This window comes from Crocodylus siamensis, chromosome 5 (assembly GCF_052110815.1).
Source record: "Crocodylus siamensis isolate JL-2025a chromosome 5, ASM5211081v1, whole genome shotgun sequence".
In the NCBI taxonomy this organism is placed as follows: Eukaryota; Metazoa; Chordata; order Crocodylia; family Crocodylidae; genus Crocodylus; species Crocodylus siamensis.
In genome coordinates, this window is record NC_143399.1 from 31456225 (window position 1) to 31600403 (window position 144179).

Below are 144179 nucleotides of genomic sequence, written 5' to 3' on the forward strand. Positions count from 1 at the left end.
GTGTCACAGTGTTCTGCTTTTAGTGTTGCAATATTAAGGCAGGAGTCACCAGATGCTGCTGCAATGTACAGTTTTATAAATTTATTTTACATGGCATGAACGCAAAGTTTGATTACTTTGAAAAAGTACCATGCTACTAGTCACGTGATGCTGTTAATTTCATGGGGAACACTTGCAAACAATGTGTCTGCCCTCTCTCTTTCCCTAACACAAATCACTTCTTGGTGCAGATTCTGGGAATCAGGCATTGGCATTTGGACTGAGATTTCTGACAGAAATTACATTTGTGCTGTTTGAGACCATTCAGCTTGAGGACTGGTATAGCAAATGTTAACAAACAAGCACCTAGTCTGGACCCATTCAAAAGGGGTTTGGATGCTTATCTTGCTGGGATTATTTGACCCCAGCAGACTTCCTGCCTATGGCAGGGGGCTGGACTCGATGATCTCGCAGGGTCCCTTCCAGCCCCTAATGTCTATGAAATCTATAAAACCCAGTACACTAAAAAATACCAGACTCCCAAGTATGAAAAGCATTCAGATGGATGGTAGCTGTAGCTGAGGTGTGAAAACAACTAAAACAATTTTGTAATCACCTACTGGCTAATATAATAGTTTGAGATAGTGGAGATGGCCAGGACATAAGACTTCACCAAATATTTGAGTTTATTTGAGATGGGGAGAGCAGGAAAAGCTTGAGTCAAGGGATCTATTGGCCCCCCTTTTCAAAAAGCAAGTGGGAAGTGGCCATTCTAAATGAAATCTAGGAAGAAAAAAAAGATTGTTAATCTACTTGACTTCTATTTTAGGCCCCCTGAAACCTGAATTTAAAGCGTACCTTTACCAACTTCCTCAAACAATGATGGAATACTTCTATGCAATCTATGTAACTCACCAAATGTAATGTTTTCAATTGTACCTGTGAATAAGTGAGTGCAATGAATTAGATGGGCTAGGTATGCATCCAATACATGCTATAGCTTGGCTTTATTCATGTTTTATGGCATACTCCCACATTAGATGAATTAGGGCCATATTCAAGGTTTTTTTATGAAAAGATGATGTGCCTATGTTTAAGCAAATTTAGTAAGTCCCACTGGGTGATGTGTCATTCACTGAACTGGGCTTATAGAGTCTGAGCCAGATGGCTGATGCAGAAGCCTTTTGCGGGAATACATCTCTATAGAGGATGATGTCGCACTGTACTTGCTGACCAGGCTGTCACTGAATGCAACTCCGTCACGGTATTTAAATCACATTACAGCTTTCTTTTATTTTCATACCCCCTTGTGATTTTGTCTGGCTACATTCTAATTGCTAGACTCAGTCCAATGCAGTGCAACGCACTGATGTGCCACAACTAGCTGCCCCTATTTATACTAGGGAAAATGACCCCTATACATAAAACCCCTATACAGAAACCCCTCATACATAAAATGTTCACAATCCTGTTGAAAATACCATGATGAAGGAACACCCTATTTCTTTATCTTGTATTTTCCACCCTACAAAATAAGTATTATTGTGAGGCCTGCCTTCTTATTTATACCTATACAACATTTTAGAAACTGTACATACCTGATGCAGTTGAGGTAGGCTTCACGAAGTACTGTGTTATTACTCTCTCATGCTTTTGACTTATGAGTGATTGTTAATGATCAGTAACTTGTTATGCATATAAGGGGTGCAAAATATACATGTCTCAGTTATTCTTTTAATTTTTCATCTTCCATCAATGAAAAACTATAATTTATTTACTAGAAGACAATTTTTAAATGAGGTATGTTTCACTGACTTCTGATAATTGATTATCAGAAAATATCAAACAAGAATTAAGTGAGAGAAGTATCACAGCTCTATTTCCCAACTACTATCCTTTTTCCTTCAGAGACTCACTTCGTAAAAAAGAAAATTAAAAACAAAAGAGGTAGAGAATGCACTACATGTACCAAGGAAAGCAAAAGACTAGAATCTGGTGTGGCCTAGCCTCTTGTAGCCCTGGTACAGCCTATTAATTCATAGCCTTGAACATCACTTGCCATTCCAGTATCAGAACTAGCCAGTAATGAGTCAACCATTCCACACTGTATGGCAGTTTCATAGTCTGTCCCCTGTTCTGTAGCTGTCCATTTGAAGGAGATCCCCAAGCTCATTCTGACTCCTGACCAAAACAAAACTCCAAAGTAGTGGAAGGTTGACAGTATACTTACTATTTCACTTGATTTACTTCCTTGAGAATAACACTGAAGTCAACAAGGAGCATAAAGCATAGCACAGGGCACTTCCAATCTCGGAAGTGGGTTCTATGGACCTTCTTAGAGAAAAAGAGAAACAGATATAAGATAAACCAGCCACATAATTATATCCATTACACACCTAGATTTCTTTATGGGACCTCTCTTCATTATAAACCACAGAGTTAATATTTTTCTTGGGAGAAGGAAAATCACAGTTATGTGCTGTGACATTTTTAGAGTGGTGGCTAACATATCTGAGAAACAAAAATCAGTACAAAACATTAATTGCACACAGACATGTGCCAGTCTTTCCAGGCAGCTAGCATATGAAATACCTGAAGTTCTGAATGCATCCAGTTCAATTTTTACTTACTACTTTTTGATTTTAAGAAGATTGGACTATTCAACCCATGGGTAGTAATAACAGCAACATCACTGCTGACTGGTAAGATTAAGCTAATGTATTCTACTGTGAGAACATGAAACACAGTACCTATATTTGAATTTAGGCAACTAAGTAGCAGCCTGATTCTCAGGGATTCTGAGCATTCACAGGCCACGACCAGTCCCCTGTAAAATCAGGATGTATTTTTAGGTGCCTAGCATTAGACATCCATGTTTTTAAATGTTGGTTGGAGAACTTTGAAAGAAGTAAAATTCTACCTTATTTTAGGCTATGAAGTCTAGAAGAAAGTAACATAAGAAAATATATACTTCAGATGAAAACACGGAGAGTATGTGCCATGTTGTAAACCTGGCTGTTTTGGGGACTGGTATTCTATCATTCTAACCTGTCTCTATCTAAAGTATAAACATCTTTCTTTTGCAACATGCCCACTGCTTTAAATTTTTTAAAGCAACACAAAGTGCCTTTCTATCTCACCAGTTCACACCATCTATAACCCACTCCAATGCACAACACATGTTACAGAGAGTGGAGATTTAAAGCTAGTCCTCCCCCCTCCCTGCCCTTTATTAAATTATGTGCCAGCTGCTACATACTGCAAAGAAATTATGCTAACCTGCAGGTTGCTGATTTTGTTTGCTGCTAGCAGTGTGGGGTTCAGATACTTTTGGCACCTTGCCAGATAAAAATCTGAAGTCACAGTTTAATTTAGTATGGAGAATTTCATGACATCTATTGCATTCATTATTTACACTTTAATTCTAGATCACTATCCCAGTGAAAATATCAGTTCTCCCTTGTTTAAAGGGCTTGCTCAGAAATAATTCAATCAAATGCTCAGTTTCCTAGTTATTTCCCTCTTTTAAATATAGCTGTTGGTAACAATTTCTACATATATCTAAGGAATGCAGAAAGAAGGAAAATGGGAGGTTCCACTCATCTATCTCATTCTAAGCAAGGAAATTCATGAAGTAAGATACTATGATCACCAGACTGAACAACAAGAATGCATCATAAACATCTAGATTACTAATTATTACAACTCTGACCCTTTTGTTATTACCAATTTCTTATTACCATAATCTATCCAAAAATTATTTTAAAGCATGAACAAATAGATGTGGAGGTCTATTTAGAGGTGAAACAGGAACTACTTTATTTTTAGGAAAAAAGTGACTATCAAAATAGGTAATAAGCCATAAGTAACAGGTATCCACACTAGCTATATCCCATCATTTATTCCCCGTAAAATTAGTAAGCAAAGCTTTTGTCCTGACATATTATAGAGACTAGTAGCAGCCAAAGGCATAAGAGTACATACAGAAGGATAAGAAGAAAAGATCAAAGCCAGTACAGGAAGAAAAATGACCAGAAAAGATCCCAAGAACAAAGGAGGCAAAGGGGGAGGGGGCTATAAACAGGGATTGCTTAGGTCCTGGGGCAGTAAGGCAAGTAGCGTGCTTTATTAACATCCTCTGATGGCCAGATCAAAGAGCTCCATTAGTTTCAATAGAGGGGGTTGCTTGCCTATCGTTTCAATGGAGAAAATGACATAAAATGGCAGAAATCTTATAGGGGAGAAGAGACCTCTAAGGGGGAAATTGTAGTCCTAATATGAAAAAGAGATCGTGAGTTGAAGCCTCATCACTGTCAAGGCTATGACTGGTGCTAAAGTATGATAAAGAGAAGGTTTCATTAATTCACAATGTGACTAATCACAATGCCATCATTTTAAAAAGTGACAGTAAAATTAGTCTAGGTGGCAAAATAGATAAATATAGTAGCCTTTCATTTCTGGTGACTTGGAGCTAAAGTCTGTATTTGCCCAAGCCACAACATTTTCTTTTTATAGGTTGGAATCAAACTTGCTTTCTGGAGCATTCAGCTATGGCAGAGATACTGCGTGGCCCTTTAGAAAGCATGCTAAACTTTGAAGGAAACAGTAAATTCATCCAGGTGTTAGATTTTATGGAGCAAAACAAAGTGGTAGCCTTATGGTAACCACATCGTCTACTGCTTGCAGTTTCTCTTTCAGATGATTTACTAAGCCTTTCCCAACTTCAGCATCCACATAAGAGCATTTTCCTCTCATCTTCAATAAGGTAATTCTTTTTCATGGAAGAGGTAGCTGAAAGTCTACCTGTCTTGTAGTGAGCAGAGTTTATATGTGGATGACATACATTTCCTTATTCAGCTTAGCTGCAGCTTAATCTAGGTAACTCACTCTGCTTTGTCAGCCATTTCCCTTACCTGGAGTCTGAACTAACCGAGAAATTAAGCTTTTGGCAGTTACTACTGCAGCAGTGACTGAAGTTATTAACAAGCTGTATTTGAATGTGTTACACAAAGTCATATTTAAACATGATTTGTGTCTATAGCTGGGTAAAACAAACACATCACCAGAACTAAAAATGTAGGAAGCCCAACGGTCTGGAGAACAACCCAACTACAACACTCCAAAGAGCACAGATCATTGTGACAGATCAACATACAGCACCCCTGCCCCAAATTATATTTAAATGCTGCATTTCAACAAGCAGCAATCCAACTATCAATTAACATTTGTTATACAAGCCTCAGTTCTGAGGAGCACTTCTTTTTACTGAGCTAGACAATGCTATTGAGAATTCAAATATTGTTATGAGAGATGTGGGAGAAAATCTGTTTTCTGGCCCTGCGTCCTACACAGAGTTCATTTAAGGGCAATTCCAAGACCTGTTGATCTCACAACTACTGATAATGTTTATTTCTGTGGCCTTTTCCATAGAAAAGTTTACCATGACCCCATGTAGGGATCCCCCAAATCAACTGTATCAAACCTTGCTTTCATATGCAAGCTATGCTTTCAGAGTGATGCCTCCATGCCAATCATCATCTGAATTGAACTTGCTTCCAGTTAAGCTAACCACTGTTTTGGGTTCCACAATGTAGGTAGGACAGACAGCATTTGCTGCTGTATTTGTACAAGTGATTCAGATAGTCCTTTTCTATCCTCCACAGCTGTCTGGTGGCTTATCTGGCCTGGGTCCTGCATTCCAATACCTAGAGGTCACGATGGCCAAAAACACTTACCTGCACTACTTAGACATCAAGGATCTTCTGTGTGAATATGAAAGCACAGCATAAGAGTAAATTTTCTTACAGTCAAAGGGTTGTCTCCTGGCCTAAGAACAATATTCAGACTCTGGTTTCAATCTGGAGAGAGGTGGCGATGCAGGGTGACCAGATGGCCAAGCTTAGTATAACCAGGACCAGACAAGGATGCCAGGAAATTAAAGGCTTAAGCTACAACATATGGTAAAGCCAAGAGAAAAAATAGCAGTCTGGCTGTTGTGGAAAATATGCTTACTTTATAAGGAGGCTGTTTGGCTCCTGCATTTTTGCTCCTCCAGAAAGCTTGAAAATGCTGTGGATAGCAGTAAGATATTAGTAGGGGAGTTGGGGAGGAGGAAGAGGCAGCTGGGAAAATCAAACAGCTGCTCTGAGAGGTGATAGATAACTTACCAGCAATAATATATATACTAGCTAATTATTAGTATATTAGCTAACTAAGGGTGGGCAAGTGGAGCATGAGTCCTGGGCACTGAAAGAAGGGTGGGCACCTGAACACAGGTAGCAGGGAGTGGGGGCAAGAGCCTTCTCATCAGCCCCCCAAACAAGCCATGGAAACAAGGCACTGCTGCCACAGGTCCAGTCACCAGCCAGGGAGTTAACATTGCTAGGTGGCAGAGATCTTCTTACAGCCCATAGCCACTTTTCACACCACTGCTTGAGATGGGGATCAACAGCAGTGGCGGCTGCAATATTGGGTCATGAGAAAATTCATACATCTGGCAGCTGCTGGCCATGCTTACACCTCCCCCCCGCAGAAGCAGCAACTCCTTGCTAGCTCAGGATCAGGGATCCTCTTCAGGAAATAGTTACCAGTGTGAAGTGAATTCAGCACGTTCGGCATCTGGGGGAAAGAAGTGTCCACATTCCTGTGAATGACTCCATTATTTATGAGAAGAACAGAACCTCATGCTAGGGCAGCAACGTACACCATCTCCCTTGGTTCTCCAACTGCATTCCTTATCTCCAGTTCTGAGTACATATAATATCTGGCTGGACTCTTCTTGGTTCACCCATTTCAGTTTTCTGAAAATATCTTGGGTCACTCAGACTCCGTTTCAGCTGCAGAGGGCACTGTTCCAGGTTAGGTATGCTGGTGAAACCATGCATGCCATATGATTGAAGCCATGCAGGGAAAGCAGGGAAAATACTTAGTAAGTCACACAACAACTCACCATTTCAAAGAAATACATTGGAATATTTTATTGCAGGAGATCACACATGGAGCAATATGGCCAAAATGTTTCCTTTACATTGAATCTGCTGACCTATGAGCCAAGCAGTGGCATCTACATATTGCATTTAAATATGTGAAATCATACCACGGTCTAATACAACACACTGAAGACTTTCCATGCTTTCTACCTTCTCATTAATGTATTTACACCCCCATAAAATACAATTGTGAAATATAACTGATGTACTCGTAACACAGCCCACCAATTCCCAGGCTAGAAACTGAAATCTAGTGGAGTGTTGCTAACTACAGCCTCTCTTTTTAACCAGTCCATAATTACTGTATCACAAACACTCTTAATAAATGTAAGCGCTTGCTATTCAGTGCCATTCTGCTCCTGTTCACTATGCAACATGGTCATGTTAAAGTTTAATCTATGAACAAGTCCTAGAAGAAATTATTGGGTACGGATGTCATGTGGGATTCACAGTGGGACCAGAAAAAGTACTGTACCAGTCTACAAGCTGGTTTTGTTTCTATCACTTTGCAATTTTTTAGCCAAGCCTTATACTGTTTCACAAGATGCACCTTTCTGATCCCCGGAGTAACTGTTAATGATCTTCCCATAATACATGCTTACTTGGAAGGACTTAGAAGACCTCCTGAGCTTGTCTGGGAAGAGGCTGGGACACAGAATGGGTACATGGTACTTCTGTCAATGCATCTGGAACACCTCACAAAACTCAGCTGCTTAAATCAGGGATTAGCAATTCATGCCCCATGGTCACTCTCCCTATGCTGTCACAGGGAGAAGCAGCAGCTGCAGGACCTCTCCCTATGCCACTGTGGAGAGAAGCAGCAGCTGAGTCCTAGTGCCTACTCACTTGCCACTGTTTTGAGTGGGGTCATTCTGGCCTGCAGCCTGAAAAGGCTGCCGACTGCTGGCTTAAATCTATTTCAGGCTTGTCTGGAACTCAACCACAGCCCCCTCAAGGTATTAACCTGTACATATTTTCACTACAAAAGCAATTATTTCTGGTTCCCTCCAGCTGATAATTCTAGGATAGCTAGATAATCACCTTCCTCTTGCTGGGACAGGTGTCTCATCCTCACCGTTTGGCACTGCAGTGTCAGAGTGAAGTCAACAACAGTTCTAGAACAATTCTCTCTCATCCTCAGGTTGTACAGGCAAAGCTGGCTGACCCAAGTCAACCAAGCAGCTCTGTCCTAATGATTACGGTACACCTGGTGCATAACGTGAATGGGACAAGTAGCAATAGGACCCTGATGAGGTCAGGGAGCTGCTCAACTCCTAGCTTCTGCAGGGTCTGCCCAAAACACACCACCAGCTTCCAGCAGCTGCCTCAGATTTCTTAACTGCTCTTAGAATCATAAAAAGTTAGGGTTGGAAGGGACCACCAGAGGTCATCTAGTCCAACTCCCAGAAAACTCTAGCATAGCTCTTCAAAAACTCTAGTATAAACCTCTTTGAGACATTCAAGTTTAAAGCATTAACTATGGCTTTTCTTTTCAGAATTGGCTTAGGAAATGGCACTGAAGCCATGGGACTTATGGAAGGCTCCTAAAAAAAAGAGACTTTCCCCCCACACATCCCCAGGCTTCCCACAGCACCTTAGAAATCTTTTCAAAATTTTTATATATTGATATATACCCTTCCAAGAAACAATTGCTTATGTAAGCCTGCACCAAAAACAACAGGCAGAAGGGCAGTGCAAATTACCATGCTGTAAAATATCAGTGCAGAAAAAGAACAAGATTGCAAACAAATGCAAATAACTGTGTAGCTGTTGATCAAGCCGTGCAGAAGTCTAGCCATTAATCTTCAAATTTAAAAGCCTGATTCTAGAAATTGAATTAGTTCTTTCTCCTTCCAGTGTTTTAAGAGTAAACCCTCATGCTCCTCAAAACACAGCCTTACATGTTAAGGCATTACAAAAAAGCATTACTCTGTAGTGTTTACACTCTGGATTTGTTGTATTTGTATTTATTTTGTTCTAAACAGACATTTTTTCAGCTAAATTATGCATGGTATGGTTTTACTGTATAGTCCTACTTAGAAACACTGAACTTACCAGTTAGCTAGCCTCAGAATGTGGTCCTTTTACAAGCATCTTTTGGTGAGGAAAGTAAATAAGTACTCCTTAAAGCACTATGAACAATCAAGGGAATTTCATTGTTCTCAGCTAGTTTTACCTGCCTTTTAAAAAATGTAGTTTCTTAATCCGTTAGTAACTTTCAAAGTACATTTCCCACCCAAGACTAGGGAATCCTATAGGAAAATACTTAAAACTTCAGAAACATTTAGTTGCTTGCCAGTATCCACAGCTAAAACCAAACTCTAATGCCATACCAAATATGGCCCTAATCCTACACTGCTGGGCAGAGGGAACAGTGCTGTAGCTCTGTAAAGACCAACTGAAGTAGGTGGCTGTTACAAAGGCACAGGAGTCTGCCCACATTCTCTGTTCTGTAGATCAACTAAATGGCATCAGTTTCTAAGCTAGAAATCAAGACTATACCAAATTTTGGGCTTATTAAACCAAAGTGAATTGCACAGTTGAGATACAGCACAATCTCTCTCGATATTAACCTACCAAGAGGCAGTGTAGCTTGTCAGGCTCTGTCCCACCCTACTGCATATTGTGCCAGTCAGCTATTTACTCACATTCTCATCAATCAAATGTAATGCATCTTTGAATACCATGCACTGTTGAAAGTCAGTGGCTCTTAACTACAGTGCTGCAAGACCCTTTCAAGGGTGCTGTGCGTGGTATTGCTGTTGCTGCCACCACAGCCAGGTGAAACTGCCCCAGGCAGAGGCATAAGCACTGCTGCACTAGGAAGTGAATGTAGCAGGCAGGGGCAGAGACAGCAAACAGCTCATTCCACACGGAAGAAATCTGATCACAGGATCAGCCCCATGTTTCCAATCTGAAACTGTTTTTGGTATATAGAAGGACAGTGACCATTTACTTATTTATTTAAAGAATGCAACTTCGGCAGGCTGCTCCTTTAAGCCATCTCAAGCTAAGGTGCAAAGCAATGCAGAAGACTGATGGAGCAGCAGGGACACAGCCAAACCACCCAGCCTGTTCTCCTTGCCCCCTGCACAGGATAGCTTGGACCATGTAGGTGCATGCACCTCTGCAGGCAGAGGCTGTGACAGCACTGCCCCTTTAAGGGCCAAGAGGGGACAAGAACACGTCACTCAGGAAGCAGGGCACAAGCCCAGTGACCTCATTGTGCCAGGGAATGTGCAGAAGCCTGGAAAACACTCCCTGCTTTGCCCAGCACTACCAGCTGCAAAACAGAGCATGCACTCTTATAGGAAGGTCTCAAAGTTAAGCCATCTCAAAGGTAGGTTTAAACAAACCTGTAAGAAGGTGGAGTCCTACCATTGCTCCTTTAGGCCCTGCCTGCAGTGCTTGCATCTCTGACAAGGACTGTTCTTACTGGCATAGCAACTGCTGCTCCCCCAGCTGAGGGAGGCAGCCTGGACTGCACCAGAGGTTATCTTACAGAGAGAGCCAAGCTGAGCTGTGCGTTCGCTTGCCTGGCCCCAAACAAGTAGCACAGGAAGCCCTGATGTGAGAGGCTGACGCAACAGAGCCACACAGGATTGCCTTGTACAGTTCAATTTAGAAGCAGTTAGTTACACAATGATCCTTTCTTAAAATTCATTTTAAGATAGGGCTTTTTTTCTTGCAAGAGAGAAAGACTTCACACTTCAAGCTTTTGGGTTCTTCTCTCACAGTGGTTCTCAACCAGAATGCCACTACCTTCAGAAAAATTATGGAGGGGTGCCTTGAGTCTAAAAGGGTTGAGAACCACTGCTGTATTTTACTTAGACTCAGTAACAGGTAGATCCTAATCTCAAGCCAAACAGATCAATTTCACACAAACTTATTTCACGCAAAATGCAAACAAGAAATGCTTCAAATTATAGACATTCAGATTTTCTTTAAACCTTTTTATTTAGAGATTTTTCTGGTAAGGAGATATACCATAGGAAAGCAATTTCACTGGCAGTGAGGTATGTATATACTCTACCAAAATACTCCTCTTGTTTTAACTGCTTTTAACTTTATTTACATATACAGAAAATATCAATGCATATCCTTGGCTTAACTACAGTATTAATTACCCTACATGAATAAAATGAAATGTTACTTGCATACAAAACTGATTCAGAGAGGAATCTGATTTACTGATTAAAAATTAAATCATGTTTGAAGACAGCCTAAATGAACAAACACAAATTTATCATGACCAAGACACCTGCACCATATTTTCCATCCTCACAGCACATTTATTTCAGTAACTCCGTAAGTAGGTCCTTAGCATGAGCATAGTGTTACACAGTTTCATACATATTAATCACATCCAAAACAAGTTCTAAAATTTAAATTGTAAACATTCTCTTCATATGTAGAAACATTTCAATTGGTGGTCAAATTTGCTAAAACGATATTTTGTTAAACAGAATTATAAATGAAAAGGTCTAGTCTAAACCGTGTAGTGAGCAATGCTTATTAGTACATTTCTACAGTGTTAAATAAAGTAGTAGAGGCAAACTGTTCTGTAAGCAAGTCAGACTTTCATAAAGAAACAAACGTGTTAACAAAAAGATGCTTCGCAATAAAGGAAGTTAGATTTGAATCTATGATACAGATGTAAGGGTAAATACCATCTTTGTTGACAAGTAGGAGGTAGCATAGATGCACCACTTTATTGTCAGTGAGAAATGCAACTGAAGTAAAGAATATTTCCTTACCACAAATAATTTCCAGTACTATGTACATATTTCTCTTAGAAATATTTGTTTAAACAAGTTTCCCTCCACTTTTTAGTACAAAAAAGCTTCATGTGATTTAAAAAAAAAAAAAACACTTACACACCTAGATAGAATAGTACTAATTGCCCTATTTGAATGAAACAGTCTTTTGAACTATGAAGTACATGATATTTAATGCCCTAAATTGAGTAAATTGTATTAGCAGTTCTTGGTATTATACAAAACACTACATACATACAAACAAAATATAATAATATCTTATTTTACTATGCAAGTCTTTTTGGAATAAACAGAGCCTTGATTCTGGTAACACTGCTGAGAACATGGTTTTGTTTTATTTTCATTTTTTTAATAAAATCTGTCTTTAAGTACCCATGTGCAACAATTTAAAAATGGCTGCTTTACATGTAATGGTTTTGTATTGATAAGTGAACACAGTAACTGACAAAAACATAGTAAACCTTAAAAACACATCTTTCACCCTATATAAAATATAAAGACTACTTACTGTAACTGTTAAGTACTCATTTTATTTTGATGTTACTGTAATTCACCTTCCCCATCTTTCTGGCTTCAGGATTTATAAACATAACTTAGTGTAGCAACTTTAAAAAAAAAAGACAAAGTATTTCAAATTTACACCCAATTCAAATTTAAAATGTTTGTTCTATGATGCTGCTTCTGCCATCAGTAAAGAAAATGAAGTTTCAGTAATTGAGGCAGGCTTTTTAAGTAGTGATGTGACTTCAACCATGCCAGCTCCAGTTCGTGGAAGATTTGCGTTGACAATGTGTCGCTGCAAGTGCTTTATCCAGTCTTCCTGAACAGACAAAGGTCCACGGAAGACCAGACCACAAAACCTGTGCAAATTAAAATAATTTCATTACGATATGTTAGCACTATTGAAGACATTATATGATAAGAATTAAAAAAAAAAAAAAACACTTTAAGGTTAATATATTATTCTTTGATTATGCATTTCAGATTTTCTAAACACAAGATTAAAATTTATATTACAAGGTCTGCCTATTCATCTTGCCATAATTAACAATCTCTTCCCTTTAGCAGAGCTGGGTTTTTCCGGAGTAGGAAACGCAACAAAAGTTTTTGTTTGAGAAGTGGAAGCCTAAAATCTGTTGAAAAATATAAGACTGTTTCAAAAATCTCTTGCTTTGTGTAACAAGTGGGCATCCCAGGGCCAATCTCAATTTACACCCGCCCACTTGTTTCCAGCCAAACCACCTGCCTGTCTTGCCTGCCATGCCTCAATGTTCCAGATTATCAGATGTTAATCAGGCAGGAGGCTGCCCTTTACCTGCTGTGATGACAAGGGCCTCTGTACATGCTCAGACTTCCCTTTGATGTGTCTCATACCTCACAGATGTTTCCTCCAGCTAGTTAGTACTGGGATCCAAGCTCTGGAGTCTCACATGCAACTTGCACTCCCCACTGGAGCTTGGGATCCCAGTGCCCTCACACTGGGTTCTCTATCTTGGCTCAGACCAGGCCTTATCATACTGTCATTATCAACAAGGCTCCCAGTCCCATCTCTGGGCCTACCAGCTCCTACACTAGGCTCTAGATCCCATCTTTGGGGGCCAAACTCCATACCTGGGCCACAGTCCTCTCCCGGCTCCAAGCATTGACCTCAGGCTCCAAGCCCCATCCCTGGGCATCTAGCTACTCTCTCTCTGGGTCCTAGGCCCTCTTGCTATTGGCTCCAAGCCTCTCACGACATGGACTAGGGCTCCAAGCTCTGTCCCTCAGTGGAGTCTAACATCCGGATCCCCAATATGCTCCAGGCTCTCCTGCGAGACTGGGGCTGCCACAGGTTCCTCCACCTAGCCTGGGCCCTGCCTCAGTGCTTGCAGTGAACCTGGGTTCCCGTTTCAGATCACAACGCACTAGGGATGTGGGGGCTGGGGGTTTCAGGTGCCCCTACCCACCTTTCACTGGGGAGGTAACTGGCCCAGTATTTCTGGGGAGCTACCCCACCACAGGTAGCTCCACCAGGTCACCCTTCCCCAGCAGGGCGCAGTTTCAGGTCATGCCCAGGAGCATGGGAACTCCTCCTTCCCCAGAGCTCCAGCCCTTACCTCCAAGTGGTGCTGACCTTCTGGCTCTTGGCAGCAGACTGCTGCCCTGCAGTTCAGGGACCCAGCCCTTATATACTCCAGCTGGGCCCTGCTCCCCAATCAGGCATCAGTGTCTGATTGGGATTACAACCAGCTGTAGGCTGCTGCCTGTGCCCCTATAGGTAACAGAGCACCCTTAGGTTAAAACTACTACTGAACTTGGGCAGCACTAAGCAAAACAAAGAAATACATCCTTTAACTTCAGTTATTTTTCGAGTTATTTTTCTATAAGCAGCCACAATTTATAACCTCTTTAAAATAAAAAAAGAAGAATGTGTCAAGTAACCAGTTGCAATTAACATGTATATACCTGCATCGGAGTATGTAAACTTCATCAGCACTATGAGGTAATGGCAGCATTTTTTTCTTGCTTCCAGATCTTGATCTTGACTTCTTTTGCTTACAGTCTAAAGCTGAGAAGAAACAAGAAAAATCTCCATAAATAAAATTGAAAAATTAAGTCAGTCTTAAAACTGAAGAGATAGTTAATAAACTTTCATTTATAGTAGTGCTGAAAAGCTATTTATTTCCCCTTACTATGCCATATTGAGTTGCAATCTAAATTCATAAAAGTTGTAACATGCATCAAGCTCTAAAGATTATTTAAAATGCAGGTAACTTTTTTTTTTTTAATTTAAGATTTTATAGATGAAAACAAGCAATATCAGCCAGGTCATAACTGATCTTAAAAATTAAGTTTTATTACCAGCCAGCACTAGTAACTTAGGGCATTTATACATATACTTTTCTGTCCCAAGATGCACTGGAGATCCGCCGCTTTGGAGCAGACTCAATTAATCGAGTTTGCTCTGCACATGACCTGAGGTGAACTGCACTGTGCTGCATGTAGTTGTATAAGCAGCAAAATGCATAGCAGTATGCAGAAAACAGTGGCAGTTTGCTTTTGAACTACAGCACCTCCAAGATGGTGTTTTAGTTCAAAAGTGTGCCACTGCCCATTTTCTCAGAGCTGATGTGCATTTCGCCACTTACACAACTGGAAGCATTGCAGCACTAGGCACTTTTCAAAGCGCCTGGTGCTGCACCGCTTAGATATGTAAGAATGCCCTTATTGTAGAATGATATGGAATTACTTAATGATAGTTTGAAATTCCTTTTCATTCTTAACATCATCTCAGACACAGAATCATTATTCATTACTGTAGTTCAAACTATGTTGTAAAAATACACATGCATTCAATCAAGTTACATTTTTCAAACTAACATCAGTGAGACTTTCCATCTGCAAGGGATACTTGTGTACATCTGTTACATCATCACGAATGCCTGGCTCACTTGTTCTCATCATAAAAGTGCCAAATGGGAGGAAAAAAGGTTTGGTCCTGTCCTGTCTCTATGGAATTCTGAGATGAAGCTTCCTTAACACTCCTGTCTATTTGAATGCTAAAAGAAATCATAAGAAAACATTATTATCCCATTGCAAAAGGTCTGTAGATATCAGGACAATGCAGTGATGCAAGGTTGCATGTTGAATCATTTTCTTACCAGCTGTTTGAACTATGTATGTAACCATGTAGCACGTAGTTTCAATTTAGATTAAGAACATCTGGACCCTCTTGGGGAGAAGGAATAAAAGTCTACAAAGAATCATTGCAGGGAAAAATTCTCAGAACAAACCAAGTTGGGAAGACACTTTAAACTGAAGTTTACATTATAATCACAACACAATCTTCCAGTATAGCCAGGAAGAGCACATTTGAATTGTTCAGAGAAGGGTGGGAACTCTCTCTATACCCCTACTGCAAAGCAAGAACACTGACTTTATAAAAGCACAGAAATCCCAAAGTAACAGAAGTACTATCAGCATCTAATTCTTGCAGTCTCTCTCTTTTACAAGTCAAGTTTGCTTCATCACACCATAGGAAAATGTCACAAAGACAACTAACTACTCTCAGCAATCTAACAAAAACTCCTCTGCTTAAGATTTCACACCAGTTGTGAAAACCTCAAGCACAAGACTGCAGCTTTGTATTTTTCTTCTACAAAAGTTTAACATTCAGAAAGACCCTGTCCTACCCCACAAAGTTCTGTTGGAATAGCAGTGCTGGCTACATGCATGAAAAGACAAGGCTTGTAGCTAGCACAGCTCTGAGAGCAAAACCCTTAATCAAGATGCAACTGTTGTTAGAAAGTAATTTGGTGGCAGAAAAACTCCTGCTAGCAGAGACTGCATCCGTACCACAGCTTTGCTACCCTGGTTAAGGTAGCAGCAACCCCATAGCACAGACAAAGCTAAACACAGGCTCTTTCTAGACATGCACATCTTCTGAACCCGGGTCTCAGCTCAGTAATCTAAACTAAAAACTCAGGGATGTGACAGCACCAATCCTAAATGCCTCCCAGTAGAAAGAAAGTGAAAAATTCTGTACTTCCAATTCTCTCTCATTAGAGCTTCAGAGCCCTGCTGTTCAGAGGAGGACACAGAAACAAGTTCCTGACTGAGGTGGAGGAATACCTTCAAATAATCATATTGCTGTGAAAAAAGAGTGAGAGGAAAGAATAAAACGACAGCTGCAAACTGGCTGGAAACAATAATGAGGGAAGTTACTGAAAAAGTGAGGAGAAAAGTTGAGGGGAGCAGAGAATTAAAATGAAGACACCAGAAGCGTACAAAAGCAGCGTGAAAGTGATTCACAGAAGGCTTGAAGGAATTCTAACTACTAGGGGATGGGACGCCAGAGCATGCTCTTTGTTGGCACTACGTGAATAGATGTTTGGACAGAAAAGTCAGTAAGGACGTTTAAATCCTCTTGGAAAAAGTGAAAACGTGTTCTAGGTAGCAGGAAGTGTCCTTAAATGCTTTGCGTCCAATCACAGTTTCTAGTTTCTACAATAAAGAATTATACATCTCTCAGGTTTTAGAAAAGCACAAGTTTCACAGGAGAAGCAGCCATTAAATCAATGGGTTAACATTTCATACACCACACTATTGGTACCAGCCTCTCCAGAGAACAGCCTTCTGGAGAGAGGAGACCAAGTACTGAAGCCTAGGAACTAATGTGTCTGTAGAGAACTTGTAGCCTAACCTTTGGCCCAGCTGACCAAGGTGGAAATGATCACAATAGCTTTGCCCCTCTGAACCTTGTAGACTGCCACATGAAAGGGAGCTCTTCTCTTGTTGGAACCAAAAGGAAAAGTAGGGAGCCACTAAAACTACAATGTATCCATGTAAACTGTTTCCAGTCACTTAGCAGCTGCAAAACTAACTACAAAATATCAGCATTGAAGAAATGGATTTTTACAGAGGTTCAAGAAACAAAGAGGGAAAGAAAAAAAACATATGGTCTCATTCATCTACTAGACGGACCAATTATAAAAAACTTAAGACTGAAAATAGTCTTGATGCAAGATGTAAAGGAAGGATATCTGATCACCACCGATACATGGTCCTTCTCAGAGACTGGAACTAAGACTGGAACACTGGATCAGTTCAGCAAGAGACGGACAGAAAACAACTAACAGACAGCAATGCAAATGTTAAAACTGGCAACAAGTTGGAGGAGACATTTCCTACCCCTACTTTCAGTAAGTACACTTGGTTTTTTTTTAAGGCATAAACACAGCATAAACATGCTCAAGTCCCAGCCAATGAATCCAAAAGGAGAGAATAAAAGTTTTGATAAAGTTTGACTAGAGAACGAATCATCATCAGTGACTGCAAAACTTACTTGGGTTTTATCATTTAAGCACTCAATATTAGTAAATTCACTTAAGAGTCTTGTGCACACATTCACACACTGTTCTGGGTCTTGTACTATACAATGCAATAACACAAAAAAGGAACCCAGCAAAGAAAAAAGGCGACTTCAAGCCTTACTGTTAGGTAGAAATCAAACCTATGTTATTAAATAAGATTTTGGGATCACAGCGCTGATTGGGTGGTTTTACTTCGGTTTACCTTTAGTTCCTAGCAGTTTCCACATAAATTACTGCCCCCCACAAACAGCAAGCTGGTAAGCCCTCTCAGGAGAGTGGCCTAAAATGCTGTATCCTTGTAAGAGTCAAGGTAGTTCCTTTAAGATTAGGATTAGGCAATTTGTCAGAGAGTGGTAAGAAAGCTTGCACTGCCATTACCTGTTATGCCTATTTTGTGGCTAGGGAGATGTAATCTATAGAAGCTGACATGATCTTTCTTAGGCACCCAATTCTCTATAAAAGTCTCTCTGAAATGCACCTCTTCCTTTCAAAGAAAGCCCCTGTTGTGGAACTTGCAGCTGCTTGAAGATGTGTCTACTCTAACTAGACCCACCATTTCATCAACACCTCTGATTCCACATGCCAGAAGGCAGAGAACAACCAATTTTAAAACCAGAAGAAGATAATTAAATATTTGAAAATATCATTTTAAGGAGCTGAAGTTCCATTAAAAATATATATTTTTAACAGAATGTGTTAGGTAGGAGCATAGAGACAGTTTAGCAAGAAACACCACAACAGATGCACGTGGAAGACTAAAATATATACCCAATATGAATGGGGAACATAAAATTGGTGGGAAACTCATTATGAGCTCTGTTACAGGTCTTTTTATCCAGTGATGTTGAATGTATAACTTTAGGACTTCACTAAATCGGAGGTGCTCTCTTCAACAGCACAAAACAAAGACTCTAACTGGGACTTCACTACTTTTCTTAAATACGTTTTCCTAATGAAATATTAATATTAAAACCACACTACAATTGAACAGTCACATCTTACCCATCTGTTATTTCTCTGCTTACTTGATAATTTGCCAAAATGCAGTCATTCGTAATGTCTTTCCCAGTCATTACTGAAAATTAGTATGGTTCAAATGTACATCAAGATATTGTTACCTACAGTAATCTGTACACCAAAGAATTTTATTTCATATTCCTGACAATATTAATACATTTGCTCATTTTTCGCTGGCTGATCAATTATAAACATCACGACCGCAAAATAAAGACATTCCAGACGGTATCTCTTGCTCATCCTCTTTGCTTGAAGGGAGCACAAGCAGGCACTGCTTTACTTCACAAGAGCAGCAGCAGAAAAAAAACAAATGGATACTCATCTGTAGGAGCAGAACAAAAGAATGAAAACAGTGATGATTCCTAGCCAGTAACAGACAGGGATAAGAAGACTTAAGTCAGGGGAGAAAAAATAGAAGGGCAAAGAGAAGGTTGGGGAGACAGAAGGAGAACCTTGGCGTACAAGACCTTAGAAGAGGAAAAACAGGAGAACGATGTACTTTGAAGACGCTGGAGAAGTCTGTCTACCATTCTTTGACTGCCAGGAGGAACAAAGCTGTCATCTGCAAGACTCCAGGAGCTGACTGTAATCTTCCAGACTTTTTTCAAAAATAGGTAGGAAAAAGGAACCTGGCATCTTCTAGAGGTGAAGGACTCCAACAATTTCCAGGTTGTGTAAATATGTATTTTACAGCTTGAAAAACTGTACAAATCAGACAACTGTACATACAAACAGACCTAGCCAGTCATTTGTGACTATGGCTATAAAGCAATGCAGACATAATGGGCAGCCATCCTGGCAAATTAGATCTGTAATTCTACAGTTAATTTTCAAGGGCCAAGAGCCTAGCAAGTTCCAATCTTGCTTGGAGACTGGGCCTTTTACTCATTCCTTGAGCACTGGCAACTGTTTCTCTACATTCAGCATTTTAAATTTGAAAGAATAGTGTCTGCAATAGACTATTTTCTACAGGACAAGATTAAATTAAATATCCTGAAATATATAAGAAAGCAGAATCTTCTAGTGTAAGTCCTATTATAACATGAATACTGAAAATATACACAGTCAAGTAGTGGGGAAAAAAAATGAAACTTCCCCAAGATGGGTACATGAGGTAATGCAGTCCTGGGAAAGCTGCCTGCACAAATTATTGTATTTCTTTTCTTGAAAAGCAAAGTATATAGTTCCTAAAGAACCTGTCTTATCACATAGGAACTAGAGTTCATGTTTGAATAAATTTAGGTAATTAAAGCAAGGACCCAGGACACAGTTTCAGCTAGTAATTTATTTCACTGTAGTAATAATATTTATTTTTAAAAGTGCAAAGTTGTAAAAAAGTAACCTTAAAGCTTTATGAAAGCTGGAAAAATCTCTAACAAAATCAGCACATCCAATTAATTGCAGACAATGCTCATCTCAAACTTTGTTTTTACACTGAGCCCCGTCTCTTTAACAGCATAAGCTGGCTTCTTGCACTGCAACAAGAACAGAGTGCTCTAGTCAGGTCCTCTATTGCTAAGTGCATCCTACAAATATGCACACCAGTACAGTACCTTTACTGTACACTGTAAAGCATCAAATGGAAGCTATATTTAGCTCCCTTAAGCTTTTTTAGTCAACTGACATATATAGGTCTATTTCTTAGTCTTTAGATTAATTTAATCTTCATAGAACTATGAAGATTAAAGTAAAACTACATTCTATTTACATGGTCTTCTAATACAATTAAACTCTCTACACTGCTGGTATCAACCTATGGTCTGTGTCAAATTTAAAGGTACTTAAGTTCTTCATAATCAGATTTGTACTCTATAGATCATAAGAGTTTTAGGTTTTACAAAATTACTTTTCTAACTCCAGAAGCAAGAAAAACTCTCAAGTGTAAATAATGGAAAACTCAGCTATTTTGGTGAAGTTTGCCAACAGCTTAAAATATGTCTACAAAATACGAGCTGCCCACAATCTCAGTATGTATTATATCCAGTTTCTACACAGTGCTGCTCAACAATAAAGTCGCAAAGCACTTTGGAAATCAGTCAATTTCCTCTATTTTATAGAAGGGAAAGAACTGAGGCATACAAAGGTGAAGTGAATCTCAGATCACCCACAAATCTCTAAATCCCAATCTCCTGCTGTTCCCTAAGCCTGCAGTTCCCAAACCCTGACAGACTGAGTACCACCAATTTGAAATGATACAGCCTTAAATACCAGCAGCAATTTTTTCATGCACACAGCTAACAGACCATGTATTAAAGCAACATAAAACAATGTTTTATGGTTACTGAATGTTTTAATCAGTTATGGTAGCCATATCGAACAATTTAAATTGGAAAAAAGATTGTAAACCAGAGGTAGGAAACGTTTTTGGCTAGAATACCAAAAAAACCACAATGTATACCCTGTCAGGTGCCGGACTGTGGGCACATCAGAAAAACAAAACTGGGTACACGGCAGGACGCACTGCGTATTAATATAGTTACTAATCATAAATGTTGTTTTTTTTAACAGTAAATAACAGGTTTTATAAAAATTCTAAACCTGGTGACAATAAATAAAGCTTCATACACTACCTTTACTCTTGTGTATTCTTTTTTAAATGTGTTGTGATGGGGGGGAGGAGGGAGACAAGAGAGGCAAGACAGAGGAGGGGGAGAGAGAGAGGGAGGGAGGGCGGTGCTGCAGGCAGGACAGCCCTGCCAGGCTCTTGGGAAGGCAGCAGCCAGAGGAGATGGGGGGCTGCCCCAGGGTTCTGGGGACTCAGGCCGCAGTGGGGATGCTCAGCAGCACCAGAGGTGGGGCCTGGCCTGGGCCGTGCAGCTCCGCAGGGTTGGGGTGCAGCTGTCCAGCCCACGGGAACGCCGCCTGACTGGGGCAAGACGCAAGGCTTGGGTGTGCTCCCTGCTTGGCCTGTGCACACCAAGTGCAGCATGAGCAGTGAATAATCCCCCGAGCTGCAGCAGGGACTCCCTGGGCAGAATGCCATGTCCTGCTACCACCAGGCAGGCAGAGGCACTTGGCCAGCACACAGTATAAGGCAGCGGTAGCGGGTGGGGAGGGGCTGGGCACACTCTACAGCAGGCATGGGCAGCATATGCCCCCATGCCTGCCCCAGAGTGAGTACAGCAGCAGAAGGGCCCCCACACCCTGCTGCCTCTGGAGGTCCCCACCTCCCATGCAGGTCCAGAGGAAGTGCCATGTGGTGCAGAGCCCCGCACACAGATCTGGGGAACACATGCCCCCCCATACCTGCCCTGGGGTGCACACAGAAGGGGGAGTCCCCCCTGCATTCCTGGAAAGGCTCAGGCTGCCTTTGTGCTGGTCCTGTCACAGGGATGGGGCAAGCCGGCCTGAGGGGAGAAAACCCCCGAGAAACAGAAGGCTGCTGCTGCCCTCTGCACAGTGCTACAGCTGCGTCCGGAGCTGCATGGCACACCACGTGCCTGTCACTGCCGAGCAGGCAGAAAATGCAGTGCAGCCAGCACACAGCAGACACATGGCATCACGCAAGGCTCCCAGGCCAGTTGCCATCACAGAAGCAGCCCACCTCTGCCCCATACACAGAACCAGGGGGCGTGCCCCCAATCCCTGCCCCAGGGTGTGCACAATAGTGAGAAGCCCCCCCGCCATGCCCCTGGATGAGCTGCCCAGGCTCTGACCATTGCGCCACCCATCCCAGGGCCCATTCACCCCAGTCCCTGCTTCTGCTCCCCTACCTCCTTCACCATGGAGGCCTTAATCTGCCCCCCTTTCCCCCCAGCACTTACCTAGTGGGTTCTGTGTTTCTGGCCATGTACAGCAGGCTACTGCTGGCTCAGTGTGTGCAGCCCCTCCCCGCAGCCTTCTGTGTACCACTTAACATGTACCACAGTTTGGGAACCACTGTCCTAAGCTACTGTGCATCCCCAGTTAAGATGTTTAGATGTTAAATCTAACATCATTGTAAAAGCTGTATTTTCTAATAATTTAGGTGTGCAACTGTGCACACTTTTGTAATGACAACTGTCTCTACAAGCTGAATAACCATAGATAAGCCAAAGGTAAAAAAATAAAATAAAAAGCACAACCCAACCAGCCCTATAAACCAGAGGTGGGCAATTATTTTGGCTTGAGGGCCACTTAATGAGTTTTGGTGAGTTGTCAAGGGCTGCATGGGTAGCCCCACCCCTTGACAGTTGCTTCACCCCCTGGTTGCCATATTGGGACTGGAAGTCCCCAATCCCTGACCTTTGCCACAGGAAATCCCTCTGCTTGCCACCTGGAAATACTCCTTTTGGAAGGGGAGGGTTGCCATCTTGGAACCAGAAAAAACAAAGAAATCACACACAAGAAGTCAAACACCTACTATAACATATTTTAATTTTATCAGAAAAAATATTTGTCATGATTTGTGTTTGAGTAGTGTATATAGAGGGAATTGCATAATAAGCCAAAAATAAAGTCTTACTCTTGTATATTGTGTGTGGGGAGAGTGGGGTACGGTGAAGTGTGTAGGGGGGTATGCGTGTGTATGGCAGGGTGTGGGAGAGTATGGCAGAGGTTTGAGGGGGTGTGGCTGTGTGCATGTTGAGGGGCATGGGGGGGTATATATGTGGGGAGGTTGTGGGAGCAAGGTGTGGGTATGTAAGGGAGAATGGGGGAGTGTATGGGGACTCCTCACACACTCCTGCACCTTATGTGCAGCCCCTCCTGCAAGCAGCAGCATGCAGGGACACTTGGGGTGCTCAAGCCCTGCAGAGGCAGTGGCGCGTGGCTCCAGCCAGCGCTGTGCATGGGGGTGAGGAGCGCAGCCTGCCCAGCCCACCTCTATTATGGGGGCTCTGCACAACACATGTGCAGCTCCCACACTTGTGCAGCATCAGGGGAAGCCCCGCACTGGAGCCGGCTGCCTTCCCTGCTGTGCAGATCCCAGGACTCTGCTGGGACTGAAGGGAGCCCCCATCTGCTGCTTCCACATGAACTCCTGGGATCTGCACAGCAGAGAGTGACAAAGGCAGCCAGTGCGGGGCATCCCTCATTGCTGCACAAGTGCAGGAGCTTCACACACGCTGCGTAGAGCCCCCGCAATAGAGACAGACTAGGCATGCTGAGCTCTTCGCCCCATGTATAGCCCTGGTTGGTGCTACATGCCTGCGCAGGGCACAAGTGCCTCAAGCACCCCTGCCTGCTCCTTCTGCTGGCTGCGGTGGCTATGCACCATGTGGGGGAGTGTGTGGGGTGCTCCCACAGCCTCCCCCCAACTGTCCCTCACACCCACATTTTGCCCAGCCAAGCTCTGCAGTTCTGCTACTACCTTGGCCATGGGCTCCACGCTCCTGCCAGCCCCAGGGCCAGGCCCACACAAATCGCTGCCCCCTCCCAGTTGCAGTTTCCCCTTTAGCCCCTGCCCCTTCCCTACCAGGGAAACCAAGCAGGTCCCCTGGGGCAGCTGCAGTAGCAGCTCCACTAGAAGCTGCTACTGGCTGGGCTGGGCCCTTCCTCACACAAGAGTGGGAACAAGGCACAATAAAATATGTTAGAGGGAGGGGAGGGGAATGGTTTGTCTACATGGACAGAGGGCTGGGTGGGGTGCAATTCTTTTGGTGGGGCCTGCAAGTCATATTTTGCCCACCCCTGCTATATAAACACAACTCTAATACAAACTGTGGCAATAAAATGCCTCCATCTTTTCTCCACTGAATGATTCTGAAAGCAGTAAATGTAACAAGTACTACATAAGAGCCATATATTTCTATAAAATAAATGTATACTGATGGGTAGAAAATGATTTTTAGAGACTTCCTTTTAGGAACTGGCTTGTAAGTAGAATAAATATTGCATTATAACAATGGCCCAGGGGCATGGCAAAGGTTAACTGGTTTCTAAAAGTCTATTTGTGACAAAGTTTCACATTCTCAGCCTTCAAGGCAGACACTGCATCTGAAGCCAGCAGACAGGCAGGCTGGAAAATTGAAAACATGTCCTGAAAACTCATAGCAAGACATAAGGAACCTGCAGAATTGGCACTGGGTCACAGTGACCAGCTGCAAAGCCCCTGGGATTTTTGGTTTTGGTGAAATGACCAAAATAGGAGGCTGGGGATCCCCAATTAAGACACCAGTGAATGACCAAATTAAGATGTATGTGTATGATAAATGTCTGAGAACCAAAGGGATATGCTGGCAGGATGGAAAGTGGACAGAATGATGACCACAGTAAACCAATCAACAGTACCCAGAAATGGAGTCATCAGGACAGAAAAAACACAAAAGGAGGGATTTTTAGAGCAGGAGGGGGGGATCCTGATGGCATGGGCAGAGGGCACACCACCAGTCTGTCTTGTCCACCCCAGAGGAGTTGGGCATTGCCCCTCAACCCCCAAGACTGCTGATATCTGACATGCAGGCAAAGAACCACAGGGTGATGCTCACATACTGGCCAGGCATACTGCCCTGTGAAAATCCTAGAACTGGTAGGTAAGTAGGGTTGGGGCAGGGGAGGAGGGTTGTTTACCTTTCCTGTATTACTCTTATCTGCTATCGCTGCATATCAATAAAATTTGCCTATTATCAAATGGAAAAAAGTTATGGTTGGTCTGAGGATTTGGATCTGCCTAAAACAAGATAGCGGGACTGGGTCGTAAATCCAGTGCCAACATATACCACCTGCAGACTTTGTCCAAACTTTCTGCTGTTAATAAGAGATTCATTTTTAAATCCTATGACCCTGCCTTCATGGACCCAGTCTGCAAACCTTAATTAAAAGTTTTTGGCTCTCCTCACAGAAAAAGTTTGACACCAGTGTTCTACAAATCTGAAAATAAATTAATATAAAACACTATAGTATATTGTGTATATCTATGGATAAATATGTGGGGGCACTGCCTCTTATCAGTTAGTATACAGACTTTCTATATTTGTTTTTCCGTGTAGTGATAACCCAATGCCTTTCCTATTACCTATTAGGTATGCATATTCTAGGCTTTTCATCTATTTTCCTCAGTCCTATCCCTTTGTCTCCCTACCTTTCACACTCCTTTTTCCCCACTACAGCCTACAACAAGTCCCACTGACTTCTGTAATGCTCTGTGCAAGTACTAGAATTCACGTACGGACAACCATCTGCAGGATCAGAGCTTTACATCTTGTTCCAAATCATAATACAAAATATTCAAGGGACTCTATCCAGCATGAGATCTAGCTATTTTAATATAGATACATTAAAAGTAGCCTCAGATACAACACATGATCTGAGCCTGCAAGAGGCCAAGCTCATCCCATAGGCCCACAACCAAACAATTCTGGCTCTGTGAACCACTGGGAAACTAACTACATAATATACTCTTAGCTGTATAAGCAATAAAATCACTCTCGTCTATTTCAACTCTACTACTCTAAGGGTGGCATCTAATGATGGACAGGTAAAAATTACCTGTCCAAATACTTTAAATTGTCCTGTCCCTTTAATAAAGGGTCAGTAGCTACATTTGGGGTATGAATGAAAGTTGCACAGCTTACAGCTTTGTTTACATACCTGGAATGCTAAATTCAAGAGTCAGTAGGAATGAAAACCAGACATGAAAAATGGACAAACAGCAACAGCTATATGCTTACGGGTTGCTGAAATTCAACTTTTGTGCATCAGAGAAAGCTTCAAGACTATTTTTTGGATTAACATGATTTTGTCCAGTCTGATGAGGAAAATGCATCATAGACAGACTTGCTTTTTACATCTGTAACAAAACATACCTGTCCCAGTCAAAAGTCCAGCACTCTTCTTTCGTGCATAAGCGCGTAAGTGGTTGGACAGGCTAACAGCACTTGTAAACGTCGTATTGCAATGCACACACGTTCTAAGCTTCACAGGCATACCTATCATTCAAAAGAAAACTATAATCCAGTTCTCTCTTCAAAAAATGAAATTCTCAAAGCGTTGTAAAAAGTTTTCTGTAATAAAGATGGTTTAAAATATATTCACTGCATTGATGCAATTGTTTAGTATATTAGAAAGATCTAAGTTAACCACTATTTACTTCTCTACATACTGTTTAGAGCCAAACCATGTTAATTTCAGAAAGAAAAAGAGGGGGGCAACTTGAAACCCCCCACAAGCTTCTCTGGATTTAACACCTATTATCACTTTCCTCCTGATCTCCACATTATGCAGATGATTTCCTAACCCCAAAATACAATCCTGTGATTTGAATAGCACAATTCTGTTGAGAAGTTTCAAAGCCTGCAACATTCCCAATAAGGAGAATTAAAAAAGTCTAGTTGACAAAGTGGTAATTAAAGTGTTTTACCCATGAGACTGTAAAAGGCTCAATACTAAATTAGGCTGCTGATGAAGGCTGGGAGAAAAGGTGGTAAAACACACCACTGAACAGCTGTTAGACAAAACATTTTATTCAGTGCATTTTATGTTCATTACTTTGGATGCGCAATCAATAATGAAAGTTAATGATTTGAAGTTTTTTGCTAAAATCTTTGTGCTAAATAAATGATCAACAAAGTAACATCTTAGTTATCGCAGGAAAGAAAACATAGTGAAACAATACTAAACTCCTCACTTACCAAAGAAACCATTATAATTGTTTCTCCCTCAATGTTACTATAACACCACAAAGTGTTTTCTTTCACTTTCTCAAAAATACATTAATCTTGGTCAATGCAGTCAACTATTATTTTTTTATTTTCTATATGCTACGAGACTGTTTAATAATTAGTTGGGGAAGCTTCTATTTGCAGGATGAAAAGAATTCTATTACCCAGCAGCCCACAGAAAAAATAGTTTGCAGAAAAGTGACAGAAGAATGCCTGGTTCAAAAACAATGTTTAAATGGAAACTACATTAAAGTTAAGTGGAATAACAATTTTTGCTTAGGAAACAACCTAAGAGATTTTCTTATTAAATCAATGGTTATAGGAGGTTAGTTGTCAAATTCTACTACCTTAGATCACAAGTAATTCAGGGGCCTCATTTAAAATTGTTAGTATTATGCAAGCATAGGCTCATTATTACTTGATTTTGCAATACAGCCAAATAGGTGGCACCTAACATTCACTAGTAAAATATTAAACACAAAGCAGTACACTATGTCAGGTTTGGAAAACTGTCTACTCTGGTTTTCTAAATAGAGTAAACCTGCCAAATATACACTTCCTTGTCAGGCAACCTCCCCTTCTTTAAGGGACAACCAAAAATACCCACAAGCATTGAATACAATTCTGTTCCACCTTTATAAGGCGATTTTGGAAAGCAACCTTTGTTAAGGAACTGACTGACAGACCTCACTTGAGTGGTAAAGACAACTTCTATTGCAGAAGCAAGATGTTTTTCATAAAGATAAGAATACAGGTGAACAACTATTAAGCACTGCACTGCCAGATTTACTTTCCTCACTAGATAACATCAAGAGAACCAGCAAAACAAAAATGTTGATCCTGTACGCCAATATAAAGGATATTGCAGTACTATAAGGTGGTGTCCAAACTAGGAGCAGAAACATGCTAACTTTATATACACATAAGTGTTATCAAAGGATGCTAGAAGAGTTTCCCTGACAGTGGAAACAGATAGTGTGCGACAGCTGCATAAAGAACATTTTTCGAAGCTGTGCTAAGGAGCATCTAAAAAGCAGTCTTAAAATTGCAGAATTGTTTTGTCAGCACAATTCTCAGGGAAAAAAAATCTGTCCACAACAAGTCAGGAATTGTGTGTTAGAACCCTGCAGGCAACAACTGTATTCAGAGCTCTAACTAGCACAGTTCTTCTCCCAGGTTAGACAGGACCGAAGAGAACAGCAGTTTCTCACACCAGCCACAGTTCTATAACAGACATGCATTTATTTACACAGAAAGAGTATGTTTGCCTAATATGTTGGTATTATTCAATAACAGTTCATCATTTTGAAATACCATGCCATTGTAATACCGACAAATAGTCCTGTCAGTTTGGATAAATGCTGATTTTACATGAACTAATGTTTGGAAAAATCTAATGTTTGCATTCAGCTATTTCAACTGATTTTGGGGGGAGTAATATATTTTGCAAACCAAATGTGCTTTGGTTTTAATTTTTTGCTCATTTTTATGGCCCCTTTTTAATTTATGCACCTACCTAAATGCAGGAGAAGAATTATATTCCATGAGAGAGGTCTCAGTACTGATGAATGCTAATATTAGGAAGGTTACTCAAGAAAAGCTCATTGTACTATTTCCTCATTTAATACTTGGCAAAATAAGGAAAAAGGTTGAATATGGGTCTAAGAAAATAGTCTACACTGGCAAACATTCTAATAAATAAAAAACTCTTCCGAAGTGTTTTTAGCCAGAAACGTCCTCTTACCTGACTGCATAGTCAAGTCCATTTTTTGTGGTTGATACATCAATGGACCGTCTTCATTTAATGGAAGAACACATTTCTGAACAAACCTCTTTCTTGCAGTTTGATTATGAATCTTTTGCGGAGAAATCTCAGGATTCCTTTCTTCTCCTAACCTTTTATTTTTCAGAAGTTCTATCAGTGTAAGTGACTGATTTTTTTTTTCATCATGCAGTACTGTTTTTGTTTCATCACATTCATTTAGGAAATTCAGCCCTTCTTCCTCTGATGCAGACACTGATATATCTTCAGTCTTTAGGCCATTACGGTATGCTTCAAGAGGTATAACATTTTGAGATAAAAAGTCATCATTTGATGCAAGTTTCTGAGCGACAAATGGTCTGGGAATAATACGGCGACTGTTCAATGCCTTTAGGATTTTTTCATATTTCTCTTCATTTTGCATCATCTCATTTAGAACACAGATAGGAGACTTGTGCGCATCCCACTTGGTTTTGCCAAGCCTTTTCAGGTGTCCTCGCACGTGATTAGACAATCCAATTTTAGTATCAAACCAACCTCCACAGAGCTGGCACGTGTGTTCAGAAGAAGTTTCAGATTTCTCAATAGCTAAAAAGGAAAATAATTATTTATATTTTTTTCAACCATTTTGCTCTACATAACTATGGTAAAATTTTAATACCAAGTATAAGAAAAATGTTTTCAGAAAGATTTATTTTTATATTCAAAAGACAATTTAATCCCCCTTCATTGCACACCGAAACTAAGAAACCGTACCTTTTCTAACTCGTTTAACAGGAGTTCCTGTTCCAGTTCTTTTGAAATGCTGCATTTTGTCACTTGTTGCTATCTGCTCTGGTGAAACAACATGACGGGCTTCATAGCTTAATCCAGCTCTGTGAAGATGTCCACGGACATGATTAGACAATCCAACACCTGTTTCAAATGTTGCTGGACAGTACGGGCAAGACTTCTTCTCAAGTGACAAATCAGTCCAATGAAAAACCGAATTATGCTTTGGCAATGTCGTTCCTACATTTTCTAAGTTCTGAGGATCGTGTAAATCATGTAGGAAGTTACTACCCTCAGCATCTTCATAATACTCAAAATAAAAGCCATCATTCTGCTCATAACTAAGAGAAGATTTATCACCAGCTTCACGATCCTCCATTTTACCTTTGAATATGGGGAATAGGTTTACATGCTCCTGATTAATATCAGTGTAAGACTCATCCTCCACAGACTGTGTAGTGTAATCACATAATTCAACATTATCCCATGAACTTTCATCCTCCGTTTCATAGCTGTCTTTTTTTTCAGCAGAGTTAAGTTTCTGTAAAACAACAACAGTCATTTTATGCAGAAAATCTGGATAGCAATCCAAATCCTCTCCTGTAACAGAGCCTTCCCTCTTGGATTCTTTAACCACTCTTTTTATAGCTACATGCCTACGATCTTTATAGCCTTCTGACCTTTTGGAATCAAACTTATGACAATCCTTGATAAAACTATTATTATGGAAACTATTTGTTGAATATAAACATAAAGAACTGACAGAGCTGGACTCTTCCTTTTTAAAATGTAAAGGATAAGAGTCACTAGATTTTTTAATCATTCTGTTGTTTTCATATTTGTGTCTACGGAAATAATTACCACTTGTTTTGACACTAGCTTTCTGCTTTGCTCTTTGATGAAAATATTTAGATTTTTGGTCAACGCTATTTCTAATAAAAATAGCCTTGTTGGTAGAATTTAGATTGCACACACTTACAGCTGATTGTGAAACGCTTTTCCGAGCCTTCTGTATCCTGTGGGGCCTCTTGTGAAGTTTTGCGAAGTTACTGGATTGTGAAGTTGAGCCAAATGATCTCTTTACATCTTGTTTTAAAACAGAGTTCTTTGGAAATGTAGACGATTGTTTGATCAACTGTTTAGTTCTGCTACCAAAATCTAAAGGTTCTTCAATTACACTACTTTTCCTTTTTTCTAATTTAAGATGGCTCCCAAAAGGATCAATGCATGAAGCTGGATGCAAGTATTCCATATGTTTTTTTAAAATGCTTCTGGCAGACGTAACAAATGGACACATCTTGCACATATACGTAGATGACTTTTTTGATGACCCTAGATATGGGTCTTTCATTGAAGTCTTTTTCTGTGTTTTCCTCTGGGATATATCACTACTGATGATTGAACACTTCACTACCGCTCCATGAGCAATACCTCTATGGCATTCCAACTCATTTTCTGTCACAGCCATGAAGTTGCACTCCTCACAACAGTAGTATCGTTTATCTTTTTCATGGGTTTTAGCATGCTGCACAAATGTTTTGGGACAATTAGTACCAAATACACACTGAGGACACTGTAAACGTGCACTTCTACCCTCATCCTGGAGTTCTTTCAACTCACGGATTTCTTCCATCAATTTTTGCCTTCTTTCTTGGTGAATTATCATATGTTTAAGAAGTGAATTACGATCTCGAAAGGTCCGTCCACATTCCCTGCATGCATAGGGCCTTGGGACATTGAGATGACGGAAATGACTATTTCCGTCTAAATGATACATCATATGCCTATGCAGGTGTTTCTTCTCCCTAAAATTCACATTGCACTTTGTACAGGGATAAAACGATGGTTCATCAGTACTGAAAGTGGATGGTGATTCTGAATCACTCTGTTCACATTTGTTTTTTAAATTATTAGAAAGAAAAGTGCTAGTGTGAACAGGAGAAGTATCTTCTGCACATTTATTAGTGGGACTATAAATCAATTGTTGGATAGCATCCACAGCTTCCAACTCCTCATCTGTTGATTCAGGCTTCACTTTTGTCAATGCATATTTCTGTGGTTCTATTACTTGTAGTTCTTCATTCTGCTCTAAAAAATCAACATTTAGTAATTTTGATTTACTGGGAACATAATTTGAATCACTAAAACAGTCCTCAGTATACCGTGTTATTTTGCTAACATCCATCTTTCTTTTTCTTTTTTTCTCTAGACCTACTTTACAGTGAACAGGAGACTTCTCTATTGTTTCTTCATTTGTCATAAGAAATTGTATGAACTCTTTCTGAGGATCCCAGTTGGGATCACTTCCCGATCTGAAACTACCTGTACCTGAGGAAACACCTGTTAACGTATTGACACAATCATCTTTTACTAGTAAACTTTTGCCATCTTCACACACTTCTACTTCACCTATTAAAGTGCTATCTACACTATTTCCTACAGATTTCTGCGTATCACAACCAACTGAAGCAGAGGTAGGTAGATTTTTAATGGAATGAGTCAGGTTCTTCGCATGTGCTACATCAGGTAACAAAAATAAAACTTGGTGCTGACTTGACTTCTGTGTTGTACTCTTTGCAGGCAGCTGAAGGTCGTGAACCACTGTCAAAGTTGAGCACGAATCTGTATGATGACCCATAGGTTGCCCAGTGGTTAATGACGCACCGCCTTTATTCATAATAGAAGTCTTAGTTAAGGTGGAGTGTGAAACTGGTCCATTAACTGCAGTTCCTTTCGGCAAGATAAAGTTTTCACTAGAAACAGTAGGAGCACCAGTATGTATAAATAGAGAAGTCTGGCCTCCGCTTAAGGCTTTTTCAGATCTGTCCCTTGATAGCTCTTCAGGCAGAGTCAATGTATCATTATTCTGAAATGACGTTTCGCTCTCTTGTGATTTAGGAATGCCACCCTTTTCCTCAGAGATGAAGTTGTCATCATCTAGGAATTCTTCTTTAGCACCAGTAATTTCAGTATTTGTATTTGAATCATCCATATTGCTGATCTGTCCATTAAGTACGTTTACACTAAAACACAAAAAATATAGCAGTTAGACATTCATAGAAATAATGGATAATGGTGGTTTTTAATTTGATTCGCTATCTCTAGCAGTTTGTCATTATGAGTAGAGGTTTAGAGCTATAATCTGAACAGTTATTTTGAATTTCTTAAAAACAATTGTTATCATTTAAGATATTCAAAGCAGACTGTTTCCACGTTTACTTTGAAAAAACAGATAAAGTTAATATATAAACCTTAACATTCATATATGATTGATCATGTAAGTACTTAACTTTAAAACTTGAATATTAAACTCAGCCTCTATACCTCGAGATATAGTGTGTTGTACAACAAGGTATAAAGTTACAGGTATAATGTGTTACCCTAAGGCAGGGATGGGCAAAGTCTGGTCCATGGGCTGGATCTGGGCAGCAGTGGACTCCAGTTCCCAGCAGCCCTTGCCTGCATAGATAGGGCTGGTCTCCATGGAGACCCCAGCCACAGCTGCCCTGTGATAGTGCAAGGCTGAGGCCCTCATGGAGACCAGCCCCAGCTGTGCTGGCAATGCATGGGGCAGGACAGGGGGCTGTTCCAGAGCCCTAGGATCTTGCAGCGGGGGCATCCTGGTCCGGGGCCAGGGCAGAGCCACAATCTGCAGCCTGCACACTTGGGGCAAGAGTGTGCAGGCAGCAGATCATGACTCTGCTCCTGCTCAGGACCACGCTGTCACCCATCGATGCAAGGAGCCAGGGTTTTGTCGCAATCCACTACCTGCACATCCCTCCCCAGAGTGTGCAAGCTGCAGATCACAGCTGTGCACCAGCTGCTTGCAGCAGTGACAGCGTGGTCCCAAGCAGGGGCAGCACCGTGATCTGCTGCCTGCGTACCCCGGCCCTGAGTGGCGTGCTGCAGTTCTGCTCTGGCCCTGGACCAAGCCGCCCCTGCCACAAGATCCCAGGGTTCTGGAGCAGTGCCCCGCCCTGCCCTGCCAGCGTGGCTGGGGCCAGTTTCAATGGCAACCCCAGCCTTGTGCTATATCACAGTGCAGCTGCGGCTGGGGTCTCCATGGAGACCAGCCCCAGCTGTATGGGCAGGGGCTGCTGCGAAATGGAGTCTGGCTGCCAGCCAGATCCACCATTTTGCCCACCTTTGCCCTAAGGGGAAGAAATACAAGATGATGACCTTCTTTGAAATTCTGGACTCAAAGTTTTCGGCCTAATCTAGTAGCCTTAATGTTTAATTATTCTCCTTTCCTTTTTTTAATATCCTACCATTGGTATTTGTTCATTAGGGGGAAAAAAAAGTATAAACAGACTTCAGCAGTTTCAAACCAACTGAGTTTAGGGTCCCAGACTACAAGCAAGCGAGGACATTTGAAAGCAACTTTTAGAAGAATTTGGGGGTAGGGATGAATTTATATAGTACCTTAATTCTGATATAGCATGGAGAGTTGCATGCAGCTAGTAAGTCTGTTGTGGTGGAAGAGGAGGGAATGGGTGTAGGGGTGGCAGATCAAGACTCCCACTGTGAGGGAGGGAGTGGGGCTGGGACAGGTACTGCCTAGCCAGGGTGTGGGATGGAGCTGTAGCTCATCTGGGGGGGGGTGGAGGAATGTGTGCCCCCAGATCTGTGAGTGGCAGGGCAGTTGCTGCTGTGGGCTGGGGCCAGGACCGTGCCAGGCTCTTCCTGGCAGAGGCTGGGCTGGGCACGGGGCAGGCAGTGGTGGCAGCACTAGGAGGGGCTACAGGGGGGCTGCAGCCAGCCCAAAATTCACCGTAGTTCCCCCCTAATCCCCTTCCCAGTGCCACTGCTGCCCGCCCCAAGTACGGTGCAGCCCAGCCTCTGCCAGGAAGAGCCTGGTGCAGCCCCAGCCCTAGCCTGCAGTGGCAACTACCCCGCCCCACACAGATACTGGGGCACATGCTGCCCCCCACCCCCTCATGCCCTCCCAGGGTGCGTGGCACAGCTTTGTCCCATGCCCCGCCCCGCCCCACCCCACCTGTGCAGCACCTACCCCAGCCTCTGCCCCAGACCCAGCCCTACTCCCTCCCTCACCACAGGAGCCTTGATCTGCCCCCCCCCCCACACACACCCCTTCCCTCCCCTTCCACAACAGATTTATCAGATGCACACAGAGCCCCAACCTGCCAGGCTGTGCTCCTCACTGCCTGCCTACATGGTGTGCTAAGGCTGTACATGTGCATGGGCCATTTATCAGCCATATCAGGCAGATTGCCGATGCAGCCAATTTTCTTTATATCTATGCCAATCCAATATCGGACAGACATATTGATGCACTTCTATTTAGGTCATATCACAGTAACCATAAAAAGCAGGCCTCTGTACTAGAATCAGTTACTGAATTCAAAGATGTCTTGTAAGAAAAAGGAAGAAGAGAAATTGCTTCTGCCCTTTATTTCTCTCTTAGGACATATATGGTGGCCTGAAAGACCACATTAATGGCTTTGGCCCTCAGAGCTACGGCAGCTGCCAGTCATCCTACCACAAAATATCTCGCTTGCATTTTGGATCCAAAGCGTGAAGCCCTGTCAGATGGCTCGCGGGGCAGCCCGCAGGCTGGAAATTTAATGGTGGGACAAACAGTGGCTGCCGTGGTTCTGGGAGCTGCAATAATTAGCACCATCCCCGCTTGCTCCACCACCAAAATTTCCAGGTGACAAGTGACCACAAACCAGGTCTGGCCCAGAGGCCCTGCACTCCAGATCCAAACCATGAACCAGCCATGCACCACTCAGCTGTGGGCCAGATAAGTTTTTTTCCTCTCTTCTTGGGTTGTCAAAGTAAAACCATTTAAAAAGAGAGAGAAAAAGAGTTAATTAGGGGTTATCTACATCGGGAAGTTAAATGTGAAGTAAAACCAGGGCACAAGTTCACAGTGTGTGAATTACTTCATGCTAAGCCCTGCTGAGGTCACTTATAAGTCAGATCCAAACTACCCAAGTGGTACTAACGGGTGCCTATACATGCTTGGGGGTGGATGTGGGAGGGCATTTTAATTAGAGTGCATCCTGCAGAGCCACTCTAATTTAAACTCCACAGTGTCACATGTACTAAGCCCCTGTGTTTTTAAAAATGACTGTGGGATATTTTAACTAAACCTCATTCAATGAGTTTTAGTTACCATACCCCAGCGGCCATTTTTAAACCTGCTAGGTCTTATACATGCGATACTGCAGCAATGCTAGAGTGTTCCAATTAGAATATGGACCAGACTCAACTCAAGGCTGCTCCAACACATTCCAATTAGAATGCATCAAAGCATATGTATAGGCACCCAAGATGTCTAATGCAATCCTATTCCCTCCTGTTAAAGTCCCTAAAAAGTAGACAGCACAAAGTGAATGGTGTGAAGGAAGAGGTGTAATTTGTGACTGAAATGAAGTTATGTTATATATGAGGGACTCAAGCAGAATGGAATAAGATCACATTTTGACTCTTAAATGTTGAATAAGCAGCATTGGACCTGACCTTTAGTGTTTTAACAGTGTACCTGTACAAGAGGTTCTTACTGTGTTTACACACTGGAACAAGTTACTTTGAACTTGATACACATTAAAGGCTTGTCTGCAGATGCAAGTCAGTGCACAATAAGCTAAGGTGTGAATTTACAGCACTCAACTGCTCTGCATTAAGTCCCACTTAACAGACATTCTTAGTGGGTAGATTGTTTTTGCACAGAGAAGTTACTGCTCAGTTGGCTTGGATGTTAACTTACACCAGAGTTTCTCAGCCACTGGTGAGACACAAAGGTCATGTAGGTGGGACTTCAACTCATTTGAAAATTTCCATTAATGATTAATATAATACTAAAATGCATATAAACATAAAAATACACTTCTTGGAAAAAGTGGGATTTTCTTTTTATCATGGTGGGACCAGGATTTTTTGAGAAAATGGTTGGTGGGATGCAAGGTACTAAAGGTTGAGAACCACTGGCTTACAGCATTCTAGCTACTCAGCTCTAATTCTACACGTATAATACCCTTAGAGCACAGTAAGCAAAAGCGGATTAAACTCCCTTTTAGTATGCACTGAGAGCATACATGTGGGACTCGGGTAAGGAAGCAAGTGCACTGTAAAATGCACCACCAAGCACTAGTTTCCTTAGCCAAATACACTCAGGAGTCATTGCAGAGCAAATACTGTGGGTTTGTGGCACACCAACTTACCCCTCAAATGATACGTACCCAGAAAGAGACACCAGTCACGTTTGAGCTTTAAATTTTAACCTAAATTTAGTAATTAACATTTTGAATAAAACACCTGCTAAAGAGTCATTATCTACACTACTTCTAATAAGATGTTAGAACTCACAGTGAACATCCATGGCTCTTCCCAATGGTCCTTCACTAAAAACAAGGAAAGCCACACTTGACATCCTTGTTACCTAAAGGAAAAAAGTTAAAAAATACTTCAATCTTTATACATCATAAAGCGGTAAAACAGACCCAACGTGTCTATTCTACCCTTTATAGTCCACTTTTAAGATGTATTCCATATCCCTTCCAATAGGAGCTGGCACAAATGCCTTGCCTCATGAAAATTCAGTCTCATGCAAATTCAGCTCCATCCCTACTTACCACATATTGGCACAAGTTTATAAGGACAGCAAAGCGCAGACTTATCAACCCACTTTTTTTTTTTTTACCCCCCCAACCTTCTGTTAAAAAATACAAACAAACCACATTACTATTTAACATTCCCAGCATTTATTCTGTACAACCATATAGAAACTAAGTGAGACTACAGACTATGAAGTGATAATTTAATGAAAAAAACTTTCCAGCAGCAGCAGAATGACACAGAACAACCCCCACTTAAAGTTATGGCAACAATCATCTCAATTAGCAGACAAATATATGTAGTATGTTAAAAATGCCATCGAACAAAGCAAATATAGTTAAACTGATTTCGCTGTGTTCTTATGTAAGCCTATGAACTAAACAAAATAATTAATTTTTAATCTTTCCAATCTGTAATTTCTGAAGATCTCTACAGCTTTGAGATTGGCAAATTTCCATGGTAATAAAAATAGACTTCCAATAAGATCATATTCAATGTTATCACCCTAAAATGGTGATAATGCAGCACCCAGCAGGTGTCTTTACATCCCATACACAAGTTAAAAATGGGCAGCACAAACATTTGCTAAAAAGCAGTAGTGCAAATGTCAGTTAAAAGAAAAGCAAGTTGGAAGATGTACTCTTTTTCTATCAGATGTAACCAAATTAGCAAAACACATTAAATTTTCAATAGTAGCTGGGTATTCAATAGTTCAGAAATAGAGTTTAATGTTTTTAATCTTTAAAAATTAATTATCCTTGAAAGATTTGTATTTACTTCATCTTATTATATTCACAGAGGTAGACAAATGTATGCTCAGTCAATTTGAGAGCCTATATTAGCTTTTCTCAACAGGAAGCAATGTTGCTAACGAAGTGGTAAATTCAGTGTTAATGAGTGGCTTCACTGTTACCACCTCTGAGGTAAAACCTTCCATGTTCCACCCATCTGTTATGGTGTTAGGGGTTCAGAGACAGAACAGACGCTTCCCATTTAAAGCAACTTCATTGGTACCCCCTGAACAGCAGGGTGACAAACCGAGAATATCATGCCTGCTTGGAGATTGCAATCCTCATTACCAGAATGATTTCGTGAAAACTTTCCACAAGTTTACATGATGAAGCTACAAAACGGTGTTGTTGCATACACACAGCTGTAAACATACAAAGAATTTAGCACTTTAATTTTTTCATTTTCTATAAGTTTAATAATTATGTAATTATTAAATCACCCAAGCGCCTCCAGTCAGAAATTTACATCAGTCTTATGGAAAATAATTAGACAATTAAATCATACCAGCTGTTTTTATTTTTCATAAACTTCTTCAGGTATTACCTATTTATGAAGCTTAAGAAACAATCAGATCACCTAATCAAAAGATTCTCATCTCAACATGGGTCATTCCATAGACTTCAGCAGGACCAAGATCTTTATTATAACATCAGGTTTAATATTTTAATAATTTTATTTTAATCTAGTTTCAGCAATTTCCCAGGTATTAAACAGACAAGCTGTAGTTTACTAACCTACAGCTATCACAGTACATAATAAGGTAACAGTCATGTGTAACAGCTGGTATTAGAACTATCCAAAGGTATAACTAAGTTGACTTACAATTTTAGGCATTCTTTTCCTAGATTCAAGACTGAAATCAATACTTAACCCTCCTGGCGTGTGCTTAAGTATTAGACATACAATCGCCTACTCTGATACCTGGAAATTTATGCCTGAATGATACACTAGGTTGAAGGAGTTTAATGCAGTTTTAAACTGAGATCTGAATGTGCTTAAGGGGATATTCATTTGGTATCATATAACACAGAAGTTACTTATATTTACTGTACTTGCTTATCAGTCACTTAAACACTGAAGGATTTAAAGAGATTTATAAATGCTGAAAGTAGCACATATTGAATTGTGTGTCATACTAAGCATTATCTGCATTTTTCTAAGCAAGATAGTGGAGCCAATTTCAAATAAAGAAATAAAAAGACATCTCCTGACTAAAATCTTATGTGAAAGATCATTGATATTGCAATAGTGCCAAAATTATGGAAGGCACTATATAAAACCAAACCAATACAAACCCATCTTGAAAAGGTTTCACAGTTGTATTCATTGTCAAATCAGGCTCACAATGGTTGTGATATTATTTAAACACCGTGTCATATTCTGCTCAGTTACTCCAGCTTTAAATCTCAAATAACTTTACCACAGTTACTGTTAGTCTAGATTTATAGACGCAACCAATTATATTGTAATTACTCCAGATTCACACCAGCACAGCCAAGAGTAGAACATGTCCAATTACTGAACACCCTTCCCCCTCACAACTTCATTTATAAGTGGATTTACAAAAGTAACTGTTATTTTTAAAAATAAAATATTCATTTTTTAGAAAACCATAATGAGTTTTACAGCTACAACTGCCTGTAGCCAGACACTAGAAGCATTAAAAAGTGCAAAAGGTCAGATCTGTCTTCAAGATGACAGATCATCACTTAAATGCCTCAAGCTAATCTTATTGTCTTAAAAATCTCAAACATCAGTATTTTTGCAAACTATCAGCACTTGCTATAACACCCTTACTACACTACATCTTGAGGTTACTACAGAAGAAATGAGGTGATAATTGCATATTAACATAATTATTCTGTAATCCCTCTGAGCAAGCTTCCTAGGTCACTCAGTAATTCAGATTAGATGCCACCTTCCTGTCATCAAATATATGCTGTCCACTTTCTGTTCATTAATAATTCTTTTTGATAGAAAATGTACTTAATTTCATTCTTTTATGTACATTATTAATTGTATTTATTACAAGTAGGTTAATATTTCTTGAATACTTACTCCATAATGACAACCTTTGCTATGCAATACAATCACACACCAAATTATAATAATACCCTCATTCAATGCTACTTCATTAAAACTATACTACAGAGTTAAATGTATTACACGGTCACCTACTACTGCAGTTAGTTACAAGCTTATCAGTTTGTTATAAAAATCCTTGTTTTACTGCAGCTTACAAAATGTCCTGGAACTGAAAGTTAGCATATTAGAACATAACCAGATCTATGAGAAGTAAAAAGTGCTTTTCTATACACACGTGTTAATTTTCATGTGAAAGCTACAAATGCAAACTTCCATGCGCTAAAAGCATACATCCTGAAGTGACAAGCATTAAATGCAATTAGCAAAATCTTAAGCTCTGCTTTCTGAAACCCTATAAAGACTAAAATGGGCACTTCATCAACAAGTGGTACAAATACTTCAAGCCAACATGTACAGAGACTTAATTTTATTACAGCTTGGGCTGAGCACTGTGCTGCCATGCCTAGACTGCTCCAGTACTCAAACTAGCTCACTTAAAGCTAGCTTAGGTACATTCATTCCACTGCAGTCTCTTCTGTGACTGCAGTGTAAATATATCCTGCCATTGGTGGTTCTCTGATCTTAGAATCAGACACAATTGTGGACAGTACAATTAGGTGAAGAGGGAAAAAGATGCCTACTAAGTAGAAAAAATGGTGGAGGAGTGATGCAAGAAACAGTGATAAAGGAACAGAACAATGTCCCTGGATAGCTTGGAAACTGCTCCCTAACTCCTCTCCGCAAAAACCATACAAAGAAGTTCTGATGGGAGGAAGCAGAGTTGAAGGAATCACAAAAAGCAAAATCATTAAGAGCATGAAATGGAAATGACAGAAACAATGAAATGCAGGAGAAAAAGGAAGAGAAACAAAAGATGCACAGTTTTAAGTTGATTATTTTAGGAGATGTTATATTTTCTTTCAGTACCTGATATACCCTTCCCCAACTAAATCTGAGGTAGCAAGAAACCTGAAGTGAAGGTCAATTCTGTAGTAATCCAAGTCATGCTTTATGCTTTTATTAACATGGACTTACTAGAACAGACTTCCAATACGATCAGTGGCAGAAAACAATTAATGAAGACAGAGTTTGAAAAAGTTATGAATAAGGTTATATCATTTGGATGTCTGTAATAACAAATGATTCAGTTGGATGACACAAAAATTCCTTGCTGGGGTTTATAAGGTTCAACTTGTCCCTCTGAAAATAATATATTTAAACAGGTCTTGCTCTCTGCTCTGTAAAGCAATTGTGACTCATACCGCAGATGAAAATGCAACTGTAAAGCCTTTCATTATGGGCAATCAGTGGTTCACTTTCTATTTCTCCCCTTTTCTACATGTGCTTGCAGACTAGAAGCTATTGAATGTGTGCTTCCATGCTTGTGGACCCATGGATTATACCATTTCCATTCTCTGTTGGATTGTATTATTCAGAAATCCACAAATTAAAAAATTCCAGTAACTCTCAATCTGTGTTTTTCGTTTTTGTTTTTTAAAATGACATAGAATTGTGTTATACGATTCTTCTCAACTTGAATAAATGGTTGGCGTTACTGGTTATTGACACCCTTTAGGCACGTTATATAGGATCATGCAAGGTGCATGTGTCCCAGCCTAACTGCAGTCTGAATTTTTGCTTTTTAAAATAAGTTCTTAAAGCAACTATGATGTATGGCTGTTATACCTGACATAATACCAGACATCTGAAGTCTTTGACAGTCGGTTAGATATTCTCCAATTCCCATTTTAGAGAATCAATGATCCATATTAGAAAGGGTTTGTAATACCTGCAGTATATTACACTGATGCACGGTCATGAGTTTTAGGAGCTTTAACTCAGAAAACTAGAAGTAGTCATGGCACCCATTGCTATCAATTTTACCACTTTGCAAATTTTACAGAATTACTTTTTCATAATCTCCACAACTTCTAAAAGAAATTATAGTGAGCAACAAGCCAGAATTGGATAGACTCTTACAGTTCCTTCTGGTACATCTGGGTGGGAAAAGCTGCTCTCTGATCAGGAAGGACCGACAGTACAATTTTTACCATTCACTAACTCTGAAAGGCTGGCAAATTCATTTTAGACCAGACTTGAGATTAATTTACCGTACAATAAGGAAGCAAGGAATGCCACACTATTTTTGGAATCAACAAAAGTTAGATGACTAAAGAGTCACACAAACCTTTGTCTAAATAAAAACTATATATCACAACGAAGTTACAACATTTAAATACAAAAATAAATAATATTTTCAAAACTGGGATTGTACCACAGCCCTAATAGCTAGGGATGATGATCTCTTTATCGAGTGATGTTACAGGAATTGTGCGAGGGAAAGACTTCTTAGGATGGTATCTTTTACTGGACCAACTGCATAGCTGTGATAGAGAGTTAGACAAGCTTTTGAATGCAAGATGCTCTTTATTAGACTTAAACTATGTAGTTGGTCCTATAAAAGATATCACCCTAAGAAGTTCTGCATCTTGCAAAAAGATGTCCATCTGAAGTCTTGTTTAGCCAGAGAAATATGGCAGCCTAGGTTAAAGCAGTACAAGCTTTCCTAAGCCCCCACAGTTTTCTGCAATTTTCTTCCCTACTAAACTGTAAGGTAGTTCCACCTCCACATGTGTGTAGTTTTGGGCCATTCTAATGAGACTGCCAACAAGGCGTCCTTTCTAAAAAATGGTGTTTAAAAGAAAGAAAAATGAAAGAAAAAAATTCTTCCAAAGGACTGGAAGATAACAGTCAAATTACTGATTTTCCAAGAATCATATGTACCCAGTAAACCACTGCAAGTGGAGTTCATCTTGCATTTTTTCAGACCGCATACATTTGAAAGAGAGCGTGTTTATCTTGAAACACTTAAGTTAAGGTTAGGAAAAAGTCACCGTCTTTAGAAGCCTTAAAACCAGCATAGGGAGGGGAGAATATTTGGCTCTTTATTAATACATGAATAATAAAACAGCCAGCATTGTCACTTCACAAGCCTTTTAATATCTAACATTTTTATTAAAGCCCCAATACCTGAACTGCAAGGGAATGACAACTTTTGAATTCTCACCACTGGCAAGTCTGGAGAACAAACTGGTGGATATTTCAGCTCTAATTACTTCATCTGATGTAAATGCCTTAATAAAGAAAAACCTAGAAGTTAAGGCACGGATAAAGTGGCTTTTTAACATTAGGTACAAATCATTTAACTCTGCTCTAGCAAGAGCTGAACAAAATCAGCCTTCAGAAATTCTACTATAAAATGGAGAAATTCTTTTTTTTAGTTATGTATTGTGCATCTCCCTTTTATAAATGTTTTGATTTTCTTAAAGGGGAGAACCCTAGTTCTGATCAACAATATAGCATTATCACTGTTTAGAACAGTGAAACTCTAGAAACAGGAAATTTGTTTGACTGAGCTAAATCTTGTTTAGTATGCACCTTTGTCACATGACAGTCTTTAAAATGAATATATTTTAGTAGTGGCAAATAACCAGCAGTTTCCTCTAGCTGTGATTCAACACTCATTAAAACTGTTAACAAGTTTTTGCTTATTACATACTCAATTTTAGAGTTTAATTTACTATTGGAGAGACATCCGTTCAGTATAAATTTCAATAATTTAAAAGTCACATTCATAGTTTACAGAATGCACTGCCATATGTTATATGCAGTATACGATTCTGATAAGAAGTTTTTGTTTTGTTTTGGGGTTTTGCTTTGTTTTTGCTTTTTAAGGGGAAAAATTACTGATGGGAATTGGATTTTGTGAAATTTGTCAGGAAACTGATAAGTAGCATAACACAGAGAAAAAAAGAACTCAAGTTTTGCAAATAAAATACTTCCTTGGGAAAGAAAGTACAAAGTAACATTCAGAACAGGACAGGACAGATAAGGTACAGAAAAGCTGGGCACATTTGGGAAGTGGTACAGAGGGATATATATTTTAATTCCATTTTTCTAGTTCTAAAATAAAGTCAGTATTGATGGATTTCATTTTAGATTATATAAATCACCATGTGGAATGCCTTAATTTAAAAAACCTATTTCAATAAGTTTTTCCCATTTATATGTTAGTTATTTTCTCAGTAAAGTTACATTTGGATTGGTTGGTACAACAAAGACTTCATACTGAATTCAGAGTTAATGTTATACAACTTATTTAATTTATATTCAACTTAAATCTAATTTATCAGCTTTTTATTTTCTGAAAAATATTTTTATTAAATCTGAATAAAGTGTTATTTCCCAGGAGACATTTACAAAGAGTATTCCCCCCTATCAGTCAGCACTCTCAAATTCTTTTAACTAAAACCAACCTGATACTTGGTTCTTATATGTGGGTCTTTGTCAGATGTCCAGCCAAGCAAGACTGAAAACCTGAGCATAAACATCATTCTCCAATCAGTTATGTAAATCATTTAAATCATTCTTATTCTGCATCTTTTACCACTGACCATTACTTACTCTGACATCTTACTCATGGTAGTCATCTGTAACCTTAAGACTTCTGATTCTTTTGGGTGTCAGAAAATAACTAAAGAGCATGCTAAAACACAGATATCAAGTATCACAGTTGTACACTATCTTCTGTTTCAGTCCTTGTTTTATGCATTCCTTGAATGCAAGATCTTTTTTCTTAAAATTAAGGGGGCTCTATTACCATGGGGAGATTGATTAATTAGAGATAAAAACAAACTATCCTGGAAGTATCTTCCTGTCTCTATCTGTGACTGGTTATAGAAGCCATTCCTTGACTAACTGTGCTTAAAATTTAAATCTCTCTCAAAATTTTAATTCTGGCCCTCTACTCTCTTCAAATTCTGAAGCAAGTTTGGCATGATTCAGGTTTTCAGTACCCAGTCCACTCTTCCTTTTTTCAACTACCATACCCTTGCAGGAGCCAATTTATCCCTGCATTGATTTGGGGAAAAAGTAGTCTACCGAATCTGAAACCAAAGGATAGCATGTCCTAAGTAGAATAAGGTGTTTCTTCCTAGCTATAGGGGTATCTGGTTATCAAGTAACAATCTGGAATTCTGGAGGATCCAAAGAACACATCTCCCACCAAGTCTCTCTTAGACCGGTTCTACTCAGCTATTCATCCAAGAATGAGTTTTACCAGACACTGAACCATCCAGGAAACAGTGCTGCTGTCAAGATGCACAGCAAGGTTTTATGCACAGAGTGTGCAGGAACAAAGCAATTCGTTCTAGAACAGTTCATCATGGTACTATGCAATGCTTAATAACATGGAAAAGTAGCATCTCCTCCTGGCCTGTTCCACAGCTGAGATATAAGCTTTTTTAGATTTTCTCATCCAAATCCGTCTGCTGCGTTCTTCAAAACAACGTTTTCTCCTTCTGTCTTGGGTCAGAAAGCCAAAAAAAATCTGAAGACAATGGGTAGAGGTATATTTTGGCAACCACATGAACAGCAGCAGTCAACGAATTACCAAATCACACAGCGCTTTTACTTGGTAGTTTAACTTGATTATGGCACCACAGATAAACCATGATGGTAAAAACTGACAAGGATCTGCCTGGAAGTGTAGATGAAAAATACACTGGTGAGGATTAAGGGGGTTGGTAGCACTTGTATCGTATATATCAACATTCAGGTAAGTCCTGTGTGGTTGTTGGTTACAATACGTGATAGACATAAGTATTGTGTCTATAAGTGACTTAATGAAATGCAAATACTTAAAAAACAAAACAAAACACAAAACCACAATTTTTAAAATAAAATGCTGATACTGTTTTTGCATTCTGGTCTATTCTTCAATGACGTGTCTCTGAAGATGGCTGTGACATTTGGTCAGTCCCACAGGGGAAAAAAAATATCTAGGTTCCAACATATTTGTGTCTCATATTACTCTACACCAGAAGCTGGCAACCTTTTTAGCTGCAGGCCAGTAACCCAGTTCAGGAAATGGATGGGTGGGCACTAGAACCTGGCCACTACCAGTGCTTCTTCCTACAGCAGCACAGGGAAGTGACTGCTGCAGAAGTGCCCAACCACCAAATGCCACTGAAGTGTCACATCCATGGGCCAGATGAAACGGCTATGGACCTCTGGTTGCCAACCCCTGTACTACACTGAAGAAATACTTCTGTTAGAGGCGGGGGTAGAGGGACGAAGGTATTTTCATCCTGTTTTCAACATTTACAAATACATGCACTAGTAGGGTTGGAGTGTTGCTGCAGCTGCGACAGGCCAAAATACACAACTGGTCCAAGTGTCACTAAAAGCGGTCCCCCTAAAACCTTACTTCAATATATGCACTAGAAAGTTTTACTAGGCGTTTCCATTTCATGCTACCACCAGATTCAGCTACCTCAACCACCCAAATCAAACACATGATGATTCACGCAACACTACATTGCTGGTGCATGTAAAAAAAAAAAAAAAAAAAAGGACAATATTTCTCTATGTGGTAATAGTGATAATTTGCTGTCCCTTATTCTGTCCCATTACTTTTCCAGGTTCTCTCACTGAACACTTTTGGATTTTACTTACCATCTCATTTTCTATTAATAGTTCTAATGTTCTAAGTCTCATTTTCCAAACTGTAAATTTCACTAACATGCTGGATTAATTCCTTTTTAGATCAGGAAAATATCACATTTCAAAGAACCATAAAGGCACGAGGCACTAACCCATACAGACTTCTGAGATAATATAAGAAGAGAATGTACTTGCTTCCTGAAAAATGTTTTTCTTCTTTTATTTTTACTCTTTTTTTGCAGGGGGGGGGGAGGGGAAGAGCAAAAGCCAATTCCAACTCCAGTTGCAAGTGATGAGACTTGTCCCAATAAGGGACACCTTGCCATGAACACATGGAGAAGGGATGTCAGTGGTCAGCCTGCCACTGACTGGGATGTCTGACACAGCCTGAATGCCAGGGATGCATCCTCAGCCCTACAGGGCACAGCACCACAAATAGAATATTCATGGAACAAACAATGCTGGAAATCACTGAAGCTCCACTTCTCTCCCAGCCAAAGGAACACTATAGCCACAGCAACTGAAAACAGACATTGCTCCAGTGCCTAGAACAGTCATTTCCAAATATACATTCAATTATGCTATTTCAATACACAAAAACCTAAGAAAATACCACAGATCAAAAAAAAAAGTCCAGACAACTTAAAATGACTTTGGCCTTTTGCTGCTAAACAGAGGGAAAATACTTCCCATTTAGGTAGTATCACATCTTATTAATATTAGACTATGGCAATGGCTTGAAGTATACTGTCCTCAAAAAAAAAAAAAAAGGGCTATGCAAAAAGACTTGAAAAGGGATTACACAATGAAGGGCACTCAATCTTTATAGTTAAGCATTGCTCAAAACAAAGTAGCACCTCTTGGAATACATATTCTAGATTACTTCTCTATAAAAATGTTCATGACAAAAATACAAAGCTTTTCCATGTAGATTAAATATACCTCTTTCCTTTTTAACACATGCTGGCATATTAGTATTTCCTCTTTTAAAGTAAGGTAATACAATTTCTTTTTCCCCTATTCTGTAATTTTCAGAGAATCAAGGCCATTTTGTCTACCCAGAAACAGGTTCCTTTTGAAGCCAAGTACTGCCATCAAGTGGCAGTCAATTTCTGCATCAGCAAACCAACAAGTTAATACAAGCTATGAAAAGCATACAGCTGAGAACACTTTTCCAACATTAATATGAAAGTCTAAAGTTATACTAAATGTGAAAATTACTAAAACTGTGCAACCAAAGAAGGTAAAATGAAAATTCATTTTATACTCTTCCTAAGCTAAAGTACCTTTCAGTCTAAAGGACTAAAGCTTTTTTTATATGCATACGTACACACACACACACCAGTAACCTTGTCTTTATATTTACTCATAATTAGTTATTAATGTAGCATAGGACAGTTACTTCAGAGAGGTTATATTTTAGATCAGTATTGGCAGCTTGAAAAAAAAATATTTTTTTTAAGAATAATTAAGATTGTAATCTATGAACTGGATGTCTTCTCTTTTGATCTAGGTACAACAAATGTACCATTACACTTTAAAAACAAGAATTAAGATGCTTTGTGTCACAAGCTAAAGCTATGAAAGATGTCAGAAAGAAGCTGGGAAGGAGGAAATTGATTTTCAAAAGTTGTTTATTCTCCCATTCGAAAATGCACAAAAGCAGAACCATTTGATTACAAAGCTAGTGCTCACAATCAAAATTATTTTAAGTCTGCTTTTCTGTATTACCTGTTTCTGCATCCCATAATTCAAAGAATGTTATGGTTTTAGTCATTAGATATTCATATTCAAGCCCAGTGCTGACTGCAGCAGCAGTATTCTAAAACTTAACTTTCAGTAGTATGAAAATGGTCATGAGTAGGCTGGGAACAAACAAAACGGAAGTAGTCAGTTCATCCGGAGGTTTAGACAGAAGTCCTTCTCAACTTTCTCACGCTTTCCAGTTCATTATCTGTGTACGTTAACTCCCAACATGGCAAGCACTGAAAGACTTCATAGGATAATACATGACAACAGCATGCTTCATCAAAAGCTTTAAATAAATATTAACCTTTCCTATAGCCAACATTAAGAAAGCTTAATTACATTTTCAAAATCTTATCCTATTTTGTATCACTTGATTTTTTTTCCCAAAATTCAGTTCCATCAAACTAAGTGATAAAAAAAGAAAATTCTTCCTTCTCTTCATCTCTTGAAATATTTAACAACTTCCACCACATTCCTTGGTTAAAAGCAATTTTAAAACAGTCAAAGTTACTGCATTTCATGAAATGCACTATTTTTTTTCCCCATGACAACCATTTTTTCAATTTGAAAAATACAATCTGGGTGCCTCTACACAAGATACTAATGGTACTAATTCTACTAAACTGCACTATAATTACAATTACAGCGCTGGTGTCATCAGGAAGGCTTTGGCTTCCATGACCACAGTCTGCTCTTTGGCAAGAGAGGCGGCGAGCTGCTGGGAAGGGACGGCCTCCACCTCTCACCGCTGGGGAGGAGGCTCTTCTCAGCCAGACTGGCTGACTTGCTCCACTGGGTTTTAAACTAAGCCCGCTGGGGGATGGGGGGACTACTGCCACTGCTGGGCCTCTGAGCAACCCTTGCAGAGCCAGCAGGTGAAGGCACTTAAGGGAACCCGCCCCTGCCACAGCCCTGGAATGAACTGAAGGCAACGCTAGGGCCCCCAAGAGGACACTTGCGTGCCTATACACAAAATGCCAGGAGCCTGGGGAATAAACAGGAGGAACTTGTCCTCCTGCTAAACACAAACAACTGTGATGTCATAGGGATAACAGAGACCTGGTGGGACTCCACCCATGACTGGGCCACAGGTATAGAAGGCTATACCCTGTACAGGAGGGATCGAGTGGATAAGAGGGGTGTGGGTATAGCTCTCTATGTCAAGGAAAGCTACGCATCCCTGCAAGCCGGCACTGGCACCCACGGTGGACGACTTGAGCCCCTTTGGGTTAAAATCCATGGGGAACATGGCACAGGGGATACTATGGTGGGTGTCTACTACAGACCCCCTACCCAGGGTCAAGACCTTGACCAGGAGTTTGCCAGGGAACTGGCTGAGGCTATGCACCCCCAGTGTATGGTTGTCATGGGAGACTTTAACTACCAAGACATCTCAGGGGAGGAGCGCTCAGCCAAATCCGAGCAGTCACAAAGCTCTCTCTCATGCGTGGATGACCTCTACTTGACGAAGGAAGTCTACAGGCCGACGAGAGGTAAAGCGCTGCTCAACCTGGTATTGGCAACTGGGGATGACCTAATCAGCAACCTATTGATAGAAGAAGGGAAGCTGGATGAAGGTGACCATGGGCTGATCACCTTCACCATCTGTGGTAAAGCTGACAAGTCAGCCAGTAATACAGAAGTCCTTGACTTCAAGAAAGCTGACTTTGACAAGCTCAGGAGGCTTACCAGGGATGCCCTAAAAGGCCACAACCCAAAGGGGAGGGGAGTTAAGATGAGTGGTTGCTCCTTAAGGGAGCAATCCTGGATGCGCCAGCAAAATCTATCCAGTCTTGGAGGAAAGGCAGAAAAAGGGCACAACAGCCCCCTTGGCTCTCCAGGGAACTAGCGGACCTCCTGCGCCTTAAAAGGAAGACCTACAAAGGATGGGGGGCTGGATCCACATCCAAGGAGGAATACTCTGCTCTGGTCCAGACCTGCAGAGAGCAAACCAGGACAGCCAAGGCTGTGATGGAACTCCAGCTAGCTACAAATATTGAGGATAATAAAAAGTCCTTTGTCAGGAATGTGGGGAGCCGGAAGAAAAGCAAGGGCAACACTGGACCTCTGCTAACCCAGATGGAACAACTGACAACCGATGTCCATTGAAAAGCAAAACTTGCTAACCGGGTACTTTGCATCGTTTTTTCACCATTCCCATGGGATGCCCCTGCCCACTGTGGGTCAGGGAGGCCCGGGTGAAGGAGATTCCTTATCCTCCATTGAAGCTGACCTCGTGAAGGAACACCTTGACAAGCTGGATACCTTCAAGTCAGCTGGCCCTGACAGTCTACACACCAGGGTACTCAAGGAGCTGGCAAGCATCATAGCTCAGCCCCTGGCATGGATCTTTAAGAACTCCTGGCACTCTGGTGAAGTGCCCAAAGACTGGAAGAAGGTCGATGTGGTGCCTATCTTCAAGAAAGGGACGGAAGTAGATCTGGCAAACTACAGGCCCATCAGCCTGACCTCTATTCTGGGGAAGGTCTTGGAAAAGATTATGAAAGAGGCCATTCTTAACAGACTAGCTGATGGCTCTATCCTGAAGGATACCCAGCATGGGTTTGTTGCAGATAGGTCTTGCTTGATTAGTCTCATCTCCTTTTACAACCAGGTGATCTATCACTTGGACAAGGGGGAAGAGATTGATGTCATAGATCTTGACTTTAAAAAAGCCTTAGACCTAGCATCCCTTGATCACCTCTTAGCAAAAGTGGCGAACTGCAGCCTTGGTCTCACCATGATCCTTTGACTGTGGAATTGGCTCTGCGGTAGGACCCAGAGGGTGGTGGTTGACGGAAGTCAAACGTTGTGGTGCACTATGACCAGCGGGATCCCTTAAGGCTCTGTCCTAGGGCCTATACTATTTAACATCTTCATCAGTGATGTAGACATTGGTGTCAGAAGCACGCTGGGCCAAGTTCACTGACGACACCAAACCCTGGGGTAAAGCATCCACACCTGAGGACAGAAGGGTGATCCAGGCAGATGACAGGCTCAGGAAATGGGTGGATGAGAACCTGATGGTGTTCAACACCAAAAAATGCAAGGTCCTCCACCTTGGGAGGAAAAACCTGCAGCATGCTTATAGGCTCGGTAGTGCTACGCTGGCTAACACTATGGATGAAAGGGACTTGGGGGTCATGATTGACCACAAGATGAACATGAGCCTTCAGCGTGATAGTGCGGCTAGTAAAGTGAGCAAAACCCTGGCTTGCATCCATAGATGCTTCTCAAGTAAATCCCAGAGCGTCATTCTCCTGTTGTACTCGGCCTCAGTGAGGCCACAGCTGGAGTACTGTGTTCAGTTTTGGGCTTCGCAATTCAAAAAGGATGTGGAGAAGTTTGAAAGGGTGCAGAGGAGAGCCACGCGCATGATCAGAGGTCAGGAAAACAGACCTTATGATGAGAAGCTGAGAGCCATGGGACTCTTCAGCCTGGAAAAGCACAGGCTCAGGGGTGATCTGGTGGCCTCTTACAAGCTTATCAGGGCTGCTCATCAGCATCTGGGGGAACATCTGTTCATCAGAGCACCCCAAGGGATGACGAGATCAAACGGTCATAAACTCCTCTGCAACCGATTCAGGCTGGACACAAGGAAGAACTTGTTTACTGTCCGAGGCCCCAAGGTTTGGAATAGCCTGCCGAAGGTGGTTCAAGCACCCACTTTGAATGCCTTCAAGACACATTTGGATGTTTATCTTGCTGGGATCCTATGATCCCAGGTGACTTCCTGCCCCTGGGGCAAGGGGCTGGACTCCATGATCCTTTGAGGTCCCTTCCAGCCCAAATGTCTATGAAATCTATGAAATACAGTGCTTTAATGCACGTGCAGACACGCCCTCTTTGTCATACATGGTTTTTGTTTTGTTTTTTTTAATAGATAACAAGATCAGGTATTGGTACATACAAGAAACATTATGTGAGAAGATGCCTGGGCAACAGCCATCATCTGCTCCATTGGTAATGCATGAAAACATTTTATAGGTGATGGGGGAAACAGGCAACAGTCACCCCAAAATGGCTGCCACAGGCTAAGGATATGTCTATAACAGCAACAGAACCTCTGTCATGTGGCAGAGAAAACAAGACCAATCTGGATGCTTTCATCTCATTTCAAATTCTGGAATGAAGTAATGAATTTGGGGATTCTAGTTTTCTCCACTAAAAGCCCTAAAATCTCTAATAAAAAAAATCCCAAATTGCCTGATTAAAAACTCCTGCAATTAAAATGAAATGCTATTTTATATATATAGGTATCAGCTGAACACAATGTTTTATTGATATATTTACCATTTTAAAGCAACTTGTAAGCCTACCAGTGCCTTAATCATTATACTAAAAACAATTCTCAATACCTATATATTTTGACTTTGGTTTTTTCATCATGGAAAATCAGAACTCCCACTGTCCCTTTCACTCGCTAGGACATGGGTCCAGCGACAACTGTCCCCACCTACTGCTTTGTGGCACTGAATCACCCTGATATGCCAGTGCCCTTCACACCCCAGCCCCAGCCTCTGCCCCCTGGCCTTGCTGGTGCCCTTCACTCCTGCTCCCCAGTCCTCTAGTGTGTGAGGAATGAGAGGTGTGGGCATACATGATGTGAGGGGGAAAGCACAGGCACCATGTGGCGGGGGGGGGGGGCGGGGAACACAGGCAATTCAGCAGGGAAGTGCATGTTCCCCACCCCCCAGATTTGTGTGCCCATAGCAGGGCCTGGGGCTGCAGCCTGGCTGGACCAGCTCTGGGCAAAAGCAGTCTGTGGCCCAGTGGGTGGAACCCAGCCCTATAGAGAGCATGATGCTGCCACATTCCCTGACCTTGCTAATGCAAAGGTGATGATGTTAAAAGCTCAAGTCCTGCACATGTGCAGTAGATCAAGGTTCTAAAGTGAACGTTTTACCACTAAGGAGGGACTGACCTAAACATACAGCATGCATAATAGAGACCCAGCAACAGGGATTTTGGCACCAAAAGTGGTGACCACTATTCCCTGAGGTAGAGTGGATGAAGACTGGTCAAAAGTGTGAAAAGTAATGTTTGTTTCAACATGATGATTGATGGATGCACCAATTGGATGAGTGTTTAAGTGGCAGGTGCCCTGGAGAGATAATTGGATTGTAAATGTGGGGTGATTTTGAGGGTTAAAAAGGAGCCTGAGCTCTGGGGGTGACTTGTGTGACTTTGGTGCATCTCCAAAGGGACAGAGTTGTGAGTCTGAGGCCTCATGTCTGAAGAGAGACTGCTTAGGTCTGGCAAGTCTGAGACTGGATGAGATTAAGGGTGTCTGGGGAGTGTCTAGTGTCTGTGGAACGACTGGAGGTGCATGTGTATCCCAGGTAGAGTAAGACTCCTGGTGACCCCTCTGGAAGCACAATCGTAAACCAGGACTGGTGTTGACCAACACTCCTTCGGTAATGCATCACTCATTACCTGGATTGAAGGAAAGAGAGTGCCCTGAAGAGGGGAAAATCTCCCAGAAAAGTGGGGAATCGTACGGTTTGCATTGTAAGCAAAGGGCCTGAGAGCCGGTAACAGCTAGGCTCTCTGTGCCTGTGCTAGTCTAACTTGCAACACTGCAGCTCTCACACTGTGGGTCTGCATTCTGTTCTATTCTGTTCTCCCTCTCTCTGTTTTCTTACTTATCATTGCATATAATCTTGTAAGTATTGTAAGTATTGTTGTCTGTTATCATTAATACAGTCCTGTGGTTTCCAGTTTAATTGAAGAGTCTGCTCATTTGTTTTTGCAGTGGGGTAGCATTGGGCTGCAAGCGAACAGCCTGCTTAGAGTCACTCACCACCTTAAAAATATTCTCCCTGGGCTGGGTTCTGAGAAGAGTAATGCCCTCATCCGCTTAATTAAGATGCCTATATATTTTGGCATTTGATTTTATCATGGAAAAATCAGAGTTCCCCCTGCCCCCTTCACTTACCAGGACATGGGTCCAGCTGCAGCTGTCCCTTCCCACTGCTTTGTGGCACTGAACTGCCCCGATATGCCATTGCCCTTCACTCCCCAGCCACAGCCCCCCTGGCCCTGCCCATGGCCCTCCTTCCCAACTCAAAGCCACACCCCTCCACTGGTGCCCCTCACTCCTGATTCCCAGCCCACCACCACCAGCACTCCAATGTGAGGATGGGGGGTGGGCATAGGCATCATGTGAAGGGGAGCACAGGCAACACAGCAGGGGGGCGCATGCCCCTCCCCCCCACTTATCTGTGCTCACAGCAGGGCCTGGGGCTGCAGGCTGCCTGGATGAACTCTGGGCGGGAGCTGCCCCTGTGGCCCAGTGGATAGGACCTGGCGTGGGAGGAAGCACTGCATCACCTGGCTTTCAAGGTAGGGTGCAGTGGCATGGAGTTGTGCCCTCTACTGCTGCCAGGCGGGTAGCAGCTCCATCCTGCTGGGCCAGAGGCAGGATTTTTAGGCAATTTTTCCTAATGTCTAATCTAAATCTGCTCTCCATCAGTTCATGGCCATTGTTCCTTGTAACCCCAAGGGGCACCCTGGTAAACAGAGTATCCCCTATTCCTTGCTGCCCCCCACCCCAATGAATTTATAGATGGCTCCAGATCAACCAGATTGCAGCCCCGTACCCCACTATGGGCATGGAAATCTTGGGGGGGAGGGGGAACATGTTCCCCTTCTCACTGCATTGCCTGTGCTCCCCGCCTCCTCCCCGACCCCCCAGAGACTTACCTGTGGGCAGCTGCAGGAGCTGCTCTCCACTATGCCATGCTGCCTGGCTGCCCTGTGCGCATATGCACACATGCACGTGGTGCCTCCTGCCCTCTCCCCTCTGCAGGCCAGCCCCAAGCAATGCCTTGCATGCTGGAACTCTGCCATCCTGCAAAGGGAACCCATTGTTTCCCATGTTTTTCTCCTTTAAAGGAGAAAATCTACATTTTTCTGTGGCAAACAGAAAACCCAAATCCCTGGTAATGATTATGCCATGAAGGCACTGGAGGCTGACACTCCTGAGCACACAGGAAAACCAGGTCTTGAACACAGTGCTAGCAGTACCCCTAAAAGCACACATTTCCATCTCATTTCTTGGGCTGACACTTGCAAAGCAGAGAAGTTTATTTACAGAACATTCTGCCATCAGGATATGATCCAATGAAGATTTAATAATAAATAAAACAAACTCAACTTTATCTGTGCCAGATTCCTGATCAAGTTTGAGTAGCGGCTCCCTAAATGTAGCATTCTTGGCAACTTTAATATCTACACGAATCACTGGGTTCAATCACCAGTTTACCGAAACATCATAAATTTTATAGATTTTTTAAGTTCAAAAGGGACCACAGTAGATCACTGAGTCTGACCCCCTGCCCTGCTCAAGAAAGAATGCTGGGGTCAAATGACCCCAGCTAGATGCATGTCTAGTCTCCTCTTAAAACCCTTCAAGGTAGGGGAGAGCAACCACCTCCCCTTGGAAGCCCATTCCAGATTTTGGCAACCTTCACTGTAAAGAAATTTTTCCTAATGTCTAATCTAAATCTGCTCTCCATCAGTTCATGGCCATTGTTCCTTGTAACCCCAAGGGGCACCCTGGTAAACAGAGTATCCCCTATTTCTTGCTGCCCCCCACCCCAATGAATTTATAGATGGCTCCAAGATTCCCTCTCAGCCTTCTTTTCTGGAGGCTGAAAAGATTCAGGTCCCTCAATCTCTCTTTGTAGAATCTTACCTGCAGGCCCTTAACCATAGAATAGCCCTCCTCTGGAGCCTCTCAAGGTTATCTTGAAGTGCGGTGCCCAGAACTGGATGTAGCACTCCAGCTGTGGTCTTACCAATGCTGTATAAGAGGGGAAGTTTCACCTCCTTAGATCTGCTCATGATGCACCTTTTAATGCATGAAAGAATGTGGTTGGCTTTACTTATCACTTCACCACATTGACGAGACATGTTCATTTTGGAGTTGACTATGACTCTGAGATCCCTTCCTGCTGCTGTGTTGCTTAGAAAGTCACCTCCCAGTGTGTAGGCGTATTGGTGATTCTCTCTCTCTAGATACAGCACTTTACACTTACTTTTGTTAAACTGCATTCTATTCTGTTCTGCCCACATTCCCAACCTGTCCAAATCTGCCTGAATCCACTCCCTGGCCTCCAATGTGTTTACTTTGTCCCATAATTTGGTGTCATCCGCGGATGTAGACAGAGGGCTTTCAACGCCTTCATCCAAGTCACTGATGAAGATACTGAACAGCACTGGTTCAAGGACCAAACCTTGGGGAACTCCACTGCCACATTTTTCCAAGTAGAAAACAACCCGTTCACCACCACCCTCTGGCTGTGTCTCATAAGCCAATTCTCCACCCACCTGTGTAATAATCTGTCACAACCACTTAATTTATTTATAAGAATGGGATGTAACACTGTATCAAAGGCCTTTTTAAAATCCAAGTAGATGACATCTACCTCAACTCCTGCATCTAAAAGAAACAAGTTTAGTCAGGCAGGATCTACCTGCTATGAAGGAAGCCATGCTGGCTGCCCGTCAGCATTATTTTTCATATTTAAATGTGATCCTTAATTTTCTCAAAGGTTTTCCCAAGGATAGAGGTGAGGCTAATCACCCCGTTACCCGGATCATCCTTCTTCCCCTTCTTGAAAACAGGGACCATACTGACCCTTTCCTAGTCCTCTGGGACATCCTTTGGTATCAAATCAGTTACCTTGGAAATAGCTGAGCAAGTTGCTGATAGATTCTGATAGGCATGAAAAGAGGTATGGTCTTCTGCAGTCCCATTCCCCCAGTATGAAGAGATTTCAAAAACACTAGGTATCTGATTAACAATCCCTTAATAAAGAAGTCAAAGAAATGTGGCACAATTACTTTCCACAATCCCTGTTGTGCAGTGTTGTTAAATGGAATCAGAGTTAACTAATATACGTGTGCTTTACTGTAGAGTTGACCAATTAGCTCTGCAGTAACGTGTCCCAGTCTACATGTGCACCCTTATTAGGGCACAGTAAAATAATCAACTGCCATAGGATAGTACTACCGAAGTACTATCCTACAGTGGAGTGCTTAAGTGCACTCAAATGCACAGGCAGACAGGGGCTGGGACTGGCTGGGGCATGAGGGTGCTACAGTATACAAGCTGGCTGCAGCTAGCTCTGCACTGTGCCCCAGCCAGCCCCTCTGCCACCCAGAGCCTGGGGCTGACCCTTTAGGTCCCCTGCTCCAGGTCAGCAGCAACGGGGACTACCTCAGCTCAAACTGCTGTAGTCCCAAGCACATGTAAAGATGTTGAGTCTGGGAGCAGCTGACTCTGCCACAAACTGTGCTAGAATTTATTCAGGTGCATGAATAGCATTATAGATGCACCCACAAGTTGGGTTTACATGAGCAGAGGCATGCCCACAAATAGTAGTGGCACAAATTTGTCCCACAGCACACGCCCTTGCCTGTGTGCTATGCAGTGGGACACATTACCCCGCTGCTCCATGTGCTACAGGAGGGGCCAGCTGGGGCATGGAGTGCCTCAGCAGAGGCCAGTTATCTCCTGTGCTAAGGCACCCTGTGCCTTGGCCAGCCATAGAACAGTACACAGCAGCATACCACCCCTGTCTCTCTCCAAAACTCTGCTATCTGACAATTTGCTTACCATGGTCACTCCCCTGCCCCATCTCTTCATGTGATCCTGAGCTGGATACATTCCTGAGGGAGTGGGGAAACCTGCTCCCTCTGCCTACCTACCTGGCATTACATACCTGGGTGAAGGGTTTATGCTCCCTAGTGTTCTAAGCAATGCCAACCTGACTGGGAAGAGGCTAGAAACCCTGCCAGTCTACCCAGCAACCAATGATGCATTTCAAATTGGTCGGCTGGCAGCCAACAGGTGCTGGCCTCCACTGGACCAGGTAAATGAGGTTATGAGGTCTATATAAGTTAAGGACTGCCCAGGCAGACGGGCAGTAGCCATGATGAAAACTTGAGAGAAGCTGGACCATCTGAAACTTGCTTTTTCTTGACACTCATGTGTGTGATCAAAGGCTACCCAGCCACCTGGTTTGCTCTATGGGATTTCTTTGATATTGCTCTACCCTGTACCCTATTCCAGACCTACTACTTGTAACCAATAATGGTCTCCTTTGTACCTAGCATGGGAGACTTACTGGGAGTGGGTCTAGATTATGCCCTGGGGTTCCCTTGGTTTTGCTGACTAAGGGAGACCACTATTTGTGCTTCAGATGGAGGGAAACACCCCAAGTTCTTGAAGTGGGTCAAGTACCTTCAAGGGCTACTAGGCCTGTGTTTCCCAGGAGGCACAGAGCCAAGATCAGTCCAGACCCTGGCTGGTGGCAGCATTAACCCTAGACTAGCAGGTGTGCTCTGGGAAGGGGGTCGGCCAGATGTGAGGCGTCCCCAGGGAGGCACTTGGAGCCTGGAAGGTGGTCAGGAGCCATGAGGTAGATGGCTTAGCACAGGATCACCCCGTACTGGACTGCTACAATCTGCTCCCCCATCTCCATGCGCTGCAGAACCCCCAACTGCTCCCCATCTGGCTGGGGCGCAGTGTGCCTTGAGATGGGGGAGCAGGCAGCCTTGGGCTGGCTGCTCCCCTGTTTCTACGTGCCTCAGTGTGAGGACTTCAATGCAGAGCCCTGCACCAAGGCACACGGAGACAGGGGAGCAGCCAGCCCAAGGCTGCCTACTCCCCTGTCTTGGGGTGCAGTATACCTCAGCACAGGGGCTCCATGTGCCTCAGTACAGTGGAGCCCCTACACTGAGACATGTGAAGCCAAAGGAGCTGCCAGCCCAGGGCTGCCTGCTCCTCATCTCAAGGCACAGTGTCCCAGCCAGCTTCTCCGAGGCTGGCTGGGATGCAGTGTGCCTAAGCGTGGGGGGTCTGCAGTGAAGCCCCCATACTGAAGCACATGGAGACAGGGAAGCAGCCAACCCAAGGCTGCCTGCTCCTCTGTCTTTTAGGTACCCTGTGCCCCAGGTGTTTACCATAGAGAACTCTTACAAAGGCAGCACACTTTCAAAAGCCATTGGGAAGTAAATTCTGTCTGGAATGACAAGCAACATTTTCATAGCTGTTAAGTCATTCAACCATAATTTCAGTGAGCATTTAAGTGGCCGAGGCCTGAATAGAAAAAATCATCTATATGAGTATTTGGCTAGAAGTTCGGTGCTTGGGAAACTGCAAGACAGTAACACTCTAGATACTGTACTCATGGCGGGAGATGGACAAGGTCTAGAAATAGTTGAGAAGTATGTTATTCTTCAAAAGAGGGGGAAAAAATCACTTTCAAGTAACAGAGTCTGGTTATAAGAAACTCCACATATCTTTGAACAGAGGAAAAGCTGAACTACATCTTATTTTTTCTATTAATTAACGCTGACATTTCCTATATCAATTATAATACTGCATTTACTTGAATATAAGACAACCCTCAATATTTTAGATTCCATATACAGAAAAAGTATACGTTTGTTATGATTTTCCAGGTATAGAATCTAAGTATTGGAGAGGGTGTCTTGAATCTGCACCCCCCCCCCCCACCAGTGCTAGAGCAAGGAAAACAGTGGCTTGTGGGGAGAGGGGGTCAGGTGGCAGAGTGGAAGGTGGGGGGGGAGGCAGGGCACTCAGGAGGTTGCTGCAGCTCTGACACTGGCCCAGACCTAGGCTCAGGACCAGAGTCAGACCTGCAGCAGCTACCTCCCCACCTCTCCCCCCCGCCCCCCAGCCACTTCACATGCAAATATGAGACAAGGGGATCTCCATCCCAGTTTTGGCCTCCACAATTCAAAAAGGATGTGGAGAAGCTTGAGAGGGTGCAGAGCAGAGCCATGCGCATGATCAGAGGTCAGGAAAACAGACCTTATGATGAGAAGCTGAGAGCCATGGGACTCTTCAGCCTGGAAAAGCGCAGGCTCAGGGGTGATCTGGTGGCCTCTTACAAGCTTATCAGGGCTGCTCATCAGAATCTGGGGGAACAACTGTTCACCAGAGCCCCCCAAGGGATGACAAGATCAAACAGTCACAAACTCCACTGTGATCAGTTCAGGCTGGACATAAGAAAGAACTTCTTTAATGTCCGAGGCCCCAAGGTTTGGAATAGACTGCCACCTGAGGCAGTTCAAGTGCCCACTTTGAACGCCTTCAAGACACATTTGGATGCTTATCTTGCTGAGTTCCTATGATCCCTGCTGACTTCCTGCCCCTGGGGTGGGGGGGCTGGACTCGATGATCCTCCGGGGTCCCTTCCAGCCCAAATGTCTATGAAATCTATGATATTCAAGTAAATACGGCATTGTGTTTCAATCTTGGCGTTAGTCCTCCTTCAGCTGCCAAACAAATTTCCCTGACCGAATACATGGAAAGATACCTGAACAATATTTATGATGGATTCATAGAAAACTGATGTACTGAATTAATCTGATGGGGGTTTTTTTGGAAAATATTAGTGCCCCAAAAGGATCTTCAGCAACTATGCATCAGTTCTTGAAAGGCATCTGACAAGATTCCATATCCAAACAACTGCACCATTTGAAAAAGGGTTATAATGTGCAATTAATGGAAGGGGTCAGGTCTAAGACTCTGGTCAATATGGATATATTTTTATTTACAGAAGTTTACTGTAAAATGTAGAGGAAAGACTCCAAGTTTACACATTGCTGACTTTCAGATATACTTTGAGATCCAGAAAAGTTCAGAGAACCAGCCCCACCAAAATTAAATATTCAAATATCTAGATACCCATATTTTAAATATCAAATTCAATAATAAAATACAGAGAGATCACTGACCAAAAAAGTACAGATAAAGTACATTAAGCAAATGATTAGAACTCTGCCAGTCTGCAAGGGAAAACCCATGGCTTCCCATGTTTTTCTCCGTTAAAGGAGAATGCATTTTTACAGTTTGTTCATAACCCTTTCATATATTCTTGCTACCCATGGGTTGAGAAATGCTATGCTAATATGGCAACGCGTTACAAAAATAAAAGCATTAAAAGTTTTTTCAGGGGCTTAAGAAGGGTGGAGCAGGATTACAGCGGAGGCATCTAATATGATCTGGCCCTAAAAACTTACCAGGTTCAACTTCTACTTCACAGTAGATGTACCTGGCTACTTGATAAGTTTACCAAATGAAGGGTTCTAGTGCTGTACATAAACAAATGACTGGCATCTAGCCAAGAATACTTACTTAACTTCAGTAACAATAGTTCTTAGGAAATGTGGAATTCTTATTGACAACACTTTTCAGGCACATGCACTAAATGTGTAAGACTGTTTGTTTTTTTGGTGGGCAGGTTTTGGAGAGTAGCATCCATTGGGACTATTCCTATACCATCAGCATCCATGCACTCCATTTAAGCCCATGTGAACACAGATGCAATTCAAAAAATTCAGGACCTTGTAGTTACAGGACTCCAAAGAAGCAAGGAAAGTGGCAAATCTTGGAATACATGTAGATGTAAAGATTTCATCCTAGATCCACAAATACTTCACAAATCTGGATCCTGGCACCAAGCCAGGAACTATAACTTCATAATCTGCCTTTATCGTTACTGCTATCTAGGAGGTCTATGACTGTAGAGCACTGTCTATCACAGTGACCCCTTCCCAGTCAGCCCCATGGCCTGGGAAATACTCCTAGAAATTCTGTACCTCTGGGGTTTTCAAATCTATCTTCCTCCTCCTTTCCCCTTTCCAACTGGCTCCTTCCTGATCCTGAGCACTCTACAGTACCCACAGGCTCAACCTACTCCTCTTTTCCCTACCCATTCCAGTCTCCTACCTCTACTCACTAATATGTTTAGTACATCTGCATCCTAATTACTTATAGTGATAGTTGCCCTAACCTCTCTCCATCCCTATGCTTTCCCTCCCTCCTATGTTCATCATCCCTTTCACAATTCCTAGCTTCACGCTCAGTCAACCTTCCTAAAGACAGCAAGAGAAAAGGAAGATATCTCCATCTCAAAAAGGTCCCAACCATCCACTACTACTTTGCACATTGCTCCCTTTGTTTCCTTCCTTTCAGAGACCTGGATCCCTTCTTCTGACATTGATTTTACAGGTGCTGTTTTATATAGTCCTCTCATCCTCTTGCACTCCCTGTCCTGGGTTGGACTATGGAAAGACCAGGTTCCTCTTTTCTACTCTTTCAGCTCATTTGAACAGCACTGCATCCGCCAAGTCAGTCTTCTCTCCCTCCATGTTACTCTCTCTCTAACATATACCTGACCCCTTCCCCCAGTGCTTTTCTCCAATTTCAACTCCTTCCTCTATTCAACCTCAAATTGAATAGAGGAAGGATAGATATCAGGCTAGATATCAGGAGGCGCTACTTCATGGTCAGGGCAGCTAGGATCTGGAACCAACTTCCAAGAGTGGTGGTGCTGGCTCCTACCCTGGGGGTCTTTAAGAGGAGGCAAGATGTACACCTTGCTGGGATTGTTTGACCCCAGTACTCTTTCCTGCCATGGCAGGGGGTCGGACTTGATGATCTGCTCAGGTCTCTTCCAACCCTACAAACTATGAAATCTCATATTCATTCTTGGTGACTTCAGCTTCCACACTGATAAGACAACTGAGCTCTTATCTGTCCATTTCCTTTCTCACCTCTTTTATTTGACAAGGAGCTCTAGGTGCACTGTTACACTCACCAAAATACTTGGTGTGACAGAGCGCACCTTTGGGTGCCTGTTACTTTAAGGGCCAAAGCAGACAAAGGCAGCCACCAGGTGTGAGCCAGAGTAATAAGCCAATCACATGACTGAAGGAGGGCCCTGGGATTGGAGGAGGGAACTGAGCAGCCTCCATTTTAGACCCAGGCTCTCAGAAACAACAACAGGATCTGGCTGAGCAGCTGCTTAGGAACACCTTAGAGTCAAAGGCAGAAGCTATGGGGATGGCAGGAGGCTCCTGGTCCTGGCTATGACTGAAAAATGCATCCTGCTGAGGAAGGACAGTCTGGTAGGGCTGCCTGTGGTGGGGTAGCTCCCCAGAAATGCCAGGCCAGTTGCCTCCCCAGTGAAAGGTGAGTAGGCGTACCTTATAACCCCAGCCCCCACTACCCAGTGGGTTAAAGAGCAAACAGTAGGGCCAGGCATGCATGCCTAGTGAGAGGCACCTGAGTCCATGGGGGTGTAAGACCCCAAAGGTAGTGGGGCTAGGCACACCTACTGAAAGGCACCTGAGCCCGTGGGGTGCAAGACCCCGAGGCCCAAGTGAGAGGGCCAAGTGGGGGCAGGTATACCTGGAGGGAAGCACCTGTGGGGGTGTAAGGCCCTGAGGCCCCAGCAAGAGGAGCAGAAATATGTGGCTCAGAAAGGAGCCAGCAGCTGAGTCAGCCCAGGGTGGGGCATAAGGCCGGTGGCTGTGTAGAGCAGGGTGCCCGGTGGTGCCTGTGGGCTGGCCAGAGAGTAAGTAGCCAAGCCTAAAGATCATGGAGTCATGGAGTAGAGCGGGCTGAGAGTGGCCCAGTGAGGGACAGTATGAATGAGGCCCTGTAACAGGCAGCAGTGTGCAAGAAAGTTTACTAGAGGACCAAAAAGGGGCAGAGTTTAGCTCAGTCCTGAACTAGTGCTATAATCAACTTATGATTTCATAGACATCAGGGCTGGAAAGGACCTTGGGAGATCGAGTCCAGCCCCCTGCCCAAAGGGCAGGAAGTCAGCTGGGGTCATAGGATCCCAGCAAGATAAGCATCCAATTTACTCTTGAAGGTGTTCAATGTAGGTGCTTGAACCACCTCCGCTAGCAGACTGTTCCAGACCTTGGGGGCTCGGACAGTAAAGAAATTCTTCCTTATGTCCAGCCTGAAACGGTCTTGCAGGAGTTTGTGACCGTTCGACCTCGTCATCCCTTGGGGCACTCTGGTGAACAAACGTTCCCCCAGATCCCGGTGGTCACCCCTGATAAACTTATAGGTGGCCATCAGATCACCCCTGAGCCTACGCTTTTCCAGGATAAAGAGTCCCATGGCTCTCAGCCTGTCATCGTAAGATCTGTTTTCCTGACCTCTGATCACGCGCGTGGCTCTCCTCTGGACTCTCTCAAGCTTCTCCACATCCTTTTTGAATTGTGGCGCCCAAAACTGGACGCAGTACTCCAGCTGCGGCCTCACCAAGGCCGAGTACAAGGGGAGAATGATGTCCCGGGATTTGCTCAAGAAGCATCTATGGATGCAAGCCAGCGTTTTGGTTGCTTTACTAGCCGCAGCATCGCACTGGAGGCTCATGTTCATCTTGTGGTCAATGATGACCCCCAAGTCTCTTTCTTCTGTAGTGCTATAGTGTAGTCCAACGTAGCACTGCCGAGCCTATGATGTCATCTGCAAGGTATGGGACACAGTAAGAGCACGTCGGAGCAATGTGTAAACCCGTTGGCATCATGGCATTAAAATGGGCAGCCTCCCACTTATTACATCAGGTTGATCCCAACAAGTCACGGCAAACAAGACAGGGCAGACTGCCCTAGATGAAGTGGTGGGTCGGTATGGTGACCAAACACGAGTTGGCGCCTTTCGTCACACTTGGTCTTCAAGCACCTTCTGTGATCTGTTGTAAATTTCTCTCTCTGATCACCACCTACTCTTTCAAAAAGTTGCAGTCAGTGCCCTCATGCCCAATCATGTCACTCAGCCCTTCTAAGACTTTCAGGCCAGTGTTGGTGCTTCTAAATCTGCTCTCAGTCCTCCCCTTCACCCACTCTTCTGTTAATACAGAAAATTTCTGGATCAGGCCTCCTCACAGGTCCAGAAGTTTTGCAGTGTGGCAGGTGGTGGCAGTATTAGTTGGTGTGGCTCCCAGAGCTGCAGCAATTAACACTGGTGCCACTCATCCTACCGCCAAATTTCTGGACCCATGGGGAGCACTATGGGGCACACCTAGAGATGAACTAGACAACCCAGTACAGACTCTCTCCATGCATCACACTACTATACCTTTCTCTCTTTGCCCTTCTTCCCCACTGTACAATCCACCTTTCCAACAACCAGCCCTTGTTCTGCCCTGACATTTAATTCTGTACATCCACTCACACTACTGAGTGCATCTGTCAGAAATCCTGTGATCAGGGCAGCACCATATCTAGGTCACCCATCTTTCAAAACAACTCTATTCCTCCAGCTTACTTGAAACCAGCACCTGTAAATCTCAAACAACTTAATACTTGTTAAACCCCTCACTTTTTCTTCTGCAAGGAATCTCAATTACTTCCATGGGAGGACCAAAATCAACCCTGTGACTTCCATATTCCCCACCTTCCAAATCCAGCTCAGCTTTCAACCCTCTGCTTTTCCTACAGAAAACAAATTTAACTTCTCTCTAACACCTGTCACTTGCACCAGCAACCTTTCTTCTCCCTTGCACCCATTCTCTTTTATCCCATACTTTAAGCTTCATGCTTACCAATCAACAAAGTAATATTTTCTTTAAAAAAGTAACTAAAATGCACAAATGCAAAACAAAATCAAGATCAATGTTTTAAATTAAACTTTCTTGTTTCTGATTTGAATCACAGTTAAAACTGTTTTTTTAAAAACATTTTTCTTTAAATTAATCCATCCTGCCCTAAACCTACTCTATCTACATAGTCTTACTGCAGACATCAACACATTCCCTTCTGTCACTCATCACCCAGGTGTCATCTTCAACATTAATATCTTTCTCCAGGTGTTCACATCCAAGTTACACCTAACCCAACAGATTCACTCTCCATTAGATTCCTAGGATGTGGCATTTCCTATCCGTCAACTCACCTTGAATCTCCAGTGCAGCAAAAATATTTTCAGAGATTTCATAGATATTAGGGCTGGAAGGGCCCTCACAAGATCATGGAGTCCAGCCTCCCATACAAAGGGCAGGAAGTCAGCTGCGGTCATAGGATCCCAGCAAGATAAGCACCTAATTTGCTCTTGAAGGTGTTCAATGTAGGTGCTTGAACCACCTCCGATGGCAGGTTATTCCAGACCTTGGGGGCTCGGACAGTAAAGAAATTCTTCCTTATGCCCAGCCTGAAACGGTCTTGTAGTAGTTTATGACCGTTTCTAGCCTTGACAAATGCAATCTTGCCTTGCTCATTCTTGTTCAAAACGATGCTCTAAGAATTTTGCCAGTCCACCACTTTGACATCACCCCCCACTCCTCAAATTTTTAACTGGATGCTTAAGAAGATATATGCAGTACAGGGTCACCATACCATATGATGAGTATTGTTTTGGAGAAGAAGCACTATAAAGAAAAAGGCAGATAACAGATGTCAAGAATGAATCAGAAGAAAGACTAAAGAGTTTGGATTTATCCTCAATAAAAATAAACCTGGAGACAATCCAGTAGGTTTTCAACCATATGAAACTGGTACAACAGAGTGATAACTTAGAAATTAAAATAACCCAAATGAAGCAGGAAAACATATAGGTCAGATATTTTTGTCAGCTCCTGAAGTCTCTTATGTAAATTTCTTAATGCAGATGAAATATTGGGTCATTCCATCTCTCAGGAGTGCTACAGGTATTTCTCCATCACATCTGATTAATCCAATTAAATGTCCTCAAAAAAAAGATTTATCTATGTTCTTCAAACCTAGAGCATTCTGAACACAAATGATACCACTACTCAAATAATTCAAAAAGAAAAATAAACCCCCACACAACAGGAATAGAATCTAAGGTTGCTTGTAGACACTTTAAAAAAGGGCAGCCCTTTACTTTAAACTTCGCTTGCTCCCACACCAAGCCCAGCGCATGCCCAGAAGAGGGAGTGCATTACTTGGACCCAGCTCACCCATCATCTGTATAGATTGAGCACTTTAGTGAGGCTTTCTTGGCACTTTCACCTAAAGCTGACTCCATCAGCTATTAGATAAAAGTGCCAAAAAGTCCCACAGAAGCACCCAATCCATGCAGACACTGTGGACCAGGTCAAACTAATGTGCTGCTTCTTCCACTAAAGCACATTAGTTTGTGTTTGTTTGTTGTTGTGTTTTGTTTAATGTCTGAAACCAGCCTAGATGCCCTTCTTCACTAAGATCACACACCTTTAAAAGTCTTCATTTAGAAGACAATTTTGCATGATAAAACTGAATGACTAAGTTTATCCAACTCGAAAGGATTCAGGATTCTCAAAACTTTTTTCCCCCCCCAATTGAGATTATGTTTTCTCTGTGCTTGGATTAATCCAGCAAAATTTTCAATCTAGAAGAAAAACCTATGTTTTATGCACCCTATGTTTCAGGAAGAAATAACATGTAAGATTGTAATATCAGGCATGAAAACAGCAGGCAACAAGGTCATTAAGTTTTGGATGAACACAAATTTTCTCCCTGTCCATCCATAACTCTTCTTTTATAAATTCATCTCTCAGGTATAAAATAAAATAACTGGGTGCACAGCTTTACAGAGTTTTCTGATACACTTTTCAAGGGAGCAGGTTTTATAAGCTTGCAAGCAGCAACTTGAAATTGTCATTGGCTCCAACATTGAAAATACATGCAAACTACTAAATATTAGAATTTTTTCTAAAAGATAAACAAGTTATCAGCCACCTCCCAAAGTAGGACTATCACAGTTCAGCACAAAGCTACTTCCTGTATTACACAAAACTACCCACTAGATAACTTGACATTTTAACTTCTTAGAGCAGTCTCTCTCATAATCAGCTTCAGATCCAGACAAGTGGCTTTTCCAGAATCTTAATAAAGCAGAAGAAGTAGATGTACAAAGCAACTATTTTAAGACTTCTATGTATTTTCAAAACCATTTTAAGAAACGCAAGCCTACATATTAATCAAAGAAAAGCAAAATAAGCTGGTATCTGTACGTGCATACCCACTCCATCCAAAACATGAAGGCAACATAGGGGGTTTTTTTGCAATTTAGAAGGTAAGTGTTAGCCTACTAGAGAGCAAAAAAAGATGCATATAATCTACATTTGGTTAGATAATTGAAGAATATGATGTACACAAAACACCAACTTTTATGCATACAAAATGCCATCAGGACCAGATTTTAAAGCACAAAAAATTCCTTGAGAATGAGGTCCTTACCTAAAGCTGCCATGGTCAAAATGTAGGAACAGTAGTAGTGCAGGAAGCTTAAAAATACATGGAATCAAATTTAATTTTGTTATGAAACTGAACATTATTTTCCAAACATCTTCATTCTTAAATCTGTATGAGTCACAAAATTCCTATGACATTTAGGTAAAAAATGGAAGGAAATTCCTCATGACTGAAAGGCTAATTTTGGTACTGACACATTGACATTTCCTAAATTACCAAAATATACAGCAATCATACCCTTGATGCAACCCAGACTTTAACTTGTTTTGCTTTCTGCAATCACACTTGTCCCCACCTTACCAAATTCTTCCCCTCCCTCCCACCAAGCCATCTTAAATTGTTCAAAAGTATGCATCACACTTTATTCTTGTTTGGCCTATGGTTTAATGAAAAGAAACAAACACAAACCTATATTTGTATACTTTAGGCTGCCACACTATTTCCCACTTGCTGCATAATTTATCATTGTCGGGATGGGGGGGAGGTTCTTGGAAGTAACATTTTAATTCAGCATGCCAAAACACACACACAGACCTGAGCGCCACGCATATAAAAAATAAAACTGATCTAACGCACGTTTTGGTCCGGGTTCCTAGTACTCCACTCCCCTGCCTCGGAAACATACCTGTTTTGTCCCTTAATTTCCCTCCCTACCCCGCGACATTTTATGTTCAAGTTCTTCTGTTAAATCAGATTAGCAAGAATATAGTGATGGTGAAGACTAAACTCCTTTACAACTAAAATGTATAAAGCAAATGTCTATAAACAATTAAAGCCCCTTAAAGAGATCGCACCAATTAAGGGGGGGGGTGTTTGTGGGTGCTACCTCCCCAATCTCTCATATATGCTTTGCACACCTTAGGTACTGAATGGCAGAGGGGGAATTTTGTGTAGTTAGAAAGCCTCTAGTGTCAAACCATTACAAGAAACCACCATATTTCGTTAGATTTTTTCTTGATTTTTAAAAATACGTATTGTATTTTTTTGGCAATGCTGCAGTGAAAGAAAAATTCCTCTAAAATATGTTCTGCTGAATGCCCAGATATTACAATTAATTTTAATGAGGAATAATCCTTTAAATGCTAAAGTTTTCACATCGTCAGTGTCATTCCCCATGAAACCATTCCTAAAGACAAGAAAGCCAAAGCATCTAAAGTAAGCCTACAATTATCCAATTAATTTTCTGGAATGTTAAAATATGGTTCTGATGGGTATCAACATTTTTATGTACCAATAAAACTAGTTACAAATAGAATTACATTTTAACTACAAGGAAAAAAAAACCTTTAGAAGTGCACTGAGCTGCATTTTCAGACTTTCTTAACCAGATGGACCATCTGCAGGGACAGAATTTAATTGAACAAATGGAAGTTTTCATTTCTGGTGCTCCACAGCCAATATCAGCTTAAGATACTCTCTCAGGTCAGTCTCATTTGTGGAGTAAAACAGATAGTCTATTACAGTCTTATACACACACAAACTTTATGGACAAAACAGCAGAAGAAGATTTTCACTTCTACAATCAAGAGAGAAAAAATATACAATTTCAATCAAGTAAATTATTTTTTAATATTCCTTTATTTCTGCTTCTGTAAAACAGTATTTCTGGTCATTTAAAAGTATGTATTAATGAATTATGGTATTTGCTGCAAAGCATTTTTAGAAGCTTGTTATTTACCTACCTTTATTTGTTTTATTTGCATCAAGCTGTGAGATCCAATTCCACATCAAAACAATCTGCAAAATAATAGAAACATTAATGAAGTTTATTTTAGAGTCATCCACCTAATCCTGTTTGCATCCCTACAACTTCAAAATGAGAACAGCAAAGCACCAGGTAAAGAATTCATACGTATGGAAGTCCTTTACGTTGACCTATGTTTCAGGGATCAAGTCATGGGCACACAAACAAGTTAATGTGAGGTAAGCAAGAAAGGGAATTAAGCATTTCAGCTATTCTGTATTACCTTCCCAGGTGCAGTCTTTCCCCACACCAGTTTATCCTTCAGTGAAAGAGGTAAGCTACCACAGGTCAGTTTTCATCAGTGCCCGCATACCGGCTGTTACTGCAGAGTAGCTGACACACCATAAAATGGTTGTACTTGTTACCACTGCAGCATCCTGTTCATTTGCCCATGCCCTCAAGGCCTGCTGTCATTTTCCCTCTGAAATGCATAGGTAGCATCCTAAAGCACTTGAATGCATGTATTCTGTTAATTATAAGATGATGAGTATTCCCTTGCCACCCTTCATGCAATACCAAAAGGAATAGAGAAAACAATTCCCAGGTAAACTGAGTGAGCTGAATGAGGAAAAGACAGGGGAGAAGGAGGAAAAAAAAAAAAAAAAAAAAAATCACATCACTGAAAAAGTCTGGCACAACTGCCTTACCAGTATCTTCAAAACCTGTTTAACTATTTTCCTTGGACAGGGAGTCAAGTGATGAAAGGCCGCAGGAACAATTTTCTAAAATATTGTTGGAAAATCCAAAAACCTATTTGAAACCAAGTGCAGACAGGCTATAGTGTTTGCCCACATTCCAGCTTTATTTTCACCACTAAAAATAGTACTATTAGGTAACATGCTGTATATTTTAGCCGTAAGCAGCTAATATGTTAAAACTACAGTTTGCCTCGTCTATACAAGGCAAGCATTGACACGTGTTGGTAAACATTTTAGCTAACATATTAAAAGGACACTTTTTCTTATGTAGAACTAGTCTTGAAAGATTTAAACTAGGCTGATTTTTAAAGTGCTGTAGCTAAATCACCTCTCTTCTCTGTTCCTCCTGTCCAAACTAAAATCCTGCCCCAGATTACCCAAATATAAATTATTCTTAAACACTTATTTAATACAGGATCACATCCCCTCAAAGTACAACAGATACAGAAAACAGAAGTGCCAGTAATGAATACAAAGGGCCAGGGCTGCACTGACAAAGGAAGGACTGCCCCCCCACCATAGCTCCTCTGCTCCAAAACATGCATGCACCCACTACCAGCAATGAGCCAGGGCAAGGCTCTGCAGACCCCGGTCCAGCACCTGCTTGTAGTCTCAGCCCCCAAGTAGCCACACGCTTGCGGCAGCAATGGGCAAGGGGCTTTCCCAGCTTGTTGCTGCCACCTGTGGCTTTATGGACTGTGATGGGGCTAGCCACTGCTACCTGCAGCTGACTCTGGTCCCTAGGCAGCTGTATGCTAGGGGCAGTAGTAGGTGAGGGGCTTTCCCAGCCCACTGTTGTGCACAGCTGCCTGGGGCCTAGGGCTGACTTCAGAAAGCAGCTGATGAGGGACTTTCCCAGCCTGCTGGTGCCACCTAGGTGAGTGAGTGCAGGTGGGGGCCATTCCCTGACAGAGGCATGTTTCTGGTTAACCATTTAACTGTTAACATTAGCGGAGTTTAAATAGGTACTTAGTTATTATTTATATCCCTCCTGAAAATGTCCTAATTTGCTTAGGGAGGCTGCAAGTGGCTGCATCGGGGTCTGTGGAGCTCCAGCTCAGCTCATTGCTAGGAGCAGGTACACATGTGCCTCAGGGTGGATAGTGGGGAAAAGGTCAAAGCCACACTGCCACAAGAAGGATTAAGCCCTTTGTGCCTTGCACTCTGTACTACATTCTAGCCCCACCTCTCCTCCTCGCTCCTCCCTCCTTCCCTTCAAGGACACGGCACCATTTCCTTTCCCACCCTTCCCGGCCAGACTGCTCCCTGCCCCATGCTAAACAGTAACCAGTATGGTATTACTGGTTATCAATATGTGGATAGTTAAATGTTTAACTATTCACATCCTTAGTTTTCAACACTACAAATTCCTCTTTGAAATCTCTGCGTTAATCTCATGAACCATCTGTAAATGTCTGCAGATCAAACAGTGCTAATACTGCATATTACCCTTAAAAGGATCTCTGGAACTCAGGGTGCTGTAGCACCCTGGTTGAGAATCAGTGCTCTAAAATTCAGATATACAAAGTGAATTCTTCTACCTTGATTGAAGGGGCCAGAGCGTCTAATTTTTAGTAAAGCCTTTAGTATTTTAGGCAAATTGTGTGGTTTTGTTTTTTTGGTTTTTTATAGAGTGCTATGCTGCATCTTCACTGGAAAATTAACTTGGGCTCTTACTTGAATACTGACCCTATGGTGCCCTTCAATTTCCATTCACACAGACTCCTTCTCAACTAAGTTCTGTGATGACCGAAAACTTGACCAGCTGGCCTGGGTGGAAGTATAAGCTAAAACTTGGATGATGTTTTCACTTGGGTTGCTTAACTTTCCCCTTTGTATCAGACACAAGCTAAATGTGTCACAGCACTCCTGAGGCCACACTTGGGAGTACTGTGCCTAACTCTGGAGATGGACTGCTCTCTATGGAAAGCCAACTGCACCTTGTCATGCATCCACAGATGCATCTCGAGCAGCTCCAAAGTGATCCTCCCCCTCTATGCAGCACTAGTCAGGCTGCAGTTGGAGTACTGCGTCCAGTTCTGGGCGCCACACTTCAAGAGGGATGTGGACAGCATGGAGAGGGTCCAGAGGAGGGCCACTCGTATGATCAGGGGACAGCAGGGCAGGCCCTATGAGGACAGGCTGCGGGACCTGAACCTGTTCAGCCTCCAAAAGAGAAGGCTGAGAGGGGATCTAGTGGCCTGTTATAAACTAGTCAGGGGGGATCAGCAGGCACTGGGGGAGTCACTATTCCTCTGTGCACTGCCAGGAGTGACCAGGAATAACGGTCACAAGCTGGCAGAGGGCAGGTTTAGGCTAGATATCAGGAAGTGCTACTTCACGGTCAGGGCGGCTAGGATCTGGAACCAACTTCCAAGAGAAGTGCTGCAGGCTCCTACTCTGGGGGTTTTTAAGAGGAGGTTGGATAAACATCTTGCTGGGGTCGTTTGACCCTAGTATTATTTCCTGCCATGGCAGGGGGTCGAACTAGATGATCTACTCAGGTCCCTTCCGACCCTAGAAACTATGAAACTATGGATGTAAAGGACAAGACCAGGAAGAAGAGTCTCATGCTGCAGCATTGGAAACTTAGATCAGAGCAACATTCTGACTGAAGGTGGTCAAACAATGAAACAGGCTACCTAGAAAAGTTGTGGACTCCACCCTGGAAGTTTTCAAGAACAGGTTAGACTGACACTTGGCTGGGATGGTTTAGTCAGGAATGATCCTGCCTTCAGCAGGGAGCTGGACTAGATGAACTTGTGAGGTCCCTTCCAGCTCTACTTTCCTAAAAAACTTGAGCATTGATTGCCCTACAGAGAATTCCAAAATTATCCTCTTGTGCCCAGCAGGACATCATGGTCTCCCACATTTCATTAGTAAAGAATCAACCTACCACCAGACAAAGAACCATAGGATATGCCTTCAGATGTCCTTGCATCACACATGGACAAGTGCAAAGAGGACACAGTAACCAAGGTATGGCTGTGCAGAACAGCTGCTCACTTCTGAACTAGGCTAACCTAGGTGCTGATAGTCTAAATTAACCCTGCTGTGGAAACACACTTTTAGGTAGCCCACAAGTCCCTTCCTCTCTGTTCCATCAGACTCTTAATTCTTGTGACCGAGTTCTCCAATTAATCTCATCCTGCTTCCCTCTAAGCTAGACTGAATGTACATTTCTTATTTAAAAATGGGGAGGAAAAGGGTACATTTCTTATTTAAAAAATGGGGAGGAAAAGGGGAATATTTGCCTTTAATTAAAATATCCTCCAGGCCTTCCTTTCTTTATTCATAAAAAAGCAGTAGAAAGGGCACATACCTTTCCTCCTCTGCATACTGCTTTTACCTCACTATATTCACCTGTGGCCCCAATTTTTATTATTTTTTTTTAAAAGCACCGCCTAGCATACAGTCAAAACCAGACTTTTAAGAAAGTTTTAGTTTAAGGCTCTTTTTTCATTTCCCCCCATCTGAGCGTTTGGTTGCCTAGAGGGGCATGTAATGCTTTCAGGAGAATTTTCAAACCCCTTTAAGCATTAAGTCGCACAATGGGAGTTGGGTGCCAAGGGATTAATAGGTCCTGCCAGTATCAACATGCCAGTGCCTAGTGAAGGGGTCAGCAACGTTTTTGGGCAGTGTGCCAAAAATACCCGCAATCGGGGCCAGCTCTTGTGCCAGTGCAGCCCTGGCCCCTTCCATGCTGTCCACCAAGGCACATGTGCCAAACAAAATGCCTTCATGCACCCGTACCAGGGGTTGCCTAGCCCTGGCCTAGTGCATCCATTGCTCTTATAGGGAGTGCTGCATGAATACAACATGGTAGGAAAAATGTTGCAGGTAAGCAGATGCCAATCTTACCAAGTATTGCTACAAACAGGTGTTGACTGTATTACATGTAGGTACCTACATCTTTAGAAGTCTAAATACCTTTAAAAATGTGCCCCATAGTCCCTTATTCTCATATCATAAGATGTCTTGCATGAAAAGAACCCAAGAATCAGCAGTAAAATTATCTGAACTTTGGTCATGTTCACCACAGAATCAGACTCATGGTAGCTCCAACCATATTTCTCTGACCAGTGTTAGAAGATTTTTATTTCTGAGAATTTTATTCTTGACTAGAAGGGAAGAATTAACACCATAGTTTTATATCACCATCTGAACAATACCCAAGTCCTCTGACTACTAGTAAGTAGAGGTGCACCAACACATTAGTCCATATCGTATCGGCACCGATAAAAGTAATCTGACATTATCGGCAATCGGCTTTTTTTGGCTGATAATGTCACTGATAAAATGTGCATGCATGTGGGCAAGCACACAACATGCATGGCCAGGAGTGCAGCCCAACAGCTTGGAGAGTAGTGTCCAGCTGGTAAGTCTGTGAGTGGCAGGGGGTGGTGGTGAAATCAAGGCCCCCGTGGTAAGGAAGGGAGTGGGGCTGAGGCAGGCGTTACCCAGCTCGGGTGGGACAGGGCATAGGACAGAATTGGTGGTGCATCCAGAGGGGTGTGGAGTTGGCTCCCACCTTTGCACACACGCCTAGGGGAGGCATAGTGGGCACATCCCCCTCCCCCCTCCGGATCTGTGGTGGGTGGCGGTAGTGCTGGGAGGAAGGGCCGAGGGGGAGGAAGGGGAGGCTAGAGCCACCCTAAAATTTGCTGTAACCTCCCTCCCAGTGCCATCACTGTCTGCCCCACCCTGCCAATGCACAGCCACCAGGAAGAGGCTCGAGCAACCCCAGCCCCAAGCACGCAGCTCGCCTTCACCTTGTGCATAGATCCAGAGAGGCATATGTCTCCCCCGGGGGTGGGCAGTCGTAGGAGCTACTCCCCGCCCCCACGATGAGCCACTGACTCTGTCCCACACCCTACACCAGCCAGGTAGCACCTGCCCCAACTCCAGCCCCACTCCCTCCCACACTCACCACAGGGGCCTCAATCTGCACCCCTTATGCCCCTCCGCAACTTACCAGCCAGGCGCTGCTCTCCAAGCTGCCAGGCTGCATATTGGCAATTGGATCAGTATTGGCTGATATGGCTAGCCAATCAGCCATCAGTTTTGGCCCAAAAAATCTTTAGTATTGCACCCCTACTAGTAAGGGAAGCTCTAATTGTAGCTAAATACGTCAGTATGTAACAGGATCACCATCCAAGTGCCCACTAGGCCCCAGGTCTTTTAGACAGCACAATGTAGTTTAGTCCTCAAATAAAATATGGCATACAATAACTGTAGATCCTCATAAGAAATGTATGAACAGAAGCACTTTTAGAGTTGCTCAAAACAGAAACAAACTGAAAAACAAAGATGTTATTTATTGGTGTAATACTACAAGAACAAGATTCAACAAGGAAACACGGGTCCTGCAGACAATAGCTGCAACCATACAATAAAAATAAGACGCATGCAGAAAACTGAGAAAAGGAAAACATTCTGGATTCCCAGAAAAAGCTGATGTTTTAGACCAAAAATCAGACCTTTTCATAAGCTACAGATTTTAAAATCATCACATTATAGCATTTACTCACAAACAGCACTTCACAAAACACAGACAGCAAGCATCAAATTCATACATCTCTTCAAGTAATTTCAATGGTTAGTATACCCAACTGTTAAATTTGCATCTCATTTCCAACCTGAATTTACCTAGCTCCAACTTCCACTCACTGATTTCTATCATATCTTTATCTGATCTCCACATCTAGGTACTTACATTTTTGCTCTGCTTTTAAAATGGAGATGGCAACTAAAAGAAAGAGGTTATCATGAATGACTAGGGTGCCTGCTACTGAAGATAGGGAATGGCTTAGCTGCCAGTTAGGAAGGCAGCAAGTGTTAGCTGTTGGGAGCTGATTAGATCAGCTGACCGCCAGGGGGCGAGGCTTGGCCTTCATAAAGAAGGGAAGGCAGAGGCCAGCAGCAGTTCTCCTCTGGCAGCCGCAGGAGCTCTGCGGCGGAGAGCTGAGCAGCAGAGTTTATGCTGGCAGTTTGACCGCTGCAATGATGCGAGGGGAGGGAGAGAACCCCTGAGAGAGGCACGTGAGTGAGCCAGCATAGTTGTGGAGTTGTGATTATTACACTGGAGGACCGGGCGAGGCTGTAGGGGTGGAGGAGGCCTCAGCAGGAGCTCCCCAGTAAGGGGGGAGAGCTCCTGGCACCAAGGAGGGTGCTGCGAGCGGGGGGTCCCGACCCCAGCCTGGGCATTACCGGGACAGGCCCCAATTGGAAGCCCCAATTGGGAAGGGCCCAAGTTGGGCATAGACAGGCCCGAGTGCAGGCAGCGAGCACAAGAGGCACGAGCGAGAGCCCAGTGGGGGCATAGAAGGCCTGAGTGAGGGCAGGGGGCGCACGAGGCGACCACAGGCCCAAGTTGGGCATAGACAGGCCCGAGTGTGGGCAGCAAGCGCAAGAGGCGCAAGCGAGGACCCCAGCGGGGGCATAGAAGGCCCGAGTGTGGGCGGAACATGCATGAGGCGCGAGCGAAGGCCCAAGTTGGGCATAGGAAGGCCCGAGAGCGGACAGAGCGCGCAAGAGGCGCGAGCGAGGACCCCAGCGGGGGCATAGAAGGCCTGAGTGCGGACAGGGAACGCACGGGGCATAGCACAGGCCCAAGTTGGGCATAGGAAGGCCCGAGCGTGGGCAGCAGACGCAAGAGGCGCGTGCAAAGGCCCAGGTTGGGCATAGGCAGGTCCGAGTGTGGGTGCGGAGTTTGGGAGGCGCAACCACAGGCCCGAAGGCGGGCATAGAGGCTGCAGGAAGTGCAGGATGCAGGCCAGCACACGAGTGGCCGCGGAGTATAAGGGAGGCAGGCCCGAGTGGGGCGCTGCCTGAGAGATACGAAGCCCCGAGAGGGGAGTAAGCTGGTTGGGAAGCCCGTGCTGGGCGAGGAGGGGCACAACCAGGGAGAGCTGCCTCAGGAGGGGGCGCGTGTATTGAGTTGGCCCCGGGCTAAGACCAGCACCGGGACTCGGAGGAAATCCCGGCATAGTAAGACCGGCCCCATGCCAAGAAGGGTAGGAAGGCAGCCTCCTTCCCTGAACAAACAAGATCAAAGACGTGGCGGGCGAGACGGAGAATGCGTTAGACCCAGACTTAGCATGGTAGGCAGCGGCACTAGGGGAGGTCACGGCACCCCTAGGGGCCATCCTGCCACACAGGGAAAAGTAATTCACAGATTTCTCTTTACTAAAATGAGGCTCATGCTATTAAAAAAAAAAATAAAATAAATAAAACAACAGCACTGGACTGAACTGTGCTCACTGGACAGCAGTTTTAGGGAGCATTGCAATCTTTCACCCTTCCAGCTTACAGGAAGTTTTGTTTGCTGACAATCTTATCATGGCTGGCAAAGCAGTTCAAAGAAAGGTTTGACAGTACAGGAAATGAACAGAACTGATCATAAGAGAACAATTTCACAGCCTTCAGTCCAGACAAATAGATTACAAGTCAACACATACCATGTGGGAAGCAAGTGCTGGGGGGAGAAGGGAGAAGAATTTCTTTACCATAGCAGAGAAAAACACAGAAGCTGAAGTAAGGAGTGAGTGACAATATAGATGAGAATGTGTGCTCAAATACTAGTTCAAACCCTAAATATTTAGGGTTGTTAGTTGTAGCCATGTTGGTCTAAGGATAAGCAGACAAGGTTCTGTGGGTTAGTACAAACTCTCTCTGTGCCAGAAGAGTTCTTGTATGTGAAAACTTGCAAAGAACAATTTTTTCCAACTATGTTGTTGGTCTAATAAAAAATACTGCCTTTACCCAAAGTACCTTGTCTTCCAGTTCAGATATGTGACAGATATGGCTACTTCAGATTTGTACGGTGTTAGTAAAATTAGCTAGCAGATCTCCCCTTCATGTCAGAGGAAAATGCATCCCTTATAGACTATTCAGCCATCTCTAAGCAATGAACTTACCATGCTCCAAAACAGCAACCTCAAGCATACCATGATTCCCTGGTAAGGCAGCTTTCTAAGCTAAAAGCAGTGCAGCCACATCCATATGGTGCTTGGAGTTGGTTAACTAACACCGCTAAGTGACAGTGCCAACTAGTCCACCCCACTACAGCTACAGCGTGCGCTAATGCAGCTATATTGCTTTTCGTTTAGGATGCTGCATTGCTCTAGCAGGAATGCTTACCTAAGAGTATCACTGGAGCATAGCAAGTTTACCACATTGTTGCAATTTATGACTCTTGGATAGATGCAAGCCCTATTTTTAGAAAGTTTCTATGTGGGGGGGGGGAAGAAATATTAAAAAGTCCATGCTTATTTTAAAAGAGCTGTTTAGTTAGTACACATTCAAATTTATGCCCTTGTAGATGGCAATTATCAATGCACAAATAATTTTTTTTACGATGTCTGGATTTCATATGTTGGTTTAAAAAAAAAAAAATACAGTTTTTAATGACATTATCATCTCAAAATTTTTAACCCAAGTAACATACAGTTATATTGCAAAGCTACTCTGAAAAAAACCCTTGCAATTATTACGCTACTTTAAAACTGCTAACAAAATATTTAACAAGCTCAGGCAATTTATGTCAATATCCACATAACTGAACAATGGTGTCCCTTGCAATGAGAGCTACCATTTAGCAGGATTACATAGAAGATTTAAGCAGCAATAAATTCAACTCTTTCCACCTATCTTCAGCCACTGCAGTTTAAGTTATGAATGAGAGATCACTTACAAATGCCCAGTTACATCTTCCAACATAATTTTCAACCTGTATAATCACCTATACACATACTTGCATCTCATACACATTATCTTGAACAAGGACAGCTTAGAAGCAAAATGCAAGACCCTCTCTTTCTCTCAAGCCCACTAGTTGCTACCACTACTCATAACCTCTGTCATCCTTGACCCAAAACATTCCTTATTTGATACCTATCAAGCAAATTTCTTCAACACATTACCTGTGCACTACCATGACTCCTGAACTACTGAAATATGATTCACAACAAATTCCTTATTGTTGATGAGTTAACATTAACTTGGTGTTTCCGTTTCAGACTTGCATGTTTCACTGTGCAACTCTGTTTTTATTTGAAAGATAATTGCTATAAAGAATATCACTTTTCCCCTAGAATAGTATATCATCTCAGCTTTACCAGAAACATCATTGTTCACTGTGGAAAGGAATAGGATAAGCACACTTATCTACAAGCTGAAAAAACAGTTCAGGTGGGTCACTGCAAGGATTTAACTGCAGATCTGATCCTTAATTCAGAATCACAAGACAGGACTTGATTTTTGAGCAATATTTTAATGTTACTTTTAAGTTCTAAAAGTGAAGGCTTTGCTGAACTAAAAACCATTTAATGTCATTCCTTTGATAGGTAGAATTATACTCCAGATAACACACACATTTGGAAAGGATACAGACTTTTCACGGTATTACTGATAAGAATAAACTATTTGGAACTGTAAAATAATTAACAAAAGCAATAGGAAACAAGCATTTACTACTTAAGCGGAGAAAGGATGACTTGAGATTTATTAAAAAGACATTTAAAACAGATGGCTACTGGACTGCTCTTGACATGTTCTAAGGATTCAAATGCCAAAAAGGACAATTCACTTAGAGAAATGGGTTTATAAATTAAAACATCTGCTGAGAAAATAAAATGGGTAAGTACTATACGGAAACACATTTCAATTACATATATTTTTTACCTGAAAACTAGGCTTTGTGTAACATTTTAAATTAGTATATGAAAACAGCACATTAAGAGTCAAGCCATGTTCTTGCTGTAGCAGCACTGATTTCTGGTAGCCATTTTCTTTTCAGCTCTAACTGTGCCAATTCCAACATTTCTTTCTGCAATCTCTGTTTAAACCCAAAAGACAGCAATTGCTTTAACACACTCTACTCTCAAGCTATGTACAAAAGACAGATCTTAACATACTACCTTCTTAAACTTAATATAGTCTTAAAAGTATTTCCTAAATCACTTATTTACACCTGTGTTTCTCTTTATACTAATGCAAGATTGGGAGAGAAGTCTGTCAGTCCAATGATTATTAAATGTACAGCCTATAACACAGCAAAATATCTATGAAAAAACACCACATGAACAGAAGAGTTGGAATTTTAAAACACAAGTCAGATTATTATGTAATTTTGCATTTACTAGTATACAAGTAAGAAAATGTTCTCCTCCAGTAACAAAATTAAAAACAAAACACTAATACCTTCCTCCTGAGCTCAAACTAGAAGATTAAAACCTGAAAACAGTGCCATAGCCAAGAGTGTAAATTGCTACTAGAATCAACATGCCCCTTCTTCTATTTTCATCCCTTTAGAAATGTAATTAAGATTTACTACAAGGAAAGAAAAAAACATACCACCACATTGTATATGGACTCCAATACATAAGAATTAAAAAATTAGAAAGTCTCCTATACACTTTAGCAGACTGAATTTTGATATTTTAGGCAATTAGAAAGGCCTTCTAAAAACTACAAACTCAACTTTTAAAGAAAGACATACAAAATATTGTATATTATAACTATAAGCACTACATGCATATAGTGGTTTTCAACCTTTTTCATTTGCAAACCCTTAAAAAAATTTTGAATGGCAGTGCAGACCCCTTTGAATTGCAAGTATTCACATTGAATTGCGTGTTCACATACCTTTGACTGATCAGTCCTTTTGCATGGACCCCTCAGACATAACCTGTGGACTTCCACGGGTCTGCATGCAGACCACAGGTTGAAAACCACTGATTTAGGATATCATAAATCTTCCCTCTCCCCAATCACCAGACTACTAAAGGAAAAAGGAAGGCAGGGGAGAAAAAAAAATTTCAAGAATTTTAAATGTTTGGTTTCCTTATTTAATAAAATAAAGTACACCCAAGCTTCTTTTAGAGAACATTAGGCTTTTTAACCCATGAGCATGCACATGTGACATAGCACCACTATAGCAAGAAGCAACACTTTGCCAGATAAAATGCATCTATGCCAACCCAGTTCAGTGCCCCATATTAATAGAATGATAGACTGCATAAAATTGGAGTTCTAGTGGTTCTCAACCTTTTAGACTTGGGATACCTCTCTGAAAAGCTAGCTCTCATTTTTCCATAATCAGAAAATAAGTAAAAACTAATGGAACAATTCTTCTGCTTCAAAGAGCTCAAAAAGATCATAACAGGTCAGCATGTTTTTAACACTAGGGATTCCTATGGCAATCTTGTGCATCATGTTTGCACACTTAACAGTGCAAACGCTGTGTGGATCTCAAAGATTTCAACGCACCTAGATTGAGAATACCTGATCTAGGTCCTAGAGAAGAAGAAAAAGTAAATTAGGTGTACCAAGAAAACAGAACGTAGCCAACAACAAGATAAAATGTTTTCATATTTAACCACTGCATCTCCCTTTACATTTTTTTTTTTTTAAATAAAAATTCAAAACTGCAACTAAGACTCCCCAGTGGATTCATACAAGTGTTACTTCTTCATATGGTGGGTGGCTTAAAAAGACTAAGGGTCATCAATCAGTGCAAGTTAGGCACCTGCATGCCTTAAAAATCTAGCCCTGCACCCAAACTCAATTTCTCACAAGCCTATTCTGGCTGAGTAGACAGCTGTGGCTGGGTTCTGAGTTTAGTGCTTGCTGTCTTGTTCAGGCAGCACTTCGGATGCCTCCACTGGATAATGACAGGACAGGTACTAGGAATGTAAAAGATTAAACAATTAATCATTTAACTGATAAATGCAGTGATAGCCTACCCAAGTGCAGTTAGTCTACCCAATATCCTTTACCTTTCCAGCATGTGCAGTCTGGCAGGGAAAGGAGAGGGGGAGAGAAGCCTGGCAGTTCCCCAGCAAGACACAGAATGCCAAGAGGGCAGGCAGGAGGAAGGGAGGAACCAGGAGGAAAGGAGGGGTAGTAGGAAAGGAGAGGGAGAAGGACTAGGAAGAAAACAGCCATAGCCTAGGAAGAAAACAGCCAGCAAACCAATGACTCAATTAAGCAATTAGCTGCTGGTTTACAGGTAACTCCTTCCCCCCCAGCCCTGGGCTTCACATGGGCTGTGTTGTCTGGCTCGGCTTCCTCCTCGCTCTCTTCCCACAGCCAGAGGGCTCTGAGAGCCAAGCAGCTCCCAGCAGCAGCTGTATCTGAGCTGCTGTGTTGTTATTGGTTAATCATTTAACCCATATAATTAGAAGAGGTTAAACGAATATTTAAAACGAAATTTACATCCCTAACAGGTACCACATGCAGTAACCTTTAAGAATTAAGTAAGTTAACTTCTGTGCATGTGAAAATAAAGATGTAAAGTTTGGAGACTAAGAAGAGAATGCAACTTATATAAGCTGAATGCAAAGACCAAAGTTACATTCATTATGTACCCTCAACAAAAAAAAATCATTGTTAGTTCTTTTACTTTAAAGTAAAGCAAAGTTAAATTCCTGTTTGACTTTAAAACTAGCTTTTGTATAGTATGCTGACATGTCACAGTCTCCATAATTAAAGAGATAAGGCTGAATTCTCAGCTACAAAGGCAGAGTTTTATTTAGCCACTAAAACCACGTTAGTTACAATTCAAAATTCACTGTTGCTCTACAATAAAAGCTCTTTATTAAAACCCAACAACTGCATGCAGTTATTAGAAACAAGAAGTAGACCAATCTTAATTGTTATGTTTTACTCCCTGCTAAATCTCAAAGCTGTAAAGAACTGTTGCCATATTTTGTCATGGCAAGGTCTGGATCCATTTGGTATGCTCTGGGCCAAAGGAAGATTGTTTCTGGTTATGAGGCTAGCAAAATTCGGTGCTTTATTAAAGGCTAGGATGGGTGGTTCTAGAAAGATCTCTTTAAGAACTGGGTCTTCTTCTAGTATGGGCTGCAACTGTTTGAGGATTTTTCCATACAGGTTCCAGGGAAAGATGATGTGTCATAACTAATGGTGTGCGATTTGTGGGGATTTTCTTTTTGTACTGCAGCAATTCTTCAAGTGGTATCTGGGTGGCTCTTTCAAAAGTACAATCTCTCTCTCTGGAGGAGTGTCCTTGTTGGCTGAAAGAGCTTTTAAGATGTGCAAGGTGATAATCATGGGTATTTTTCTCAATGCAAATCCAGTGGTATCAGAGGGCTTGGTTATCTATTACAGCTTGCTTGGTATGTTTAGGGTGATTGCTGGTTCTATGCAGAGATGTATGTTGGTCCGTGGGTTTCTTGTATGTGGTGGTTTGTATTTTACTATTCTGGACACTGATCATAGTGTCTAAAAAGGAAATGCTGGTGCTGGAGTAATTCAAGGGATAGTTTGATGGGGGGGGGGTGAGGAATGATAGTTATTGATTTCCATCATAAATTCAATCAGAGACTGCAGGTTTTCAGTCCAGATGATGAAGATGTCATCTATATATCCAAGATATAGCACGGGTTTGATGGTGCACTTCTTGAGGAATTCTTCTTCCAGGTGGGCCGTAAAAATATACTGTGGGGCCCTTTTGGCACCCATAGCTGTGCCCATGGTCTGGAGGAAGTATTAGTTATTGAAACTGAAGATGTTGTGTGTGAGGATGAAGCGTAAAAGTTCAGTAATATCTTTAGGTCTATACCCCGAGTTGTAATCTTGCTATAGTCTCCCATCCCTGTGATCCTCACTTCCTGCATTTGCATTTTCACAAACCTGCATTTTGCATATTGCTTTCTGTTCTACCCAGGACAGCACACAATTCACCCGTAGATTCTCTCTATGCCTGAAGAAGGGTGTTTGTGCCCAAAAGCTTGCAAAGAACAATTTTTCCAACTATTTAGTTGGTCTAATAAAATATATAATCTACCCAAAGAACCTTGTCTCCTTATGTCCTTAGACCAACACAGCTACAACCAACAACCTTAAAAAGTATGAGATGTGTTTTATCCAAAAATGTTAGTCACCAAAGTCAACCAGGTTTTTAAAACCAGTTTGGCTTGTGTATAGTGAAGGGTTTGTGTGTGCGCACTGTAAATGTTTTATTTTATTTCTGTATAACTGTACTCTCACATTTATGTGACCTTGTAGTTTTGGCTTCTAATCAAAATGAAAGCTGTATATTTTCCCATGCTTGTATTAAGCGGCACATGCGCATTTTGTAAGTTTAATTTCTTATCTATAAATGTCATTCCTGCAGAAATGAAACTTATGTAGAAAATCTACCTCGTAACTATTATGTAAAAGAAAACTATCCTATCCCTGTATGCTTAGCTTATATCATAGTTAGTGTCACAGAGGCAGTCCAACCAACATCTATAAAGAGGCATAGAGTAGCAGAGACAATGACTGAATGACCCTTCAGGCTTGATCACCCTGTAGCCAGTCCTCAGCCTCCCCGCCTGGGCGTATCCCAGCGAAAACCAAGGCCTCGAAAATCCGACAATCGACAGCAATTCACGTTACAGTTTTGTTATCTATCATCCTGTTCATAAGCTGTTGACCAGCCCTAGGACTAACTAGTGAGTAGCCGCACCTATCCTGCAAGGGGTGGAAAGTAAGGGCTCGCTAGTGAACCCTGTGGGCCAACAGACCCCCTTTGTATCCGGCATACTGTAACTGAAGAAACATTGGAGACTCCACCTCGACTGCCTCTCTTCGTAGCTTAGACAACATATCTATGCTTTCTATACTTACATTTACTGCAACTTCATTCCAGCCGGTCTCCCCTCTTATTTGTAAGAGGGTGAGGCCAGGTGAGTGAATAAAACAACTTTTACTTTACCTTATATTTACTCCGTAATAACTTCTACCACTAACACCCTATCTCAATGAGCTGTTGACCAATTCTGGGACTTAAGGAGTTGGCAGCCGCACCTAGCCCATTGGGTTAGAACGCAAGGGCTTACTCCGGAACCCCGTGAACCAACAAACATCCTACAAACTTATTATAGAAAACTAACAACTTACTCTAAGTTGTCTACTTGCACCAACTCGGCGAACCTCAAAGGCGGTCATAAAGCTACCTCCAATCCCGCCCCACAAGCCGCGAGCTCGCCCGCTCCGTAAAGCCCGCAGCTCCCCAAGCGGTGCCGGAATCGCTAGCCCGGCATTCCGCCACACGCACATTGTGGTTGTTTGTTTTTAAGTAAAAGTCCTTTCTCTCAGCTATTCAACTTTTATTCTTGGTTCTTGTGATAAAATTTTATAAATTCCCTGGCAGTCACAAAATTTAAACTCCAGGTTAACATTAAATAAAAATACATGAATATTTATATCTTCTTTTAATACCATAAACAAATGTAGAAGTTCATTTTCCATTTTTTCCTTTTTTTTTTTTTTAAGCAAGCCATCAGAATAGTGATATCAGAATAATGTCAGTACTCAGTGTGTGCGCGCGCTCTCTCTCTCCCCCCCCGCCAGGTGTCAACCACTTCAACTTACCTGGTTGTATTTAATACAGGTTTTTTATATTACATTTGGATTTTGCTAATTAAGCTCCCCATAAACACATTATTTAAATTCCATGGTTAATATCAGTGTCTCTCTCAGCATTCAGCTTGGTTTCTGCTGACATTTCAAATAGGTGTTCTTTACCAGTTCCTCAAGTTATACTGTAAATGTCAATTTGGAGTCATGGGGAGCATCCAGACGAGCCTGCATGTGCCTCATACAGCATCTCAAAGCAGCCTGAGATGCCACAAAAGGCACACTGGGAACAAAAAAAAAAAAAATTGCCCATGCTGTATATGTGCAGTGCAGTCTCAAAATTTGATACCTGGAAATCCAGGTATCAAAAAAAACACAGAAAAAAAGCAGGGCAGAGCACAGTCCAAGACCATGCCTCGAGGCAACTGGGAATCCGCTCCTCCAGAGAGACACTCTGGTTTCTGGCCAGAGCATCTCTACTGTGCTTCTGCAGACAAGACACTTCCCCATCCATCTATCTGAGATAAACTAAGACTCGTCATCTATTAGACTATGGGAAAATAGCTAAAGACTCCAAAAGAACTTCACTCAAAGACTCTTCCAAACCAATGTCAACTAAGATTAAAAATAAACCCAGAACAAATGAAAAAAGTCATTTTACATATGTTGTTCCCAAAGTAATCAAATTCACTTCAAAATACAGGCAGCATAAACTAGGTTTCTAACTGGACAGGAAATTAATCCAAATGATTTTTTTAAGTTATAAAAAGAGGCACTCTTGACCAGACAATGGGATTTTTTTTTATCCACCAGATATACACCATATGTAACTTGCACCATCTAGTTCCAAACCTATAATCCCCTTGAAACCAAACTAAAACAAGCCCTCAAATTTAAGAAAAATAGTCTCACTTTGTCAATCCAGGTCTTGATCATTTGACCTTTAAATACTGAATAAAAATGGCCATTAGGATAATTAAAGTACAACAAATTTGCCCAGAAGTTATCTGAAGTGACCCTGCAGCCTACGTATCTGAAGTGAGCCCAGACATTGTAAGGCCCACCCGAAAGCACACCATAAGGCAGTGATTCTCAACCAGGGTGACATGAGATCCTTTTCAGGGTGCCACACAATACTAGCACTATTAAGTGTGCAAACACCAACAGAGATTTCAAATAAGCATCCATAGCATCAAAAACATTCTGACCAACTGTGGTCGGTCTGAGCCCTCTGCAAAGATGACTTGCTTTTTACTTTTCTGTAGTAAAAAAAAAAAAAGAGTGACGGCTAAGAGCTGGCATTTTCCAAGAGGTGCCTTCAGTCAAAATGGTTGAGAACCACTGCCACAAACAAGGCAGTTTATGAAGCCACAAGCAGAACCCAAAAATACTAACAGAAAAGACCCCATCTATTTGGAACAGAACTTAAATGGCTTGCCTTCTGCTGTCTTGCCACCGCATTGTCTGGATTGCATTCTGATGAGGAACAGGGAAGAGACAGAGACAGACATCCAATGAGCCCATTTTAAAATTAAGATTAACAATTTCTGATAATTTCTTCTGTTCATCTGCTAGGCATGAGGTTTCTATCTTCCTGTCAATCACTACATGGGACCTGACAGTCTCAACTGTGATTAAAAGTAGTCTCTATAATACAGCACAAATTAGGACTTGCAGGGTTAGACTATTCCATTTTAAGCCAGAAACAGATGTTGTCAACTGGAGTGATTCAGCTGTGCTGCAATGCATCATGGCACAGCTGATTCACTTGACTGCATGAAATGCACAATGCCCTTTGTCCCACCCTTGAAAGCGTAGGACAAGGGATGACATGATCTCCCCAGTTCCACTGCTCCCCAGACCAGCACTGTGGGGCAACAGGGCAAAGTACTTTCCATTTCTGCCAGCCTCATGATCTAGGCAGCATGCATTACCACCTTCAGTATCTAGTCAGAACCCAGAAGGACTGTACATGATACAGGAGAGTCAGAGAACTAAAGAACCCCTGCCTAAAGACAAAAAAGGCACAACAGCAATCCTAAGACTGCTGCCCCATATGTCTCAGACTGACCCCATGTGCCAGATGCAGCACACATTGGACTAGTTTCCATGGGCACTCCATGGGGCGCAGCCAGCTGTTCTGGGGCTGTGCTGCAGAAGGGCACTGCATTCAGTGTGTACTCAATGCCAACCCTGCACACCATGTGTAGTGCAAGCCCTGGACCAGGGCCAGCGTGTGGTACATGCAGCACGTAGGGCTGGACCAGGCATGCTTGCTGTGAGACTGGGCACCAAACTGGGGTAACATGCTGCATAGAGCACCCTGCTGGACCAGCCCTGTGTGCTGACTCTGGGGCTGGTACAGACTGTTCCATAACCAGCCTTATGCACTGGAATCAGCTCATAAGGCCAGCCTGGCATGGGAACCTCATGCAGCACACTTCCCCATGACAGCTTCAAATGTGAGCCCCAGACTGAGGCCAGTGCAGGGCATGCACTGTACAAGGTGCCTGCATCAGGTCACTCTTGTGGACTGGAAATAGTGCATGAAACTGGTCTGCAAGTCAGATCCAGCCTGCAGACCAGCCCTGCACCTCTCATCTGTTCTGTGGGGGTGGATGAGTTTGACACCCCTGAAGTAAAACATACCATAGGAATTTCATAGTAGGTCATTCTGAAAGCAAATCTAGAGCTAATACCTTATTTCACAGTAACTTAAAATGTTAACACCTACAAAGAAAGGGATATTCAAAGGGTTACTATATAGAATTTTATGAAGGAAACAAAGATACCCAAGGCATGTTTTATCAAGTCCATAAGCTCTCTGGCTTCTTCACCATTAAATTCATGAAACAAGACTCCACGACAGACTCCTGAATTCATACCAAGAGTCCTTGATAAAGTCAAGGAAGTAACATATAAAGGACTGGGAAACTTCTCCAAATATCTGATTTTAGAATATTTCAAACAAAGTTACTTAGAATCACTGAAAGTAGGGCTGGAAGGGACCTCAGAAGGTCATGTAGTCCTGGGCATTTGTAAATCTCCAAAAGTTTCTGAAGTTTTAACAATACTTGGAAAATAAGTTGACATCAAAACATGTTCCTCAAACCTTTTCACTAGTTGTCAGAGGTCCCTTAAGGTCACCCAGCAACCTTGCATCTGTGTCAAAGATGCAATCCAAGACTCAAGAGAGAAAAAACAAGTAATTTTTTCTTAGTAATTAATAGTAGTGCTTCGAGGTGACATTCAAGTGAGTGTCAAGTACTAAAGCTGAACAAAGAATGCATCATTATCTTGATGTCTGCATTTCATAGCAGCACTCTGACTTCTTTCTATCCTCTCCATTAAGCTGTTACTTAACATCTATTTTTCTTTAATAGATTCCTAGAATGATATTGAATCTACTCAAATCAGTGTTAACTGCAATCAGTACTAAGAACATAACAAGAACAGAAATATAAGTATATGTGGCTTCTTATTAATTTGCTCATTACTTGAATTTGTTGCATCAAAAAAAGCCAACTGAAAACTGAGCTGGGACAACACTAAAAACCACCAATGGCAATGGAAGGGCATCTCAACATGAAGAAAAGCTTAATCTCGTATCCAAACGAATATTGATCTGAGGTCACAAGGGAAAGTTTTTGAACAATCCCTCTCAACATTGTATCAATTTTTCTCCTGGATCCTAATGCTGTACTGCAATTGACTATCAGAGCAAGACAGCTCATTTGGTAACAACTGAGAAACTACCATACTAGCAGACACTGTGACAGTTTTCCTCCATAGACCAGTGATTCTCAACTAGGGTCCCAAGCAAGGTTAGCACTGTTGCGTGTACAAATATAATGCACAAGTAACTCATAGGCTTCAAATAGGAATCCACAGCATCAGAAATATTCTGACCTGTTTACGGTCACTCTGAGTTCCTTGCAACAGCAGAACTCCTCTGTTATTTTTGTACAGTCAAAAAACAAGCAAAAATCAAGAGCTGACATTTTCTGAGGGATGCCTTGAGACTGAAAAGTTTGAGAACCACTGCCACAGGTATTTACACCTACAAATACTTAAAGGATATTACCTAAACTCCCCTTGGTCTACAGGTGTATCTGTAACAGAGCTAACAAAGCTAATGCATACAACGTACTAGTAACATTCCACCCAAACCAATATCCAATGTGGTTTTATTACTTAATACTTTAAAAAGATAATTTAAAGTCATATTCTACCACATGCTGTTTTTTAAACAAAGTCAAAACTTGACAACTAAAACATGTTGAGAACTGATTTAGCAGGAATAATTTAACAATTCCTGAGTCAAGTTATATTGCCTTGTAAGTATACATTGCCTCCGATCTCAAACTACTTTCTTCAGAGTACCCAAACTCTTCAGTTTGTTTATATCTTTTTGATAAAATCTACTCAGAAACTGATGCAATATTCTAAAAAACCTTTTCATTTAGAGGAACTTTCCTCCTTGCTCTAGAACAAACCTCCAGCATGTCTGCAGAGAACTGTATCAGCTCCTACTTAGATAACTCCCCCAGTCATAAAATATTAAAACCTAAATTTTGGGTCAAAGTTCTTGAAAAAGGTCTAAGATACCTCTAACATTTACTGCCCCCAGCTAGATGCCTATTTCAAACTCCCCTGGGCTGAAAAGTGAAAGCCAGGGCTGAAAAGTGAAAGCCAGATTCAAACTAGTTTCTTCACTGCAAAAATACCACATCTCTGTCTCCTGGTATTACCAAAAAGCTCTTAAAGCTGCCTAGTTAAAGAGCAAATCCAATGAAGCCCACAAATGGAATCAGCCTTCTCATTCCACCTCACACCAGTTAGACCTCAAATTAATTGTGTGCATTCAACAATCTTGCTGGAACATTGCAGTCACTCTCATTTCTTGGAAGTAGCCAAGATACTTTCAGAAAAGCTCAAAAGTTATTCTACTGCCTGTTATAATATTTGAAAAACACTATACGCTTCAATTCTATTGGAACACAGATGTTTCTCCCAAGTACCATTTCCATGTTGATCCTGTCCTCTGTGCAGAGCTGTACATGCCTCTTAACACACATGGTGATGTCTCTTTTTCTTCTTAGGATTAAGACACTAGCACAAGTCCAGACAGGGTCAACAAGGCCTGGCTCCGTCGAGCTTAGAACGTTCTCCCTAATTCTCTCTGCCATATTTGCAGCAAAAGGACACACAGGGAATTTACAATTCCAGAATTACAATACAATATGAAAGCCTAACCTACTAACAAGTTTGAGAGCAAGGAGATAGATTGGTCTAGCAAGTACATTGTAATCTGGGTGTCAATCACATTTATTTCCTTCTCCCACTGGTGCCTAAGGTGTGGACAGTTCTTTTGTATAATTTACCTCAAACTATTGATTGCTGTTGTGCCAAATAAATTCTAGTTTTTGTACAGACATAAAGGAAAGTAATCCCTGACCCAAAGAGCATACAATCTAACAAGTCAGAAAACAGAAAGGCCTTGGAATGAGGACACTACAGTTACATCTTGTGGGTTTGTGTGTGGGCATAACAAAATCCTGGAACCAATACTCACTGCCTTTCTGTATTGACACCATCAGTTCTTAAATTCAATTTTTAACACTACAAACTATCCTTAACGATTGTTACAGCTGCTCCAGTGCTTCCAGCCTATGTGTTATTTATAACCAGGGATCCAAGTTTTCCTTTTAGCATGGAAAAAAGTAGATTTTCTCCTTTAAAGGAGAAAAATGCAGGACACTAAATGTTTCCCCACGCAGGCTGGTAGAGTTCCAGCTTGCAAGTGGCCGATTGGGGCTGGGAGGGAATGAATGGGAGGAGGGCAAACACAGGCGGGAGCACCACATGCACGTATACATGCACATATGCATGTGGTAGCCAGGCAGCATGGTACAAATCAACTCCCAAAGCTAAGTATGTGGGGGGCGCATAGGCAGCACATCCATGGGGCACATGTACCCCCAGATTTCTGTACCCGTAGCAGGCAGGGGGCTGCAACCTGGCTGGACCGGCACGGGTAGGGGCCACCTCTGCGGGCCATCAGGCAGGATCCAGAACAGGAGGGCAGAGTGGGGTGGCAAGACTTTTTGCTGTCACCACCGCTAGGACCCCCACAATAGCCATGCAAGGAGTAACAGACCGGGGATGAGTTGTGCTGCCCCCACCCGCTGCCGCTGCCAGACACTCACACGCCGGCCTGTAGTTCTACCCCGCCATCACGTACGTACCAGCCACTGCTGCCATTCCCCTCGGGCTGCAGCTCTACCATGGAGGAGAGGTAGAGTGTGGGGCAGCACAGGCAGCCTGAAGGGAGTGGCAGCAGCAGCCAGGCCATGAAGGCAGGGTAGAGCTGTGGCCCAGCATGTGAGCAGCTGCAGGAGGTAAAGGACAGTAGGCCCTCCCCCACTCCATTACTCCTCACACTACTGGTGCAAGGGTGCCCTCCCATGCCCGGTCCTGCCTGCTGGGCCCCAGAGGTAGCTCCTGCCTGTGCCAATCTGGCCAGGCTGCAGACCCATGCCTGATGTGGGTACAAAAATCCAGGGGAACACATGCTCCTCCATGAGCCCCCAACACTGCCTATGGTGGGGCATCCTCCTGCTTCACACATCCACCTTCCCCACACACTGGGGGGCTGGGGCGAGCAGGTAGGGAGTGAGCAGCATCAGCAGAACCATGGGGGGGAAACGAGGAAGGGGCCCTGCAGGTCAGGAGTTAGGGGCACCAGTAGGGCTGGGGGGTAGGGAGGGCTGTGGCTTGGGAGTATGGGGCACTGGCGGGGACAAGGAGCGGCAGGTTAGGAGTCAGAGGCACCAGCAGGGCCAGGGGGCTGCAGGCTGGGAGTAGAAGGGGAGTTGCAGGATGGGGCTGTGGCTTGGGAATGAGGGGCACCGCATATCAGGGCTGTTCAGTACTACAAAGCAGCTGGGGGAAGTCACAGCTGCACCCCTATACAGGTGTGTGAAGAGAGCAGAGGGAGCTCTGATTTTCTATGATCGATCGATATCTATATAGGTATTTAGAATTTATTAATGATTGAGGCACTTGGTAGGCTTCCAAATCACTTTAAAATTGTAAATATATCAATAAAACATTATGTTCCCCTGATACCTCTCTCGTTCCTCTCTCTTGTGGTGTTTCATTTTAATAGCAGAAAAGCAGATTTGGGTGTTTTGATCAAAGAACTTTGGATTTGTAAGCAGAGAAAAATCAGGATATAACTAAGGTGGGCTAATTTACTATGATCTGTTCTTCTGCCTTCCCCTTCTGCTTCATGAAAATGTTCAAAGTACAATATCTAGTGCTCTTCCCTACTACCATTTTTTAAAAATCTCGACTACTACTACGTCTCCTTCCACAGAAAACAGGAAAATATTTTCAAAATAAGTTCAGAATTCACCAGTTCATGTTCATTAAGTGATTACAAAAAACCCCCCAACGTGCAAAAAAACACAAGTCAAAAGATGCGACCCCAAATGAGGACATCATCCAAATTCTATACTCTCTTGAACAAGCTAGTAAGGGAGCTGGAAATAGCCTCACCATTATCCATACCTGTAAGTTAGAATATTTAGTGTCACAAACAAACAGCACATGCAACAACATGCAACTGGGCAAAGATATAATTAATTTATAAGTGCTTCTACAAAAATGCCGGAGGCCTAAAAAAATAAGATGTGTGAACTAGAACGTCTGGTATTAAATCAGGGGTGGGCAAAATACAGTCCGCAGGCCAGATCTGGCCCGGGAGGCCATTCTATCTGGTCTGCAGGGCCCCTAAAAGAATTTAGAAAATTAATATTTCTCTGCCCTTGGTGCCTGTCAACAATGACAGGAACCAAAGGCAGTAGGACCCAGGGGAAGCCCAGCACACTTCCACAACAGTGGGGCCCACCCAGCCCTGCCCCACAGCCGGAAGCCCCAGCCAGGAAAGCTCAAGTAAGTCCTGGGTGGGGATGCTGGGCAAGGAAGGAGCACAGGATGGGGAAGCAGACTCTTCCCACCCACACCCGGTGCCTCGTGCTGCAGCTGCTTGCAGCCCACGTGGGACTGCCTGTGCCCACTCCAGACAGCCCCACGCAGACTGTGAGCACCTGCAGCATGGGGCACCAGGTGTGGGGCAGGGCCGTTCCCCCACCCCCCCCACACTCAGCTTTTCCCTGGGCTCCATCCCTGCATGGAGAAAAGCGGCCCCTCGCCCGCCCCATGGCTGGCACTCCACTTCCTGGTACACCAGAGAACACGCAGGGGGCCTCCCCTGCACCTCCCTCGCTCCGCAACTGGTTCCTCCTAGGTCTGGGGGGTCACCCGGGGTCCCCCTGTGGCCAATCGCTGAGCCAGGGAGACATGGGGGGGGTCCCCCCAGCACACTCCCCAGCAGACCCGGAAGTGGACTGGAAATACTTCCAGTATTCTAGGCTCGCTGCCGAGCACGCTGGAGAGCCGCCCGTGCTCCTGTGCAATGTTCCATGCACCCCAGCACTGCAGCGATCATGAGCCGCACTGCTACCTCAAGGTATGTAGAAAAACCTTTTAAAGTTGTGCCTGCATCCAAATCCAGCATCGAATCATCAGAATCGGATTTGGCCAAATCGAATGGGTCCATTTCACACAGCCCTACTAAATGGTCACTTTTCAAGATGGAGGGAGGTCAAATTCTACTACAATCTAGCAGAATTAACAAATGTACAGAGAAGGACAATCATAATGAACAAGGATATGAAGCAGCTGCCATACCAGAAGAGATTAAGGCAGCTAGGATTTTTCAGTTTGGAAAAAAGAAGGCTGAGGCAGGTTATGATAAGAGTTTTATAAAATCATGAGGGGTGTGGACAAAATGAAGAGAACTGTTATTCACCAACTCCCAGAATACTAGAAGTAGGAGGCACCCACTGAAATTAGTAGGAGACAACTTTAAAATGAATAAGAGTACTTTTTTATGTAGCAGGTAGTTAGCTTGTGGAACTCACTACTACAGAAGACTGTAGATGCAGATAGTATAGCCAGGTTCAAAAATGGACTTGACACATTCCCAGATGATATATCCAGTAACAGCTATTAAACAAAACGGTAAGATGTATCCTTTAGCACAGTGGATACCAGGTAGGGTAGCAAGCAAGGGACAGAGCACTCTAGACAAACCCAGTTCAATGCTCTCCCTCCAAGGCATCCACTGTTACTCCCATCCACTGACATAACCAAAGAGTGCAGTGTTTCAGCACAGATGTGAATATGATCATACTGTTTATATAATATTAGAAGCATTTATGCAAGGACACAGAAAACTGACCTTTACTAGGAAAGTTTTCCCACCAGTGGCATAACTGGTGCTTGCAATATCCGTTTCACTTATTGGACTAGGGTATAAGGAGACCTGGTCACGGAAAAAAAAAATTACCTAGGATTCCCACTGATGCCAAGGGTTAATTCAGGATCTAAAACTGTGCAAAATTCTGAGATGTATACAGAACTAAGAGCTGATTATTCTAAAAAGTGAGACACTTGCAATGTCCAAAAAATAACGCTCATATAGTCCATCACTTGTGAGCTAGCAGAAAGCTATAGTTGGTAATCCATGGAGACACAAGTCGTATCACTTATAGATTTTAAGTTTTAATTTTTAAAAAAAATCTCTGCAGTCTTAAGAAGTTAGGCTTTCAAATATGAAATGAGTGCAATTTGTTTGAGTCTGCACACATCTCCAAAACCACTGCTGCATCCTAGGATGCAAGACAGAACAACAGAACTGCTTAGTCTCATTAGTGCACTGTGGGTCACAGATAAATGCTCAGGAATTATTTCAGTTTCAGGTTACAATTAGAAAACTGAAACAGCACCAGAGGCAAGTACCAGAAATATTTACAAAGGACAGCCACCACGCTAAAGATATGATGGGGGAGTAAAAGTAATAATTAACACGATGACATACTGGATGCTCTTGAAGGGACAGAGTAGCAAAGTTACATTCATTATCCCCTAGCCACAGCAGCCAGAAAGAAACAGAAAGCCATCACTTCCCTTCCAGTAGCTCATACAAACAGAGCTTCAAATGGAAAATTCCTCTACAGATGCTGTCACAATAGACAAAGCCTCAAAAAGGCCCAAGCCAACTTTCCTGCCATACAAAGTTATTAGGTAGGAAGTACAATGCAGTCAGACCTCTTCTGGGTAGAAATCCCAGCAACCTCCTTTCTGAAAAGTAGGGCAAGGCAAAGTATCAGGACTTTTCACCTGCACGTTGCTCCTAAATAGAACAAAGCTCATGTTTCCAATTTACCATAACATTCTATACTGAAGACATAATGTATACACACTTACTACCACCTTTTCTTAATGTTATAAAATATGTTTATTGAAATTATTAAATACCATCTCATTTCTTCCTTCCATACATATCTATATTTCACTATGCACACCAAAAGATGTCAGCTAGGACAAGTGAAGTTTATACAAAAGTTACATCTGATTTTGTATGTTGTACCACTAACTTGGAAAAATATCTACAAAGTGAGGTACTGCCACATAAAAGTGGTAACTGCTGGTCCACAAAACACTAAAGCAAAGCTATAATTAGATTATGTCTTCAGTGTCTCCTGAAAAGACCTCCTGTTACTTGTTTTTTGATATATAACCAATTTGTTTAATTTGTTTGTTATTTGGAAGCCCTGTTATCTAGTACTGATTTTGTATTAACAAAGCAAACATGTGGTAATTGAAATGCTTTGCAAAAATGCATTTCCCTCCTAAAGACACCCAATAGCAAATATTACAGGTTATAAGGCCAACTTCTAACATTATATTTCTACAATAATTCAAAGCTGAGTAGTTTAACTGCAAAATACTTTTAAAGTTACAATTCCATTTTTTTTTTCCAAATCAGCTTTATATGACGATCATAACTGTTTAGCTGGCTATCAACTTTAGGCATCCTTTAAATAGTTACCCATGCACTGACACTACAGAAGTATTTTGAAGCATAGCAAATCTCAACATGAGATTGTCTAACTTGAATTGTCTAACTTAACATCCTCCTAGCCTTCTACGAATTTCAAGAAATTCTGAAGTGTCATACCATCAAATGATCAATTTACATAAGTCAACAAAACTGTTCAATATCAAACAGTATAGCTAATCCTTAGAGATGCCATTTCCAACTAGTCAGTTCAGTTATTTCTAGAACTACTAAGCTGTACTAAAGATTCCATAAATCAGCACAGACATGCCAGTCTGAGAGGCTGTTCTACCTAACACCAAGATCACTAAGAAATGTCAATTTATTCTATTAATATTCAGGGTAGGGAAAACAAACATGCATACTCACTGTTAAGCCACTTTCTTCCCTTTTTAACTTCACTGGCAATTTAAGTGTGTTACTGCAATGTTTTATCTCTAGACCATAACTGCTGCATACTGGTGGATAGTAGAAAGTACCCAGCAACTAAACATTTGTCCTGCATTTAAAGTTATTCAATAATAATTAAAATAAGATAATCTCTCTTATACAAAGAGGGAACAGCATTTAAGGGCGAGTGTGTTCCAATTAAATGTTTAAAAAATCCATTTCACTGTAACTGTTTAGACACAGCCTACACTTACAGTATACACCTTACAGGGATACAAGGTAACTAAAATGTAAAAATGGTCCTCTATGAAGAGCATTACTTGCTTACTCTTGAAGAAAAGGAAAAAAATTCTCCTTCAAAAAAACAACAGGCTCTAGACTGCCCACACTCATCTGGGCCACAATCAATAACTCCCATCTAGTTAATGCAGAACTGTGGCTCAAGAGTCTTTGCTAAATCCAATGCACTGTGAAAATAGTTTCTTCATGAACTGCAGTAATAATTATGCAACTACTCCACTTTTTTAATTTTTAAAATTTAAGGTTTTTTTTTCAAAACAGTAGCCAAAATTAGTAAGTATACAATTAATGTTGAGACATCGCTTTACCCTTTTATCAAATTGAGTTTGCTCCAGAGGTGACTTTGAAGAATCTGAAGCAGAAGGGCATACATATTAGTAGGTTACAGATTTTGCTTTCAGAAAATCTGCACAAACTATTATCAGTTCTTAAATTCAATATCCATAACTAAACTCAAAAGGTAGTTATTTAAAATTCCTACTACTGTTTAGCATTCTGTTTATTCAGTTGCTAATACCAGTGCTTTTATACATGTTTAAGTCAATTGTCACTATGCTAGAAAAGATATGCAGGATGCCCAAAGTCATCGACGTCTTCTCTTCTCACTAGCCAGGTCAGCAAAATGGAAACAGAGAAGCTTGAAGGTAGCAATTGTTCTTATACAGCAGTGGGGGGCAACCTTTCTGGCAGGTGTGCCACAAATTAAGGCCCTCTCCAAGTATGACTCCAGTTCCCTCCCCTTCCCCATCTACTGCTCTGCTTTCTGCCCTCTCTAGAAAGGTGTTCTAGTCTCCCTCCTGTGTGCCACATACAGAAGTCACTTCTGCCACTTGTGTCTTAACAGCCTTTTCCAAGTATGTTATTTTGCACATAGTATCTAGAGAAACAAGGGATTTACAAATACTGGATTTTCTAAAGAGAATGCAGGGCATGGGAAGAAAGAATGAGCATAGTGTCGTAAATTCAGGGGAAAACACACTGAAATCTAGAGATGTTATACCTAACTCACTGAAGTGTTCTGGCCTTCTTTCAGTTAATTTCCATAATAAGCCAAGTTCATTTTGTGAAATCAGCTGCAAATTTATTTTTATATCCCCATTTCTCATTAATGTTTCCTTATGTAACAAACTGTCACTTTTGGTACAGGATTCAGGGTTCCTGGAGAAAAAGATATAAATTAAAAATGTTTAAGACGATTTCTTCCAGTTTTTGTTCTAATTCATAAATAACTCTGCACCACGTTGCTTTGCAATCTTATTAGACAGGTTGCAACATCAGCTCTGATAATAAGTCAGTAAAACAAGACTGTCACACTGCATTGTTCCTCCATGCGCTCTAAACTCTTCTCCAGTTATGGAACTGTTGTATTTTCTCTGCATCTAACCAATCTACTAGCAGCTTTTAAAGATGAATTTTCTTCCGTCTTATTCTCTTTCTGCAGCTCTCAAGTCACCTACACCAGGCAATCCTGGTAACAAAAAGTTTTACGCAGAAAAATTAAAAGTATGGCTGCAGAAGTTTCCAATCATTTTATATACACCTTAGTACATAAGCTCCTGGGTTTTTTTTAAGTCGTTATACATGTGTGGAATTTTGCATTTTAATGAGACAAAAATACCATGAAGAAATCATAGTAAAAAGGCCACATGTGGCTACAAATAGATCAGGGTCTTCTGCAGACTTGTGCGCACTTGTGTTACAAAAATATCTTAGTGTTTAATCTAAGATTTGGTGCACAGGTTTCTCAATATGCCCAATTCCACAGCACACCTACCGCAAGGAGATTCACTGTTAAAAAAGAACATTTTTTGCTAATCCTGAAAAATGAGGTTTTGCTTAGCAGGTTGTTTTTGTGCAATGCCAAGAAGAACCTCCTTGGGAACTCTACCTCCTTTTCCTTTCTGAAATGGCTGGCCCTGTTGGCCAGGTGGCAGCCTGTGGGCTTAGGGCCCAGGCATTTCCAAGCAGACCTAGCACAGGTAGAAGGCAGTGGAAAGGAACAGGTACTGAGCCAAGGGCAGGCTGCCCATGGGGCTGTCAGTCACGGTCACCTGCACCTGGCGTGAAGCAGATTTGGGCCCAGAAGTCGATGGATTGGAAGCAGGACAGGCAGCTGCAACAGCTCAACTGCTCCCTGGCTTGCAGAGATGATCAACATGGATCACCTGGTGCGCGGCTCCCCTCAGCCAGCACGGCGCAGGCTCGGGCCATAACGCCCTCGGCCGCTCTGCAGCCACCTGGCCGCACGGATCTGATGCTGGGCCTGACCCCGCGGTCGCAGCGGCACCTCCCGGCCCCACGGCCAGGGTGACCCCGGCTGCCAGCAACGCCGCATCCTCGTCCCCGCGGGGCAGCGCGCCCGGGCCGCCCTGCGCGGCGCGTTACCTGGCTCGGCGCCCAGCCCGCGCCCGCTACAGCGACGCCGGGCTCCCCCGGCTCCTCCACGGCGCTGGCACTGGCAATGGCGGCGGCGCCGCCGCTCCCCGCCCGCTCCGCGCTCACTGGCTGCGCCGCTTCATGTGACCGAACAAAACCCTCCTCGGCGCAGCCCTTTGTGTCCGGCCCGGCCGCCGGGGGCACCGGGCAGGCCGCGCGCCCGCCCCCGGCCTCGGCCCCGGCCCGCCCGCTCGCCCGCAGCGCCCCCGGCTCCGCCGCGCCCGGTCCCGCGCACTCACCCCGGCGGGAGTGGCCGCGGCCGAGTCACTTTGCCGCACTAGCGCGGCGGCGGCGGCGGCAGCCGCCATGTTCCCCGCTGCGGCAGGATGAAGCGGACACGCCGGCTCGCCCCGCACCGGGCCCCGCCCCGCCCCGCCCCGCCCCGCCCGCGTGGCCCCGGCGCCCCCCCCCCCCCAGTGTCAGCGCCGCGAAGGGCCCATCACGGGAAACTCACGGGTCTCGCCAGGGCGTGCGTCACACCGCGGTGACGTGTGTGCGCTGCGTCATGCGTCACCGCGCCGACCCCCGCAACCCCTCCCCCCCAGTCTCGGGGCAGAGGCGCGTGCGCGGGAGTTTCCCGCTTTAGGGCGGGCGGGGGTCCCCGCGACCACCCCTCTCGGGTCTCAGCCACCCCGCCCCGCCTGGCCCTGTGTAGGGCAGCGGAGGGAAAAGTTTAAAGGAGCTAATTTGTAGATGAGGGCTGGCGTCTCGGCTACCCTTGCTCCTCTGCAATGCTCTGGGGCGGCCTGAACCGACCACTGCCTCGGCCCTGTGGAGCCTGACAATTGGGCAATGGCGGTGTGAAGAGTGGAGGTCCGCATTGCCCCCAAACAAGGCCCTCATCGCTGATCTGTCCCCTGGCTTGCGTCCACTCAGTGTCAGCCAGGTTCGCTGAACAGGTTCCATGCAGGGCAAGGCCTGCACACGACGCGCCTCTGCCACCGGGGTCTTCACGGCTACCCAGGCTGTAGCTGGGGCAAAACGCACACCCTGCAACATGTTGTTGACCCCTGCCCATTGACTAAGTTTGGCGGTGGATTATAGGAGCTGCACATGGCCACTGAAGATGCTAGCACCTGGCTTGGCAGTCCTGCACATGCAGACTAATATGGGACTGGTACCTACCGAACTCCCCTCCTCAGGAGCCATTGCACCGCCCTGACAAGGGGACTGGCTTCCCATCCCTGCAGCAAGCTGCTGGCCTGCAGGCACCAGGCTCTAATTTCAATTAACAGCCGCCTCAGCTAGGTGGCCTCTCATGCATGCTAAGAAGCTTATTTGCTGGAAAGATACATTCAGAAAATTAAGTTCGTTAAATTAGAGTTTGGGACTTGCATTTCTCACTATCTACACACAGCAGTATAAATGTGTCACACTACCCTGTTCTCTTCAAATAATTCCTTAGAGTTATGTGTTCCAGTTGCAAAACAGGACACCCTCCAGCCAAGGTACAAGCACTTAAAGTTCCTGCTCCATGTTACTTACAGTACACAATAACTAGTTAATCATGCAGTACGTTTAGACTGGCCACAGTGCAAAGTAATTATGGCATGATAAAAATGATGATCCGGCTATAAAAACTAACCAGCTATAAAGTTAGTGCTTAAAAAACACAGGCAGAGAGAGAAAAAATTATTTGGAGGGGGGAAGCATGTGTGTACTCTCCCCCTGCCCCCCAGCAGGTAAGTCTGTGGGGGAGGGGGCAGGGACATGGTGGGGGGGACAGATCAAAGCCCCTGTGGTGAGGGAGGAAGCAGGGCACAGGCAGGGGCAAGGGCTGGGGTGAGTGGAGCCCTGACTGGGCCAGGTGGTGGGACAATCGGGGCCCAGGCAGCTCATCCAAGGGCACTGGGGAGCTCCTGCCACTGCGCATACTCCGGCACAGGCTCGGGGGCACGTGCCCCCTGGATTTGTGGATAGGACAGAGGCAGCTGCCACTGCACACTGCACTTTGCACCCCACTGCCTCGAGAGCTATGCAATGCCGTGTGTGTCCTGCTGCAAGGCGGGTAGGGGGCATGGCACAGCCCAGTGGCAGCAAGCACATGATGTCACACTGCTCCTGGGGTAGCTGCAGCTGGGGGCAAAGTACAGCATGCAGCAGCAACTGCCTCTACCCTGCACACAGATCCAGGATGTGCCCCCTGGGCCTTTGCCAGGGTTTACACAGTGGTAGGAGCTCCTCCACACCCTTGGATGAGCCACCCGGGCTCCAATTGTCCCATCACCCAGCCTGGCTGGGGCCCCATTCACCCCTACCTCTTCCTCTCTCCCTCACCATGGGGGCCTTGATCTGCCCCCTCCCCCCCACAACCCCCTTCCCTTCACAGAATTGACTGGTACTTGCCTGCTGTGCTGGGCATCTAGTCATCCACATGTGCATCCCTCCCCACCCCTGCTGCAGCCGCTAGGAACCCACAGTCAGGCTACCTTTTGGCCCTACCCACTGCCCTGCGTTTGGGGGGCCCTGAACCCCATTAGCCTCGGCCTTCTGCTTCCTATGTTGAAAAATTGTAAAAACTCTAAAGGTGGTTTGTAATCAGCTTTAATTTGACCATGTAGCAGGGCCCTCAATGTATAAAAATCTAAATATTAACAACATTTCCAAGTTTACCTCTACAGAAAAGTTTATATTGAAAAATGTTACCTTTATTTAAACATTTGATTAAGTGTTATCACATTAGCTTGGATATATGATTCCCCCTGCAACCAAATTTATATCCACAACCTTCTGCCATATAAACCAGACAACTCCTATTTCAGGTATAGAAATAATAAATGTAGGTGGAAGTCCCACTGTTACCAACTCAATTTTATCAAGAGTTTTATGCAACTTAGAATGTCATTTAATTCCCACTCATAAGCCATGTCCACACATGAAGGCATGTATGGTTTGTGGTGCAAACCTCTATGGTGCCACAAACAGCATGCGTTGCACATTAAACAATGTGTGGTGCTGCTAAAATTTGAGCAAAATTTGCTACTGGGATGTCCCAGTAGCAAAAAAAACCCAATCCAAAACCCCACCAAAAAAACAAACCAGAAAAAAAAGTGGCGCAAAGCATGCCAAAATAGTGTGCACCAGGACATACGTGGAGATGGGGAAGCAGATTGCCTGCTCTCCTGTCTCTGTGTGCTGTGGAGCCCCTGTGCTGAGGCACACGGATGGCTGGCTGGGGCACAGTGTGCCTCAAGATGGGGGAGCAGGCAGCCCTGGACTGCCTGCTCCCCATTTCCATGTGCTGCTCCCCAGCTGGCAGGCTAGCCCTGCACAGAGGCACCCTGTGCCCCAGCCAGCCCTCCCCACCTCCCCACAATTCCCACACCACATTGAGCCCAGTCGAGCAGCAGGCTGGGAGCTGGGAGGAGCGAGACACAGGCAGTTTGCCCGCAGCAGGAAAATGTGTCCCACAACAAAGTGCATGTGCAGGGGCATATGCTGTGGCATAAAGTAGAGGCACAAATTTGTGCCACTACTATTTGTGCTGCTGCAAGAGCTCATCTGGACTCGGCCATAGAGTCCATCGATTGTTGGAGAATCTCAGCTTTCTAAATAAAAGCTTATTAGCTCCCCATAGAAAAAGGCAAACAACAAAAGATGAAAATATATTTTATTGTAAGGGCTGCTATTTGGAAACCAAGCCCTCAGCTTGCAGCATGATTTTTTTAAACATTTTAGTTTGCCAGCCACTTATTCCTGGTGCTGAGAGGAAAGTAAAGTTTCAACATTAAAGAGGCAGAGCCAAATGTAACGAAGCCCATGTTTGGTCATTTGCAGGAACTGAATTTGAAACCTCAAAGAATAAGCTGTTTCTACTTGAGACAAAGGGCAAGCTCATTGGCAACAGCAAACTTGCAGAAATTTCTACATGTAATCTACCCACTAAAGAGAAACAAAGGAATTCTCTAGTAGCATTCATTATGCAAACAAGTGTATGGGGCTACTCCATCAAAAAAACAATACAGCAATGGGCTTGAGACTTGAGTCTGTTGTGTTAGAGCTGTTTTTTATTCCCAGCTCTGCCTGCAGTGACTACCCAACTTCTCAGTAAAATGAGTGAATGATAGAGTAGTTGTGTTTCCCCTTAACAATGGGGAAGAAGTGGTTAAAAAGATTAGGAAGTGCAGAGAAACATCAAGAACAGACTATAAAAGACCTGGGAATAAAACATAGGTTTTCAGCCTGTCGCTCAAACTGCATTCTCCCTTTTTACAGGATGTCTTTAAAATAGATTCTTGGGCCGCATTCACACATGCATAGACATTTAGTTCCCCAGGGACAACTACTTGTCCCTGGGGAATGCATGTGCCATGCATGCTCTGGCATGCAGCAAGTAACCCAGGCTGGGATAGGGGAGTACTGAGCTGGGTCCTGGGGGCCTCCTGGGGCTGCAGTAGTGGTGATCCTGCTGTGAGGAGCATGGCTCCGGCCAGTCCAGCTCCAGTTTTGAGCAGCGCACACTGCCACCATGTGTGGTGCACTGCCACCATATGTGCCACTCTGCTTTTTTTCCCCATGGGTTTTTTTGACCCCTGGGTATCCAGGGGCCAACTCCCCCCCATGCTGCTCCCTTGCAGCGCGGAGAACAACTGAATGTTCTGTATGTGGCACCGCAGACATGTCTGCAGCACCATATACCACATGGCTGTGCTTGTCTGGATGTGGCTTGGGTGTCTGTGTGTGTGAAAAATGCATGAGTGCCATATGAGTTGTGATATTTGACAGACCTAGAATTTGCTGTATATTTTTTCTTGCCCTGTGGCCTTAACTGGTTGGTTCTGTTTTACTTCCCACCACAACAAAAGAGACATTTAAAGCAGGGGCTGGAGAATTCCTCTCTAATCCCCAGGTTGATGGTTTTGTCTACATTACAAAACAAGATGGTGTATTCTTTTTCAAAACCCGATTCACAGTATTGGGGTGACCCTTCCCACACACAAAATCAGGATCCCTTTTTTTGCCAACTGTAAAGTCTTAGAATCCAATAAAGGGTCTCTAAGGAACATTGGGTCAGATAAATAAAATGTATTTTTAAATGAAAGATTGTACAATGTGATTCTTGAAAACAAGATTTAAGCTATCATTTCACACTGTTTTATTTCCTTGAATAATAGACGAAAACCTACATTCATTTGCCACAAAAGTGGACAGGTCCTAATTTGGTTAAAACAGTATTTGAAAACCTTCTGAGAGTAGGTGCTCCAGAGTTCATCTTTGTCTTTAAAATGGTTTTCAAAAACCACAAACCAAATTGGGCCCCTTCACATTGGCAGGAAAATATGATTAACTGCGTGTGTCTACACATTGCTATACAGTGACATTGCTACTGGAAGTACTAAAGCAGCACAGTGCGGTAACTGTTTGTATTTTACCGTGGGCGTGGCCCAGGTTAGATTTTGCCACTACAGTCACTGTAGTGGCACACTAAAATGGGGGAGTATGCTGTTACAGCAACGTAGCTGCCGATCACGTGTAGACCCATGTGATTGCTACGTTGCTGTAGCACATTGTACAGTGACGTAGCAACACGCTACATCACTGTAGGGCAACATGTAGACATGCTCACTGAAATCAATTTAAAAACTGTTTCTTAATACAGATATTTTTGTGGATGAAACCACAGAGGGAGAGCTGGGGCAGGTCTAAGCTGAAGCATTTTGAATGAAAGGAGATTGCAAATGTTTCCTTGTGACATACACAGCAAAATCCCCTATGCCTAGAGGGAGAAACTTTATAATGATAATTTCATGCATTTATATAGTACCTTTCATTCCTCCAGGATCCCAAGGACTTCATTAGCATTATGTGAACAGTTTCACCACTGAAATGCAGTCACTCATGCACCATTCTTTGAAAATTTGGCTTGCAGTTAGAATATTTTTCAATAACAAAATACTCATCTTATCCTATATGTAGGTAGAGGGAAAAAAAGAGATTAAACTAGTTTTACAAATGGAACACAATTTAATTTCATATGATTTTTAAAAATTATATAAAAATAGACACATTGTGTAATCCCCTTTGGTTCTTTAACTTGTCAACTTTAGTAACAGTTAGAAATTTAATCCTCCCATAACATTTTCAAAATTTAAAAGATATTTACTTCGGACTGATACCTAAAAGTCTTAAGACTAAATGACCTTTGAGGTTCCTTTCAACCCTATGATTTTCTTACTTTAACACAGTAACTATAAAACCAAAACATCTATGAAGCACTGCAAACATGGTGTGAAGGATACCAGTGTCATTGGTTGACTTGCTACAGAGATTTTCTTTGCACACTTTAAAGTCAGAATGTCAAAGGACAAAGACATTTCCATGTTTTGTCCTCTCTTATACAGTAAGGTACTGATTTTATTGGCTTCCGCAAATGTAAGGTCTCCTCTAACAGTTACTTCCTCACACATCACATCAGGTATTTCTACTGTAACTGTAGTGAATTGAGAGATTTCAATTTAATCTAACAGACTGTAAAAATTCAAAGGAAAAAACTGCTATTGTCTGAGTATTTGTGAGCCACGGATTCCTATGTTATTGACCTGTCCCTGTTTAAAAAGGTGTCACAAATACTTCAAACAAAAATGAAAACTAGTCTTTTCTCTTTTGTTTAACAAAACAAAAAATGGTTTATTTTAACATCAATTTAGTCTTCTTTTCATAAATTTATATTTAGTTGACAGGGTAGGCATCTTGTATCTAATCCATTACATTTTTCTACTTTAGAAATGTGATGGGACCACAGTGAAAGGAGCAATAGAAATGTACAGACAATATCAAATCAAATTCAAACCTCTAACTTGTATTAGTTGGAATCCCAGGGATTTTCAGATTAATCCCAAAATAAAATGTAACATGATGCCAATATTTCTAAATATTATTTACAAATCGCCTTTAAAACTGATGGACAAATGAAAGTGTATTTAATTCCCTTTCTCAGGGTGCCTGTACTTGAGCAGCAAGTCTTCTCTGATGCACTGTCATTATAGCTCATCAGAGGCTGATTAATCGAGTCTGCTAGAGCATGGTAATTACCGTGCTCTGGCAATCCCTAGCATCTCATGTATCAGTGTCTCTGCGCTGAAAAATGGCGGCAGGGGCACTTTAACTAAAGCTTATTTGACAAGATACAGTTAAAGAGCTCCTGCCGCCATTTTTCAGTGCGTTGATACTGATACACAAGATGCTTGGGATGCTGTAATTAGAGTGCCCTTCCCCCAACACACACACACTCCTAGGGCACATGTATAAATGCCCTCAGATTCATAGATTTCATAGACATTAGGGCTGGAAGGAACCTCAGAAGATCATCTAGTCCAGCCCCCTGTTCCAGGAGCAAGAAGTCAGGTGGGGTCATAGGATCCCACCAAGAAAAACATCCAGGTTTCTCTTGAAGGCATTCAAAGTAGGTGCTTGAACCACCTCTGGTAGCAGGACATTCTAGACCTTGGAGGCTCAGACAGTAAAGAAGTTCTTCCTTATGTCCAGCCTGAAACAGTCTTGCAGGAGTTTATGACCGTTTGACCTCGTCATCCCTTGGGGCACTCTGGTGAACAAACTTTCCCCCAGGTCCTGGTGAACACTCCTGATAAACTTATAGGTGGCCATCAGGTCACCCCTGAGCCTGCACTTTTCCAGGCTGAAAAGTCCCATGGCTCTCAGCCTCTCGTCATAAGGTATGTTTTCCTGACCTCTGATCATGCATGTGGCTCTCCTCTGGACTCTCTCAAGCTTCTCCACATCCTTTTTGAATTGTGGAGCCCAAAACTGAACACAGTACTCCAGCTCTGGCCTTACCAAGGCCGAGTACAAGGGGAGAATGACGTCCTGGGATTTGCTTGAGAAGCATCTATGGACGCAAGCCAGCGTTTTGGTTGCTTTAGTAGCCGCAGCATCGCATTGCAGGCTCACGTTCATCTTGTGGTCAATCCTGACCCCCAAGTCCCTTTCATTTGTAGTGTTAGCGTAGCACTGCCAAGCCTGCAGGAAAAACATGCTGCAGGTTTTTCCTCCCAAGGTGGAGAACCTTGCATTTTTCAGAGTTGAACACCATCAGGTTCTCATCCGCCCATTTACTGAGCCTGTCAAAGTCAGCCTGGATTACCCCCCTGTCCTCAGATGTAGATGCTTTACCCCAAAGTTTGGTGTCATTGGTGAACTTGGCCAGTCCACTTCTGACTGCAATGTCCACATCATTAGTGAAGAGGTTGAACAAAATAGGTCCAAGGACAGAGCCTTGATGGATCCCACTGGTCGCAGGGCACTATGACGACTGACTTCTATCAACCACCACTCTCTGGGTCCGACCACGGAGCCAATTCCCCAGTCAGTGGATCATGGTGGATCCGAGGCCACAGTTGGCCAGTTTTGTCAACATGGGATCATGGGATCATGGGATACCAGATCGAAGGCTTTTTTAAAGTCGAGATATATGACATCATATATCTCTCTTCCCCCTTGCCCAGGTGATAGATCACCTGGTTGTAAAAGGAAATGAGATTGGTCAAGCAAGACCTACTTGCAACAAACCCATGCTGGATGTCCCTCAGGGTGTTGCCATTGGCCAGTCCATTAAGAATGGCCTCCTTGATGATTTTTTCAAAGACCTTACCCAGGATAGAGGTCAGGCTGATTGGCCTGTAGTCTGTCGGATCCACTTTCCTCCCTTTCTTGAAGATAGGCACCACATTGCCCTTCTTCCAATCATCAGGCACTTTACCAGAGCGCCAGGAGGTTTCGAAGATCTGTGCCAGGGGCTGGGCTATGATGCTTGCCAGCTCCTTGAGTACTCTGGGGTGTAAATTGTCAGGGCCAGCTGACTTGAAGGTGTCCAGCCTCTCAAGCTGTTCCTTCACAAGGTCAGCATTGATGGAGGGCAACGAACCACCCTTGCTTAGGCATCTCTGTCCCATAATGGGCAGGGGAGTCCCATGGGACTTGTGAAAGACTGACACAAAGTACCCATTTAGCAAGCTGGCTTTTTCCTGGGCATCAGTCATCAGTTCTCCCTTTGGTTTAGCAGGGATCCAATGTTGCCCTTGCTTTTCCTCAGAGACTTATTTCATTTTATAAAATATAATTGCCATTTTATTTTGGTTTAGGTATTTTTCCTGCAGGGCTACTATAAAATAAGTTAATCTTTTTCTTGCTCTCTTCTGACTCAAGTTATGTCCCAGTCTCCCCACATCCCAGGATGCATAACCACTCCACCCTCCCACCCTTAAAGCCTCTCACAGGGCAGGTGGGCTGGCCTTGGATATGTTGTCTGCTCCCGCTGCACTGGGGCCAGCCCCACCCCTCAGCTGTATATATATAACCAGAGCCACATTTCATTCTGTCCTGTCTTTGACTTCTCCACAAGGGACTGTTATTATCACCTGCAATTGAATGCAGGGAAGTGGCTTTAGGGCCGGTACTGGTTGCTATTGGGCATTTTTACACATTTCTGACATGGCACCGGGCGCTTTTAACTAGCAAGCCATGCTAATTAGAAGTGCCTGTACATCACATGTATCAGAGGCACAGCACACCTCCAGGCTGAGAAAATGGCGGCAGTGCATTCTGAACTGAAGCATGTCAATCATGTTTTAGTTCAAGGTGCACCACTGCCATTTTCTCAGCATGGAGGCGCACTGTGATGCTGACACACGACACATGAGGCTGCCAGAGAACATCAATTTCTGTGCTCCAGCAGACTTGATTATTTGAGTCTGCTCCAACATGGTGGATTTCCAATGCGTTGGAGCAGACCCCAATATGTGTAAGTGCCCATTCTGTTTGTACAGAGCCTTTCACAATGGGATCCTGTTCTTTCAGAAATCAAAAATAATAGGAAAGGAGATTGGTATAGGAAAATGAGATGGCAAACTTAACAGAATGTATTTACAACAAGAATATGTTACCTTGAAAAGATACCATGTTTACATCTTACACAGGATGTATTAACACAGGAATGTGCCAGGAGCAACCATGTCATATCAAAGTACTTTTGGGCTCTGTTGATGAATGATAATTTGGTGAAAGAGGAGGAAACATGTTATGTAATAAAGTGAAAAGTCCCACAACAGATGGGAGAAGAGAAACAAATATCTATTTACAGGCAGTAGCACTTAGATCAAAGAAATTAAAATAAAAAAGAAAAGACTAAGTCAGATTTAGAGCAGGTGTAAACTTGCATGCCCTCAGTTTAAGTCAAGTTAAGGTTGACCATGAATTGTTATGGTCAGTTGCTCTTCCTCTTTCTTCCACCAAAATATAAAATAATTGGGTAATTAAATTTCCATTGTTATAACTGGGCTTTAACTTTCTCAGTCTATACTGATAGATCAGTGCCCTGTCAGGTCTTTTATTCAACAAAAGGAGACATAACATTCCAAATGTCTTTGACTTATTTTTCCTCATAGATTTTCATACTGACCAATACATTTAAATACAGAGGTATGCTCACTCATTCTATTTTAATATAACCATTACCCACTCAGAGTCTGATACAACCTTGGAGCAAATACTATACATATTTATAAATTCTTTACAGTTATCTGTGGCTGTCTGTTTTTGTATTTTTTTTTGCAAAGTGTTGCCTGTTTTTACGGACTGTAGATAAATACATACATCAGTGTTGGCAGTCCCTCCATTTAAGAATGATATTTACCAGGACTCATTGTTGATGGGTCTCAGCGTGATTTAAGAGTTACCATATTTCCAGTTCCAAAAATGAGGACACCTGTCAGGGGGGTGGGGAGGATTAGATTGTGTGTGGATTTGGGGGGGAGGGGAGTTTCTAACTGTTATAGTAAATAACAAGTATTATTGCCTCAGAAATTAAATATGAAAAAAAAATGTAAAGAAATTTTAAAATGTATGTTTTTACATGCTGTTGGTCCTTTCCTGCACTTCTTCCACTTATGCCCATGCATACTTCTCTGTAGAAGTACTTCTCTCATACTTCTCTCAGCAATTGTTGATTGCTCATCAAGTAGCCATGAAAGTCTTTGCAAGAGGTGTGCCTGAAGTCATACTGTAAAAGCAGTATCTCTTTCAGTGACTCAGCGTCAAGTTGTTCCTTCCCTTTGTCCACTGGCTTTGCATTGGTGAAAAAACTCACTCTACATCTGCATTGTGACAGAGAACAGCAAAGAAGAACTGGGCAATCTTTAATAGTTCTGAGTGACGTTCAATGTTTTTGGACTTCTCAAAATATTTGACCCATTTTTGGTGTGGTAGCAGATTACTGAACTCTTCATCATTGTTGCAACCTTCCACAAATTTCTTGGGATTGCTGAACTGATCAAAGCACTTAACACGATCAGTTTGTACCCCCTTCTCTTTCAGGTATTTGACACAAGGTTCTGTGTCATTCCAGTTTGGTTTCTCACTTCGGGCGATCCACATGAAACAGGAGAAGTCTTCCAGGGGTGCGCCATCCACATCTCCAAATATTTTGTACACATGCTGCACAGACATTCTACTTTTACACAGAATACATTATAATGTTCCATCAAGTCCCTGCTTACACTTTTGTGCCAGTAGCTCCTTAACTTTCAGGGACAGGAAGTTCTGGGCCTCATGTTGATGAAGGACAGTGCACACTGAGTTTAAGCTTTTCACCACTTGCACTATGGAATTGTTTTCCCCTTCTGTTTCTTGACTGTGTAAATCATGAGTGAGTGTATGTGCCAGAGGTAAATCTTGCTGAACTCATTTTTGAAAAAATTCTTAATCACATTAGGTGGTTTGCCCTGTGACAGGAAGAATGATTTCAAGGCTGGAAACATCTGAAGTACTCTTGTGATACCTGGAAATAAGGACAGCCATCGTGTCTTGCTGTGAGAAAGCAGCTTTCTGTATTCAACTTCAACAAACTCACAGTATTCCTTCAGAAGCTCAGTTCGGACACTGTAAATGTAAAAGTAGTTGTAAATTTTGCAAATAATGTTCTCAATGTCAACATCATGTCTCTCTGCCCCATGATGGACACAATTGTTCAAAATGTGTGCGGAACAACCCACACCAATTAAAGTCCCCTTCTGCAACAGCTTCTTTAAATTTCTGAACACATTTCCACCTTCATCATGCCAGAGTCCTCTGAACATTGTATTGCAGCTGTCACCAGCAAACGCAACACGCTTCTCAAATAACCCTTTCTTTTCCAGAGTTTCCTTGATATATTGTACAACTGTTATCTGTAGTCTCATTAGGTGTGCTCTGAACCTCGATAAGCTTTGATTGTAGCCTGCTGTTCTTCCAATCAGAATCCTGAATTATTACTGGAAATATTTTCACAGCACCATGATTGCTTCCATCTGTAGCAACTTCACAGTAATGTATGGCATGATCTTCAAGTGATTTCAGAGCAATGTCAACAGAATGTGGTGCAAGCACAGAGTTAACAATCGCTTTTGTCTTTGTTCCAGCACTTGAACATTTTCAGGCTCTTTTAGAATCAGGGAATGTCTTTTTCAGTAAGCCAGATGTGCAACCCATTGACTTGAAACTATGATGATGTTTGACCATGTGAAATGGTAAAACACCTTCTGTTGCATTAACAGAATCCTCCAATCTGCTGCCTGGTTTAACAAAATAATTTGTTAACTTTGCTGGTGAGTTGTCTCCTCTAATGGCCTTCTTGTGTTTCTCAGAATCCACATGAGCTTGTAAATCAAAAACACCTTTGTTTGTAAGGCATAGGTACTATCTCTGCATATCAAGCACTCTGCATCCAATTCTACACAACCACTACAGAAACAGAAATTTTTTCTTTAGTTTTTCAATAAATTTACATTTTCATTTTGGCATTGTGTTCACTAGCATGTAACTTCCTCCAAATTCAAAGTGTTTAAAATTAATCAAATTAAATACCTCAAGTATGAGAGGAACTTTTAAAATGTTGGCTTACCACTCACTCAACTAACTGCATCACTCAGTGCATTAATTAAATGCTGTAGCTGCATTCAGATGATGGACTGTGCTCCTGCTTTCTGAAATGTCTGCTTCACCACTACAGTAAGCACCAGGTTTTCTCTTTCTGTTTTAAATTTCCAAATTCTCTGATAAAAAATCCTGAAGTCTCTGATTTAAAAAACCCAAGTACACATTTTTCCAAGATTAAGTTGAAACACCACCGATATATATATTGGTGTCAATTTAACATAATGTTTTATTGATATATTTACAATTTTAAAGCAATTGGGAAGCCTACCACTGCCTCAATTGTTATAAAAAAATAAATCCTAAAAACCTATATATTTTGATGTTTGGGGTTTTTTAAATGGAAAATCAGAGCTCCCCCTGCCTGCTTTGCTCACCAGGGGCACTTGCACATGAGACAGGGTTTTAATCCCCAAGGTTTTATTCTATGCCCCCTAAATTGAAATGGTGAGGCATAGAATAAAACCCTGAGGACTAAACAATTAAAATTTTTCTTTCACATGATGGGAAGGGGCCCAATACTTTTTTTTTTTGTCGAAGCTGGGGGATGAGCTGCCAGGGGGCCAAATGGCCCCTAAGCTACAGGGGACACCGGTCCTTCCCTCCATGGTGGCAGCACCTCTAGGGCTGCCCAGGCAGGCTGCTAGTGGGCCAGGTGCTGCCCCAGCTTGGAGGCAGCAACCAGCTTGATCCAACTCTTCCTCGAGCCCACCTGGGGAGTAGAGCCTAGGCTTCCAGTAGGAGGGCTCAGGGAATAGCTGCCTCCTGATATCTAGTCTGATATCCCCCATTTCCCTGGGCCCTGCTCGTGCCACTCACTTGCCACCCACAGCTCCCTATCTCCCAGGAACCTGCCAGTGCCCCATAGCCCCAATCCAACATTGCCCATCCCCCTGGGACCTGCTGGTGCCCCTCACTCCTGACCTGAAGGTCCCTGCTGCCCCCAGCCCTGCTGGAGGGAGCCCACAGCTGCCCCATCCCACCCGGGCCGGCTTCAGCAGCTGGGTGTGCCTGTGGCACCCTCCACCCTGGGCAATGTCTCCCAGCCAGCCTGGCCGTGCAGCTCCCTGCCTCTCCCTCCCCACATTGGGTCTCCCAGCCCCCTGCCCTGCTGCAGCCCCAGTGCCTGGCCACACACAGAAATACACACACACACACACACACACACACACACACACACACACACAGAGCCCTCCAGTTTGGGGACCCCAGACAGTTCAACCGCCACTCCCTATAGCCTTACCTGTATCCAGCTGCTTGGCTGGGGCCCCTCCCACTACCCTTCCTAGCTAAATACTGTCTGGGTGTTCATCCACATCTGAGTGAGTATCTACGTGCACGTGCAGACACACATGGTGCCTCGTTTTCATTCGCCACAAATGGCACCGCATTTTCTCCATTTTCCCGCATTTTCAGCAGTAAATGGAAAACTCGGATCGTGATCACACTCACCATACTAAGCATGCTGGGAAATGTAATTCTTCTACTTACCAGGATTCATGTTGAAAAAGGACTAGCAGGGGAAATCCTGGATATTTGTTTATATTTCAAAAAAACACCCGAATGAAGGACAGAGGACCAAAAATGAGAACATGTCCAGTAAAACCTGGACTTATGGTAGCCCTATTAAGAGCCCAATCCTTGAGCAACAGATCCATCTGCAGAAACTGCAGGTCTTTTATGCATAGGAGAGTAGCCTGTAGGCTTGGATTTTCCTCCTCTTCCTTCCCTTGCAAGCTCGTCTCTTCTTTGAGGGTAAGACACCTTATCTCAAAGTGGGTCTCTCTGCTTGCTTGAGTTTGCAGCACCACTGGAGCTGGTTAGCAGCCAGATCCTCCCAGGTCTTGATGGTGACATCCATTTTCTTGAGGTATGCCTTCAGTGTGTCCTGACAGCATTTGCTCTGGGTACTGTGAAATCTTAGCTAAATTGGGAGTAGAGCGTTTGTTTTGGGAGTTGAGAATCAGGCACCCATACTCAATGTTCAGTCTAGCAAAGTTGGTGCTTGAGGAACGCTGACTCAATGCTGACAACATTGGCATTTAGCAAGGATGTCAGCATTTGTGCAGCGATCTTCCCATTTGATGCAGAGGATTTTTCAGAAGTATCACTGGTGATGTCTCTCTAGGCTCTTGAGATGACTATGGTAATCATCCAAGTTTCACATCCATAGAGGAAAGTGGGGATGGTGACTGCATTGCAGACCTGGATCTCAGGGTCTTTCTGAAGATACCAATCAATAAAAACACACCAAAGCAATTTTCCAAAGCAAGTGCTTCCACACCAGATCCTGTGTTGGATCTCCTCAGTGTTCACTCTCTGGAAGAGATGGCTACTGAGGTAAGGGAATGCTCAACTACTTCCAGGTTCTTTCCCTCAATGGTAATTTAAGGAGGGGTCTAGAGCAGGCTGATAGAACACTTTATTCTTCTCAATGTTGAGAGAGAGGCCCAAAGTTTGATAGGCTTCTGTTAAAAATTCAGCACAACTTGGATTTTTTTCCCTCAGTGTGTGCAAGGATGGCACAGTCATCAGCATACTGAAGGTCAAGGATGATTGTTTTGGATAAAGGGAGGTGGTCCTTAACAAGAACCAGGATGATGGTCAAAAAATAGAGAACTGAACTTATATAAAACTGTGACAACATGTATAAAACTAAGCAGAATAATCCACAAAAGCTTTTGTAGCTTTTCTGAGTTTTGTCTCTGATGTTAAAAAAGTCAGATATATTCATAATTAATTATATTGATCAAAAACAAACTCCTTACAATTAAGAAACAAAACAGAAACTAGTGGCATATCAAAAAGATTTTCTGCTGCTGTGATCTTACCTGAAGACAAAATAAACGCCTCAGAACTTCAGAATTACGAGTAAAAAATATCCCTTTCTCTCTTTGTTTATTTGTTAAACCACAAGAAGCAGAAAATCTGGCAGGAGAGCAGAAAGAGATTTTCCAAGTTCCAGAGTCCTAAAGACAGGTCTGAACTTGAGAAAAATGCATAACCCAAAAACCTACACGATGAGAGGGGTGAGAGGGGTGAATATCCAGACTAAATATCTCCAAGTAGCAGTAGGTGTGAAACAGTCATTGAAATAAATTAAAAAACTGAACAAAACATCCCACCCCGCTCCCAAAGACATCAAAACTAGTCTCAATAAAGAGTCTGTAACCTTCATAAATACTTAGGATATCTTTCTGGACTTTTGCCCGATGAAGATGAAGCTCACCCTTTTTTTCTTATCTAACATTTGCTAATCACTCCTCTACACCATGCCATTCATAGTTTCTAACAGGGTAGGTTGTTACCTATGAAAGCTCATGCCTCTCTGAATGTTAGGCTCTAAGGCAGCAGTCAGCAACATTTTTAGGCAGGGTGCCAAAAACACCCACCACCTTGACTTGTAAGATGTTGGAGTGCCAGGGGTGGACGGTGAGGGAACCATGAGGGACCACGTCCTTATTGTGACAGTGCAGCCCTGGCGCCTTCCCCACCATCCACCCGAAGGCATGTGTGCCAAGCAAAATGCCTTCGTATGCCACATTCTGGCATCTGTGCCAGTGGTTGCCTACCCCTGCTCTAAGGATACCTATACACATGCCCAATGCCTGCTCCGACACTTTCTAATTAGAATGCATTGGAGCAGACTCGATTAATTGAGTCTTGTGGTGTGTCCTCCAGCAGAGAGAACTTTCCAAGAGCCTCGGCATCATATGTATTCAGTGACCCTGCATTTCAAAATGGCAGCAGAATGAGCTTTAGTTAAAGTATCCCCACTACCATTTTGAAGCGTGGATGCCAAATACATGAGATGCTGTGCACATTTTAATTAGAGCAGTTTCCACTCAAATTAAAATGCTCCCTACCCGGAGCATGTGTAAAGATGCCGTAAGGTTCCAGTCAGGGCCTATCTTCTGCTTGACTTAAAGCTAACACGGCACACCACATCTACACTTACAAATCTGTTACATTGTTTATATTATGCCATTCCATGATAAGAATTTCTTCTTTCTAAAGTACAAGGTGTTTCAGAAAGCAACAGTAATTTTGAAATAAAACAATTTTGTGTGTAATCAGTGGGGAACTACACATCAGCAGGGACCACTGATGCTGGCATTGTTGAACATACCCATCATTTTTTTTTACTATGTAGAGAAGTGATGTGTCCAGTAAATGATCATTGAACACTAAATGGTTTTACTTTGAAACACCCTCTGTAGCAGACTGCTGTAGCAGCCTGCATGCCTGTAGGGACTGTAATCCAGCTGCAGGTGGTAAACAACTGATTGCAGGCGTGCCTAGGAGGACTGGGCCAGCTGAGGAGGATAATTGGCTGGCCAGGGAAGGAACCTGGGAGAGCTAGCTAGGCAAAGAACAGAAAACTGAAACAGACAAAGTTAGAGAAAGTAAGAGACCAACAGCGGACGGGAGAGAGAGAGCTATCAGGCTAGAGGCTGCAACACTGAGTCAGGGTACTCTCTTAGGGTATGGGAAAAGACCACAATAGAGTAAGACAGAGCCAGAGTGACAGAGTGACTCTGAGGCGAAAGGCTGGAGTGCAGAGCCAGAGTGGTCCTCTCAGGGTCTGGGAAAGACCCTAGGTGGTAAGTGTAAACCAGGGAACTCACTCCAAGGAGAGAAGGGAGACTGCAGTGATGAGAAAGTGGCACAGAGCCACAGTAACCTTCTCAGGGTCTGGGAAAAGACCCTAGGTCATGATTTAACCCTGTATTGACTATGTCTTTGTTTGCAGACTGATGGTTTAAGTTTTAGGATGCGTCTTGTGGGGCAAGTGTGCCCAGAAAAATAAAGACTATTATCTGCACTGACAACCCGCTACACCCTCATATAATAAATTTGCCCGGCTTCTCTCAATTTATTGACCACATTGCATCTACACTTTTTGAAGATTGCTGGGTTTGTGTGCTGTAAATTGGTTGCCACCATTTCAAACAAGAAGTTTGGTCTTTTGTTTTAAAAGCAAGTCTTGCACTACTCTGTTATACTTCTCAGCATGTAAGGCATGGGTCCACAGAAGGGTTGATTAAAAGCCTATTAAATCACTGGAAAGATTTCCCTTGACTTTGATGAACTTTGCATCAGGCTCAAAGAGAGGAAATCCTAGCTAGCATAAGAAACCTACGTACTTAAAACAGTTTAAAATAAGTTCTTCAGTTTCTTGACTTACACATCATATACTGTATTTCACAGTGTAGAAGTTGATGTGGTAGATAAGTCAACCCCATTTTTCTGAGCCAAAAATTTAGGTCCGCTTGTATATTGGATCTAGAAAAATCCTAACTTTTTGGATTAGAATTATACCGGCCTGTAACAGGGTGCCATCCCCAGCAGCCTTTGGACGCACCTGGGAGTGGAAATAGACTTCCCTTCCCTCGCTTGCCAGATCTTGGTGTTTCTTTGGTCCTTGAAGGGGAGGCTGCCCCAGGGCTTCCCAGGTAAGGTCTAAGCTCACAAACACTTGGTGGGGAGGCATCTCTGCCTTAAGGGCTATTGGTACTCTGACCTCCCCTTATTGTGCCCCGATGCTTCCCAGGTATTGTGTATATGATGTCCCTTTGTCAGAGCTTCAGCCTCTCTGGCCTCTGCCCTCCTTCACTCTGGCTGGGCCTACCAGCCTAGGCCCACTGGCCAGGACCTGACTTCGAGGCCCTAGCTTCTCAATCTTCTCAGGGCTCCTGGCCCTTTTATACTAGGGCACCGGGCTCCCCGGTCCCCTAACTCTGTACCCCTGTGGTGCTGGATTTCTTGGGGCTTCAGCCTTCCCCAGCTATCCCACCTTGTTCTTTAGCTAGGCCTCCCAGCCCAGGCCCGGTAAGTCGGGCCTGACATTGGGGCACTAGCTCCTCACTCCACTCTGGGCTCTCTGCCCTGTACAGCTGCACCCACTATGGCACAGGGCTCTCTGGCCCTTTAACACTGTGCCCTGTGGGCACTAATGAGGTCTCCACCTCCCCTACAGCCTCAGCCACAAGCCACCAGAAAAAAACAGAACATAAACAGCAGGACCGTGGGGCTGTAAGAAAATAAATATAAAGAAAGCAGTTTGCCTGCTCACGGGTCCATGGTCTCCGCCTCTCTGCATAGAGCTGCCGTATCTTCTCCAGTAGTTCTCAAGAGTCCACCCTCTCTGCAGCCTGGGCTCCTCAGGCCAGCTCAGACCAGGGCTCATGTAGTCCTGGCCTGAGCCCTCTTTTGGTAACCTGATGCCTCATCAGCTGACCAGCCAGCAGGGCTCAGCTTTTAACCCCTGCTCTGCCAGCAGGATGTTTCCTGAAGTTCCTGGTCATAAAGGGACCACCCTGCTTTCTAGTAACAGGGCTAGGGTTCCCTGTTACACGGCCCCTGCACTCCCTCACTGCAGGCCAGGCACCCAGGGGTGGACATGTGCTGCAGTGCCATTTGAAGGGGTTGGAGGTGGGCACGGCGCTTAGCTGGTACAGTCCAGGCAGCACCACTTGCAGGAGACAGAGCCAGGCTCGGTGCTTGCTGGTGCGGCCCAGGCAGCACCACTCACGGGGGATGGAACTGGTCAAGCAGTTTCTCCATGGTGATGGCAAGGCTTGCAGGCCATGCTCAGGCCAGGCCCAGGCCCTGGTCCCACGGCCTCCAGTAACGGAGACACCATCTTGTAGTAGGTGAAGGTTGGGTCAGTTCAGGGCCAGGCCAGGGGGGGTCAAAAGTATTGATATGGTATATAAGTCAAGGTGGAAATTTAAAGGTCCACTTCAAACCTTGACTTACACATCATGACATATGGTACATGTATAGCAATCTCCCATTAGATAAAACAAAGCTGGAGAGATCATGAGAAGAATCTCTCACATTATTTACTTTATTCTTGATTTTATCCCAAAATCTTAGAGCTCACTAAGGAGCTGAATTCTAAAAACACACTAAAGCCATTAAAGCAAAATAAAAATTAATTTAAAATTATGGAGTCATTCTACGAGCTCTTCCAAACTGCTTCCATCATTCTCTTCCCTGACTTGGTCCAGCTCTGACCAACAAACTATCTGACAACGTAATTTTTCATCAGCAATTAAATGGCATTCAAGAAAGACATTTTCTTGCACTGTCCTCACACGCAATTTTTTAGTTCTATTTGTTTTGTTTTTAAAAGACAGTCTGAAGATGCCTGAGCAATTTGCATGGAGGTTTTTGGTTCCCTGATTCTTTTTGGCTGAATGTGTTCAAATACAGCTGCTTTGTTGGAGTTCCAGTAATTGAACTGTCCCTTTTTCCTCAGTTACCACAGTGAACTAACTGCATATTGTAACTGAAAACAGCTTTCACAAACGATTTTATGTCCAGGTCCACTCACTTTAGTTCCACGATTATACTAGTGCAGCTCTGAGTGTAACAACAAAGATGACACTAGCATAGACGAGCATGATCCATAGCATTTTACCCACTGTGTCACCTCCTTCTGCTCAGAGCAGGTCTAGACAACGTGTTTATTAAAATGCACATATGCCACAATTGTCTCTCCTCACCAGGGCTTGTAATGTTCCTAATGCTAACAACACTTCACTGGTGGTTGTGCAGCCATGGGGAATTTAAAGAAAAACATTACTGTAACATTCACAGACGTTGCATTTTATGAAAACTCATAGCAAGAAAAAATGGGTTGATTATATGCCTCCGCAATTAAAACAACAGAATAAATGCTTTAAAAGGTAAACTGACTAGGAAAAAAAAGCCCTTGGAAAACTAATTTTTAAATAAGTGGTTAAAAAATCAGATTCGTCAGATCTTTTGAGAATCTAGGATTTGCCTCATCCAAGTCATGTTAAGACTACAATGTTTTTGTCCACACTAAGATATTAATTTGTTAATTAAAATATAATAAAAATATGGCTAGTGCCTTTGCATAGACGTGGCTGTAGAATAAATACCACTTACCATATGCTTGTATTGCAATCTAACAAGACACAGCATGGAAAAAGTAACCTATTAAGTAAGGGTTGTTTTCTTTTCTATGAACACAAGTTGTATTAATTTAATTAAACCAATACAGTAAATCTGAACAAGTTAGTCTATAACAGTGGTTTTCAACCTCTTTAGACTCAAGACACCCCTCAGAAAATGCCAGCACTTAATTTTCACTCGTTTTTTGACTGCAAAACAAACATAATAGCGTAACTTTTCCATTGCAAAGAATTTAGAAAGACCGCTACAGTTCAGAATGTTTTTAAGACTATGGATTCCTGTTTGAGAAATCTGGGTTTATCTTGTGAATAAGATAAGGGTGAACAATGGCATCCCTGTTGAGAACCATTGGCTTATACAGTGCTATGCTGCCCTGCCTAATACAGTAACTGGGCTGCACTGATTTAACTGTCAATTTTAGACATTGCAAAATAAGAGTACCTCATACTGGTCAACTATATCCTATCTGCTAATAATACAAGACATACTGATACAAAGCAGTGTTAAATCTTAAGATTGTCCTTCCAATTTAACTAAAAAGTTTCTGTACTGATTTAGTTAATAAGCTACCGTGTGTGTGTGTGTGTGTGTGTGTAGACAAGCCCTAGAGAGAGAGAGAGAGAGAGAGAGAGAGTGTGTGTGTGTGTGTGTGTGTAGACAAGCCCTAAAGATCAGGTATAAGGAACTCAAGCTGAGGATTAAGCATATGATTCAAATCTCACCGAAGGTAACAGGAGTTTTCCTCTTGACTTCAGTGAGCTTTTGATCAGGTTCTAAAAGAAGCTAAAAGAACAGGATTTTGCATACTGGCACCGGAAAATTATATTATTTGACCCTTACTGGATCACTGCATGCTATCACAACAAAAAATAAATACATAAAAATAATTAATTGATCTCATTAAACTGCCATAGTTGTTGAATACATACTGTAGCATACTGTAGTTAATGAATGCTGACAATACACTACTTCAAATGTTAAGACAATATTTTATGTGATAAATATTTCTACAAGTTCTAAAAGTTAGAAATAAGATGGAAAAGTCTGTAAACTCTACAAATCACCATGAAACCAAGATCTGTCAAAGCAAAACTACCAATAAAAGGAACAATATTCCAGCAGTGTCACTCTCATTAAACACCTAAATGATGCCACAGGCATGCTAGTGGGGAAATGCTCATGAGAATCATGAAGATTTTAAAAAACCCCAAAAACCTGCCCCTAAAAACACTTGCTAAGCTGTTTGCACATTCTTCTGCAGGCATTTTCTTGAAAAGTATGGACATGTGAGCAGAGAGAGTCAGTGACTATTAGATTTTAACGATAGAACGAATAACTGATGGTAGAGATTAGGACTATATTCTGCTCTTGGTTATGTCTCACATTTCATAGTATTTAAATCAATATGTTGCATAAGGCATCGGTCCTGTCTAAGCTGTTTTGTGGCCACATTCTCCTTTCTAGTTTAGTTTTCTCAGGAAATTTGCCAAGTCATAAAACAGCAAGTATATGCACAAAATTCTACATGCTGAAAAAATTTGGAGGTGGGGAGAGTGGGAGGCAGCAGATGAACTGATTCACTGGAGTGAACACATGGGCTCCAGTGGGTGCTCACCACCCCTCCAGAGATCTCATTACCTTGCAAGACTGGGCTTATGAAGATTTTTATAAAATAATTCTGTTATTTCAAAATGTTATTAAAATAATTTCTGCCTTTGCATTCCACTACCTCCAAATGTCACTGAAGTTTGTAGGGTCGGAAAAGACCTGAGCAGATCATCTAGTCCGACCCCCTGCCATGGCAGGAAAGAGTACTGGGGTCAAACGACCCCAGCAAGGTGTACATCTAGCCTCCTCTTAAAGACCCCCAGGGTAGGAGCCAGCACCACTTCTCTTGGAAGTTGGTTCCAGATCCTAGCCGCCCTGACCGTGAAGTAGCGCCTCCTGATATCTAACCTAAACCTACCCTCTGCCAGCTTGTGACCGTTATTCCTGGTCACTCTTGGCGGTGCTTGGGGGAACAGTGACTTCCCCAATGCCTGCTGATCCCCCCTGACTAGTTTGTAACAGGCCAATAGATCCCCCCTCAGCCTTCTCTTGTGGAGGCTAAACAGGTTCAGGTCCTGTAGCCTCTCCTCGTAGAGCCTGCCCTGCTGCCCTCAATCATGCGAGTGGCCCTACTCTGGACCCTCTCCATGTTGTCCACATCCCTCTTGAATTGCGGCGCCCAGAACTGGACGCAGTACTCCAGCTGCGGCCCCACCAGTGCCGCATAGAGGGGGAGAATCACCACCTTGGACCTGCTTGAGATGTACCTGTGGATGTGTGACAAGGTACGGTTGGCCTTCCTGACTGCATCCCCACACTGCCGGCCCATGTTCATTTTGGCATCAATGATGACTCCAAGATCCTTTTCTGCCTCTGCACTGACGAGGAGTTCCCCAGCCTGTAGGTATGGTGCCGGTTGTTCCTCCCCACGTGCATCGCTTTGCACTTGTCTGTGTTGAATCCCATCCTATTCTCATCCGCCCACCCCATAACCTGTCTAGGTCTGATTGCAGCCTATTCCTCCCTTCTAGCATGCCCACATCCCCCCACATCTTAGTGTCATCAGCAGATTTGAACAGGGTGCTTTTTACCCCCTTGTCCAAGTTAATAAGAGACAAGGAAGGGCTTAACCCCTTATTGGATTAAGTCTTCACTTACCAGCCAGGACCATGTTGAAGGGTCCTGTATTTCCTACAGTATGCAACAACTGCTCTTAATGTTATTATGATAATGTATAGTTACATATATCCCTTCATATAAAACTCTCATATGGTGCTTTTCATCTATAGCTTTCAAAGGGCTTTACAAAGAAAGTAGCCAAAGTGAAATTTAGTCTTACTATATTAAAAAAAAAACAACCTTTAAAATGTATTTGCTTGAAATTCTTTCATCTAGGTATGTGGTCTGGGAATGATTCCCAACTCCTAAAACACTTTATTAAAAGGTTTTCAGTTAAACTTTAATAAAATAAACAGGTACAGGAAACTAGGCTGACAATCCAGTCAGAATCCTTTCAGAAAAATACTGAGTTCCCTTAATCTTCTCTGAAATTAATAGGATCTGAGTGACCTTAGCACCTCTCAATATCAGACCATTTATGATATGAGAACAGTGTTACTACTTAATAATACACAATAGCGTGTCTTGTAGTCTTGAGAAGTCATAATTGTTCATTCAGCTAAAGCAAGACTTCCTCCCCTGCCACCACCTTCAATCATCATGGTAAAAAATAGGTGAGTAAATGTTGTGCATGGACTGATAAATATTTGTGGCAATTTTGCATGGCTGATGCACTAGGAAATTTTGTCTGCAAATTTTTGTCTGTTAATGACCGCTATATCAAGAGATGCTATAAAAGTATTGTTTTAAAAGCATTTAACAAAACAACATTTATTTATTCCTTTATGGTGCAGAAGAAAGATCTTTGATATTCTTCTTCACATAATAGAACAATGTGGAAAATGGAAACAGATATTTCTCATTTATGCATGAATGGGAAAGGAGTGAACAAAGAAAAATGATGTAATATTAATAGTTTAGGGAAATGTGACTGCTTGCTTAAATCAAGACAATTTCTTAGAGTTCTAATATGTCCCAAAATAAGTCATAAGTATGACCATGTCAGATCTTTTTAATATGTTAAGCCTTGGTTTATCAAGCTGCTTAGCACCTGGATAACTTTAAGCACACGGGGTTTCCCATAGGCCTGGGGTGGGCAAAATGAGGCCCGCAGGCCAGATACAGCCCACCAGGCCAGTCTATCTGGCCCGCGGGGCCCCTAAAAGATTTAGAAAATTAATATTTTTCTGACCCTGGCTGCCTGTCATGCGGCCCTCGGTGGCTTGCCAAAACTGAGTAAGTGGCCCTCCACCCAAAATAATTGCCCGCCCCTGCCATAGGCTTTATGACTCAATCTTGACAAAAAATCAGTATATCTAAATGGATACGTTACAGCTGAGGGTGTGGGAGGAATTAACAGAATTGTTCCAACAGACCGTTAAACAGTGACTGCTTGCATGAACTACACCTATCTACATAGCAAAATCATCTCTGAGGCAAGGCCAGTGACTGAAAATATATAATTTCCTGACAGTCACCTGGAGACAACTAGAAAAGGCATGATTTTACTGCAGTTTTGACATCTCTTACATACACTTGCATAACTTCATTTGGTAAATGACAGTCTTTCTAAACTGACCATTGCCTTTAAAATTCTCCATTACCATTAAAGAGCTGATAGGCAATATGAGAAGTTACATTAACATCTGCACCTACATGTGATCTGATAGAAACTTAAAATTGCTGTGAGAGTGTTGGATCCTACTAACCAGAAGGCAAAAGAACAAGACCAGATCATTACCCAAAGCAACAACACTTCCTAGAGCATGATCAGGATGTGAATAAGACAGTTTGGGGTCCAGGGCACTGCGGCTCGAGTTCCCTCCCAGGGAGATAGGGATGGCAGCACTGAGCCCCGTAATCCCCTCAGGACTGGTAGCTGGTGTCTCCCTCCCTTCTTCCACAAGGGTTTCCCTTGAAGAGGCATGGATGGCAACATGAAGATCCCCAGTACTTTCTCCAGCAGCTAGGTATATTTGCTTAAGTTAGCAAATGGAGCTTCTACTGCTGCTTGTTCTCCTGACCTAGAGTCTATTACTAGGATGATAGTGGCAAGGTGCCCCAATGAGGGAGTATGGGTATTCATCCAGGGTTGCCAACCCAATTATTTTTTTTACTGACAACCTGCAAGTTTGTATTGACAGTCAAACATTTTAGTGACACATTTTTATATAAAATACACGTTAAAATTAAAAGTTGTTTTGAAATCTCATTATTCCATTTTGAAAACATCAAAATACAAAATGTAATCATTATCAGAACACTTTCTACCTTTCTTTAAACTGCCATTTCCAGTGAAAACCCTTAAGAAAACTGTTTCTGACTGAGACTTCACTGAACGAAACTGAATGAACTAGACCCTTCTGTAAAGCCCTGTCCAGCAGAAAAGGATCTACTGCTAGGAGGGCTAGAGCAGCCCCCTTCCCACCACTTGTGGGAAGGTGAAAACATTTGTGACGGGAAAGAAACTGAAGCAGTGCAGGGAACACAGTTCATTTGCATTGCTGTTGTTGCCCACATCCTCTCCTGTAAAGAGTGGCACGGGATAGGTCTGCAGAGCTCATTAGAATTATGTGGATTCCTCAGAAAATGGAAGCTAGGACCATATTACCTTAGTCACTCCCTTCATTATTGCAGGGTCTGACTGCAGAGGTATGGCAATCCTCAAAGGTTGGGCAGGAGCCTTTTCCATGGAGTAACTGACCATGCACCTTCAGTAGGATAAGGGGTGACATGCAGACATTTCCCATATGCAAGAGGATCCTATGATAAGACACATGTCCTCTTGCAATGATGTCAGAGATATCATTGCAAGAGGTCATGTGTCTTATCATAGTAGAATTGTAGTTAGTGATGATTGTGCACAAACAGATAAAAGCACAGCATGAATTTTAGCTCTCTGGTTGAGTTTGCAGCATTTTTAGAAAAAATATTTTACTTTTAAAATCGAGATAATCTGAAAGGAAGTCATTAGGACATAAACATAGAAGCATTTATTTATACATTTCAGTGAAGAACTTGAGAACTAAAATTCAAATAATTTTTAATATAATTGCATTTTAGAACCAGTACTACAGTCCTCTGAAATGCTGTAACCTTGCAGTTATATTTTCTGCGTGAGAAAAATGCTAACTTGCTGAACTGACTTCAGTGGAGTTGCACCTAGGAGGAATTTGGTTCAGTGTCTTTGATTCACAGACTGAAAATGCAGAATTAATAACATAGTTAGCACTCTCATACATAAATACCTCCAAGAATACAAGAGATTTGTATTTCAGATTAATATTTCATGTGGATTTTGAGTGTACATGAAAAATGAGTAAATGGAAGGACACAAGAGGGAAGGTAGCATATGTGCATCATATGTGAAAACCGTAACTGGATCCTAGTCCAGAAAAAAAGCATGAAAATAGTTTCATAGGTGCTATGTAAGACACTAAAGACTGCCTAGCAGGGTTCGTGCATATGAAGGATTTGTACACATTATAAACCCATCTACTGACTGTCAGAACCCATGCAAAACAGAGGCCATACCTGCTCATAAAAAATTCCACCTCTAAGTAGCTATTTAGCTTTATGTACTTAATAGTATTTCAGGATGCATTCTAATCAGCCTCACTTTGTCACTGCCATGTATTTGTTTTGTTGTATTCATAGTGTGCTCAACAGCAGTGTCTGGAAAACATAGTGCCTCTTAGTTCATTCTCAGTCATACAGAACTGCGCAGAGGGGACCGTTTGATTGCCTTCACATATGACATTATGTTTGTGGCCTCAGATTTTACCAAAGTTACATTTCCATCATAGAAAGCTATGAAGAGCCATCATGCTGTAACTTGAAAATGTAATACAGTATTTGTCGCATGACTATAAGAAGATCCCTGAGGGGATATTATTAACTGCCTTCTACTTATCATTGATGGTTATTCTCAGATATAACTCTTCTGTTTAATTTTTATGCTCTCAACAATAACCCTCCTCTCTTTTTGATCAAGTATTTAATTTTCTTGAAAGATTTTCTCTGACTTTAGTTATCATTGAAGGGGATTTTAATTTTACCCCAACTCTTTAATGGCTAAATCTTGCATATCCACTGTTTCAAATAGTGGTATTTCAGTTCTTCTAAGTAAATAGTTCAAGGATTTGTCTTGATAGGTAGCTAGAAAATTTCAAATCAAAACAAAATTGAAATTGCACATTCTTTCCCACCTCCAAATAGAGTTTTTAGTCATTCAGAATGACCTGTCAGTGTATTGAAATAAGAAATTGGTAATATTACAGAGCATATTCCAATGTCATCATAGCTTTATCACTCTGAATGACAGCACTGCACATGACATTATTTTACTGGTTATTTCATCTGCAAATGATCAAAGATAAATAGAATACAAAAGACAAACAAAGGGATGCTTTAATATTAACTGTATTCTTTTTTCCTAGTCTCTATGGGAAAATGGATATTATTTCTAAATTCTTCTAAATTATGTGTAGTGGAACTTCAAAGCATACAACAAAACAACAGCACCTCCTTACCAGTGAACAAAACCAAAAAAACACCCTGAATCTGGGTGACCATCCTTTTCACTTCATAGGGCCTTGTCAAACAGGACATTTAAGATGTGGACCTGTATGGAAAAAGGGACATGTTCTGAGACGTCATGTGGTAACTTTTAATATAATCTCTAACATGCATAGCTCACTAATTGTCAGTCTGCACCCTGGCACTGCACTAGGGTCTTGTACCAGCTCCAGTTCAGTGCCAGGTGTAGGGTACCAACAATGGGAGCTTGGTACAGAAGAAGGGATCCTGACTGACGTCCTGGCTGAGTGAGGACTGCAAATGACTCTTCTTATCTCTGTGGAACAGCTCTTTTCTAACCATACAAAACTAAATGTAGTACAGCAGTTTATTTATCCCCTGCCTCCTGTCCTTCATTATCCTTCCTCTACTTCTTTGAGATTGAACTTCTTCTAAGAAAATGCCACAGGGATTCAAAGGGTGCAGGATGCACTAGGTAGTAAAGACTGACAAAGAATTCAGTTGATGGCAAGATACAAATGGTGTTTGGGGCTGGGATTTCCTGACATGCCATAAAAGGAGTATGGGGATGAGAGCCTCTAGCACTGAGTATTCTAACTTTGTAGGCACTGAAAAAAGTAGACTTGAAAGAAATACTCTCCTTTCCTGGAGAAGGAAAATAGTAATATTTCCCTACCTCACAGGGAATTTGAGGATTAATCAATTAATGTTTTCATGTCACTGAGTTCCTTGGGCTAGTAATTCTTTCTAATGGAAAAGCATTCTCATTGTAAAGTAATATATTTTAGAATATTTAAAAGGATTGGATTTTACCATAACGATTTAAAAAGAAAGGCAGACAATAATGGACTCTACTAGCTTTGAAAGGGTCCTCTTAAAATGCAGCCAATATCCCACATGGAAATTTTAAATCAAAGATGATGCAGGTCACTTAAATTAGCAGCCATACATTTCTAGTCTAGCATCTAGATGCATTTATCAGTATCTCACAAGTAGGTTTCAATTAGATACCCTTGGTGCACGTGCACGCACGCGCGCACACACACACACACACACACACACACTACAATTGTATCTATATCAAATGGCATATAAGTTGCTACAATGTAACTCTTATATCTGCATGCTCCTAGAGTAATGCAAGTATAGAAAAACCTTGCAACTTTAACTTTTTAAGTGACAGCAGTTTTGCCAACTTGCATCCCTACAGGAACATGCAGAACTAACAGCTGCAGCTTAACAACTGGGTTAGGGTCAGGAATTGCACTTGACAATGGCCCATAATTGTAGAAAACAGATTAGGCAAGCTAAGGTAGGAACCTAACTAAAACTAGCTATGAGAATCAAGGACAAGAAGCCCTTCTTTAGCTACATATGGAGTAAAAAGAAAACTAATGGGAGTGTGGGGCTGCAGTTTAATGCCTCAGGATACCTGGTCACTATCACTGAGGGAAAAAACGGAGCTCCTAAATGACTATTTTGCCTCAGTCTTTCACAAGACCAAGGGAAACAACATGCTAGGTAGGGCACAGAACAAGCAGGGTGAGATTGACACCATTTCCACCATTGCCATAGAATGGGTGTATAATCAGTTACAGAAATTAGATGTATATAAATCAGCAGGACCAGATGAACTCCACCCAAGAGTGCTGCAAGAGTTGGCTGAAGTAATTGTAGAGCCCCTGGCAAAGGTCTTTCAAAAATCATGGGCCTCTGGAGAAATCCCAGAGGACCGGAAGAGGGCCAATGTTGTGCCCATCTTTAAAAAGGAGAAGTGTGAAGACCCAGGAAACTACTGGCCAATTACTGGCTTAACTTCTATTCCAGGGAAAACCCTAGAAACATTCATCAAAAAGGCTATATGTGACAAACTTGCAGAGGGCATGATACTGAATGACAGCCAGCATGGCTTCATCATGGGCAGGTCTTGTCAGACCACCCTCATTTCTTTCTATGATCAGGTGACTCATCACCTGGACAAGAGAAAAGCAGTTGACATCATATACCTTAACTTCCAGAAAGCCTCTAACCTAGTATCCCATGAGGTACTGATCAGAAAACTGGAAGATTTCAGGCTCAACTGTAGGACCATCAAGTGGGTGCAAAACTGGTTGCAGCTTAGGACACAGAATCCAAATGAATGGACAGATGTCATCCTGGTGAGCTGTGGGCAGCAGTGTACCCCAGGGGTAGGTACTTGGCCCAGTGCTGTTCAATATCTTCATCAGCAATCTGGATGAGGGGGGTGAAAAGTCCATTGGCCAAGTTTACAGATAACACCAAGATATGGGGTTGTGTGGACACACCCACAGATAGGCTGCAGATACAAGCAGACCTAGGCAGGCTGGCGTATTGGGCAGAATAGAACCAGATGAGGTTCAACATAGAGAAATGCAAAGTGCTGCATCTGGGAAGGAAGAACCTCCAACACACCTACAGACTGGGTATCGCTAACCTGACCAGCACTGTAAATGAAAGGGATCTGGGGGTAACAATAGACCCCAGCATGAATCTGAGCCAGCAATGCAACGCAGTGGCTGCTAGGGCCAATTAAACTCTGGTATGCATCAATCAATGCTTCTCCAGTAGATCCAGAGAAGTGATTCTCCCACTTTACTCAACATCGGTGCAGCCACAGCTGGAGTATTGCATCCAGTTCTGGGTGCCACACTTCAACAAGGACATGATAAAGCTCAAGAGGGTCCAGAGAAGGGCCACCTGCATGATCAGGGACTTGAATGGCAAGCCATATGAGGAAAGGCTGAGGGATCTTGGACTCTTCAGCCTAAAGAAAAGAAGTCTGAGAGGGGATCTGACTGTGGCTTACTGCTATATCAGAGGCATACATCAGGGCTCAGTGAACAACTGTTCACCAGGGTGCCCTGGGGGAAAACTAGAAACAATGGCCACAAACTCCTGGAAGATAGTTTCAGGATGAACATTAGGAAAAACTTCTTTACAACTAGGTTGTCCAGATTATGGAACAAGCTCCCCACAGAGGTGGTGCAATCATCTACCCTAGAGGTCTTCAAGAGACAGTCATCTGACCCCAGATGTCTTTTCTGCTCATGCAGGGGGCTGGACCCAATGATCCTTCAGGGTCCCTTCCAGCCCTGTAATTCTATGATTCTATAAACCGGTATAAGTGAAACTAGTTCAAATGTGTAACACAACAGAAGTTCAGTGCACATAAACCGTGTTCAAAATGGCCAAAACCAGTTTAAGATGCACCTGGAAAGATGTAGTATCAGACTTAACTGATTTAGGGTAAAATGGTTTATTGAACTTCTGTCCCAGATCCCCTCCACATTCAAGTCAACTCGTGGTCCACAAGAATCCCAGGATGCTTTGCACCTCCCCCGCAATTCTCTCCCTTCCACAGGGTGGGCAGGATAGCCTTGGCCCAAGCTGGCAGCTCCAATAGAGCAGGGAGGCTTGTTGTAGCACACCCTGGCTTCTGGCTTGGGGCACTGCAGGCATGTGGCTGCATTTCTGGAATCAAAAGTGAGTGTCTGTTCACTTGTTAATTGATTCAATCTAGGCAGTTTAGACTAACCTCCAGTGATTGAATCAATCCAGCTTCTGTCTTTTTGCTTGTCTGTACTTAGCTCTGGTGTGTGCTCCCCAGTGGCAGCTCCCCCTCCCCCTGCCCCTTATAAAGCAGTTAAAAGGAACGTTTTGCCCATAGCCTGAGATATACAAAGAGCGGTACAATACCCTATGTGAAATATTATCATTAAGTTACTGTCTCTTATATGGTGTAAGAGAGAAGTTAGAAACAGTACAAAATGCAGGCCAAAGAATGCAACATAAATTAAGCCCACATTGCTGTAAGCCCCAAGTGCAGCAGGATTGTGGCACTTACTGCTCAGGAAGCAAAGATAAAGCAAAACTCCTGAACAGTGTTTTCTCTAACCAAAACTAAGCATGCTCTGTGAACACACAGAATGCATGTGAAGTTAAGCAGATTTTGTCTACTTTGATATATACCCTAATACCATAGGCCTCTTTAGTCCAGTCGGGTGAATTCTTGGAAGCTGAAGCAAGTAAAAGATCTCTGTTCTGGTCATTTCTTTTTTATCCCCTTTCCTCTTGTCAGGTCAAATTCTAGTTCCACTGAAGCCCAAAATTAGCTTATTACCAGAGAAATGGACGAAATCCATCCATTTCAACCATTCTCTGTATAAGTTCCACTAGCTGTTTATCAGTGGCTTTGCTTTATGGGATTCTCACTCCACTCCTAGTAATAAGGCAGTGATATGACTGTACAGCTTGCAGTAAACATTGTCTGCTTATTCGATTATCAGTTATAACTCACTAAAGAGGAAAGGCCACTTTGTTGGAGAATAAGCCGGAAGAGCCTGCATATCAGTCTCCAGTGTCCTTGGAAACAGTGTTTTCTGTGACAATAATAGGCATCAGCTCCTGGCCATTTATTGGAGTGTCCAGGGACCCTACCTCCATCCTTTGGCCATATGAAAGCATGGGGTCAGAAAGAAACTCAGGGGTCATCCCATGCAACTACATGTTCCATGTTGCTGTTGTGGCAGTTTAGTAAACAGTTTTGGGGCTGTGGGTCAGATCCTCAGCTGCTCTCAATAGGCATAGATGTATTGAGTTCAGTTAGAGTGCTATTTAGATCAGCTGAGGGCTGGGCTGTATGTGCTTAATGCACCTGTAGAGATGGCAGTCCCTCTGCAGTTCACTCTGGCACAGACCCTGTGATACCAATGAAATCAATGGCAGGGATGCACAGTCAGTACTTCTCAGCAGCACCAAAAACCTTAGAAATAAACTTCCCTTATTCTGCAAAAGAATCCATCTGTGTGGAGTCTCAGTGTAGCCAATGAGGTTCCAGGCAGGTGCAACAGTTAGGACGGATGGACCCCTTTGAAGAGCCAATGTTCATGGTGGGGTCCCAAATCCCTTTGTCATACATATTAAGTCACCAACTCTTTCATAGAGCCAACAATATTACTGAAATGGATGCAAATATAATAGGTTCTAATGACACATAATGACTGCCTGCAGTCTCTCAAAAAAGCATAGCCTCTTGTTTAATGGCATGCAAACAGTGTGTGATACACTACTTAAAATGGAGCTCAAGTCACTACTACAGCAGGTACTGCTGCAGATAAAAGCAACTGTCTCACAACAGCAAGCATGACATCTGCTATGTAGTACCAAAAATAAATCTTTAACTTCCTCTTATACCTGCCAGCCCTGCTGCAAAGAAATAAACCTGGGGAAAATTACAAATACACACTCTTCTCTGATTTCAAAAGAAACACTGACCTATTTTTTTTCCAAATGTCCATATTAAACATCTTCTACAACAAGTTCTTCTTGATAAAACATAAAGAAGGTATGGAACACATGAAACCAAAATAATGTAAAGGAAAAATTCACTCATTTTGCTGAGAGGGCATCTGACCTGGGATTTGTAGTTCTTGGAATTCATGTTGTTATATCTATTTGTATTATAACAACACCTCCAAGCCCCATCAGGCCCCCATCACACGAGGCACTATGCAAGCACAAAGCAGAGTAGCTTCTTCCCAGAATAGCAACCGTACCAGTGAGTTTTAGAGACTGATTGTGTAATTCGCATACATATATTCAGTAGCAGTATATTGTTAGCTCCTCTTCTCCATTCAGAATCTTGAAATAAGTGTTTATCATATCCCTTCAGTATCTCAAGTGTCTCAAGAGAGTGTGGGACATTTTTTTATTGGAGAAGATGACCCATTTAAGGAACAATTAAGTAACTGTTTCCCTTTTATAAACTAACTTGGAAAAATGCACTCAATGTAAGTGAGACTAAAAATCTTTCTTAGCTATGGTATTTTGGTCATACTATAGCATCCCAAGTGGGATCAAAAAGACATTATATGCAGCACATTATTAGTAATGTAAATAGGACAAACTTGGTAGCTGTTACTAGACTAATCACTCTCCTGTTTTTAATATTCTTCATTCTTTCTTCTTATTGTCTTTGTTTCCTGCTTGTTTAATGTCAGCTATGTTCTAGGAATCTACTTATGGAAGATGGCAATATTCCATATGAAAATGTAAATGAAGATGAAAGGATTAAAAACAAATGTATACTATTTTTGATCATATGTATGTGTGACTGTAACTTGTCAAATACAAAAGAATTCCATATCACCTTCCCAAAAGCCAGTAACAGTCTGTTTTTCCTGGTGTGCATTGAATTTTTTTGCCAGCAGATGGCAGCTCACTCTTATTTGAATGCTTCTTTGTTACTAAACAGTTTAAAGTTTTCAATGTTTTGTAAGAACCTCAAATTATTTTTTGCCTAAGATTGTCCTTGAAGCTGGCCAGAAACACATTTGTGAACAGTTTCCTGCAATTTTAATGCAAGGTTGGGGGTGAGGGTTGTCCCTGACTGATAGCTCTAGTCACCAGCTCAAGTGACAGGTCCACCAGAGCAATGATCCCTCTTGGTTACTGCCTCAAAATCCCTCAGCAGTGAGTAGAAGGGGGCACATTCTGGTAATGAAGGGAGGCTCATCGCTGAGATAGCAAAGCAGTAATAGGGGGAGGCACTTTTCCACCTTACACCGGGTGTTTCTCATCTGCTTTTTTGATAACATGCTGCTGTTTGGGCCAGATGGAAGGTAATTCGGCAGCTCCCCTGGGTGCACACAGGGATGGAAGTATTGACTGCAGCTTTATGACTATTAATTTCTAAAGGCTCCACAGAAGGATATCAGATTGAAATGAGTGGCTGCTTATTGGGGCAGTGCTATGATGGGCTGGGTTAGCTTTTCCCTGTAACAACCTTAGGGTTCCCTGCAGGCTGGAACAAGAGTTGTATGGGTAGGATTTGAAGGATGACACCAGGAAGTTGGGGGAAGTGGGCAGTAGCTCTAACAACCCAATACACCACATGACTGCAAGCAGCAGCACTGAAAACTACCCTGCACTTAAAATACAAATCCAAGTTTCTACCATCCAAATGGAGTCCCTTATATCCCTATAATGAAGTCCCTGTATCCCTATATTACTAGCTTTATTAGAGCTAGTCTTATTTAGCCTCTTTAAGGATCAGGAGAGAAAGTAGTAGGCAACTGTAGATCCTTTGGGATCATGGTGTATGTGTGAGAGGCCACCAGGACCTTCCAGGCCTCTAGGAACAGAGGCTGCCCAGAACTTCCATCCCCTCTTTAGACAATTGAGACAGAATCCAAAGGCCAGACCAAATCCAGACATATGGTGCCTTAATGCCTGTAATTATATGCACATCCAGGAATTAAACTCAAGTCTACCAACGTGGCAGACAAGGATTCAACCATTAAACCACAAGTGGGCTACAATTCCAAGGCCACTAACTGGAGTCTTAGGTAAGTAAATAAATTTGCTATTCTAGTCCTGTACTTTTCTTGTTCAAGTAGTAAATAGTACACTAATCAAAGTGACTGAAATAAATACACAGTGGATGCAGCTACATGTGTTATTAATGCTCTGTAAGCTTACTGTACAGTAAAATAATACACCGTCAATTTTCCCCCGGAGCACACATGCACCTATCAGGCACAAATTTGCTCCCAACAGGAGCAGTTCAGTTCAGGGCTACTCCTGTCTTGCTTTGCTCCCCTACCAGCAGCCAGTGGGAGCTCCAGGCTCCCCCAGGTGCCAGCCCCAGGCTTGCAGGGGGCACTGGGGTCAGATCCGTGTTCTGGGGGGTAGGGGGAGCTGTCTTACCTTTGGGTCAGGTGCCTCCCAGTCCTGTGCCCTGATCAGCAGATTGGGGCATGAGGCTGGGAAACTTTCCCTCCCTGAGCAGCTGTTTCTCAGCCCCACACCCCAATCAGGCATGAGGCTGGGAAACAGCTGCCCAGAGGAGGGGACAGTTCTCACTCTTCTTCCTGCCTGGGTTGACTGAGAGCAGTTGCTCCAGGTCAGCTGTCTACATGTACGCTACTGCATGGTTAATCTACTACTCATATCTACAGGTATTAGCCAGCTGCACAGTATGTGTTACATGCAGGTACCCCTAGAAGCAGTAGCTGCAATTAAGGAGTGAAATTTATGCCTAATTTCATGACAAACGTTCTGACATTGAGATGAATAATCTAATGAGGGAAATGGTGGAAGCCTCATAGCTCGGGATTTTTAAAATGAGATTGAGCAAAACAGTTCTGTATGGAAGGGAAATGGTCTGTTTAATGGATCTTTTCTATTCCATGAACCTAAAGAACTCAAGGCACCTACTGCTGTGAAATTATCTTTGTTTCTCACAGGAAGATATGCGATTATAAAAATCATTGCAGCATAATGCAGTCCCCCTTTGAATTAGCATATAGCAAACAGAAATATTTATGGGTCACATAATTATTTTGCAGGCTTTTATACTTTTGAAACAATCAGCGAAGCAAAACATGAGCATTAACTAACTGTTCCTAGCAAGTGCAACTACTTAAATGAAACAGAAGTCCAACCAAAACTGACACTGTCTTGTCAACTTTTATTTCTATCTGGAAAACACTTTTAAAAAGATACACAGCGTAGATTTAAGACCAATTACTACTCTGTTTAATTACCGCGTTCCGAAGGGCCTTGTCACATATTACACTTAGGACATGTTTTATTTAGATCATAGTAAGCATTAGTCTAAGGTAGAACGTTTTCTGAGCACTTGCATGGTAATGCTTACTATGATCTTAGCCTACTTAACAGGGCTGGAGCTGGCTGTATGGTCAATAAACAGCTGCCGTCCCATAATAGAATATATATATATAAATACAATCTGGAGATTCTCCTCACTCAAAAAGTCCTAACTCTACTACCATACAATAGCACTTAGTATGTTTTCCTGCTTGAATGTGCAGACACTAGTATTTTAAGTGCATTTAACATGTCCTACGTATAATGTTCAACAAGGCCATAGAATAATGATTTTTAAAACTGTATTTTCCCTCTAATGATTAAAAAGATATTTCTAGGTTTCCTATTCACTACATCCAGCCTCAAAAATGTCAGTATTACTATAGAAGGGATTTGCTATCATCTTGATAGGTGTTATCAAGAATCATTAGTGTTCCCATTATTTTTCCAACGCAAATTGAATCTGTTTATGTTGGGAAACAAAAGATCTCCTGTACCCACATATTTTTTACTACTGCAAGCACTCAGCTACGTTCTCTCATCAGAAAACATCTTTTTGGTTCTGGCTTGCTAGTTGCCAGTCCATGTCACTGTCCAAAAACAGAAATGTGGCAAGCCCTTCATTTTGGTGCTGTAGGTCAAAAGATGCTGCATAACCCCTCTATTATGTGTGTATAAACAATTCCTGTTCAGTTGTGTTCTCACACTTACCATCTCCTGCCAACTTACAAGTCTGCCAGCAACAAAGAGGGTTTACGGACCATCTCCCCAGTTTTCAGTGATATATTAGCAGTAACAGCAGATGTCTATTAAACCTCTGAACAGTATCATTTAGTATTAAAAAAGCTATGCCAGGACCCCTGGCCAATGTTGTTAGGGACTTTCTGAGTGTCCATGTCATGGGATACACAGATGATGGTAGTCAATGGTGCGTAAAGCTAGAAGGAACTGTAAATGATCATCAAGTCTGACCATCTGCATACCCCAGGCCACAAGGTCATTCAGTTACCCCTGTATTTGCCTAGAGCAACAGGGGCCAACATTTTTTGGCATGTGTACCACAAATAAGACCCACACCTTCCCTAAGGGCCACTCCAATCCCCTCCCCCCTGCTTTCTGCTTCTGGCCCTGTACTCCCTGCTCAATCTGCTACTCTGCCTCCTGCTTCCTGCTCCATCTGCCATTGCGCTGCCTGTCCCATCCCCAAACTGCCAAGTAGCACAGACAGTATCAGTGTGTGGCACTTGTTAGAGCTGTGCGAAATTTTGATAGGTGTTTCATTTCAAAGCTGTTTTGACACATTTCGAGCTTGAAACAGTGAAATCAAAAGGAAACAAAAGGCTTTGAAACAGCTTTGAAACGAAACCAAGGCACTCGAAGCATTTCAAAAGTTTTGAAACATTTTGAGTTTCGAAGCCGGGCTTGCTGCATCTAAACAGAAACTAAGGAGAGGGAGGGGGAAGAGAGGGGAAGGACAGCTCTGATATTGACACCTAGCTCCCTGTTCAATTCCCCAACTTTCTGATCACTTCCTCAGCTCTTCCCGGGGGGACGTGGGCCCTAAAACTGCAGTGGCAGCCTGCTGAAACCCAGTGCGCAGATCCAGGGGCCCACACCCCCCAGGAAAAGCTGGGGGGAGTGATCAGAGAGCTGGGGAAGTGATCAGAGAGCTGGGGAATTGAACAGGGGGCTGGGGGGATGTTCAGGTCCCTGAACATTTCCCCAGGTCCTGCCTGGATTCCCCAGCTCCCCGATCTTTCCCCCATCTCTCTGATCACTTCCCCCAGCTCTTCCAGGGGGGTATGGGCCCCCGGATGATGTGGGATGACAGCAGACTGCCGCTACCAGCTGGGACTGGTGCTGGGTGCAGCCCATGCTGAGCACCAGGAAACCTGGTGCTGCCGCTGGCCCCAGCCAGCAACAGCAGCATGCTGCCATCCCATGTGCAGATCCGGGGGCCCACACCCACTAGAAGAAGTCTGGCACAGCCCCACAGCCCTCGCTGGGGGGGCCCGGATCTGCACGCGGGATGACAGTATGCTGCCTCTGCCAGCTGGGGCAAGTGGCAGCACCAGGCTTCCTGGTGCTCAGCACAAGTTGTGCCCAGCGCTGGTCCCAGCCAGCAGTGGCAGCATGCTGTCGTCCCACATCATCTAGGGGCCTGCACCTGCCCTGGGAAGAGTCTGGCACAGCCCCACAGCCCTCCTAGGTGGTGCAGACCCCCAGATCTGTGTGTGGGATGTCAGGAGGCTGATGCTGCTGGCAAGTGATTAAGTTTTGGTTGTCAGCAGTTTGAGGTGCAGTTTCGTAGAAACTCCTGCACCTACCTCCTTGAAACACAGCAGGCTTCACGCTCTCAGAAGGGGCTACTACCCCTGCAATTTTCATCTGAATCAGGCAAGAAATGACAAAGTTATAGGCATTTTCATGATTTCCCATTATAACCTACAGTCAAAACGTCAAAACATGTCAAAAGAGCTAAACAGTTTCGACAAAACGACATGGAACAATGCTTTGAAACTAAATGAAATGACGAGACAAAACACTGTCCCTTCGAAACAGTGAAATGGAAGTCAAAACCAAATGGTGCTGTTTCACACAGCCCTACTATTTGTGGCATATGCTGCAGGTTGGCCACACCTGGCTTAGAGCACATCTCCCAGAATAGCATCCAGCCTCGATTCAAAGCCAAGAGATGGAGACTCCACCACTTCTTATGGTAGTTTGTTCAACAGTTAATCACCTGACTGTTATTCAGGTACTGTCCTATACACTGTTTTATGTTAAGGGCTAAATCAAGCTATAAGGCACAGACTATGTTAGGCATTATGTGTCTGTGCTGCACCAGGAAGAGCATAAGGAAAGCTTCATTAGTCAGAGACATAATTCTTTCCCTGTTCCCAATGTCAAGTTATTTACTACTAGCTAATTGCCTGTCAAGCATGATGGATTTCAGGGAGTGTTTATATGCCCCCCGCCCCCTGCTCACTCTTTGGGGCCGGCCATGTAAAGACTCCCTCTGCTGCTGCCACCTCCTCCACCAGCTCCCAGCACAGTGGCTCCCTCCCCCCGCCCACCTCCATTTCAGAGGAGCTTCCCCCCACCTTCCCTCTCCTTCCCTCCCTGCTGGCTGCTGTTGGGTTGGGTGGTGGAGGGGCATAGCCACCATGACCCCCCCCATACCCTTCCTTCTCTCCCTGCAGCCCGGCCCTGACAACAGCTGCTACTATGACCCCCGCCCCTTTGCCTCCCCCCGCCCTGCGCCCTCCCAGGCCCACGCAGCCTCCCTCCCTCCCCGCCACTTCTACCTCCCTGCTGGTTGTTGTTGGGGCCCCCTTCCTGCTCCCCTCCCTCCCTCCATGCCTGCTACCTCTCCCCCCCGCTGGCTGTTCTCGGAGATGGTGGGAGGGTGCCACCATTGTGATCCCCCCTTCACCCTCAGGCAGGGAGGCATGGGGAAGCCCCACTGCTTGGGTGGCCAGGGCATATTCATCATCACCACAAACTTCCCCGGCAGTGGCTCAAACTTGGGCCCATGCAGCCAATCACCGCCTGCCCTCTCGGTGGCACATGCACAGTTGGCCAAAAGCATTACGGACAGACACACAGACACACAGACTAAGCCCTTTATATATATAGAATAGCCTTAAAGTGAGCCCATCTTACCTCTGGTTATAAGCCATTTCTGCCCTTTTCCTGCCCTGCTATTGTAGGAAGGGATGTTGAAAACACTGTCTATGCTCTCAGCTACCACCCTCTACACCTGAGCCACAAAATAAAGAGCCCTCATGAAGCATACAAAGGATCAGCTGTTAGGAAGAAGAGCAGACTGCTTCTTCCCGAGCCCTGTGCCAAAAGAAACCTTGCAGGTCTCCCTTGCATTTTTAAACCAGCATTGGTCAGAATCCGGTGAACAAAAGCAGCTAGAATGGTATTGCTTTGAGTTTCCCATTCCTAATGACTGACATTTTAAAGGACAGAGTATTTTCCATATGAATCATGTAAGACATAAAGAGCAAGGAAGGCTAAGGCTGGTCTATATCTACTTATTCCTGGACACTCAGCTCATCCCTAATTAGTAGTTTATGTTTATGAAATATATTGCCCCAGAATCTGGCTCAGCGTGAGAGAAAACTTTAGACAAATATGATACCAGTATATACTCAGGAATAATTTGAATCAGCCATAGGGATGGGCAAAGTTTACCAATAATTTCTCAAATAAGGATAATTCATTATATGAAATCAAGTAAAAAAAACTCCTCCTAAGCTTAACCGCCCATCGACTAGCATGGTTAAGGCACAAAAGTTTTGGTAACCAGCAGCACAAAAGGGAATGATGTGACTAGTATAACATCCAGCTGTCTGACTTTCCAACCCAAATGAGCAGGTGCCAATTTACAGCTGGGTCAACTCTGGTTGGCTTCCAGAGCAGGGCTTGAACTCACTTCTGGGTTCATAACAAGAAACTGTAACTGCTCTACTATTATACCCTACCATATACATGCATTATACAACTGAAGCCCATAGATGACAGGTGGTGCAAAGGTTATTAATAGAAGAGACAAATACAGGACATTTTTTGTTTCACTTCCTGCTACAAAGACCATTTGCTGAGAGTATGGCTCACTACCCAGGAAGTCAGTTTTGCTGAAACCCTTACAGCTTCTAAGCAAACAGACACTACACAGCTGAAAAATGTGACAAATAAACAGAATATCATTTAATTTAATTTGACCAACGAAGCAACTGATTCACAAGTCAGTTTAGTGGTTTGGGGTTTTTTTAAGTTTTAGTGCAGTTTCTACAAATGATTTTAGTTACTTCAGCGACTGTTATGGTCCCATGATAATAATCTACTCCTAATAAGGACAATTGCTTAGATTTATTACCCCATTGAGGTCTTTTTAAAGATCTAACAAAAATCTTATTTAAATGAAAGGGACAATAGAATCTTAAGTCAATGCTGGCTTTAATTAAAACCTGGGCACAGAATATATGTCTCAGAGTTAGAAAAATAGAAGCAGATTTAAAAGTTGATTGGGTACAAGTTAATTAGCATGAACTTCCCATTTCTCCAGAATTTAAAGAAAAAAATGTTGTCAGGACATTTGACCCTGTTAATAAATATTTTGGGTAAATTTACATTAACTCTTCCCCACTCACCCTTCCCTTTGCATATATTCTTCATTTCACAAGTTTACTAAGCATTTATGGAAGCAAATGTGAGATACATTATCTGCTAAGCTGAACAAATCCAAAGGGGACAAAAAGGAGACTGACTGAATTCAATATATTAATATGCACCAACATTTAAAAAATGCTTCATAACACTCCCAGAGCAAGCATATAAGATGGAGCAGTTTCACTGTAATGCTGCTACAATTTGTGCTTCGGCGTAGTCATTATTCACATATGGGAGCACACAATTCCTGCAGTTATTTTTCATGCATGAGTAGTTTTAAACCTCCCAAATCACCAACATAAATACACAGAAGGTACATGCTTCCAGAAGTTAACATTTCATTAACCCTGGAAGGGAACAAGAAGGTAAGAGACAATCAGTTTTGATTAGAAACCCAAGTACAATGTTATGTACTATGCCATGATCATGTACCTGTACAGCAGGTTTATACTAATGTATTCTCTACCTTAATTATCACCATGGAGCATTTGCTTAGAGAAGTGTTGGAGGGGCAATGCAGAAAAGAATCTCACAGAACCTCCTCGCTCCTCCAATACCAGGGCCATGCAGCTGAGGGAAGGGAGGGTTTCAGGAGAGAGGCTTGGAAAATAGCTGTTCTGGGCAGTCTGTTCCCTTCACAGGAAAGTATAAGATAAAATACAAAGAGCCCTATAAGCTATACCTGCATTAAGCAGCTGTACTCTTTCTCAATCACTTTTCCACACCACAGAGGTTACATTGATTGGTTGAGGCCCAGAAAGCAACCACAAACTCCATAGCATAGGATAGTTTTGCCTCTGGTACAGACAGGCAGGGAAAAGACGTGCATGGACAGACACAGGAGGAGGCTTTGTTGTTTCTATGGCTCTCCATGCTTTCATCTACTACCATAGCAAATGGAGTATCAAATCTCCATACGAAGTGACAAAATGGTAGTCTTCTCATCTGACTGGTCCACTCTGCCACCAGTTCTCTAGGACAGTGTTTTTCAACCTTTTTTTGTTTGTGGAGACCTAGAAATTTTGAGTGGAGGTGTGGATCCCTTTGAATTGTAAATGTGGGTATTTGTGTCCTTGTGATTGATCATAGTCATCTTTCACAGACCTCTTAGACATAGTCTGTAGACCCCCAAGGCTCCACAAACCATAGGTTGAAAACCACTGTTCTAGGAGATGAGGAGGCAAGCAGCCACAGTCTGCCTCTGTCACATTTCCTGGCACTTCTAAAATTAGAATATAAAAATTATAAGAATTCTGTTGCATGAGCTTTCCTGGGATGTACACATTAATCACATTAATATCTTGTATCCTCCCTCTGCTCAAAAAATCTAAAGCAAGAACAAGCTGGCTATAACACTTTACTCGGCCTTAGTGAGGCTGCAGCTGGAGTACTGTGTCCAGTTTTGGGCCCCCCACTTCAGGAGGGACGTGGATAAGTTTGGGAGAGTCCAAAGGAGAGCCACCTGCATGCTCAAAGGCCAAGAGAGCAAGCCTTTTGAGGAGAGGCTCAGGGACATAGGACGCTTCAGCCTGGAGAAAAGAAGGCTCAGGGGGGACTTGGTGGCAGCCTATACGTGTATAAGATGTGCGGCACCAGGATCTGGGAGAACAGTTGTTCACCAGGGCTCCCCAAGAGATAACAAGGTCTAACAGCCACAAACTGCTGGAAGGCCAATTTAGACTGGACATAAAGAAGAAACTTACTTACAATCTGTGGTTCCAGGGTCTGGAACAGACACCCTCCCCGCCCCCCCCCCCCCCCCCGAGGTGGTGCAAGCACCTACTCTGGACTCATTCAAAAAACATTTGGATGCTTATCTTGCTGGGATCATTTGACCCCACCAGACTTCCTGCCTATGGCAGAGGCTCTGGACTCAATGATCTTGCGAGGTCCC

At 42.8% G+C, this 144179-nt stretch overlaps 1 protein-coding gene across 11 annotated transcripts; it reads right to left on the bottom strand.

Annotated features, from left to right (window-relative positions):
- Positions 1–10904: 10904 nt before the first annotated feature.
- ZNF644 (zinc finger protein 644) lies at positions 10905–100918 on the bottom strand. Of its 11 annotated transcripts, XR_016442315.1 has the most exons (10): positions 100630–100710; positions 70161–70215; positions 37060–37132; positions 30707–32750; positions 29713–30268; positions 28939–29544; positions 26340–26462; positions 15107–15285; positions 14192–14294; positions 12589–12606 (listed from the first exon to the last, which is right to left on the bottom strand). XR_016442315.1 is itself a non-coding variant. In XM_090047098.1 (9 exons), the coding sequence occupies exons 6-9, from the start codon at positions 32717–32719 to the stop codon at positions 12414–12416; spliced, it is 3909 nt and encodes a 1302-aa protein (XP_089903224.1). In that variant the 5' UTR covers positions 32720–32750; positions 37060–37132; positions 68464–68510; positions 70161–70215; positions 98955–99112; positions 100630–100737; the 3' UTR covers positions 10905–12413. The 11 variants fall into 11 exon arrangements, 9 of the variants coding, with proteins under 9 accessions (XP_089903224.1, XP_089903226.1, XP_089903222.1 ...); XM_090047098.1 differs by lacking the exons at positions 15107–15285; positions 26340–26462 and adding exons at positions 68464–68510; positions 98955–99112 and having other exon boundaries at positions 10905–12606; positions 29713–32750; positions 100630–100737; XM_090047100.1 differs by lacking the exon at positions 15107–15285 and having other exon boundaries at positions 10905–12606.
- Positions 100919–144179: the final 43261 nt, after the last annotated feature.

Bases quoted from the DNA above. Each gene is read 5' to 3' on its own strand.
- ZNF644 (XM_090047094.1), bottom strand. From the start codon at position 32,719: ATGGATGATTCAAATACAAATACTGAAATTACTGGTGCTAAAGAAGAA. The intron at 29,545-29,712 runs GTACGGTTTCTT...TTTCCTTTTTAG, and splicing joins TGTTAAACGAGTTAGAAAAG to CTATTGAGAAATCTGAAACT. The intron at 12,607-14,191 runs GTATATACATGT...TAATTTGCACAG, and splicing joins GTTTACATACTCCGATGCAG to GTTTTGTGGTCTGGTCTTCC.